The sequence below is a fragment of the Haliotis rufescens genome, unplaced genomic scaffold (genome assembly GCF_023055435.1).
Source record: "Haliotis rufescens isolate VD_foot unplaced genomic scaffold, xgHalRufe1.0.p SCAF_50, whole genome shotgun sequence".
NCBI lineage: Eukaryota > Metazoa > Mollusca > Gastropoda > Lepetellida > Haliotidae > Haliotis > Haliotis rufescens.
Genome location: NW_025964224.1, coordinates 2,161,373 through 2,305,551, shown reverse-complemented (window position 1 = coordinate 2,305,551; position 144,179 = coordinate 2,161,373). Strand labels below are relative to the sequence as shown.

The 144,179-nt window shown below is 41.0% G+C and overlaps 8 protein-coding genes across 13 annotated transcripts; 4 read left to right on the top strand and 4 right to left on the bottom strand.

Moving 5' to 3' along the window:
- Nucleotides 1–2,985: 2,985 nt before the first annotated feature.
- LOC125374057 (mediator of RNA polymerase II transcription subunit 7-like) lies at nt 2,986–9,046 on the bottom strand. 2 transcript variants are annotated; one of them, XM_048384797.1, is made up of 3 exons: nt 8,917–9,046; nt 5,571–5,706; nt 2,986–3,635 (listed from the first exon to the last, which is right to left on the bottom strand). In XM_048384797.1, the coding sequence occupies exons 2-3, from the start codon at nt 5,685–5,687 to the stop codon at nt 3,090–3,092; spliced, it is 663 nt and encodes a 220-aa protein (XP_048240754.1). In that variant the 5' UTR covers nt 5,688–5,706; nt 8,917–9,046; the 3' UTR covers nt 2,986–3,089. The 2 variants fall into 2 exon arrangements, with proteins under 2 accessions (XP_048240754.1, XP_048240755.1); XM_048384798.1 differs by lacking the exon at nt 8,917–9,046 and adding an exon at nt 8,483–8,605.
- A 175-nt stretch (nt 9,047–9,221) lies between these two features.
- LOC125374008 (tyrosine-protein kinase Tec-like) lies at nt 9,222–60,771 on the top strand. 2 transcript variants are annotated; one of them, XM_048384684.1, is made up of 18 exons: nt 9,222–9,267; nt 29,293–29,541; nt 30,086–30,184; nt 31,533–31,626; nt 33,475–33,612; nt 34,760–34,896; nt 36,264–36,328; nt 37,714–37,773; nt 38,397–38,531; nt 40,934–41,055; nt 43,009–43,077; nt 43,784–43,848; nt 47,007–47,110; nt 48,708–48,796; nt 51,692–51,890; nt 52,584–52,702; nt 54,525–54,685; nt 55,009–60,771. In XM_048384684.1, the coding sequence occupies exons 2-18, from the start codon at nt 29,389–29,391 to the stop codon at nt 55,090–55,092; spliced, it is 1,893 nt and encodes a 630-aa protein (XP_048240641.1). In that variant the 5' UTR covers nt 9,222–9,267; nt 29,293–29,388; the 3' UTR covers nt 55,093–60,771. The 2 variants fall into 2 exon arrangements, with proteins under 2 accessions (XP_048240641.1, XP_048240642.1); XM_048384685.1 differs by having other exon boundaries at nt 9,223–9,341.
- A 4,134-nt stretch (nt 60,772–64,905) lies between these two features.
- On the bottom strand, nt 64,906–70,939 carry LOC125374032 (translation initiation factor IF-3-like). Of its 2 annotated transcripts, none has more exons than XM_048384728.1 (3): nt 70,904–70,939; nt 68,506–69,094; nt 64,906–67,383 (listed from the first exon to the last, which is right to left on the bottom strand). In XM_048384728.1, exons 1-3 carry the CDS (start codon nt 70,921–70,923, stop codon nt 67,237–67,239), a joined length of 756 nt encoding a protein of 251 aa, XP_048240685.1. In that variant the 5' UTR covers nt 70,924–70,939; the 3' UTR covers nt 64,906–67,236. The 2 variants fall into 2 exon arrangements, with proteins under 2 accessions (XP_048240685.1, XP_048240686.1); XM_048384729.1 differs by lacking the exon at nt 70,904–70,939 and adding an exon at nt 70,113–70,890.
- Nucleotides 70,940–71,113: 174 nt separating this feature from the next.
- On the top strand, nt 71,114–86,443 carry LOC125374031 (pre-mRNA 3'-end-processing factor FIP1-like). Its single transcript, XM_048384727.1, has 15 exons — nt 71,114–71,210; nt 72,485–72,515; nt 73,061–73,136; nt 73,716–73,819; nt 74,330–74,382; nt 74,557–74,694; nt 76,748–76,869; nt 77,717–77,813; nt 78,798–78,951; nt 80,470–80,579; nt 81,451–81,516; nt 82,328–82,415; nt 84,423–84,494; nt 85,360–85,557; nt 85,922–86,443. Exons 1-15 carry the CDS (start codon nt 71,138–71,140, stop codon nt 86,046–86,048), a joined length of 1,509 nt encoding a protein of 502 aa, XP_048240684.1. The 5' UTR covers nt 71,114–71,137; the 3' UTR covers nt 86,049–86,443.
- A 4,607-nt stretch (nt 86,444–91,050) lies between these two features.
- On the bottom strand, nt 91,051–102,767 carry LOC125374046 (sodium/potassium/calcium exchanger 1-like). 2 transcript variants are annotated; one of them, XM_048384753.1, is made up of 6 exons: nt 102,573–102,767; nt 99,918–100,099; nt 99,101–99,225; nt 97,634–97,709; nt 96,877–97,027; nt 91,051–93,665 (listed from the first exon to the last, which is right to left on the bottom strand). In XM_048384753.1, exons 2-6 carry the CDS (start codon nt 100,077–100,079, stop codon nt 92,464–92,466), a joined length of 1,716 nt encoding a protein of 571 aa, XP_048240710.1. In that variant the 5' UTR covers nt 100,080–100,099; nt 102,573–102,767; the 3' UTR covers nt 91,051–92,463. The 2 variants fall into 2 exon arrangements, with proteins under 2 accessions (XP_048240710.1, XP_048240711.1); XM_048384754.1 differs by lacking the exon at nt 102,573–102,767 and adding an exon at nt 102,073–102,481.
- Nucleotides 102,768–106,341: 3,574 nt separating this feature from the next.
- LOC125374061 lies at nt 106,342–114,786 on the top strand. Its single transcript, XM_048384810.1, has 10 exons — nt 106,342–107,688; nt 108,537–108,652; nt 108,988–109,138; nt 110,417–110,513; nt 111,200–111,382; nt 111,627–111,745; nt 112,338–112,434; nt 112,610–113,366; nt 113,521–113,616; nt 114,143–114,786. Exons 1-10 carry the CDS (start codon nt 107,555–107,557, stop codon nt 114,292–114,294), a joined length of 1,902 nt encoding a protein of 633 aa, XP_048240767.1. The 5' UTR covers nt 106,342–107,554; the 3' UTR covers nt 114,295–114,786.
- A 4,370-nt stretch (nt 114,787–119,156) lies between these two features.
- On the bottom strand, nt 119,157–127,919 carry LOC125374009. Its single transcript, XM_048384686.1, has 4 exons — nt 127,745–127,919; nt 125,072–125,440; nt 123,010–123,273; nt 119,157–121,173 (listed from the first exon to the last, which is right to left on the bottom strand). Exons 1-4 carry the CDS (start codon nt 127,902–127,904, stop codon nt 121,094–121,096), a joined length of 873 nt encoding a protein of 290 aa, XP_048240643.1. The 5' UTR covers nt 127,905–127,919; the 3' UTR covers nt 119,157–121,093.
- A 3,536-nt stretch (nt 127,920–131,455) lies between these two features.
- LOC125374052 lies at nt 131,456–139,460 on the top strand. 2 transcript variants are annotated; one of them, XM_048384772.1, is made up of 5 exons: nt 131,456–131,477; nt 134,819–134,970; nt 136,322–136,456; nt 137,163–137,714; nt 138,310–139,460. In XM_048384772.1, the coding sequence occupies exons 1-5, from the start codon at nt 131,472–131,474 to the stop codon at nt 138,497–138,499; spliced, it is 1,035 nt and encodes a 344-aa protein (XP_048240729.1). In that variant the 5' UTR covers nt 131,456–131,471; the 3' UTR covers nt 138,500–139,460. The 2 variants fall into 2 exon arrangements, with proteins under 2 accessions (XP_048240729.1, XP_048240728.1); XM_048384771.1 differs by having other exon boundaries at nt 138,307–139,460.
- The last annotated feature ends 4,719 nt before the right edge of the window (nt 139,461–144,179 follow it).

Here is a 144,179-nt window from a genome sequence, read left to right as displayed (position 1 = left end):
GTAGGGCAGAAACATACAGGCTAGAAGGCACTGTGAATGTCATATTTATAAACCTCCAGTGGCGTCATGCTATTGTTCTCCAGTCGGGTTAAATCTCATAACCAGGGATATTGTAGGGCAGAAACATACAGGCTAGAAGGCACTGTGAATGTCATATTTATAAACCTCCAGTGGCGTCATGCTATTGTTCTCCAGTCGGGTTAAATCTCATAACCAGGGATATTGTAGGGCAGAAACATACAGGCTAGAAGGCACTGTGAATGTCATATTTATAAACCTCCAGTGATGTCATGCTATTGTTCTCCAGTCGGGTTAAATCTCATAACCAGGGATATTGTAGGGCAGAAACATACAGGCTAGAAGGCACTGTGAATGTCATATTTATAAACCTCCAGTGGCGTCATGCTATTGTTCTCCAGTCGGGTTAAATCTCATAACCAGGGATATTGTAGGGCAGAAACATACAGGCTAGAAGGCACTGTGAATGTCATATTTATAAACCTCCAGTGATGTCATGCTATTGTTCTCCAGTCGGGTTAAATCTCATAAACAGGGATGTTGTAGGGCAGAAACATACAGGCTAGAAGGCACTGTGAATGTCATATTTATAAACCTCCAGTGGCGTCATGCTATTGTTCTCCAGTCGGGTTAAATCTCATAAACAGGGATGTTGTAGGGCAGAAACATACAGGCTAGAAGGCACTGTGAATGTCATATTTATAAACCTCCAGTGATGTCATGCTATTGTTCTCCAGTCGGGTTAAATCTCATAAACAGGGATGTTGTAATATCCCCGGTATAAACAACAAACAAACAAACAAATCTGACCACTCCTCTTTTGGCAACTCATTTGTCCAAATACAATCAAGATTAACTGTCTCAAAATTTGTTCTAAATTTGTATTTTACTTTTTGATTCCCCAGATATGGCTTGTTTGGTGTCTAAATGATTCTTGTATGGAAGTCCTTTTACTTAAAATATTAGCTTTTGTACTTAAAATATGCTATTCTACAAAAGGATATAGTTGGTCTCAACGGGTTCAATGACGTAATCTCGTATCTCTTACCCAGTTGTTAAATAATTTATCTTCTTTCATGTTTCAACTTCTATTCACGATTGGACAATGTTCCGACGTGTTCATTGATATGTTGGCGGCGTCTCTCGTCGAGATCAAGATAGTCCGTCTTACTGACAGTGATAGTGCTACCTTTCTTCTGATACTCATGTGTAGAGGAACTGCATTTACACGTCGTATAATTGCTGACGTGTTGCCACTACCAACATGGATGGTGTTTGGTTGAATAGAATGGGATTGCCCTTAAATTATTGTAGGACATAGATGGTGTTTGGTTGAATGGAATGGGATGGCCCTTAAATTATTGTAGGACAGGGATGGTGTTTGGTTGAATGGAATTGGATGGCCGTATATATTGTAGGACATGGATGGTGTTTGGTTGAATGGAATTGGATGGCCGTATATATTGTAGGACATGGATGGTGTTTGGTTGAATGGAATTGGATGGCCGTATATATTGTAGGACATAGATGGTGTTTAGTTGAATGGAATTGGATGGCCGTATATATTGTAGGACAGGGATGGTGTTTGGTTGAATGGAATTGGATGGCCGTATATATTGTAGCACATGGATGGTGTTTGGTTGAATGGAATTGGATGGCCCTTGAATTATTGTAGGACATTATTAGCAATAATTTCAACTTTCTTGTCCAGATTTGAACTTACATGTGTATTTACAGGCTGCAATGACACACAGGAAACTGGAATATTTCTGACTGTGGCATCAAACTACATTCATTCAGTATTGTGCTTGCTAGATTGTATACTCCCCAGGGAGCTGAGAATGATTGTTGAGTGCACACTGATGGTGCCGTGGGAGAATTGAGAAATCTGCTGCATATTCAATTAAGAGTTTTCAAATTATCTGAAACCTGCAAATTCAAAAACTCATATTAACATGATTAATGAATTAGGGTTCAAGTCAAATTTAAATATCAAAACAGGATCCATATCCCTACTGAATTATATTTTTACACATTAGGCGTGTTCCTCAAATTTACATTGCTTACTTCTTTGTGACTACATGTTCATCTCAGGTTTGGCATCTAGATGACTACTGGGAAGTTAATACAGAACAAGCATGAAATACTCATATCCCCCGCCAATATGACACGTCCAGTTGTGTGCAAATCCTTAGCTCCTGTGAACTATGTTCACTGGGCCTTTTTGTAAATGGCCTAATTGCAGCACTAAAAAAAGTTATTACTGGTGTTGTTTTGCCATCTGCAGTTTATGATAGAATATGTAACTGTATTTGTAATGAGTAAGGATGAGACATATGGACGAACAACTTCTTTATTACAGTTAGAATCGATGGTTTCAGTGTAGGTTCTAACATCGTTATCAAGCAAGTGAAGTACAGAGTGTGGTTGACAAGAATATATACAGGATAGGAGGCAGTGTTTATATAGTTGAGTAGGTTTAAGATCAGTTACACTGTTGTATTTGTAATGAGTTGTGTTTCTGCATGAAGTTAGTCAGTGAATGCAACAACCGTGTCCATGACACTTTTGAAGGAACATACACACAAGCAATGCAGAGCTTACCAACAAGAAAAGGAAATGTATTCAATACTGCGAGATGACATTTTGTGCCAAGTTTGGTGAAGAAATATGGTACGGTTTTCAAGATCTGCTCCGGAAACAAGGACTACCGCCATTTTCAGTCAAAGTCAAAGTCGTTGCCATAGAAACTCGAAATATAAATTTTTTTTAAAATCCCAAACTATCAAAAGGCACCAGTTCACCACTAGACCTATCCATGTGTCAAGTTTGGTGAAGAAATATGGTACGGTTTTCAAGATCTGCACCGGAAACGAAATGTGACGGACAGCCGGCACCCATTCCTATATCCCCCTTCCACTTCGTGGCGGGGGATAATAAAGGCATTTCTATCACAGACACATGTAGTTGTATATGATAATGTGTTTAATACTCTTCCCATGATTACATTGCAACATACATGACATACAAACATCGACAATGACATACAAACATCGACAGTGACATCTCCCTCAGCTCATTCCATCAACAATGTCACACATCATGCTGTCCAGTCTGTCACACTGCTCGCCATCATCAGAAACATCATTGAGCGTGCCTGCATTCTGCAACATCAGCTCACTCTCAACCAGCAACTTGGAGTCGAGGTTGACGTCCTCGGGGAGCTTGGCCAGCGCGTTCTCTATCAGCTCCTTCACCTTGTCCAGGTGCTGCTGGAAGCGGTCAGCGATCTCCAGCCGCTGGTTCTTCTGGACTTCCAGCATGACCCTGAGTGTCTCGCGGGCCTGGTGGGGGCGGAACTCGTTCACCAGGTGGTGCAGGTTGATGAACAGCAGGTTCAGGTCCTCCAGCTTCTCCGTCCGCTTCAGGGACTCCGGGGCACGGATCAAGATTTCTAACATGTCCAAGAAGTTCACAAGAATGGAGTGGTTCAGTTTCTTTAGTTCACGTTTGTGGTCGTAGTTTTGAGGATAGAGCCGCTTGCAGCCGGATGCCTCCAGTGGTCGAATGATGGCATCGTCAGCGGTGAAAGGAGCTCCAAACATGGTGTAGTTATCCTGAGAAAAGATCCACAAAGAACATGGTGAATGAATGAGATTGACGAGACTTGATGCTAATGAACCATTTACATGGTTTTACCCGGGTCAGATTAACCTTGCCATCCCAGGGACTATAGTCTCTACACTTCCACTCACAGACAAAACACAGTCACTGTATGATTTGATGATAATATATTGTCACCTTTTTGAAAATGGTTTCCAAAATTACTTATGATGTGCATATTTAACATGACTGACTTTTAATGTGTCATAATCATTGCATTGTCTAAAAAAAATTAAAAAAATTTTGTTTTCATTTACAGCCTTGAGCAAATGCACTTAATGCATACATGAATAGTTGATTTGTTGAAATTATAGTCTTCTAATAGGGCTGTGACGGGCAACTCGGGTACTCGGTCGGGTGGGTACCGAGTAGGACCCAGGTACCCACAGGACTACCCGGACCCGTGGTTAGTCACGTGATATATTGTTTAATGACAAAAATTATCTAGAACACCATGGTTACACTACATGTCACTTATGTTCCCATTTCTTTCTGACTATGCACCCATTCCTTCTGACTTGTATATGTTTGAATAAAGATAAAACTTCATGCAGTAAACTTCAGTGTAGGCATGACCTGATCATTTTATACGTCCTTCTAAATACATTTTGCGAGGGCAAACTTTTCCCAAGTGGACAGTTTGTACCTATCTCTTGAGACCTACAGCGGGTACCCGGGTAGGGTCGGGTAATAGGGGGTCGGGTACCTGTTTAGTAAACTTGGACTCGTCCCAGCCCTATCTTCTATTATCATAATTAACAGCCCAATCCTTATGATTTATGAAATAATTCAGGAGCACTTTATCAGTCTATCCTTCTACAAAACTTATGTGCTATTAAAGAAACACGCACAGCACATATATTACATGATTACACACATTATTAAACATTTTAAGTCCAAAATATGAAAAGAATTAAGCCAAATATAAAAATAATCGTTAGATATGATGAATAGATGTTAGAAGAGAAGGACAAGTACACCAGTTGGTCACATGTTACTGGTGCACACGCACAGGCCAGGGGTACGTTCTGGTGAGCTGTATTTCTGTTCTCTGGGAACAAGTTCAGGAAGTTTCCACTACCTTTCAGAAATAGAGAGAGATAAGCAACTAGTACAAGTCGAGTGCTATAGGTTCCAATGAACCCCTTCAATGTCATGATCTACAAAGCTTTGGTAGCGTTACAAGCTATCATATCTTTATCATCCAAAACTGGCTCCCACAGGAGATATCGCTTGCAATGAAATGACATCACAATGCTTTGAAGACCATTGTGACGTCACTGGTTACCATGACGTCACAATCAAATGACATCACTAATGGCTCTGCTACTTATACTGTTAGCAGTACTTTTTACACTAAAGACACTGCTTATTTCTGTCTACAAATTGAAAAAGCTGGAAGAATGATGTTGGATGATAAATAAAATCTCACCCTTGTGTCTTTTGATATCAAATATATCAACATTCGTTGATAAAAGTGGCAAAATCCTCTGCAAGCCTCGGAATTTTTCAACTTTTATCAACTCATGTTGATATATCTGATATCAAAATACACTCGGGTGAGATTCTCTATATATAGTTTATCATAGGCTAAGCCTGGCTTATGAAATGTCGTTGTGCTACGTACACTTTGTGGATCTGGCCCAAGGTACCTCTTCGGCATGTACACAGTGTCTTTGACCAAAACACCAACACAATACAGTACAGGGTGCCTTACACTGAATTCAATGTGTGGGAGAAATGTCGGGAGAGTCATGAAAGTTACACTTCACTCACGGATTACTTAGACTTTGAATAAGGGTCTTGTAACATACACAGACAAGGGACAGTACATCACCTCTGCCTGGATCAAATCACACGGGGAAGTTGCTCGTGCCACCCTTAGTTACCTGTATGGGTGGCGGCGGGTGTGGCGTCCTCCCCTTCTTCGTGTTCTCGTCAGTGTAGATCACAGCATACTGCATAGGAGGCAGAGGGAACGCGCTCACACCCTGGTTCTCAGCCATGACAGGTCACTGCTGCAGTCTGGGAGATAACATACATGACAAGGATCATGTACTTCTTTAAAGATTGATACAAAGCAAACATGATGAGCTCTTGTTTCAAGTGGTCAGTTCCCTTAAGCCAGTGTCAGAATTCAATTCGAGCTATTCAGGACCATTTTACTAACAAACTGCACAGCTCATATATTTGGAATGTTGTTTTAAAATGTTTCTTCAATCAAATCTCTATGTTTGGAATACATAAACACAGAAAGATGTTGCTGATAACAATATCCACAGCTGTAGGGAAAAAAGGTAATGGAGACATGCCTTGGCCAGTGGGTGCCAGGGTCAGTGGGTGCCTGGGTCAGTGGGTGCCTGGGTCAGTGGGTGCCAGGGTCAGTGGGTGCCAGGGTCAGTGGGTGCCTGGGTCAGTGGGTGCCTGGGTCAGTGGGTGCCTGGGTCAGTGGGTGCAAGGGTCAGTGGGTGCCTGGGTCAGTGGGTGCCTGGGTCAGTGGGTGTCTGGGTCAGTGGGTGTCTGGGTCAGTGGGTGCCTGGATGAATGGGTGCCTGGGTCAGTGGGTGCCAGGGTTCCTGGGTGCCTGGGTCAGTGGGTTCCTGGGTGCCTGGGTCAGTGGGTGCAACTTGATGTTACTGTAGATGCCCCCGCCCTGTTAATCAGCTGTTACTATTTAGCAAAGTAAATTTAACACTCAGGTGGTGGCATGTTACTGTGATCAGTAGAGGACATATGTGTAAGCGAGACGGGTCCCCGCTACGTGTATGCATGCCTGTCTGTCCACGGTTAACTGATTTATCCATGTAGCACAAAAACGTGTCTACAAGTGTTATTGATAGCTACCCAGGGTATACTATTTATCAAATGACATTAAAGGAAATATAATAAGAAAACATTAAGTGGTCAATTTTATAGAAAAATGTGCAAAATTTGAGCAAAATTAGCTGGTTTTTGAAAGCAAATTTCTCCCATGTGCATATTTTTCAGAAACATAATTTTAGTATTTTCGAAAACTTATTTATCGTAGAAAGAAGACATTTATGTCATTTTTCAGGCACACGAATGACACATTTGCTATTGCGTAGTAACATGTTTACTTTCTTCAAATCTGTGTGTAGCAGACAGGTCAGACAGGAGGTAACTCAGTACCATGGAGCGCACCCGTCTTGCCTACAAGAGACCGTCATACATTTGGTTTTCCATGCACACGAAGGTGATAAGCAGCCACTCTCGCCATTCACTGTTGCTATTAATACCAGTCAACTCTTCCATGAATTATATGAGGTGCTGGGGACCTACCAATTAATTATTAATTATGTGACGTGATGTCATGGAATGATCTCATTCTCAATTATCAGGTCAGGATGCAACACCAGATTTCAAGGCGTCTGCAAATTTCAATGCTACACTCAGATTACTGGGTGTTCAAGGGTTTTTCTGACAATAGAACGGTAACTCTTCCTTATTCATTATCATATTCTTATTTATTGGCACTTTTGCCTTGAAATTTCAGTGACGCCTTCAAAATATTATGTTATTTTCACACTCAAATAACCATACACCTTGTGATCACAAGGCAAGGGGGGTAACCCAAGATGTAATTTCAAAATGGCGACAATATTTCAAACGCTGGAAAACTTTCAGATACATTTGCTCTGTTAACTGCAAAAATGACTTTAAAAGTGAGAAATGGAAAGGGTTCTACATCCATCTCTGATGTTATTTCTTGCATTAAAACTTCTCTAATTTCAAAAGTGCATCGTACATCAAAGTTTGAATACGGCAGCCGGTGACCTGATTCACTTGTGAGGTAAGGATTTGATTGGTTCATCTGGATCCTCTGATTTCATATTGTAAACTAAATTTTCTGAAAACAAAACTTTGTGGTATATTGTTGATCTACAAGGTGTTACATTGTTATTATGTTCCAAGCCTATGGCAAATTGTAATGATACAAGAGGGTAGTAGTCGATATGACAAGCCCCCAGTAATTTAACTGCGGCACTGAAATTCATGTACGCCTTGAAATCTGGTGATGTGTTTGGACCTAATTATAGCAAAGGCATATTCATGAAAGTGAGATATCAAAGTATCATAGCAAATGAAATTATCAGATTCTCTGAATGGTCGCCATTTTTTTAGTCTAATAAATTGTCACTGATAACATTCACTCCATTCAGCATGTCCATGCAAAATGTCTGCTTCAGTTCATTGTCAGCATTTGACTTGTTGACAAACAGTATCCACGGTAACATCTGAAAATATGCAACAATAACAATCCATAGCAATCAATACTCTTTTAAAAGTAGGAGTAGTGCACTTTACCAGGCACACTTTTTCAGATTGCAATTCATGTTGCCAGCTTGAAGCTAAGCTAGGCTAATGATGAATTAATCTAACTAGCCAACACCCTACCACGGGACCATAGGCGCTATCACAGATAATTAGTGCTTGTTTACCAAGTCATCAGCACCCAATTGTTTACCTTTCTGTCCATGCTCAGTAGGTGCCTAGGGATTGTAAAGGGTTGTTTGATCGGGAAGTGGTGCCCAACCCAAAAGGATCGAAAAGATATATTTGATCGAAAAAGGGAACCTAACCCTAATGATCGTAATATGGGGTGCATGCTGGGGAAAAACAATACAAGGGATAAGGATAGAGTTGGGGTAACCTAGTCAAGAGCTGAGAGAGGGCCCTTCAGTCAAGACATGACCCAACATCAAGGGTCGTGTCTTGATTGTAGGACCTCAAAGTGGCTCTTGGGGAACCTACCCTGAACCTTGTCCCTAACACAACTAACCCTCAGGGCCGAAGATGCATGTCCGATCTGGTGAAGCGAGAATCATAGTCGGCAGCCGGAGCCAATTACTGAATTAGCGCTATGATGAGCTGTGCCCGGTAAACTGCATTGTTGCCCAAATCAGAAACCTCAGTTGAGGGGAGGTAATACACAAAAAGAGATTACCTCCCTTCGTTTGACAACCCATGTTCAAGTTAATCTATGCATGATCATTGCACAATATGACTGAAGTTTTGGATGCCGAGTTTTTCCCCAAAATACTATTCGCCTGGTTGCTTTACACCCATTGAATAAATTTCCTTTGGGTCTGAGAGACGAAAGATGCACAGCATATTTATGCAAGACAATGAATGATGCACAGACAATAGTCAACGCAAAGAAACCACGTATTGGTCAACATTTGTCGGATATTCGACCGTCAAACTAATACACACCTTAGCATAAATTAAGACACAAAAGCAGGAATTATGAGATGATGTCCACTAGTTGCTGTGTACACAACAGACCTCAGACAGTGTCGACGTTGTTTCCAAATACCGAATAGTTAAAAGTTGAAACAGGAATGAAACGGTTTTGATATTATCAAACAAATTGTGAAAATAAACATATGATATTTGTATGAGGTAAAGCATAATACTAAAGATCCACCAATATATTGGTAATATTATGTTTTAAGGATTTAAGGGCTAACTGGACTTGGTTCGTGTATTTCGTTTCGGAAGTTACACTTTTGACATTAAATAAAATCAGAAGAACAGTTTGTAAATTATACTTCCGTGTTCCTGGTGAGTGTTGGACAAGTTTTTGATTGTTTTTCTGTTTTGATGACGAAATGTGACACACAGATTAGAAAGAACCGGTAAGTGGGATGAGCTACTTTGGATGTCATATGGTAATAACTTGAAGACGACGGTCACACGTTTCTTTTCACAATGGCCTATGAGTATGTTGTTGTGTGTTCAGGACACTGACAGGTGCATTTGATCAAATTAAAAGATAGCGAGATCAAAACAATCAATACGTCCAAGATAAAGATAAGTTACTCGGATACATCATGCTAATATATGTCACAGGTATAAAATCATTGTGGATTGATATTTGGAGAGATTTTACAGTTTATGGTCGTGTATGAATCTATGACCATGTGAAACTTGGGCCAACAAAAACTTGACAAGTTGTTGAGAGATCAACTTCATGAACATGGACAGTGTGGTTATCGAACTGAATGAGAAAATAAAGTTGTTGCAGACTTATATACATTTATGGAAAAGTTAACGTCACCTTTTTTGGTTAATTAGTCAGGTTTATGCATGCAGCAAAACTCAGTGGGTCAAGCAATAAGTCAGTTAACCAGTAGCGACCAACTCATGTCAATTCTGTTTTTTAATCCAGTGAGAAGGGTGCAAACCGGATTTTTATAGTCATTTAACACCCTTGCCAGGGGAAGATGACATTATTCCACTGATTTTAATCATACATGCATACATTATTCCACTGAAGGGGCGGTCGGGTAGCCTAGTGACCGGTTATAGCTTTCGCTCGTCACGCTGAAGACCAGGGTTGATTCCCGACATGGGTACAATGTGTAAAGCCCATTTCTGGTGTCCCCAGCCGTGATATTACTAAAAGCGGCGTAAAACCAAACTCAATTATTCCACTCATGTTATTCGTACTTGCATCATGTGCATACATTATTCAACTGATGTTATTCATGCATGCATACATTATTCCACTGATGTTATTGTTACATGCATACATTATTCCACTGATGTTATTGGTACATGCATATATTATTCCACTGATGTTATTGGTACATGCATACATTATTCCACTGATGTTATTGGTACATGCATACATTATTCCACTGATGTTATTGGTACATGCATATATTATTCCACTGATGTTATTGGTACATGCATACATTATTCCACTGATGTTATTGGTACATGCATACATTATTCCACTGATGTTATTGGTACATGCATACATTATTCCACTGATGTTATTGGTACATGCATATATTATTCCACTGATGTTATTGGTACATGCATACATTATTCCACTGATGTTATTGGTACATGCATACATTATTCCACTGATGTTATTGGTACATGCATATATTATTCCACTGATGTTATTGGTACATGCATACATTATTCCACTGATGTTATTGGTACATGCATACATTATTCCACTGATGTTATTGGTACATGCATACATTATTCCACTGATGTTATTGGTACATGCATACATTATTCCACTGATGTTATTGGTACATGCATACATTATTCCACTGATGTTATTGGTACATGCATACATTATTCCACTGATGTTATTGGTACATGCATACATTATTCCACTGATGTTATTGGTACATGCATACATTATTCCACTGATGTTATTCATACTTGCATACATTATTCCACTGATGTTATTGGTACATGCATACATTATTCCACTGATGTTATTGGTACATGCATACATTATTCCACTGATGTTATTGGTACATGCATACATTATTCCACTGATGTTATTGGTACATGCATACATTATTCCACTGATGTTATTCATACTTGCATACATTATTCAACTGATGTTATTGGTACATGCATACATTATTCCACTGATGTTATTGGTACATGCATACATTATTCCACTGCTGTTATTCATACATGCATACATTATTCCACTGATGTTATTGGTACATGCATACATTATTCCACTGATGTTATTGGTACATGCATACATTATTCCACTGATGTTATTGGTACATGCATATATTATTCCACTGATGTTATTGGTACATGCATACATTATTCCACTGATGTTATTCATACTTGCATACATTATTCCACTGATGTTATTGGTACATGCATACATTATTCCACTGATGTTATTCATACTTGCATACATTATTCCACTGATGTTATTCATACTTGCATACATTATTCCACTGATGTTATTGGTACATGCATATATTATTCCACTGATGTTATTGGTACATGCATACATTATTCCACTGATGTTATTCATACTTGCATACATTATTCCACTGATGTTATTCATACTTGCATACATTATTCCACTGATGTTATTGGTACATGCATATATTATTCCACTGATGTTATTCATACTTGCATACATTATTCCACTGATGTTATTCATACTTGCATACATTATTCCACTGATGTTATTGGTACATGCATATATTATTCCACTGATGTTATTGGTACATGCATACATTATTCCACTGATGTTATTCATACTTGCATACATTATTGCACTGATGTTATTCGTACATGCATACATTATTCCACTGATGTTATTCATACTTGCATACATTATTGCACTGATGTTATTGGTACATGCATACATTATTCCACTGATGTTATTGGTACATGCATATATTATTCCACTGATGTTATTGGTACATGCATACATTATTCCACTGATGTTATTCATACTTGCATACATTATTGCACTGATGTTATTCATACTTGCATACATTATTCCACTGATGTTATTGGTACATGCATATATTATTCCACTGATGTTATTGGTACATGCATACATTATTCCACTGATGTTATTCATACTTGCATACATTATTCCACTGATGTTATTGGTACATGCATACATTATTCCACTGATGTTATTCGTACATGCATACATTATTCCACTGATGTTATTCATACATGCATACATTATTCCACTGATGTTATTGGTACATGCATACATTATTCCACTGATGTTATTGGTACATGCATACATTATTCCACTGATGTTATTGGTACAAGCATACATTATTCCACTGATGTTATTGGTACATGCATACATTACTCAACTGATGACTATTTCCATGTAGATATATTACAGCAGAGCTATCAACTGGAGATTGTTGATATTTTATGTCCTTTGTTGTGTCAGTGTACATGTATGTACACGCAATTTGAACCAGCTCAGAATATGATCTCTGGTTTAGCATACAACACAGTTATTTGTCTGGATGTGTTTTTTCATAGATAAGAGTTCCAAATGGCTTCAGTAAAGAATTCAGGTCAATATTTTTTTATTTCATACATGGCACATTTTATTGATCACTGTACAAATTTATACAATCAATAAAGTATATGTTTACAGTACAATAAATATATTAATAAAGTACAACAACAATCATACATTCGCAGTATGCAAAATTAATAGTTCCACTAAGTATGACACAATTGGGATCTTATGTCCAGCTAGTTGCTCTCTCTCTCTCTCCTGTTGTCGTTGGTCATCCAGGGTCTTATATGTCTTCGTCTTTGGTGTCTGTCCCCCTCAAAATACTAACTGGCTTAGAAGGATTTCACTGTGACTTTGTTTCTGTTTCAAGGACCACCGCCTTGGTCCAGTTGTAGAGTGTCCCTCCGAGACCGCCTCCATGGTCCAGTGGTAGAGGGTCCACCCGGAGACCGCCTCCGTTGTAGAGTGTCCGCACGGAGACCGCCTCCGTGGTCCAGTGGTAGAATGTCCATCCGGAGACCGCCTCCATGGTCCAGTGGTAGAGGGTCCACCCGGAGACCGCCTCCGTTGAAGAGTGTCCGCACGGAGACCGCCTCCGTGGTCCAGTGGTAGAGAGTCCCCCCTGAGACTGCCTCCGTTGTCCAGTGGTAGAGCGTCTGCCCGGAGACCGCCTCCGTGGTCCAGTGGTAGAGGGTCCACCCGGAGACCGCCTCCGTTGTAGAGTGTCTGCACGGAGACCGCCTCCGTGGTCCAGTGGTAGAGAGTCCCCCCTGAGACTGCCTCCGTTGTCCAGTGGTAGAGCGTCCGCCCGGAGACCGCCTCCGTGGTCCAGTGGTAGAGTGTCTGCCCGGAGACCGCCTCCGTGGTCCAGTGGTAGAGTGTCCGCCCGGAGACCTCCTCTGTGGTCCAGTCATAGAGTGTCTGCCCGGAGACCGCCTCCATGGTCCAGTGGTAGAGCGTCCGCTCGGTGACCGCCTCCGTGGTAGAGTATCCGAACGGGGACCACCTCTGTGGTCCAGTGGTAGAGCATCCGCCTGGAAAACGCCTCCGCGGTCCAGTGGTAGAGTGTCTGCCCGGAGACCACCTTCGTGGTCCAGTGGTAGAGTGTCCGCCTGGAGACCGCCTCCGTGGTCCGGTCGTAGAGTGTCTGCCCGGAGACCGCCTCCGTGGTCAAGTGGTAGAGTGTCTGCCTGGAGACCGCCTCCGTGGTCCATTGGTAGCGCATGCCCTGAGACCGCCTCTGTGGTCCAATGGTAGAGTCTCTGCCCGGAGACCTCCTCTGTGGTCCAGTGGTAGAGCGTCCGCTAGGAGACCGCCTCCGTGTTCCAGTGTGCTTGTTGTTACCTTGCCTGGCGCCTGGCATTATGGGGCTAAAACAAGGACTAGTCGGCTCGGAGTAAGGATACTGTGTCTGAATGGGGTATTCATGTTAAACTGCTGCATGATATCTCAATGGGCTAACAATATACACTCGGCATTAGTCCAGACTTGTACAGGCAGCTACACACATCCATTCACGTTGCTATACAAAGTGCAATAATCTTGAACTCGATATTGATCCCCATTGCACCTCACCATCTCCTGTTTCGAATGTCAAATCAATACAAGAGGCTGGGTGCGAGTGTCCAATTGTGTTCATGTGTCTCTCTGTGAATTCTACTAGTATGGGCATGGTGTTCACTTGATACAAGGTTTGGTAACGTGTTTGTTTGGCACAAACTGAAGGTTCATGTGTGCACTTGCCACTTTGCAATGATATGAATTGGTAAGAAGTGTTTTGCGCGATGCAGATATTGCCTGCAAGGACCCATCTTCCCGAGACAAGGGAGTAAAAGGGGTCCAGTTTCCACCCTTGCGTAACTTGGCTGGAATTTCGCGGCTTGATCGTAGTGCCACCAGTGGCTTTTACAAGTTATGTCCCTTCTGTGTCCCTCCTATTGACCAATCAGATTCCATCTCTCATATCACTTGCATTTGATTCAAACAAAATGGCGGCGCCCAGTCAAGATGATCTGATCGATAATCAAGATCTATATTGTAATAAAACAGGTCTTACACCACGAAATGAATCAAATCATACGAGCACCTTGATTAAAAACGTGAAAAACTTTGCAAAGTATGTCGAGGCCACTCAGATGCCTTGAAATCACAGTAACCTATTCTTGTCACTCATGTGACTTTATGGATCGGGTAGTGTGACATAGTTGACAACAAGTCATCATAACCCAACCACGTGGATTGGTGCTCATAATATCAATCACTGGTTTATCCAGTCCAGACACAATTATTTACAACATGTACCCTCCATGTCATGGTGCTGGTCTAAAGCTGAATGTGGCACTAAACATGTCACACAAACAAACACACTATATCTCACGCCTGGAGGGCAGGGCTAAATTGTCAATAATTGACAATGAAATCCCAACATTTCCTGGCATGGAACCAACACCCTGCCCTAACAACCCAACCTGATTCCATGTGTTGGCTGTTGATGAGTTTCGATAGTGCTCAGTAAGGACCTTTAATCGGTTTCTAATGTTGACTTTGAACAGTGTTGAAACCAGGATATAGCCTGTGTGGCAGGAAACCACGGTGACGATGAACATGTTCAAGGAGAACCGGCTTCATTTTTCTGATGACATCGGTGTTTTAGCATCACTCCAGTGTAGGTGCATATCAGGAAGCAGGGTTAAACTTCACAAGCTGTAAGTGTCAAAATGGAACCGTGGACCATGCTTTTGTCGGTTGGGGATTATTGGTCGGTTGTTGGAGACCAGTTCAAAAGTTCCATGTTGGATAAAAATGTTAATTCCAGATGTTTAGGAGTGCCTGCAAGTTTTCTAGCCAACAATATCAACTTACCTGATATCTCAATGTTTTATTTAGAAACTGATGTAAACTGATCCTATTTTCATTCATATTTTGTTAGAAATAACACTTAGTAAATAAACTTCATTCGATAGACATTTAAAAAAACATGGCAAACACAAGCATGTGTGACCAAAACCCACCAAACTCGGTAATTCCACATTTTCAGAATTAAGGTTTTGAAGGTGTATGTCTCAATACAAGAAAGGTGGGCACGGGTGGCCCAGTCGTCTAAGGCGCTGCGATTGGCTGTGCAGAGTTGCATCCCTTAGGCACGCCAGAAACCTATGATTGTGGGTTTGGATCCCGGTTCGCCTCGATTATGTTTCTAGGTTTGTCAGCACCATACCCGTGCTCATGGGTTTCACCGAAGTGGTAAAGGTCTGAGACCTGCATCACTTCGGGCTTTCCTCCCACATTAGGCTGACACGCCGTGATATGACTGGAATACTGATAAAAGTGACGTTAAACTGAACTCACTAACTCAAAACAAAGAATTAGGTTTTTTTTATCTTACATTGAAGTTTTGAACTGGTCCCAACCTCAGTTGTGGTATTTCTTGTTTTGTGAAAAATCCTGGTCAGTAGATGAATAGATTTATTTTTCTATTCTTCAACATAGCTGAATGAATATGTTGTCATGTGCACCGTGTTAGGTAGGTCTTATCACTCCTGCAGTATAACCTGTTTTCACAGATGTTTTGCTGGTTTGTTCTTGCATTTCATTACATTCTTATCAATTGTCGGGGCGGTCGGGTAGCCTAGTGGTTTAAGTGTTCGCTCGTCATGCCGAAAACCCGGGTTCGATTCCCGACATTGGTACTATGTGTGAAGCCCATTTATGGTGTCCCCCTGTCGTGATATTTATGGAATATTGCTAAAAGCGGCGTAAAACCATACTCACTCACTCTTATCAATTGTCACCACTTTTCCTATCAGAGAATGAGCGATGAGGAGCAGCCTATCTTACAATGTTGCATTCTATGATGAAAAGAGATAAAGTCACATATATTGTCACTCTTAAAAATAATCATGTTTAAGACTTAAATTAATGATTGAGTGAACAGTAATTCATATCGGGGCCCCAGTAATTCATATCGGGGCCCCAGTAATTCATATCAGGGCCCCAGTAATTCATATTGGGGCCCCAGTAATCTGAATTGGGGTCCCAGTGACCACAGTACAAACAGCAAATAAAATATGAAGTAGGTGTCATGACTTATGCTTATTAATATTAGAAGGCGATTTCCTTGTCTGAAAAGCATATTAGTGTTTGTGTGTTGTTTAACACCACTCAGCAATATTCCAGCTGTATGATGGCGGTCTATAAATAATTAAGTCTGGACCAGACAATCCAGTGATCCAGACAATCTACAGAATTAGGATACGATGACATGCATCAACCAAGTCAGTGTGGCTAGAGCTACTTCCTACTGTGTGATGTGTATCCCTCCTCCCTCTGTATGACTGGACCTACTTCCTTCTGTGTGATGTGTATCCCTCCTCCATCTGTATGGCTAGAGCTACTTCCTTCTGTGTGATGTGTATCCCTCCTCCCTCTGTATGGCTAGAGCTACTTCCTTCTGTGTGATGTGTATCCCTCCTCCCTCTGTATGGCTAGAGCTACTTCCTTCTGTGTGATGTGTATCCCTCCTCCATCTGTATGGCTAGAGCTACTTCCTTCTGTGTGATGTGTATCCCTCCTCCCTCTGTATGGCTAGAGCTACTTCCTTCTGTGTGGTGTGTATCCCTCCTCCCTCTGTATGGCTAGAGCTACTTCCTACTGTGTGATGTGTATCCCTCCTCCATCTGTATGGCTAGAGCTACTTCCTTCTGTGTGGTGTGTATCCCTCCTCCCTCTGTATGGCTAGAGCTACTTCCTTCTGTGTGGTGTGTATCCCTCCTCCCTCTGTATGGCTAGAGCTACTTCCTTCTGTGTGATGTGTATCCCTCCTCCCTCTGTATGGCTGGACCTACTTCCTTCTGTGTGATGTGTATCCCTCCTCCCTCTGTATGGCTAGACCTACTTCCTTCTGTGTGATGTGTATCCCTCCTCCCTCTGTATGGCTGGACCTACTTCCTTCTGTGTGATGTGTATCCCTCCTCCATCTGTATGGCTAGAGCTACTTCCTTCTGTGTGATGTGTATCCCTCCTCCCTCTGTATGGCTAGAGCTACTTCCTTCTGTGTGATGTGTATCCCTCCTCCATCTGTATGGCTAGAGCTACTTCCTTCTGTGTGGTGTGTATCCCTCCTCCATCTGTATGGCTAGAGCTACTTCCTTCTGTGTGATGTGTATCCCTCCTCCATCTGTATGGCTAGAGCTACTTCCTTCTGTGTGATGTGTATCCCTCCTCCATCTGTATGGCTAGAGCTACTTCCTTCTGTGTGATGTGTATCCCTCCTCCATCTGTATGGCTAGAGCTACTTCCTTCTGTGTGGTGTGTATCCCTCATCCCTCTGTATGGCTAGAGCTACTTCCTTCTGTGTGATGTGTATCCCTCCTCCCTCTGTATGGCTAGAGCTACTTCCTACTGTGTGATGTGTATCCCTCCTCCCTCTGTATGACTGGACCTACTTCCTTCTGTGTGATGTGTATCCCTCCTCCCTCTGTATGACTGGACCTACTTCCTTCTGTGTGGTGTGTATCCCTCCTCCATCTGTATGGCTAGAGCTACTTCCTTCTGTGTGATGTGTATCCCTCCTCCATCTGTATGGCTGGACCTACTTCCTTCTGTGTGGTGTGTATCCCTCCTCCCTCTGTATGGCTGGACCTACTTCCTTCTGTGTGGTGTGTATCCCTCCTCCCTCTGTATGGCTGTATGGCTGGACCTACTTCCTTCTGTGTGGTGTGTATCCCTCCTCCCTCTGTATGGCTAGAGCTACTTGCTACTGTGTGGTGTGTATCCCTCCTCCCTCTGTATGGCTAGAGCTACTTCCTTCTGTGTGGTGTGTATCCCTCCTCCCTCTGTATGGCTAGAGCTACTTGCTACTGTGTGATGTGTATCCCTCCTCCCTCTGTATGGCTAGAGCTACTTCCTTCTGTGTGGTGTGTATCCCTCCTCCCTCTGTATGGCTAGAGCTACTTGCTACTGTGTGATGTGTATCCCTCCTCCATCTGTATGGCTAGAGCTACTTCCTTCTGTGTGATGTATATCCCTCCTCCATCTGTATGGCTGGACCTACTTCCTTCTGTGTGGTGTGTATCCCTCCTCACTCTATATGGCTAGACCTACTTCCTTCTGTGCGGTGTGTATCCCTCCTCCCTCTGTATGGCTGGACCTACTTCCTTCTGTGTGATGTGTATCCCTCCTCCCTCTGTATGGCTAGAGCTACTTCCTTCTGTGTGATGTGTATCCCTCCTCCATCTGTATGGCTAGAGCTACTTCCTTCTGTGTGATGTGTATCCCTCCTCCCTCTGTATGACTGGACCTACTTCCTTCTGTGTGATGTGTATCCCTCCTCCCTCTGTATGGCTGGACCTACTTCCTTCTGTGTGGTGTGTATCCCTCCTCCCTCTGTATGGCTGGACCTACTTCCTTCTGTGTGGTCAGGCTCGCTTACTTGGCATGTCATCGATCCCAATTGCCTGGATCGATGCACATGATATCAATCACTGGATTGTCTTGTCCAGAATTGATTCTGGATAGCTGGAATATTGCTGAGTGCGGCGTTAAACAACAAACCAACCATCCAACTGTTCACGAGTTTCATAAAATAGGTATTACACGGGAGCTCGTTTAGTAAAACAAAACAAGTCCAACATAGTCATCATTTTCCATAGATTTTAGTAATACCAATCTCAGTTTTCAGACTCATGGCTGAAGTCACAGATTGCAGTGACATATACCCTGGATACTCATTTATCAGGTATACATACCCTGAAACATTATGTTCCTCATAATGAAAAAGTTGACATCAATAAATGCTCCCTCTTATGTGTTTCACTTTTAAATCCCATTCAAAAACTTGATACATGAATACGGATGTTTATCCATTTGTTATCAGCATACATTTCAGTAGACTATAAAATAGATAAGTGGTACAAAGGATGAGCACAGGACAATATATTGTCTTTTTTGTCCAATTTCACATTTATCATTCCATTTACATAATTCACAGTCCAGGTAGGATCGTCAACATTGTCTTGCTTGACAACGGTATAAGGATCTATACCGACACATCGCCTATACAGTATTAAAGAAGTTGTTATCCATACATTGTGTCAACTTTGACATTGTGGTAATCATTCACTGGTTTCTGGTTAGCAATCAGTTGACTCTTCTCCCTCACAACGGCATGGGCTAGGTCTCGCTACTTCTTCTTGGGGGATACCAAACAACCTTATTGAGGTGGATGATTGTGGTCTCAGTATTTCTTGTTCAAGGGTTTTACAAGGACTTTGTCCAAGCCTCTTCAGGTTTGAATGCTGGGTGTAAATAGAGAATCTCACCTGAGCGTCTTTTGATATCAAATATATATAAACACAAGTTGATAAACGTGGAAAAACTTTCAGGCTTATGAACAAGTGTTGATATATTTGAAGTCAAAAGACACGAGGGTGAGATTTTATTTATCATCCAACATCATTCTTCCAACTTTTTTCAGTTTGTAGACAGTAATAAGCAGTGTAGTAAAAGTACTGCTAACAGCTTCAGTAGCAGAGCCATTAGTGATGTCATTTGATTGGGATGTCATGGTAACCAATGGTCTGTAAAGCAATGTGTAGCAATTTCATTGCAGGAATATCTACAATGTAGATATCGCTTGATCTCACTCAAGTGATGTCTCCTGTGGGAGCCAGTTTGGGATGATAAGACCTTATCCCACAAGGACATTTTCCCACACCTTATGTTAAATTGTATGTATACAGTGGTATAAGTTACAAAACAATGATGTTTATTATGTTTTTTATTTACAATATTTGTGGTTTTTTTACAAAGTCATAGTTTTCCACAAGCTTCTTTGCAAGTTAGATCATCTAAGCAATCGCATCAAGGAACTGGAGTTCAGGATGAGGAACTACCTTTTTCCTGCAGATTAATGATAGCAAAACATCATCATTTTCATTTCCGACCTGTTAAGATCCGGTATAGAATAGGTCTTCAGCAACCCTTGCTTGCCATAAAGGGCGACTATGTTTGTCGGAAGAGGCTACTAATGGGATCGGGTGGTCAGGCTCGCTGACTTGGTTGATGCATGCCATCGGATGCTAATTGCATGGAGGGATGCTCATGATGTTAATCACTGGACTGTCTGGTCCTGACTTGATTATTTACTGACTGCCATCATATAGCTGGAATATTGCTGAGTGTGGCGTTAAACAACAAACAAACAAACAAACAAACAAACAAACATTCTTATTCCTGCAAGTGGTTCGCTTTCATTCATCACCAGTGTTAGTCAGTGATCAGTGTGGCCTGATCAAAGTAATATATTCCCTGAGTCAGGAACTATCTATTTCCCTTGTCCCCTATTTGAATTCATATCAAATGTCCTGAATTAATTTTTTGAATTGTAAGAAAAACATCCTTCTTCACTTTCCCTTACATATTAATCCTGCCATTGAAGAATAAACTAAGCACTTACCATATTCGACGTAATAAGCGCCCGGGCACTCTCAAAATTAGAAAAAGGGGGCTCTTATAAGTTAAAAGTTAAAAGATTAATTTTGTGGTTTATGCTGACAGCCTGAAATGTTTATATACGGCAGATATATTTTTCCAGAAGTTAATTGCCCATAATTAAGGGTGCATATAACACACGAGTGCGTATTATACACGAATAAATAAGTCTTGTGTACATTGATCACTCGGAAGGGGTGCTAAGTTGAATTGTTCACTAGCCAATTTATTAGCAAATATCGCCGTGGGCGCTTATTACGTCGAATACAATAATCCCACTCTCCTGACACTAGTTATGTAATGATACAGTGATACAGTATTGTATTGGATATAATGCCCTAGATATAATATATTAATTTGCAAACCCTATACATACGATACTTTACAATACAAGTCATACTGACCCGTGAAGATCTGGGGTAGAATAGGTCTTCAACAACCTATCCTTGCTGTAACAGGTAACTATGCTTGTCGTAAGAGAAGACTATGCCTAAGTAAGAGGCGACTAACGGGATCGGGAGGCCAGGCTCGCTGACATGGTTGATGCATGTCATCATGTCCCAATTGTGTGGATTGATGCTCATGATGTCAATCACTGGATTGTCTGGTCCAGACTCCATTATTTACAGACCGCCGTCATATAGCTGGAATATTGCTGAGTGTGATGTCAAACAACAAACAAACAAAACAAAGTTATTTTGCTTTTAAACACATGTGAATCATCACAGAAATTCTTTAACAAACAGCTTACTGAGATTCTATAGTATTTCCCTGTTTGCTATGTGTTGGATAAAACACGTCCGAGGGTTTTTATGATATTTTAAACCCACATCTGCAGTATAAAACCGAGGGGAATCAGCCCCGAGGTTTTTTCTCAAATATAAGGGTTTTAAATCTTAGAACCCGAGGGGAAGTGTTTTATCTAACTTATAAACCAAAAAAACCACCTTAAAACAACATTTATCAACATTTTTATATTTCAAAGATACTTTCCATGAACCATTACAATGTAAACAGAAGTGGTATTAATAAATATAACAGTATTATTATTATAACAGATTATATAGCAAATATGCCAGGGCTGTTATATAAAATACCAGAGACATCACAACATCCGACTGGAGAACAGCATGACATCACTGTAGGTATATAAAGATAGCATAACATTCACAGTGCCTTCTAGCCTGTATGTTTCTGCCGTACTGTACCATGTGTACATACAATATCTCATCTTCCATCTCTGAAATTTGAAAACAAATGAATCAGGGTTGTGATTCACCTGCAAAAAGAAAGAATAGTAACTTTGTAAAATAAAAGTAATGTATTGGGATACGAATCATATCGCATCTATGGTATCGGGATGCGTATTATCTCACATCCCCACCATATTGTTACATGTCCTGACACAGTACCACCACACTAAAGTGTTAACACAACAATACCTCTGTCATGTTGTTGTTGTTGTTTGTTGTTTAACACCACACTCAGCAATATTCCAGCTATATGATGGCGGTCTGTAAAAAATCAAGTCGTGACCAGATAATCCAGTGATTGATATCATGAGCATCGATCCATGGAATGAGTTTATGTTGTAAAGTAATGGTCCACACACGCATATTCAACCTAACTTACTCAAATAATTTGGTGGGTATGAGTTTGGTAAGCTTCTTGAACATGTTGAAAGAAATTGGTCTGTATCTTAATTTTGTGTGACTAATTATCTGCATGTTTTTCGGTTTGGTGTGATGTTTTTTCAACTGACATTAATGAAGGCTGTCCAGGGCCAAATTGCACAAAGCTATCTTAGCACTAAGATGGTCTTAACTTCCATACTTTAACATTGGCTTACGATAGTCTTGGCACTAAGATTTTTCTGTGCAAGCGGACCTAGGAGTACTGTAAAATGATTGTCCCCCTGTGTCACACGTAATTCCTGTCGTAATACTGTTTCCTTCCTGCTGCCTCTAGTTCCTGTTATAGCCCATTCATACTGAATGATTAATTTCTGCAACCACTCATTGCCATATCTATTTTCAATGTTTTCACTCAGTACAGGGTATGTGAATATATACTCACCGCCAAAAGAAACGCGAATACTTTATGTGTTGGTGAATAAAAGTTTATATGAAGACGCACTCATATTCAAGAGATATTAGATTGGTTCGATGCACAAATGAACATACTGGGATGTTGTTTGAACCGATGCTCATGAACGCATCACATGTGACGTCATAGATCCATGACTCGATATGCACCATTTGTCTCGTGCAGGATTAACCTGTAAAGTTTGTGCATCATATCGTGATAAGAACAAGGACTCTCTGTGGTGACACTTGACTGATTGTTAGTTTGTCACTAAGTGGTACACATTGGAAACATCTCGTCTTAACATACATACTTCTCTATATGTTTCTATGGTTCGCGTTTCTTTTGGTGGTGAGTATAGTTCTCCAATTACCTGTTTCATAGTTAAGGTGAATTTGTACCTATACCCTTCTAACAATGGGTACTGGGCAAGTAGGAAGTCCACACACACACTGCCATAAAGCACCTACCGATGTCGCAGCTATGAATGCCCGTCAGATAAGACTGATCCCATTGTTGAAACTGCGCAGCACTTTATCCCCAGCAAGGGGAATCCCCTGTGGTGGACTTTGTCGTTTGGGGGATGTGATCCCCTATCATTTTCAATCATCTGTTTTACGCTATTTCTATTTTTCAAATCTAATTCTGGTCAAGCATGTGTGATTAATATACCTTAGAAGTATTAAGATCTGCAAAGTTGCTGTGTTGAATTGACTTGCTCCTTCACTAAAGTAATATGAAAGAATGGGGTGGTCCTTAACATTTTTTGAGTAACATATATACAGTCAAACAGCATTTTGTCGCACTTTGATGTGTCCGACTTCCAGTTGTCTTGAAGTAAAAGCATTATCCCTGTGTATTCCTTCTTTATAATCATTTTGGGATACGGTATGTCGAGCCTCGGATAGCTCGAAGTATTCACATAGATTCCTTCAACTTCGATACAATGGTGTTTGACTGTAATATTTTGGGGGACATATTTTGTGTTTTGATCTAGTTACGACCTTGGACCTTTCAATGTTACAGCATTTTCAACATCTCTAACACTTAAACGCCTGGGGAACTGAAACTTTTTGTGAAAGATCCCAGCTTTAGCATCTCTAAAACTACTAACAGTATTCTGATCTGATTTTAATCATGGCTACAGTAGTGGCCATATTTAGAACCCATTAATGGATATTAATCAACCTTTTTTTGAAAATGTATTGAAAGTTGGCATATCAGTATGTGGAGCCAGTCGTGGGGCCAGACATGTATGTTCCATTTGGTGAAATTTTAAGACGTTTGACCTAAGTTCAACCTCTGCAGCATAGAAGCTGGTGTCACCACTGTGTAAATGCTGTCTCAGGCCCCACCCCCCATCGCCTGCTACCATGTTTTATCACCTCTGCTGTAACCATTGGGGAGTTATGGCAAAAAACTAATTTTCCGTGTATGTTTGCACAGAAACCAAACTGGACTTTGTGAAAGATATTGATTGAACAAAATTGGATGAAACTGTCGGTAGGATGGTCCCCGCCAGTTTCAGTTTCACCATCCTGCACCCTCTGATAGGAGAGAAAATAGCAAAACAAGTTCACCCATCTTCTTGTGGCAAGGGAGTTAACTGACTGTAAAAGTCCAGTTTCCTCCCTTGCCAAACTAGTCTGGAATGTCTGGGCTCGATTGTAGCACCACCAGTTGCAAGATAAAATGGTGACGTTTATAAATGTCATTAATGCTATAGTCTGGCATGACCTGACCCCTGGTTGTTGTCATGTGACTGTCTATGTTATTTCGTGCTCTGGGATGTTTCCACTGCCTCCGTGGTCCAGTGGTAGAGCATCTGACTGGACAGAGGAAGGTCCGGGGTTTTGATTCCCAGTCATGCGATACCTAAAGACGTGAAAAGATGGTACCCGGTACCTACCCTGCTGGACGGTTAGCGTGATAGGCTAAAACAAGGACTGGTCAGCTCGGAGTCTGTATACTGTGTCTGAGTAGGGTATTCGAGAGCTCCACATAACTTTTTAAGCAATTGAGTTTTTACTCAAAGGTTTCTATTTTAATTGTGTTATTACATTTTTCATTGGGTAACCAATATTTTTTTCACTCATCTATTCATCACTCTATTGGGTTTTTCCCAAAATGAGTTAACATTTTTGAGATTTCAAGAAAAATAAAATAATGTTTTAGGTATATACCTTATTCGACATAATAAGCGCCCCGTTCTAATAAGCACCCACGGCGATATTTGCTGATATATTGGCTAGTGAACAAGCCCAATTTGCATCCCTTCCGATTGATCAATGTACACAAGATTTATTCGGTATAATACGAACACCTGTGTTATATGCACCCTTATTTATGGGCAATTAAAATCTGGAAAATATATCTGTCGTACATAAACATTTCAGGCTGTCAGCATAAACAACGAAATTTAACTTTCAACTATGTTTTTTTCACCCAAATAATATTCTAATAAGAGCCACCTATTTCTAATTTTGAGAGGGCCCTTGGCGCTTATTACGTCGAATACGGTAATTGTGTTTAGGAAATGACCTCCATTGTACGCATGCTGAAAAAACTTCAGTGGGTATTTAGGCAAGCTGTTTTTATACAATTGAGTGTTTGATTTAATGCATGCATTTCTGAACGCAAGTTAATTGAAAGTAATTGTGTTTTGGCTAAGCTGGAGACTTACTTATGTTCTAGATACCTGTCACTAAAACACAACTAGGACATGCAGAATAATGTCAGAAAAAGTCAGAGAGATTTATTTGTGCTATGATCATGGATTCAGAAAACTTGATTCAATCTCTGCTCTAAAACATCATTGGATTGATGAAGCTGGGCATTGTTTCAAGGTCACAGGTAATGCGAGGGAGCAATGGTAATGTGTCGATGTGATTTCTGTTTCCTGGTTCACATACCATAACATCACACATGACAGTATTGATAACAGCATATAAAAAATGCCTACCACAACAGGAAATACAATTAATAATAGTCTTGAAACTATTACAAAACTTTCGTAAAATTTTGTTGATGTTTGAACTGCTAAACTCATGTTAAACTGCGGCATGGTATCTCAGTGAGCTAGCACTATAAATCGGCATCAGTACGGACTAGTACAAGCAGCCACACACACACACACGTGCATGCACGTCGCTATATAAGTGCAATAATCTTAGACGCGACGTTAAACCCAATGTCACCTCACCTGTAAGAGGTAACTAACAGGATCGGGTGGTCAGATTCACTGACTTGGTTGATGTATGTCATCTATGCCAATTGTGTGGATTGATGCTGATGATGTTAGTCACTGGATTGTCTTGTCCAGACTGGACTGCCGTCATATAGCTGGAATATTGCTGAGTGGGGCGTTAAACAACAAACAAACAAACAATTTTTTAGTAATTAGGCTTTTGAAGATACTGATTTGTTTATGAACATTGTCAGACGCTATAATGACGATGCATCTGTTCCAAGATTACATGTAGGCAGAAAATATACATCTAAAAATCTTGTAACCTGTTACCTTTTTATCCCCCGCCGGGCCAGAATGGCCGAAGGGGGATTATGTCGTGGCGCAGTCCGTCCGTCCCACAGAGGGTACTAAGCTTGGGAAATCAACTCCTACAGTTTCCAGAGAATATCCCTGAAACTCTACACACAAGATGTTGACATGCTGATGATATGCATATCGCAGTCCGGTTTTATTTCGACTAATTTTGACAGAGTTACTGCCCCTGTTTTACGGAGCTTCATTTGCCTAATTGTGAGAGAGGTACTATGCTTGTGAAATCAACTTCCCTCCAGCTTTTAGAGAATATCCCTGACACTCTACACACAAGATTTCGACATGTTGATGATATGCATATCGCAGTCCCGTTTCATTTTGACGAATTTTGACAGAGTTACTGCCCCTGTTTTACGGAGCTTCATGAAATCTACTCCTCCTCGAGTTTCCAGAGAATATCCCTGACACTCTACACACAAGATGTCGACATGTTGATGATACGCATATCTCAGTCCCGTTTCATTGTGACTAATTTTGACAGAGTTACTGCCCCTGTTTTATGGAGCTTCATTTGCCTAATTGTGAGAGAGGGTACTAAGGTTGTGAAATTAACTCCTCCTACAGTTAAAATGTGCACATGTTTAATATATCCATATCACAGTCACGTTTCATTTCTTTTCATGTTGAGAGAGTTACTGCCCTTGGTTTATGAAGCTCGATTTGCACAACTGTGAGAGAGGGTACTGGTTTTGTGATGTCAACTCCTACATTTTTCAGGGAATATCCCTGACGCTATAAACACATGCCGCTCTACATGTGTTATTGATACACATATCGCAGTCGTTATAAATTTGATGTGGCGAAATGAAAATATAAACTCGTTAAAAAAATTCATACGGGGATGTTGTGCTCTCAGAGCACTCTTGTTTCAAATTGAAACCATGCGCTGAAGGGCTCCCACTCTGTAACCTTCTACTGCCTACAAGTCATGACTTAGCATACCAATCTTAAATTTCTTGAAAAATCTCTGAATGTGTAGTGTTGATAAGGATTTTCTTTATGTTTGATTCAATGCATAAGAGTATACAATAACGAGACTGTAAAACAACGTTCACCGTGTTCATTCACTTGATATCTTTGTCATATCTGTGTTATCAGTTTTTGTTTAAGCAGAAAACATTGTTGTTTATTTATGTGTTCTTTAGAATTGTAACTGACTTTACCACGTTTACAAAACTTCCTCATTTATGATAAACAAAGTAGGACACTGTACACCTTGGAGTCCTGATCCATTTCCTCAAACCTGTAACATGTGTAACTCTCCCTTCCAAATTTAAAAACAGTAACATAGTTTGCTTGTCCTCAAACAATCCTACACATTCTCACACTTGAGGTCCATTTTCCAAGAAATCAATAACAGGAAATTCCATATATGGTATAGTCAAATGAGGTAGGTCAGGTCAACTGGCAAAGCTGTAGAGCCTCCACAAGATGTCATGATATTTTGAACATTAGTAAGCATTTATCTATTGATCAAGCATGATCTGTTGACCTGTACTGGACACTTCAATGAATAAATGAGCTATGTTTCGCTTATAAATGTTAAATTATTGGAAAAGGTTGCCAAAAACAAAGACACCATGAGACAGATGGTGACTGACATCGTACGGCTTGATCAACTTGTGTAAACAAACCAAGGCCTCACATTGTTCTAGAGGGTGCTTTGTTATGTCATTGTCTGCTGTATATCAAGACAAAATATGCCACTTTAATAATGCAAGCACGGGTCATATATACATGTAATTAGAGTTGCAGTAATTAGAGTCAGGAACCCTTGCACTGGCTATTATATGCCTTCAGAGAGAGAGATTAGTTGACTGCTTGGTTTGTTGTTTAACGCCGCACTCAGCAATATTCCAGCTATATGACGGGTCTGTAAATAATCGAGTCTGAACAAGACAACCCATTCCAGCTATATTACGGGTCTGTAAATAATCGAGTCTGGACCAGACAGTCCAGTGATGAGAGAGAGAGAGAGAGAGAGAGAGAGAGAGAGAGAGAGAGAGAGAGAGAGAGAGAGAGAGAGAGAGAGAGAGAGAGAGAGAGAGAGAGAGAGAGAGAGAGAGATTAGTTGACTGGTTGGATTGTTGTTTAACGCCGCACTCAGCAATATTCCAGCTATATGAAGGGGGTCTGTAAATGATCGAGTCTGGACCAGACAATGCAGTGATTAGATAGATAGAGAGAGGGAGAGAGAGAGAGTGCAGCATGCAGACAACTGAAGTCCTGCCATGTTAGACTGAACACTCTTCCATCACCTGTCCTATCCCGGTAGTTGAGCAGGTCTTAGAATTCAAATGTAAAACCTCACAGAAGGATACTATGAGATAGCAAGATACCCATGATAATATACGCAAACGTAGCAGCAGGTTTATAAATCTGGATCCCTGTGATGAACCCAGATCTCACCACCCCTTACCAAACATGCTACAAACTGGCTTCGACCTGAGTTCAATCATAGTTTTCTGGCGTGCCTAAGGGACGCATGTCTACACAGCGAATCGCGGCACCTTAGACGACTGGGCCACCTGTGCCCCCCTAGATTTATGGACATAAGTTTGTTTCCCTTAACACTCACAGTTCAATTCATTTGTGTCTGTTCTAAAGTTCTGTGCAGAAAACCCTGGATGCCTTATCACACTAATGGGTGCATTTCTTCTGTTTGCAGCAGTGTGACTCACAAAACGTTGCAGATGTAGTTCTTCATATCAACTCCAGCTTGGTGACATTTCTTTGACATCTGAAGTACAACGATTTCCTCAAAATGGCATCCCGGGAATCATCATGTAACATACTCAAGATTGACTATCTTATGAAGAGGTCCCAGAACAAAAACACATTCACGTCCGAGAACTACAAGGGCAGACATTTTGTTCTTGATGAATATTACCTGCGATACTTCGACGGCAAGCTCGAGGTAAGCAGATATTTTTACAGGGCACTCAGCAGAAACCCAAAATACCAGAAATATCAAAGGTGTTGGTGTAGGAGTGAGTGAGTATGGTTTTACGCCGCTTTTTGTTTTTTCCCCCCAACACAAAGACATTACTGTGAGCACGTAACACCGGTAGCTGTGATAGTGGTGTTGGGGTAGCCTAGTGGTTAAAGCGTTCGCTCGTCATGCCGAAGACCTGGGTTCAATTTTCCGCATGTGTGAAGTCCATTTCACCTTACATATAATCATGTATTTAAGGATTGACTGGATTTTTTCAGTTCACTGAGGTTCGAAAAGCCGACGTGCAAACTGTATGATTCTGTGTAGCCATGTATTTCTGACTGAAATGTTTGCACTGCATACATCATTAAAGGAAGATACCGGTCCATTTATTCAGCATCCATGTTGCTGTACAAGGAAGAGACTGAGCACTATAGGTGCTGCACACAGATTTTGTTTTTGGTTGTTTTTTATATAAATGAATGTTTCCCTGTTAGGTGAGTAAGCACATTCTTCAATATTTCAGAAAAGAGGAAAGGAAAAGGGATGTATTGCTCTTCCCAATGTACGGGCGGTCGAGAACGTGGAGAACCGGATGCTGGACAACAGGGACAATGTCTTCCAGGTGAGGGGGGTGAGAGAGGGGGTTCAGGTGAGAGAGGGGGTTCAGGTGAGAGAGGGGGTCCAGGTGAGAGAGGGGGTTCAGGTGAGAGAGGGGGTTCAGGTGAGAGAGGGTCCAGGTGAGAGAGGGGGTTCAGGTGAGAGAGGGGGTTCAGGTGAGAGAGGGGGTCCAGGTGAGAGATGGGGGTGAGAGAGGGGGTCCAGGTGAGAGAGGGGGTCCAGGTGAGAGAGGGGGTTCAGGTGAGAGAGGGGGTTCAGGTGAGAGAGGGGGTCCAGGTAAGAGAGGGGGGTGAGAGAGGGGGTCCAGGTGAGGGGGGTGAGAGAGGGGGTCCAGGTGAGAGAGGGGGTCCAGGTGAGAGGGGGTCCAGGTGAGAGAGAGGGTCCAGGTGAGAGAGGGGGTGAGAGAGGGGGTTCAGGTGAGAGAGGGGGGTGAGAGAGGGGGTTCAGGTGAGAGACGGGGTCCAGGTGAGAGAGGGGGTCCTGTGAGAGGGAGGGATCAGGTGAGAGAGGGGGTCCAGGTGAGAGAGGGGGTCCAGGTGAGAGAGGGGGTCCAGGTGAGAGAGGGGGTCCAGGTGAGAGAGAGGGTCCAGGTGAGAGAGGGTCCAGGTGAGAGAGGGGGTCCAGGTGAGAGAGGGGGTTCAGGTGAGAGAGGGGGTCCAGGTGAGAGAGGGGGTCCAGGTGAGAGAGGGGGTCCAGGTGAGAGAGGGGGTCCAGGTGAGAGAGGGGGTTCAGGTGAGAGAGGGGGTCCAGGTGAGAGAGGGGGTTCAGGTGAGAGAGGGGGTCCTGTGAGAGAGGGGGTCCTGTGAGAGGGAGGAATCAGGTGCTAGTGAGAGGGAGGGATCAGGTGCTAGTGAGAGGGAGGGATCAGGTGCTAGTGAGAGGGAGGGAGCGAGTGAGAGGGAGGGATCAGGTTTTAGTGAGCGGGAGGGATCAGGTGCGAGTGAGAGGGAGGAATCAGGTGCGAGTGAGAGGGAGGGAGCAGGTGCTAGTGAGAGGGAGGGATCAGGTGCGAGTGAGAGGGAGGGATCAGGTGCAAGTGAGAGGGAGGGATCAGGTGCGAGTGAGAGGGAGGGATCAGGTGCAGTGAGAGGGAGGAATCAGGTGCGAGTGCGAGGGAGGGAGCAGGTGCGAGTGAGGGGTTCAGGAAAGGATAAGACCAGATATGACCATGCATGAGGGAGGGATCAGGTGCAGTGAGGGGTTCAGGAAAGGATAAGACCAGATATGACCATGCATGAGGGAGGGATCAGGTGCAGTGAGGGGTTCAGGAAAGGATAAGACCAGATAAGACCAGATATGACCAGATAAGACCAGATATGACCATGCATGACTGGATGTTGTATTGTCTCCAGGTGATGTATCATGAAAACAGCGACTTCTTCACGCTGTACATTGTTGCTCTGAATACTGACCAGAGGGACACCTGGGTGACAGCCATTAGACAGCGTGAGTCCAACTATTACTTCCTGTTGAATTTGTTGTTAAGCATCAAGTGAAGAAACAGGATGAGACAAGCAAACCAGATTACTACACCCGGGGTATGTCGGGGGTATATACTTACATCAAGGAATTCTATCCGTCCTTACATCACAGGACATTTCTTGTGCGACCTATAACCTTAAAACTACTGAATAGATTCTTCACAAACGTGGTGAACATTTCCTATACCAAAAGGAGAGGTGCAGTCCGATGTTTGATTTCAATATTTGGAATTTTGGAAAATATAAATACAGCTATTTTCAATTTTTGACTTAGAATTTATATACTTCAACATTTGTGCGACCTATTACTTGAAAACTACTACATGGATTCTTTTCAAATTTAGGGAACACTTTCTATACTTATAGGAGAGGTGCAGTGCAAAGTTTGATTTTCATTTCATATGTGGATTTTCTGAGAAGACATGAATTTTTACATGTTTTGAACTTAGAATGTTTTTTTACTCAACATTTGTGCAACCTATAACTTGAGAACCACTACATGGATTCTTTTCAAATTTAGGGAACAGTTTCAATACTTATAGGAGAGGGGTGCAGTGCAAAGTTTGATTGTGATACAGTAAACTACAGATATAACCAACTCAAAGGGACCACTAATTTTAGTTTGTTATAACCGTAGTTCGTTATAAGCATATATGCAGCAAATGGACGGGACCAAAAAGGAGTTCATTATATCCATCAGTTTGTTATAAACATGTTTGTTATAAACGTAGTTTACTATATGTGGTTTTCTGAAAAGAATTTTTTTCATGTTTTGAACTTAGAAATATGTTCATGCCCCCGACTTACGATGATGCCCCTGTACATCTTTGAATAGTGCCATTGCTATTTTATATTATTTTGCTTTTTAAGAGAAACTGGTAGCAATATATCCTAGATGTTAAAATTGTTCTTCATCTAGTGGGGGGGGCACGGGTGGCCCAGTCGTCTAAGGCGCCGTGATTCGCTGCGCAGAGTTGAGTCCCTTGGGCACGCCAGAAACCTATGATTGTGGGTTCGAATCCCGGTTCGCCCCGATTATGTTTCTAGGTGTGTCAGCACCATACCAGTGCTAGTGGGTTTCATCGAAGTGGTAAACGTCTGAGACCTGCATCACTTCGGGCTTTCCTCCCACATTAAGCTGACACGCCGTGATATGACTGGAATACTGTTAAAAGCGGCGTTAAACCAAACTCACTCACTCACTCACTCTTCATCTAGTGATGGAGTCTAGATCGGAGGTGTTAGTAAGGGTGTAATATGATACATATCACAATATTATTTTTTAATGCTCAGTGCTTATGAATTCAATATTTAGCATAAAACAATATGTCGTGATACATATCGTAATACAGCCTTGTGCATTGTAAAATATCGTGATACACTTTAAACCTCCAGTACCCTTCCCTAGGTGTTAGTGAGCCCTCCTCACTTTTTGACTTGTTGACTCCATGTTGAGTTTCTGACATTTAGTGTGATAGCGCAGGACAAAAGAATACAATTACATGCATCAACCAAGTCAGTGAGCCTGACCACCAGATCCCTTTAGTCGCCTCTTACGACAAGCATAGTCGCCTTTTATGGCTACCATGGGTTGCTGAAGACCTATTCCACCCTGGATCTTCACAGGTCATCAGAGCACATATTCATGCCTGTCGGGCTTCGTTGACTTTGTGACAAAACTGTCATTTTATAATGAAAGAATTTCGTACAGGTACATATCTGACACATCACTACACTAAAGTCAGGTGAGGCGCACATGTTTTATGTGTAGCTTGCATTATATTCATTTTCACTGATATTCATATTTTTACAGAAGCTCAGAAACAAGGGGCCAACTTTGTACCTAAATATCACAAGGGAGTGTGGACAAAGACGCTCCGCAAATACAACTGCTGCGATCAGCTATACCGCAATGCACCAGGCTGTGAGGTGGCAACACACGAACAACAAGGTGAGTCAGTGGTCACACGGACAACAAGGTGAGTCAGTTGTCACACGAACAACAAGGTGAGTCAGTGGTCACACGAACAACAAGGTGAGTCAGTGGTCCCACGAAGAACAAGATGAGTCAGTGGTCACATGAACAACAAGGTGAGTCAATGGTCACACGAACAACAAGGTGAGTCAGGTGGCAACACAAACAACAAGGTGAGTCAGTGGTCACACGAACAACAATGTGAGTAAGTGGTCACACAAACAACAAGGTGAGTCAGGTGGCAACACAAACAACAAGGTGAGTCAGGTGGCAACACACAAACAACAGATTTAGCATTCAGTGTAGGTGTGGAGCTCTGAATATTTTGAGTTTTTAGGATAGTGTAGAGTTCAGGATAGTTTGGGCTATATTGTCTAACTGGTCATGAGGGAAAGATGTCAATGTAGTGTCTCCGGGATTGTAACCTGGAGTTGTAAGTCGGGTAGTGTCTAGTTAGCCATTTCCATTCTCTGTGCACACCACACTGTCCTGCATGGAGTGTCACTGAGTCAGGTAGTGTCTAGTTAGCCATTTCCACTCTCTGTGTGCACCCCACTGTCCTGCATGGAGTGTCACTGAGTCGGGTAGTGTTTAGTTAGCCATTTCCATTCTCTGTGCACACCACACTGTCCTGCATGGAGTGTCACTGAGTCGGGTAGTGTCTAGTTAGCCATTTCCATTCTCTGTGCACACCCCACTGTCCTGCATGGAGTGTCACTGAGTCAGGTAGTGTCTAGTTAGCCATTTCCACTCTCTGTGCACACCCCACTGTCCTGCATGTAGTGTCACTGAGTCGGGTAGTGTCTAGTTAGCCATTTCCATTCTCTGTGCACACCACACTGTCCTGCATGGAGTGTCACTGAGTCAGGTAGTGTCTAGTTAGCCATTTCCCCTCTCTGTGTGCACCCCACTGTCCTGCATGGAGTGTCACTGAGTCAGGTAGTGTCTAGTTAGCCATTTCCACTCTCTGTGCACACCCCACTGTCCTGCATGGAGTGTCACTGAGTCAGGTTTGGGGCCACTTTCAGCAATAGTGCAGTCAGACTTTTGAAATGCTCTTGTAATAAACCAGTATCTAGTCGGAAGTCATTTAATGATCTATTTATGCCAACATCTTCTGCAGAAAATGTGATGCCAGTTCAACAACAAAGACCACAACAACAAGTTTCTGTGAATGGTGCCTCGAAGAAAGAAGCCAAGGTTTATGTTGCAATATATGACTACCAGCCTGCAGAGGAGGGAGACTTAGAACTAGCTTGTGTAAGTAGTATTTTGTCCTCCATTGTGTGTAATAAGGTGCTGCAACTGATAATTTGTAAGGTGTTTTACTGCATAAAGCCATGCTGGTCTGAGTGGGATGCATCTCCTCAAGGCAAGAGAACCAGGCTGGAATTGTGGAGTTATGTTTTGGCTGGAGTAACGAGTTAAATCAAAATCATATTATGAAATTGACATCTGGTTCATAATGAACATGGCGACTGATGATCGCCACTCCCGTCCTTTAACATATACTTACAACAACAGGAGTGCCAAGATGATCATCACTCCCATCCTTTAACATATGCTTACAACAGCAGGAGTGCCAAGATGATCGTCGTTCCCATCCTTTAACATATGCTTACAACAGCAGGAGTGCCAAGATGATCTTCACTCCCATCCTTTAACATATGCTTACAACAGCAGGAGTGCTAAGATGATCTTCACTCCCATCCTTTAACATATGCTTACAACAGCAGGAGTTCCAAGATGATCTTCACTCCCATCCTTTAACATATGCTTACAACAGCAGGAGTGCTAAGATGATCGTCGTTCCCATCCTTTAACATATGCTTACAACAGCAGGAGTGCCAAGATGATCTTCACTCCCATCCTTTAACATATGCTTACAACAGCAGGAGTGCCAAGATGATCTTCACTCCCATCCTTTAACATATGATTACAACAGCAGGAGTGCCAAGATGATCTTCACTCCCATCCTTTAACATATGCTTACAACAGCAGGAGTGCCAAGATGATCTTCACTCCCATCCTTTAACATATGCTTACAACAGCAGGAGTGCCAAGATGATCTTCACTCCCATCCTTTAACATATGATTACAACAGCAGGAGTGCCAAGATGATCGTCACTCCCATCCTTTAACATATGCTTACAACAGCAGGAGTGCCAAGATGATCGTCACTCCCATCCTTTAACATATGCTTACAACAGCAGGGACCTGTGAAGATTCCGGGGTAGAATAGGTCTTCAGCAACCCATACTTGCCGTAAAAGGCGACTATGCTTGTCATAAAAGGCGACTAACGGGATCGAGTGATCAGGCTCGCTGACTTGGTTGATACATGTCATCGATCCCAATTTGTGTGGATCGATGCTCATGATGTCAATCACTGGATTGTCTGGTCCAGACTTGATTATTTTACAGACCACCGTCATATAGCTGGAATATTGCTGAGTGCGGTGTTAAACAACAAACAAACACACAAACAACAACAGCAGGAGTGCTGAGACCACATTGTGGGAACACTTTTGAGGTGTGGAACACTTGTAAGATTAAACTATGGTAGCTTTTGTTTTGCAGACAAAAATGAAAAGACTACCAGACTAATTCCCACCTATCTATTTTCAGGGAGAGGAGTATGAAATACTAGATGATAGTCGAGAGCATTGGTGGCAAGCTAAAGACAAGAAGGGGTAAGAAATAACATATAGTTTCCTATAGGAACTTATGTTCATGAATCAAGATTTGATCTTTGAACAGTTAGTCCTTAGGGAGATGTCAGGGTTCAGTTCCATCAGTCCGAGGGCTGAGTCCCTGTAAGTCCTCGTCATTTGATGCTGAGGAACAATGTTCCGGGATGACCACAGTGTTTACTGCCGTAGTATTATTAGGCTTAAAGAAATAAAAGAATTGGTTCTGAGGCAATGGCTTTTGAAAATGTAGTGCGGGCAGGCAGTGGTTTTGTTTGGGGATGTTGTAACTAGTATGTAACCAAATTTTGTTTACAGTAATTTCATCGAAATCATGTTCTTAAGTAGGGGCAGTCGTGTAGCCTAGTGGTTAAAGCGTTGGCTGGTCACGCAGAAGACATGGGTTCAATTCCCGACATGGTGTCCCTCGCGATATTGCTGTATTATTGTTAAAAGCGGAGTAAAACCAAACCCACTCACTCACTCTTTCTTCTGAAGTATTGAATCATTTCACTGTCATGTGTTCGAGACGCGGAATATTTAAAGATTTTTTTACAAAATGATTTTAAATGAAAATAAAAATGAAACGTGCAGCGGACTTAATGATGAGGGCAGAGCCTGAGAACAAAGACTATTATTTTTTTAGCCTTATAGTTAAACACTATTGTGATGAATGTTTGATGGGCATTTCTTAGAAGTTGACAGATGGCAAAGTAGACACAATATATGGATAACAACTCCCTTAAGTTCAATTATGGCGACGTTTTGGTACAGATAGTTCATTACGTCGCTATGATAGTACATTACATGTGTTCTTATGCATACATTGTATCTACTATTGCGATGCTAATTCGGTAATGATTAAACTATACTTGCAGTACTACAGTGATAGTATTTAGATTTCACTGCAGTATTCAACATGATGACACAGCCTACATCTGTCAGCAATGTGTCAGGTTCAGCAGATGCTGTTAGGGGTTAAGGGAGGTACCTCTGAACACAGGAATCTGAAACTGTGGTTAAAATAATGATATTCTTTGCCTGTTTCGCTATCAGACACTCTTCTGTATGTATTAGAATAGGTCTTCAGGAACCCATTCTTGTTGTAAAAGGCGACTATGCTTGTCGGAATAGGCGACTAACAGGATCGGGTGCTCGCTGACTTGGTTGATGCATGTTGTCATATTCCAATTGCGTGGATAGATGATTTGGCCATTGTGTGATCATGTGGTCTAAATGTTAATTTGACTTAGCAAATGTAAAACCAACTTCTGACTTCTTTTCTGTCTTCATTGCGCAATGTTTGTTCGATACTTGCACATTTTCTCTCTTATCCAAGATGTCAAGTCTGCTAGGATCTACTCTGTACCTTTCCATTTTGTTTGCAGGAATCAAGGATACATTCCAGCTAATTATGTCAAAAGGAAGTTTGACTTAGAAATATATGAGTAAGTATTGATTTGCCAATTCCACTTTTGGACTTTCAGGCCGAAAAGAAACTAAGCTTTTCCCCATTAAAATAAAACTTCTGCTTCAAATTTCCTTGTATTTGCCCGTAGTAGGCGGTCTGGCTATGTGGATAAATTTTTTTTGATAAAATGTGGACAAATTCAGTCTCATACAAGACATATGGCTACAGCTTTCCAAAGGAAGATGACCATAGTTACCACAGAGCCCCTTCTATGAGGGGTGACCATCTCAGCTTTCTGTACACACGACCAGACCCACTCCCCACCTTGAGGGAGATAACTCCATCCCCATTAACCCCCACCCCACAACCCCCAGCCAGGGGAGGTTGCATTGCCCTGATGATACTGGTTCTTTTTCAAGGACATTGATGGATTGTCATTAACATTTCCTAAAGATATTTTAAAAATTTGGTAATCAGTAGCTGATGATGTCATATAAATGTCCTAATGCCATTTGTCTCTTGCAAAACCTCTCACAAGTACAAATGTCATGTTTCTATTGACGTCTGTACAACAGCGCTGTATTGTGTTCGAGTCACTGTCGTTAGTCGTGTTACAGCGTTCCTATTCCCTGCTCACTGTTGCTTGGTCCACTGTTGCAGCTGGTACTACAAGGACATCACCCGACAGCGCAGTGAGGCCATCTTGCAGGAGGACAACCGCGAGGGCTGCTTCCTGGTGCGAGACTCCAGCAGCACACCGGGGATGTACACCCTGTCACTATTTACAAATGAAGGGTAAGCACTGTAACTGTTTATGAAGGATAAGCACTAGCACTCTTTACTTATGAAGGGTAAGCACTGTAACTGTTTACTTATGAAGGGTAAGCACTAACACTCTTTACTTATGAAGGGTAAGCACTGTAACTGTTTACTTATGAAGGGTAAGCACTAACACTCTTTACTTATGAAGGGTAAGCACTGTAACTGTTTACTTATGAAGGGTAAGCACTAACACTCTTTACTTATGAAGGGTAACCACTGTAACTGTTTACTTATGAAGGGTAAGCACTGTAACTGTTTATGAAGGATAAGCACTAGCACTCTTTACTTATGAAGGGTAAGCACTGTAACTCTTTACTTATGAAGGGTAAGCACTAACACTCTTTACTTATGAAGGGTAAGCACTAACACTCTTTACTTATGAAGGGTAAGCACTGTAACTGTTTACTTATGAAGGGTAAGCACTATCACTCTTTACTTATGAAGGGTAACCACTGTAACTGTTTACTTATGAAGGGTAAGCACTATCACTCTTTACTTATGAAGGGTAAGCACTGTAACTGTTTACTTATGAAGGGTAAGCACTAACACTCTTTACTTATGAAGGGTAACCACTGTAACTCTTTACTTATGAAGGGTAAGCACTATCACTCTTTACTTATGAAGGGTAAGCACTGTAACTGTTTACTTATGAAGGGTAAGCACTGTAACTGTTTACTTATGAAGGGTAAGCACTATCACTCTTTACTTATGAAGGGTAAGCACTGTAACTGTTTACTTATGAAGGGTAAGCACTAACACTCTTTACTTATGAAGGGTAAGCACTAACACTCTTTACTTATGAAGGGTAACCACTGTAACTCTTTACTTATGAAGGGTAAGCACTGTAACTGTTTACTTATGAAGGGTAAGCACTGTAACTGTTTACTTATGAAGGGTAAGCACTAACACTCTTTACTTATGAAGGGTAACCACTGTAACTCTTTACTTATGAAGGGTAAGCACTATCACTCTTTACTTATGAAGGGTAAGCACTGTAACTGTTTACTTATGAAGGGTAAGCACTAACACTCTTTACTTATGAAGGGTAAGCACTATCACTCTTTATGTATGAAGGGTAAGCACTATCACTCTTTACATATGAAGGGTAAGCACTATCACTCTTTATGTATGAAGGGTAAGCACTATCACTCTTTACTTATGAAGGGTAAGCACTATCACTCTTTATGTATGAAGGGTAAGCACTATCACTCTTTACATATGAAGGGTAAGCACTATCACTCTTTATGTATGAAGGGTAAGCACTATCACTCTTTACTTATGAAGGGTAAGCACTATCACTCTTTATGTATGAAGGGTAAGCACTATCACTCTTTACATATGAAGGGTAAGCACTATCACTCTTTACGTATGAAGGGTAAGCACTATCACTCTTTACTTATGAAGGGTAAGCACTGTAACTGTTTACTTATGAAGGGTAAGCACTATCACTCTTTACTTATGAAGGGTAAGCACTAACACTCTTTATTTATGAAGGGTAAGCACTGTAACTGTTTACTTATGAAGGGTAAGCACTGTAACTGTTTACTTATGAAGGGTAAGCACTAACACTCTTTACTTATGAAGGGTAAGCACTGTAACTGTTTACTTATGAAGGGTAAGCACTATCACTCTTTACTTATGAAGGGTAAGCAATATCGCTCTTTATGTATGAAGGGTAAGCAATATCACTCTTTACATATGAAGGGTAAGCACTATCACTCTTTACGTATGAAGGGTAAGCACTATCATTCTTTATGGATGAAGGGTAAGCACTATCACTCTTTACATATGAAGGGTAAGCACTATCACTCTTTACATATGAAGGGTAAGCACTATCACTCTTTACATATGAAGGGTAAGCACTATCTCTCTTTACGTATGAAGGGTAAGCACTATCTCTCTTTACGTATAAAGGGTAAGCACTATCACTCTTTACATATGAAGGGTAAGCACTATCTCTCTTTACATATGAAGGGTAAGCACTATCACTCTTTACGTATGAAGGGTAAGCACTATCACTCTTTACGTATGAAGGGTAAGCACTATCTCTCTTTACATATGAAGGGTAAGCACTATCACTATTTATGTATGAAGGGTAAGCACTATCACTCTTTACGTATGAAGGGTAAGCACTATCTCTCTTTACGTATGAAGGGTAAGCACTATCTCTCTTTACGTATGAAGGGTAAGCACTATCTACCTTTACTTAAGAAGGGTAAGCACTACCTCTGTGAAGGGTAAGCACTATTCCGCTTTGCTTATGAAGGATAAGCACTACCTCTCTACATATAAAGGGTAAGTACTATTCCGCTTCACTTTTGAAGGGTAGGCGCTGTCTCTCTTCCCCTATTTAAAATGTTCATGTCGTGTTTCAGGAGTGTTCTAGTCAGACATTATCATATACGGAAGGATTCTGAGGGCAAGTTCTACATCTCGGACAAACATGCCTACCCCAGCATACCTGACGTTGTCCACTATCACAAGCACAACTCAGGAGGTAAAGTAGCTGTGTATAGTGGGTATAGCTGTGTATAGTGTGTATTGCTAGGTATAGCTGTGTATGGTGTGTATTGCTAGGTATAGCTGTGTATGGTGTGTATTGCTGGGTATAGCTGTGTATAGTGTGTATTGCTGGGTATAGCTGGGTATAGTGTGTATTGCTGGGTATAGCTGTGTATTGCTAGGTATAGCTGTGTATGGTGTGTATTGCTAGGTATAGCTGTGTATGGTGTGTATTGTTGGGTATAGCTGTGTATGGTGTGTATTGCTAGGTATAGCTGTGTATGGTGTGTATTGCTGGGTATAGCTGTGTATGGTGTGTATAGCTAGGTATAGCTGTGTATGGTGTGTATTGCTGGGTATAGCTGTGTATGGTGTGTATTGCTGGGTATAGCTGTGTATGGTGTGTATTGCTAGGTATAGCTGTGTATGGTGTGTATTGCTGGGTATAGCTGTGTATGGTGTGTATTGCTGGGTATGAGAACAGAGAGACATGTTTCAGAGTCAGGTCACGATCTCAAGTCTCTAGATCCTATGCCATTTGTGGCCATTTGTAACCAGTTAGTGATAGATTGATATACAGTTGACCCCTCTTGTCCCCTCTAGTTCTGGCCGGTATTACCGGTCTATCGGTGTATTGCTATGCAGAACTACAAATCATATGTATTGCGATATGGTTTTCATGTATCGGTATTTTGTGCATATTGTTTTGTTAGTGAAAAAAACATTCAATAGACATCAAATTTATAATACGAACGATCAAGACGATATCACAACATAAAATAGAAAATATAAACAAACATGGGGCCATGCTCTGGAAGTGTTAGGCAGTGATTACTTCCCTTTGCCCAGTCGCTATGGAAACAAAATGGCAGACAAATTTGAAATAGTTGCCAACAAAAGGGGGAAGTGGGATATTTTGGGGGGGTGATAAAGTTGAAGAAAACATTGCAGTTTGTCTCAAATGCAATGCAAGGGTCTGCCACACGGGTGGGACCACAAATCATGTGGCAGCATCATCCATCCATTCTGTTGACTTAGTCATATAAAACTCAAAGCGGGATCATACCAAAAGAGGAAATCTTGGTCGCAGAAACCGAACGAATTTCAATTTCGTCACCCATTCGTCTCAGTGACAAAGTGGCCAGGTTTATCATTGCTGGTCTTCGACCACTCAGTATCGTCGATTCTTATGAATTTAAAGACTTCAAAGCCTAGATTCACTGTACATGTGTCCCTCTCAGAAAACCTTCTCTGACAGGATTATGCCAAAAATGTACAACAAAGCAAATAGCTGGTAAAAGAGGCCTTACAAAATGCTGAACAAGTAAGTTTAGTCAAAAGAAATATATATCTGACTCGTGTCAAATTTCTGCTTTTCCAGATATCACAATACAATAAAATCGCAATACAATTTGAAATATCGCAATATATTGCAATACATTTTTTTTCCAATTCCCAGCCCAACCAGACAATATTTACATGGAACGATTTTTCACACAAGCGTACGTTTTGAGTGAATGTGTCTTGCCTTGAACATCTAGAAGACTGTCATCATGGGGTCATCATGGGGTCACCTGCCTGTTTGCCTATCCTCAATTTTCATATAAATGTACTGTTTGAATAGTTTGGAGTAACAACAATTAGCCATATATTCTTTGCACAATGTGAGTGAGTATGGTTCTACGCCGCTTTTAGCAATATTCCAGCAATATCACGGCAGGGGACACCAGAAATGGGCTTCACACATTGTACCCATGTCAGGAATCGAACCCAGGTCTCCGGTGTGCCATGCCAACGCTTTAACCACTAGGCTACCCGACCGCCCTATTCTTTGCACAAACATCCTGTTGTCATTGTGGTGGTCCAAGAGGAAGGGGTAAACCATGTCACGAGAACACTTGCAGTAGGTTGTCATGGTGACGTGACTTATGTTTATTCTGTGTTGCAGGTTTGGTGTGCAGACTGCGAGAACCTCCCAGACGACACTCAGCACCCTCTACAGCAGGATTTGGTCACGGTCAGTAGATAGGTCATACTCCGCTAACATATAGCTTCACACCATCTGGAGATTACATATTGTGTCTGTCTTATTTTAATGCAGCGTTAGAAATTGGCACTGGTCCTGTAGTCCTGTAGTCCGAGCCAAACTGCCTAATAGTTAAGGTATCATAAGGGCTTGTAGAAATCTGCCTTTTTTAGGGGTTTGCTATATGTTATCATTATAAGGACTAGTGGGCTGAAACTGTTAGTTTCTATCGCCATTAATGTCTAAGGATTATATCAATAACACTCACTTGTATAATCATACAGTGGAAACTGTCTCAACCAGACTCATCTGGGACAGACAGTTTAGTCCAGTGTATGTGGTAGCCGGGACTCGAGTACAATACCCCCTCAGCACCCAAAGAATTTTAAAGAAGATTCTTGTTGTTACCCTGTCTGGCGCTCGGCATTAAGGGACTAAAACAAGGCCTGGTCGGTTCGGAGTCAATGTACTGTGTCTGGGGTATTCATGTTAAACTCTGACATGGTATCTCAATGCCAGCATCCTAGATCGGCAATCTAATTTGCATATTCAGCTAGTTGTCAACCAATGAGACTAATACACATCAAGGTCAGAAAGGACGACAACGGAGCACATTTAATTCATTAATCCTAGTAAAATGTTTTAGGACTTCCAAATATGTGAGTGTACTCACCTGTGAGTGTTGTCCTCCTTGCAGGCAAGTGGGAGATCGACCCCGATGACTTGGAGACGGGGGAGCAGTTGGGTTCAGGATGTTTTGGGGTGAGTACCAAGCTAGTTCTTGATTCTTCCTGACAACATGAAGGTCTTTCTAATCCTAGTTTGTTATTTAACGCCACAATCAGCAATATTCCAGCTATATGACGGCAGTCTGTAAATAATTGAGTCTAACAGAGGTGACTGACGGGATCGGGTGGTCAGACTCGCTGATGGCGTTGATCCATGTAATTGTAGCCCAATTGTGTTGATCGATGTCATTATGTCAGTCACTGGATTGTCTGGTCCAGACTTGATTATTTACAGACCACCGTCATATATATCGAATGTTGCTGAGAGCGGCGTTAAACAACAAACAACCGAATCATAACCTTTAACCATGATATGGCTTGTGCTCATGAATGGAGGCGACAAAACTATCAACAACATGATCTAGCCATCGACCGTTTCCCCTCTCTTTGTTTACTGAGTGAAGAAGTCTTCACTTCTAACTGCTGATCCCTTGTCAACAACTAGCAGGTTTATACTCAATACCCCCTACCTTCCTATATTCACCTTGTCATTGCACAAGGTCGTACACATACAAATGAGATCTCGATAATTGCTACCGCTAAACAAAGATCTGAGGTCATCCCATTACTGGTCACTTCCGACAGACTTTTCGGGAACGTTGACCGACCAATGGAATGACTGACAAGAAGTTGACATTAGCCAATCTGAAGGCAGCTTCCTCATGCTTTACGACACAAGTTTCAAACTGGCGACTACGGTCGATAAAATATTTTGACAAAGTCTTGATTAAAATATCAAAACTGAACAACCGAACATTGTAAAATGGGTATTGGATGGCCGCGATTGTATGGATTTAGTTGTAAAGCCCATATCTGTTGTTCAGAATACCCCCTGTTAAGTTTTTCAAGGTAACATGATTAGGAAATTCCAACTGTCAATTTCCTCGTCTGGTAAGCGATGCTATGATTGGTCGCATGAAAGGTCGTTCTGACATGACCAGTAGGGGGAAGCCCTCAGATCTTTGTTTTGCGGTAATGAGGACTACGATTCGGTTTTCTTGCGATTGGCAACGTCTTGACATCTATGTTAGAGTTTTTCAAGTCTTGGCAGACTGTGTTTTATGTTTGAATTCACTACCCTGTCCAGAACTTGTTACATTTCAGTTACAACGCTGTGTATGTGACCAAGCTGTTGAGATAAGGGCCTTATAGTGGCAACATCACATTTTGACTTCTCATTCTATTTTAGACGCCTCCGTGGTCTTGTGGTAGAGCGTCCGCCCGGAGACCGCCTCCGTGGTCTTGTGGTAGAGCGTCCGCCCGGAGACCGCCTCCGTGGTCTGGTGGTAGAGCGTCCGCCCGGAGACCGCCTCCGTGGTCTGGTGGTAGAGCGTCCGCCCGGAGACCGCCTCCGTGGTCTTGTGGTAGAGCGTCCGCCCGGAGACCGCCTCCGTGGTCTTGTGGTAGAGTGTCCGCCCGGAGACCGCCTCCGTGGTCTGGTGGTAGAGCGTCCGCCCGGAGACCGCCTCCGTGGTCTTGTGGTAGAGCGTCCGCCCGGAGACCGCCTCCATGGTCTTGTGGTAGAGCGTCCGCCCGGAGACCGCCTCCGTGGTCTTGTGGTAGAGCGTCCGCCCGGAGACCGCCTCCGTGGTCTTGTGGTAGAGCGTCCGCCCGGAGACCGCCTCCGTGGTCTTGTGGTAGAGCGTCCGCCCGGAGACCGCCTCCGTGGTCTTGTGGTAGAGCGTCCGCCCGGAGACCGCCTCCGTGGTCTTGTGGTAGAGCGTCCGCCCGGAGACCGCCTCCGTGGTCTAGTGGTAGAGCGTCCGCCCGGAGACCGCCTCCGTGGTCTTGTGGTAGAGCGTCCGCCCGGAGAGCCGAAGGTCCAGGGTTTGATCCCGGGCCGCGTCATACAAAAAGACGTTAAAAGATTGTACTTGTTGTTACCCTGTCTGGCGCTCGGCATTAAGGGGCTAAAACAAGGACTGGTCGGCTCGGAGTCAGTATACTGTGTCTGAGTGGGGTATTCATGTTAAACTGCGGCATGGTATCTCAGTGAGCTAGCACTATAAATCGGCATCAGTCCGGACTAGTACAAGCAGCCACACACACACATACACGTGCATGCACGTCGCTATATAAGTGCAATAATCTTGGACGCGACGTTAAACCCAATTTCACCTCACCTCACCTCACCTCACCTCACCTCACCTCACCTCACCTCACCTCACCTCACCTCATTGTATCTAAGACTACAGGACCCTGGGGACACAAAAATACCATTCACAAGCTTCAATTTCTATTTATGACAGAGACACATGGCATCAAACATTTAGACTCATTTTCTGCCAAGTCCCATTTTCAGACTTATATAGAGGATTCATCATGAGTGTTTTTTTAATATGAGAAATATCAACCGAGTCTTAGTTAATCGGTATTTGCCGAGCCTTTGGCGAGGCAAATACCGATTAACGGGACGAGGTTGATATTTCCCATATTAAAAAACACGAGTGATGAATTCTATTTATCATTTTCACATTTTTGCTTCCAAATTAAGGAATAATTGCATTAAACATTAACATCAGCAACTTGTCGAAATCTTATGTATAGATCGTGCGTAGTGATACATGTTTTCCATAGCCATGTAAACCAAAATAAACAATTCGCTGAGAAAAAAAGTTCCTCGGATTATTTTAAACAAAATACTTGAACAGACTTTTGCAGAATAATTGAAACTTTAATAACGGTAACAACAACGATTCTGTGTAATCTGATTATATCTCTGGTGTAACTTCACTTATAATATATAGTTTCAAATCAAACCGCTCGCTCTTCCGGTTATCTAATTTGCATACTTATGTCATTGGGGTATGACATACATGTTTTTATGTCATAAGCTTATGTCATGGATAAATGCTTAAGTTAAATGATAAAACTGTTTATGTAATGACTATTGTTTTTAGAATTAATGTCTGATTAATTTATGAACTAATGAGAGAAAGATACGATATTTTTGTACAGTCGGGACACATGGTGATTTTTATGGAAGTAAGTTGACATCAAATGTCTTTCTTTATGATGTCACAGCACAGTTGTATCCTAGCAACCATAAGGTGCCTTTGCTCCTGGTGGGTCTATTATGACTTGTATCCCTGACTTGTATCCCTGACTTGTATCCCTGATCCGCTTGTTTAGAGTGTCAACCGTGGCAAGTGGAGGAACACACCCGTGGCAGTCAAGGTCATGAAGTGTGGCACCATGTCGGAAGAATCATTTGTGGAGGAAGCCAAAACAATGACGTACGTGTGATACAGAACTACTTGTACAGGAGGTTGGTTTGTTGTTTAACGCCGCACTCAGCAATATTCCAGCTATATGACGGTGGTCTGTAAATGATTGAGTCTGGACCAGACAATCCAGTGATTGACATCATGACCATCAATCCACGCATTTGAGATCGATGACATGCATCAACCAAATCGAGCCTGCTGACCCGATCCCGTTAGTAGTATAGGTAATGGGGGTTCTGGCTCACTTCCACTGGAGCTTTTACAGAAGGATCCAGTGGGAATTCAAGTCCTAAGACTTGATCAGGGGATTAGGTTGTAAGTTATTACATGGGGGTTGTACATTGATGGATGGCCAGGTACTCCACCGAACAGCTTGACTTGTCTCGTATACTATTTCTGATTATGTAAAGGATGATACACGCCTCCTCAGTTTTGGTTGAAAATGTAAAATCGTGAGCGAGGGAAAAGCTTGTTTTACCCTTTTTTTTAAAACCAAAACCGAGGAGACGTGCTTTATCCAACTTCTGAACCGCCTAAATGCAAAAAATACCAGAAAATATAAGAACACATCGACATACCTTATAGTGAAACAATACAGTGTATTGTACTATAAAAGGAATTCGCTCAAAGCGTGCGGGAGAAAAAACATGTGCAGCATGGACTAGCTGGTGTCATGACATAATAAACTGAACAAATTCTCATCACCTGCCCTTGTAGCTCAGTGGGAAAACAGTGGATTACAAAACATAACACGTTATGGAATTTTCATGTTAAAATAAATTTGACTTTTAACCAATCATCAAACACAATTGTGTACATATCAAGAGGCAATTTTATAGAACATTAATTGTAAAACCTTGGTATTCAATTGAAATGTATTCATCAGGTCCCGGGCATTCCACCAGAACGCCCTGAGCATGGTTCATATTGCCTGCCTTGGAGGTTTACCTTCTGTCACTGTAGTGTGACGTCATCAGAGGTTTATAAGTTATTATTGAAGCCTGCCAAAGGATGACACAGTGCTCCAGCCAGACTGAGGGATAAAAGCTACAAATGAGAAATCATGGGTCAAATATCAGGCAATCAATGGTGAATGGTTTAATGTAAATAAATATGTTTGAAACATATGATGTCCTACCTACTACCAATGTTAAGACAAGTGTAGTCTGCTTCTTTGAGGCATTTAGAAGGTGGAGTATCAATCAAGGATAAGATATATGGATGAACAACTTCTTTATTACAATTAGGAGCAGTGTTTCAGTGTTGACCATTAGAACCTACACCAAACGTCGCGCCTTATTGTAATAAAGAGGGGCGGTCGGGTAGCCTAGTGGTTAAAGCGTTCGCTCGTCATGCCGAAGACCCGGGTTCGATTCCCGACATGGGTACAATGTGTGAAGCCCATTTCTGGTGTCCCCCGCCGTGATATTGCTGGAATATTGCTAAAAGCGGCGTAAAACCATACTCAGTCAGTCAGTCAGTGTAATAAAGAAGTTGTTCATCTATATATCTTATCCTTACTTAAGTGTAGTCTGATTGAGTCTCCTGTTGTTTCTGCCACCTCGGACGCTGCTTGTGCCAGTAAGTACTGTTTGTTGCTCTGCAGCCAGCTGAACCATCCCAACTTGGTGCAGCTGTACGGCGTGGTGACCAAGGCCAAGCCTATTATGATTGTGGTGGAGCTCATGCGATTTGGTAGGTATCTGTGTTCACCTTGACCTTGGTATCTATAGATGAGGCGAAACCGCATTATCAGTGGTTCATATTGGGAAAGGGAGGTCACTCTAATTTCAAACGGGAGCTATCTCCGTTGTTTTCGTATTTGCGAGTAATGGCGTCACCCACGCTGTACGTTGTTGGTCCAGCTATTAAATGCCCAGCTTATCCCTAAGGTAAAACATATTCTTAATTAAATGTTTGAATGCATTATATATTTATATTTTGTAATATTGATGGGAAATATCTTTATAAATCATTTCGTGTGACGTTAATTCCACGAAAGGCACAAAAGTCTTTGAAGTTTGAATAACGTCATCATAGCTGACCACACTAGTTTTACAAAAATAGTTTCAAAGCAAGAAACTTAGATCTACTTCAAATTAAATTTACAGAGGCAATACCACTCATTCGACTTTTTCCAGTATAACACATCAATCTAATCATAAGTGTTGGTGGAGATATAAGCCAGAAAATATGTCTACACTTCATTTGATCTCAGACATTATACAAGCCTTAAATGTTTCCGAGAACTTGTTCCATAAAAGGAATAACTTATGAATATTAATGACCCCACGACCTAGTTTGGCCATGTTCGTAGAAGTGAGTTCTGAGGTATTGCAATCGCATTTGTCTGTTGCCTGTCTGGTCTGTTCCCTGTCTGGTCTGTCCCCTGTCTGTTCCCTGTCTGTTCCCTGTCTGTCCCCTGTCTGTTCCCTGTCTGGTCTGTCCCCTGTCTGTTCCCTGTCTGTTCCCTGTCTGTCCCCTGTCTGTTCCCTGTCTGTCCCCTGTTTGTTCCCTGTCTAGTCTGTTCCCTGCCTGGTCTGTTCCCTGTCTAGTCTGTTCCCTGTCTGGTCTGTTCCCTGTCTGGTCTGTTCCCTGTCTGGTCTGTTCCCTGTCTGTTCCCTGTCTGGTCTGTTCCCTGTCTAGTCTGTTCCCTGTCTAGTCTGTTCCCTGTCTAGTCTGTTCCCTGTCTAGTCTGTCCCCTGTCTGGTCTGTTCCCTGTCTGTTCCCTGTCTAGTCTGTTCCCTGTCTAGTCTGTTCCCTGTCTGTTCCCTGTCTAGTCTGTTCCCTGTCTGGTCTGTTCCCTGTCTAGTCTGTTCCCTGTCTAGTCTGTTCCCTGTCTAGTCTGTTCCCTGTCTGGTCTGTTCCCTGTCTAGTCTGTTCCCTGTCTAGTCTGTCCCCTGTCTGGTCTGTTCCCTGTCTGTTCCCTGTCTAGTCTGTTCCCTGTCTAGTCTGTTCCCTGACTGGTCTGTCCCCTGTCTGTCCCCTGTCTGTTCCCTGTCTAGTCTGTTCCCTGTCTAGTCTGTTCCCTGTCTGGTCTGTTCCCTGTCTGGTCTGTCCCCTGTCTGTTCCCTGTCTGGTCTGTCCCCTGTCTAGTCTGTTCCCTGTCTGTTCCCTTTCTAGTCTGTCCCCTGTCTGTTCCCTGTCTAGTCTGTTCCCTGTCTAGTCTGTCCCCTGTCTGTTCCCTGTCTGGTCTGTTCCCTGTCTGTTCCCTGTCTGGTCTGTTCCCTGTCTGGTCTGTTCCCTGTCTGTTCCCTGTCTGGTCTGTTCCCTGTCTGTCCCCTGTCTGTTCCCTGTCTGGTCTGTTCCCTGTCTGTTCCCTGTCTGGTCTGTTCCCAGTCTGGTCTGTCCCCTGTCTGGTCTGTTCCCTGTCTGGTCTGTTCCCTGTTTGTTCCCTGTCTAGTCTGTTCCCTGTCTGGTCTGCTCTCTGTCTGTTCCCTGCCTGGTCTGTTCCCTGACTGTTCCCTGTCTGGTCTGTTCCCTGTCTGGTCTGTTCCCTGTCTGGTCTGTTCCCTGTCTGTCCCCTGTCTGTTCCCTGTCTAGTCTGTCCCCTGTCTGTCCCCTGTCTGTTCTCTGTCTGGTCTGTTCCCTGTCTGTCCCGTCTGTTCCCTGTCTGGTCTGTTCCCTGTCTGTCCCCTGTCTGTTCCCTGTCTGGTCTGTTCCCTGTCTGGTCTGTTCCCTGTCTGTCCCCTGTCTGTTCCCTGTCTGGTCTGTCCCCTGTCTGTTCCCTGTCTGGTCTGTTCCCTGTCTGTTCCCTGTCTGGTCTGTTCCCTGTCTGGTCTGTTCCCTGTCTGTTCCCTGTCTGGTCTGTTCCCTGTCTGTTCTGTTCTCTGTCTGTTTCCTGTCTGTTCCCTGTCTGTCCCCAGTCTGTTCCCTGTCTGTTCTGTTCCCTGTCTGTTCTGTTCCCTGTCTGTCCCCTGTCTGTTCCCTGTCTGGTCTGTTCCCTGTCTGTCCCGTCTGTTCCCTGTCTGGTCTGTTCCCTGTCTGTTCCCTGTCTGGTCTGTTCCCTGTCTGGTCTGTTCCCTGTCTGGTCTGTTCCCTGTCTGTCCCCTGTCTGTTCCCTGTCTGGTCTGTCCCCTGTCTGTTCCCTGTCTGTTCTGTTCCCTGTCTGTTCCCTGTCTGGTCTGTTCCCTGTCTGGTCTGTTCCCTGTCTGTCCCCTGTCTGGTCTGTTCCCTGTCTGGTCTGTTCCCTGTCTGGTCTGTTCCCTGTCTGTTCCCTGTCTAGTCTGTTCCCTGACTGTTCCCTGTCTGGTCTGTTCCCTATCTGGTCTGTTCCCTGCCTGGTCTGTTCCCTGCCTGGTCTGTTCCCTGTCTGGTCTGTCCCCTGTCTGGTCTGTTCCCTGTCTGGTCTGTTCCCTGACTGTTCCCTGTCTGGTCTGTTCCCTGTCTGGTCTGTTCCCTGACTGTTCCCTGTCTGTTCCCTGTCTGGTCTGTTCCCTGTCTGGTCTGTTCCCTGACTGTTCCCTGTCTGGTCTGCTCTCTGTCTGTTCCCTGTCTGTTCTGTTCCCTGTCTGGTCTGTTCCCTGTCTGGTCTGTTCCCTGTCTGGTCTGTTCGCCAACTGTTGTGTTTATGGAGACTTGTGTCTGCAGGTGCACTGAACAACTACCTGGCCCGCCACAAGAACCGCCTGCTGCAGCAGCCCATGACGCTCCTGGAGTTCTGCATCCAGGTGTGCAAGGGCATGTGCTACCTAGAACAACGCAAGTTCATCCATCGAGATCTGGCCGCCAGGAACTGCCTCGTCGGACAGGACCATGTAGTCAAAGTAGCAGACTTCGGTTTAGCCAGGTGAGCTTTGTCTTAAAGAGGGTGAAGGTCCCTAACTGCTATCAAGGGTAAGCCTCCAACTGTATACAACCAGGGACAGCAATACGTTTACTGGTCAAAGGGCAGCATTTCCTTCTCTTCCAAAGTGATGGGTTCACATGTGGAATTGTCACTATTTAGTCTGTTTATCCAAGGCCGTCGTTAACTTTTTTTGACAGGGTCGGGGGATGGGGGGGCAAATATTTGTACAAGAATCACTTGTCCCCGGCTGGCTACGGCACTGCTATCAAACATCATTCAACATAAATGAACCAGAAACATGAGCCGGCTATATTGAGGATTGGGAGGTCACAATGTCTGACCTAGCTAATTGATATTGTGTCATTGTATCACCAATCAGAAATACATGTTGATGTAATTATACACGACCTCACCTATACTTCTGTGTTGTCAGATATGTAATTGATGATGAGTACACGACCTCATCTATACTTCTGTGTTGTCAGATATGTAATTGATGATGAGTACACGACCTCATCTATACTTCTGTGTTGTCAGATATGTAATTGATGATGAGTACACGACCTCACCTATACTTCTGTGTTGTCAGATATGTAATTGATGATGAGTACAGGACCTCACCTATACCTCTGTGTTGTCAGATATGTAATTGATGATGAGTACACGACCTCACCTATACTTCTGTGTTGGCAGATATGTAATTGATGATGAGTACACCAGCTCGGCAGGGACCAAGTTTCCAGTCAAGTGGGCTCCCCCAGAAGTCCTCAGCTACACCCGTTTCAGCAGCAAGTCTGATGTCTGGGCCTTTGGTATGTAGTGTAGCTCTCTGTTTGTCTTTCATTCTATGCATAGCTCTCTGTGTGACTTTTTACCGTATGTGTAGCAGGTTATCGTTGGTTTGTACACATGCATGATGCTGATAACAAGGCCCCTACTTACTGAGCTGTTTAGGCCACTGGGCCTAGATTTTCAAACGATCTTAGCCCTAAAATTATCGTAAAGTTATCATAAGGAAATTGTAGGCTATTGTAGCCTTTTTTCAAAAATATCGTAGCCCGAAGATATCTTAAGTTTGTCGTAAATCTAAGATAGCCCTATACCTGTCGTAAGTTTAGTGTATGTTCATCCAAGATGGCGGCATACTTTGCTCTGGACATTTTCATGATGAAGATAGCAATGATTTGATGACAAGACCGAGGATATTCCGAGACAGAACTCGTCGCCGCGATACGCTTGACGACTTCGAGCTATTCTCCCGCTACAGATAGGTGTCATAGCTCTGAGCGATCTGCAACAGTTTACAATTGTTTCGAAAATCTATCTTATCTTAGCCTTAAGATATCAAATCTTTGAACGTAAGTAGTAAAGATTTATCTTAGCTAAGATCGTTTCAAAAATCTAGGCCCTGGTTGTGTGCACCCACGTTTGTAAGAAACTCCTGCATCCACATCTGATATGATTTCAGTGCTTACAGAACGTCACAAGGTCTTGGAGTTCAAGTACGCTAGATTTCCCTGTATCGTATATGACCGCGGATAAGCCGACCCCGTAGATTAGCCGAGGTGTTAACTTGACCTGTGAAATACGAAAGAAAATGATATGACCCGCAGATTAGCCGAACCAGGATTTGAAAGTCAAAAAACACTGCGAAGTCGGACTGCAAGACGTGCCGGTACTCGCAGATATTCAAAAATATAAGATGAAAAACGTTGTAATTATATTGAAAAAATCATTATTATTTCTAATACAGATTTAACAAACCAGTCATCTGGTAAGCTGTTTCTCTTGTTTTTTAAAAATCTCATAATGATTGTTATATGTTGCCATCAACAACGAAGCGCCATTTTGCGAATTGAATAACTCGCCGATACAGTTGTTTATTTGCCTCTTTCAATAAAGGTAGGCACTTGTTCACTATCAATTTATGAACTTTGCAAAACGTACGTTATAGCTATTGGCGATTTCATCTGGGGATTATATATTATAGCTGTGAATTACATATATTGTTAGATATCTACATGTAAAGATTGTGAAGTTTATGAAGAACGATAATCTTTGAACATTCAATTGAAAACTTATTATCGGGAGTAGTAACATGCATAACATTTTTTTAATAATGACAACATTGGTGTATAATAATAACTTTATTGATAATTTTATAACAATAATGGCTCTAGTCGTGGCAACTTCCAAACTTTCGGGAAGTTGTAATCTATCGGCCCGTCATTCAGGCGATGTTTCTGACAGATCACGATCTGAAAAATACTATCATGAAAGTGTATCCCATGGATAAGTCGACCCCTTTCTACAGAATCTTTTTTCTGGTCCTCAAAATTTGGCTTATACGCGGTCATATACGGTAGTTAGGAATGTATTAATTCTCCTGATTACAGCTTGAGATCCACAGTGAGTTGTGTGGAATTGGCTGTGGTATCATGAGCCTTGTATGAGTGTAGGAGATATCAAGGACTGGTGCATTGTGGGTAATGTGATGTGGGTGAGGCAGTTCTCTCGTGTACTCTTGAATGTCATATTAATCTCAATCATGTGGTATGTACATGCTAGGCTGTGGTCTAAATCAATATGTGTCATTCCCAGACGTATTTGAATCATCTGCTCATCGTGTTGCAGGTGTGTTGATGTGGGAGGTGTTCAGCGGTGGGGAGATGCCGTACAGCGGCATGAAGAACCTTGACGTGGTGGACTACGTCATCACCTCCAACCGCCGTCTGCAGAAGCCGATGATGTGCCCGGAGCTCATGTTCAAGGTCATGATGCACTGCTGGGAAGCGGTACGTCCGTCATGAACAGTCATGATTATAACGTTTACTTTACATTACTAGTGGGGGGGATGCAGGTGGCCTAGTAGTCTTAGGTGCTGTAATTCACTGGCAGAGTTTTGTCCCTTGGGCATTTAGACATTTATTAAATGAGCTGAATGTCAGACATAGCTATTTCTCAAAGATACATGGATGTTCTGACTTTGTGAAATTGAAAGGGTCATGCTAACCGTTTTTGCATGTGCATATATATATACCACAAAAAATTATCTTTTAGAGTGATGAATCTTTGATTAATGCTGCCATTTTAATATGGATAAACTTCTCATTTGCAGAAACCTGAACGCCGACCAGGTTTTCCTGACTTACATCAGCGCCTGAGCGGCCTTGCAGATGGCGGGGACTACCCCCTGGTATAATTTACCCTACTTAGCACTTGCAACAATAGTGTTACTGCTGACTGCGTGACGAGGCCGTGACATGAAATACACCATGAAGTGTTGAAGGAAGCGATGTCCGAAGACCTAAGGGTTCCACATCTACCTTCCTGGAGACAACGTCCGGAACATGATCGTATAGAAGTTCACATTTCGTATGCATGTACAGTGCCTGTCCACTAGCCAAGCTTACTCAACAAGCAAAACACACCACCCTAGTATTATACAGCTAAGCTGTTGTCTGCTCATTGGTTTGAACCTGTTGTCATAGTTATGGTTACAAGGCAACAGACTTATAAGCTTTTGCCCTGAATGTAGCATTTGTTGTTCAGGGGAGATACTTTGGATAAATATGCACTATTCAATATCGTCATCGAATATATATATATATATACAATATGCAATGGTACTTGGTACTTATTTTCTTATGTCCAATTCCAGTTTTCTGTAAAGAACAATCATTATGCTTTGATTTGGCTCTTTGATCGATATTAACAGATCTGTTGCCACATTGCAGTAAACCATTCTTGAGTGGAAATCATGGATGGATAGCATATACATTTGAACCATGATACGTATATAGTAAGGTTCTCAACCATATATTTTGAGGTAAAGGATTATATTTTTTATAAATTGACCTCATCATTCCAAGTGAGGCAGTGTGCTTGGTGACTTGTGGGAATAGATGTGCATAGCAATACTAGGTCCGAACTAGAACCCTCATTATTGAGGTGTATAGGTTCCTCTTCCCAAATAGCCTTGGGATAAGTGAGTGAGGGTGTTGAGTTTAACACTGCAATAAGTAATATTCCAACCAGATCCAAGCATGGACACCAGGAACAGGCTTCACATATTGTACCCATGTGGGGATCAAACCTGGCATACCGAGCAACACTTTAACCACTGGACTACCCTGTCCAACTAGCCCAGGAATAAACTATAGGATGTCTATAGTAAGCATTGGAACCAATGGGTGTCCTCTTATGAATAATGTAAGGAAGTAAAACAGTTTGCCGGTTATGCCTAACAATCAAAATATGTTTGTTTTCATTTTAGTTTAAATAGTATTGACCAAGATACTTTAGCCCAACAGTAACAACCAAACCTAATTTTATGGATATCGTCAAACGACAAATGGATGCGCAGAGTTACTTCCCTTCTCTAAGTTTCAGAACATGTTCAGTTGTAGATTATATTAAGAGGGGCAGCACTATTTTTGGTTGCCAATGTTGTCATCCCAGGGATAGATGTGATGAGTAGAAGACGAGGCCACTAGGGTTACCATAGTAACAGGGTCGAGATGTTAGAATTGTGTACAATGTTCGAGATGACAAGCTGTCAGTGTTTTAGGAAAATAGCACTGAACCTGCATGGATCATTGAATTTCTCATTGTAAAAGTTCACTTTTCCAAATATTTTATACTTATACTATGTATTATACTTCTAAGCCAGCAGTGTATGTTATCAAAGCTTTAGTGCTATTGCCATTCTTTGATGTGGTAAATTAGATAAAAGAAGTATACTTCGTGGACATGAGTCCAGATTAGGTTGTCCTGTCTACTTTGATGCCCATATTTTATAATTTGAAATGTCTGTGGCAGATCCAGAGGGGGACTTCTGCTAGTGGCCACGCTGCCTGCCCTTTTTGTAAATGTAAAAGAAAGAAAAAAGAAGAAAAAGTCCCCTACCATGTTGATTTGGTTGTTAAGTTAAAATTATTCAAACCCTGGATCCGCCCCTGAATGTTCAGCCTTTATGTTTAAAATCTGATTTTATTTCAATCTAGAAATATGATTTAGGCTTAAAAAAATAATAGTCTTGGTTCTCAGGCACCGCCCGCATCATCATAAAGTTTGCCGTATGATTCGGTTTTTTATTTCCATTTTTAAAAAACAAACAAAAGAATCCTTAATTATTCCATGTCGAACGGTAGTCTAAAAATTGTATTCCAGTATTTTACTCATCAAGGAATACATTTTGTAGGGAGGCCCTTTCCCGGGTTCATTGTACACAACTGTTTATTTGGTTACATACTAATTTGAACAACACCAAAACCAAAAAAAGACTCCGCCCGCCCACACTATATTTTCAAAAACCATTGCCTGAGAACCAATTGTTTTATTTTTTTAAGCCTTACTATTAATTTCATTAATATGCGTCTCAAGAATGTGATTTTGTCTTTATTCATGTTGAATATCGTCAGTTTACATTCAAATGTATAGTGTTTATTTCAGTGTAGCATTTAGAAACCAAGCTACTGGATAGCTGTCAGATAAAATGTCAAGTTCCGTGCTTGTATTGCTTTAGTGCTGTGTCCAATGAGCTGTTTGTTCTGAGGAAGTATTTATTTCATTTGTCTTTGTGTGTTGGTTCACCACAACGAAAACACACTGCATGTGCCCTTCAGTCGTCTCTGTGCTGCTTTAGTCAGTCACTTGGTGAAGTAGGCTCTGTTGTAGAGATGACAGACCCGATGGCCTCTCCCCAACCAGACAAATAGCCTCTTCAAGGAGCCGAGCTCAGAGTTAGAGTGTAATGACTTTTTTTAGCCCTGAGTTGTGTGTCCCTTTTCTGGAGTTTGGTACAAAACAGTGGTGGGTAACTCTGGCCACACCTCAGAACAAGGGTAGGTAACTCTAGCCATACCTCACAACAAGGGCAGGTAAATCTAGTCATTCTTCAGAACAAGGTTGGGTAACTCTAAGCACCTATGTTTATGACAGAGCTACAGATAAGCAGCATATTTGCGTAAAAATACCCCCCAAAAATATTCAAAACCCAATTACTTTCAATTAACTTGCGTACAGAAATGCATGCATTAAGTGAAAACCTCAAATGTATAAAAATAGCTCGCGTAAATACCCACTGAGGATTTTTCAGCATGCGTACAAAGGAGCTAATTTCCAAAACACAATTACGAGCTAATTTACTTTTGGAGTCAAGCCTATATATTTAGAACAGTTATATACATCTAAAACATTATTCTTTTTTTTTTTAATCTTAAAATGTTCACTAATTTGGGGAAAAACCCAAAGAGTGATGAATAGATGAGTGACAAAATACTGTTTACCCAATGAAAATAGAAACCCTAGAGTAAAAACTCAATTTCTCTAAAAGTGATCTGGAGCTCTGTTATGATTCATGTTGTCATGTTTATTGGCCAGGTTTGGCTGGAAGATAAAGACATCTCATTATGACCATGTCAAGTTTGGTGAGGGAGTAACAATATGTGTGTGTGTGTGGAGGGTCACCAGGACTTGTCAAGCCTCGGTATTCCTGAAAACAAAATACATATGCCTTGCATTGTAGGAAATAAGAGTAATGTGCCCTTTTCTGGCAGACAGTGTGTCAAAAGAATCAGTTTGTTATATTTTTAAAAATTTCAATTTCAATTTCAATTTCAATTTCAATTTCAATTAAAACTTCAGCAAATCTGCCAGCCTTGGACCTACAGGCCGGTGTCTATTACCAATGCTGGTTATAATGAAAATCATCCTAAAAACCACAAGTTAACAGTAACTAATGTATTTTCCAGAAATTCATGTCAGAGTACCTTTTTTCACAATGATTTGACTTTGGTCATTTGAAATGAAAATTCAGCACATGAAAGAATTATGTTAGTAAGTATGATGCGTTCATGGCTTTAATGAATAGTTGAAACTCTGAACTCATCATTTGTATCTAGTAACATTTTTTTCACAATCACCCATGGACAGTAATGATTCATTATTTATTATCATCAGATGAAGATTATCTGCATCTTGTTTTCACTCATGTGAGGTTAACCTACTTTTAGTACCCAATGGTTTTCCACCATGTATACCACGGTAGAACCCTGCCAGTGTTATCACATCTGAGGAATACCTCTGTATAGTGCCCATGGTTGTAAAACCTGAGGTATAGCTCTATATAGTTTCCATGGTTATCACACATCTGTGGAATACCTCTATATAGTGCCCATGGTAGTAAAACCTGAGGTTTACCTCTATATAGTGCCCATGGTTGTAAAACCTGAGGTATAGCTCTATATAGTGCCCTTGGTTATCACACTGCTGAGGAATACCTCTATAGTGCCCATGGTTATCACACATCTGAGGTTAACCTCTGTATAGTGCCCATGGTTATAACACTGCTGAGGAATACCTCTATATAGTGCCCATGGTTATCACACATCTGAGGTTAACCTCTGTATAGTGCCCATGGTTATAACACTGCTGAGGAATACCTCTATATAGTGCCCATGGTTATAACACCTGAGATATACCTCTGTATAGTGCAAATGGTTATAACACCTGAGGTATAGGTCTGTATAGTGTCCATGGTTATAACACCTGAGGTATACCTCTATATAGTGCCCATGGTTTTAACACTGCTGAGGAATACCTCTATATAGTGCCCATGGTTATCACCACCTGATGAATACCTCCACATAGTGCTACGTATCACCCATGTGAGGAATACCTCTATGTAGTGCCCACCGTTATCACACATCTGAGGAATACCTCTATATAGTGCCCAGTGCATGTTAGCCACCTGAGGAATACCTCTATATAGTCCCCACCGTTATCACACATCTGAGGAATACCTCTATATAGTGCCCATAGTTATCACACATCCTAGGAATACCTCCACATAGTGCCAAGTTGTACAGCATGTTTATACCGCCTCTGCTATTTAATGTGCAATGATGCTGTAGATCTTGCAGTGCTGCTTGTTCCAAACATATTTGTCTGCTAATAGATTTACTGATGGTCATTTATTAAGCAACAGCTTACTCTGTCATCCAAGAACAGAATATTTTTATCCAGACCTTTTCTCTCCTTATGGAGCAGCATGCTCAATCTATGTGGGTTCAGTAACTTCCCACCATCGGCAAATATTTACATTTGCTTAGTGTTTGATCAGTATTGTGTCTCTGTTGCAGCAGACCTAACGTTTTTGTTTATAAGTTGAGGGGGTAAAAGATTATCTTAAAACTGGTTCTGTGACTTAACAAAAATGGGAGTGAAGGTAGAATGAATGAAAGAGTATGTTTTAGATTTTCTAGGCTATTATAGGCACAAAAACAAACAAAAAATGGCGAAGATTATACATAGCCTCAAATTTTGGGATAAAAAATATTAAGTGCTTGTTGATCTTGCAGTATTACTTTTTAGAAATGGGTCAGTCTTGTCATCCAGGATATATGTTTTCAGCCACACATACGCTTTAGTGTATATACTTTTGTCTGAAGCTGCCTTGAAAATATAATTGTACAGACTGAAAAGAATATGAGATCTGTCTCTTTTTGCCTGCAACACATATCTACGAAAGTATTGTAGTAACGGATAAATCACCAGTGCAAGGTATGGAATGATGAAGCATCCTTTTTTGTATGACTATCTGCTTCTCCAATCAAAATTAAGTAAGGTGTCAGGTGACTGGTCATGTGACTGGTCATGTGACTTGTTTGTTGTAGCATGAAGACTGATTCCAGAATGGGATGTGACCACAGTCATCCCGATCCTCACACCATTCCTCAGTATAACTTCCTGCAAAATCAACCAGACAATGGAGACTATTTTAGCCATAATATTGGTGTATTCATATACGATTTAATACCATTTCCTAATAATAAAGCATGATTTTTTTATTTTGTGAATAAATATTTTCAGTGTTTGAGGTCATCTGTTGTTTCTCTTTTACAAAGACTGGAAGATAGGGCGGGGACAAGTTGGAATATACTACCCGGGTACCCACCCCCCTGTTACCTGACCCTACCCGGGTACCCACGCCCCTGTTACCTGACTCTACCCAGGTACCCAACCCCCTGTTACCTGACCCTACCCGGGTACCCACCCCCCTGTTACCTGACCCTACCCAGGTACCCATTCCCTGTTACCTGACCCTACCCAGGTACCCACCCCCCTGTTACCTGACCCTACCCAGGTACCCCCCCCCCCCCCCCTGTTACCTGACCCTACCTGGGTACCTACCCCCCTGTATCTGACCCTACCCGGGTACCCACCCCCCTGTTACCTGACCCTACCCAGGTACCCATTCCCTGTTACCTGACCCTACCCAGGAACCCACCCCCCTGTTACCTGACCCTACCCAGGTACCCACCCCCCTGTTACCTGACCCTACCCAGGTACCCACCCCCCTGTTACCTGACCCTATCCAGGTACCCACCCCCCTGTTACCTGACCCTACCCAGGTACCCACCCCACTGTTACCTGACCCTACCCAGGTACCCACCCCCCTGTTACCTGAACCTACCCAGGTACCCACCCCCCTGTTACCTGACCCTACCTAGGTACCCACCCCCCTGTTACGTGACCCTACCCAGGTACCCACCCCCCTGTTACCTGACTCTACCCAGGTACCCACCCCCATTACCTGACCCTACCCAGGTACCCACCCCCCTGTTACCTGACCCTACCCAGGTACCCACCCCCCTGTTACCTGAACCTACCCAGGTACCCACCCCCTGTTACCTGACCCTACCCGGGTACCTACCCCCCTGTATCTGACCCTACCCAGGTACCCACCCCCCTGTTACCTGACCCTACCCAGGTACCCACCCCTGTTACCTGACCCTACCCAGGTACCCACCCCCCTGTTATCTGACCCTACTCAGGTACCCACCCCCCTGTTACCTGACCCTACCCAGGTACCCACCCCCCTGTTACCTGACCCTACCCAGGTACCCACCCCCCTGTTACCTGACCCTACCCAGGTACCCACCCCCCTGTTACCTGACCCTACCCGGGTACCTACCCCCCTGTATCTGACCCTACCCAGGTACCCACCCCCCTGTTACCTGACCCTACCCAGGTACCCACCCCTGTTACCTGACCCTACCCAGGTACCCACCCCCCTGTTATCTGACCCTACCCAGGTACCCACCCCCCTGTTACCTGACCCTACCCAGGTACCCACCCCCCTGTTACCTGACCCTACCCAGGTACCCACCCCCCTGTTACCTGACCCTACCCAGGTACCCACCCCCCTGTTACCTGAACCTACCCAGGTACCCACCCCCCTGTTACCTGACCCTACCCAGGTACCCACCCCCCTGTTACCTGAACCTACCCAGGTACCCACCCCCCTGTTACCTGACCCTACCCAGGTACCCACCCCCCTGTTACCTGACCCTACCCAGGTACCCGCCCCCCTGTTAACTGACCCTACCCAGTTACTCAGCGTAGGTCTCAAGAGTTGGTACAAAATGTCCGATTTGGAATTGATACATACAAAGTCCGTGATACATATAAAACAATCTGATCATGCATGCATTGAAGTTGACTGAAGTTTTATCTTTACTCAAAAGTAGGAAGTCAGAAAGAATGCTTGCATTGTCCGAAAGCTAGAAATGCAAACATAAGCAACTTTATTGTTATCGAAATTAAACAATACCGAATTTGACGTAATAAGCGCCCCGCTGTAATAAGCACCCATGGCGATATTTGCTTGTATATTGGCTAGTGAACAATCCAAATTAGCACTCTTTCGATTGATCAGTGTACACAAGATTATTTATTCATGTATAATACGCACTCGTGTGTTACATGCACCCTTGATTACGGGCAGTTAAATTCTGGATAAATGTGTCGTGAATAATACGCACAGACTTTTTTTGGTATCATTTCAGGCTGTTGGCATAAACCACGAAATTTACGATCTTTCAACTCTTTTACCAAAATTATATTCTAATAAGAGCCCCCTATTTCTAATTTTGAGAGCGCCCTTGGCGCTTATTACGTCGAATACGGTATATCATGTGACTAACTTCAGGTTAACTGTGGGTACCTGGGTCCTTCTCAGTACCCAGCCGTCCCAAGTACCTGAGTTACCTGTCCCAGCCCTACTGAAAGATATGAGTGAGTGAATAGTATTTCATACCACAATCAACAATATTACAAATATATCACAGCTGGGTTTTTTTGGTGGTTTTTGTGGTTTTTTGTTTCTCACTGCACTATATGGCAGTGGCCTGTAAGTAATCGAGCCAGGACCTGACAAGCCAGTGGTCGATAATATGGGCAACATCCCACACCAGTCGGGATGACACACAATTAACCAAGTCCCTTTGAGCAATTTTAGCTGTGGATCAGTATAAACCTCGAATCCCCACAGAGTAACAGCTTATTTATGATCAACTCTGGGCGGGACAGTGGAGCTTGGTAATGTGAGCATGGTGAACTCACTCCCTATTCTACCCTGAAATATGTGTGAAGCCCATTTCTGGTTTCCCCCGCCGTGATATTGCTGGAATATTGCTAAAAGCGGCGTTAAACCCAACTCACTCACTCACTCACTACCCTGAAATCCCAAAAGAGTAACAGCTTGTTTATGATCATCTTCCTGAGGCAAGAGAGGTAACTGACTATAAAAGTCCAGTTGCCGAACTAGGCTGGTATTATGGAGTTACATTTTGGCTGGACTAATGAGTCTATGCATACCGGTAGTCCAATCAAAATCTTGCACTGAAATAGAAATCTTGTTCATAAACTGTTGTACAGATTTTTTGTCGCTTGCAGGAATTGCAAAGCATGTGCACCGCCAACAGATATTTTCCAAATATTTTCATGTTTATAATCAAGGTGCTCACATGATTTGATGCACTTGGCGATATAAGACCCGTTTTATCACAATATAGATCTTGATTATCGATCAGATTGTCTTGACAGGGCGTCGCTGTTTTGTTTGAAGTAAATGCGAGTGATACTAGAGGTGGAAGTTGATTGGTCCATAGGAGAGGCATAGAAGGGACATAACTCGTAATAGCCACTGGTGGCGCTACAGTCGAGCCCAGGAATTCCAGCCTTGTTTGGCAAGAGTGGAAACTGGATTTATAAAGTCAGTTAACTCTCTTGCCTCGGGAAGATGATTTATGATCAACTCAGGGCCGGACAGTGGAGCTTGGTAATGTGAGCATGGTGTACTCACTCCCTATTCTACCCTGAAATCCCCACTGAGGTCTGACAGTGTTTGAAGTGCTTTGATTTTTTAATTTTGTTTACTGCTGTACTCTTTAGATAAACATGAGTTGCTGAAGACCAATTCTACGCCAGATCTTCACAGGTAACGCCGCTTTTGAACAGTATTTCAGTTAAATCACACAATGTCAGCTTAATGAGATAAAAAGCCACCCGTTATGCAAGTCCCACACGTTTACCACTAAGGTGAAATCCAAGTGCATGTGTATGGAAGCAACAGTCTAAGATTTAGGATCAGGGCAACTAGTGGAAGTGAACCTCCCATCTTCAGATTGTGACACAAGCTCCTCACAGCAACAGTCTAAGATTTAGGATCAGGGCAACTAGTGGAAGTGAACCACCCATCTTCAGATTGTGACACAAGCTCCTCACAGCAACAGCCCATTCAGGGAACTCTCTATATTGTGTTGCCGGGAGTGGCACGAAGGCATGCTGTGAGAAACTTGATTCTGGGACAGCTAAGGGATGCAACTCTGCACAGCAAATTGTGACAACTGTGACGACTTGGCCGCCAATGCCTCAAGTTATAAATAGTGTTTATTTGTGGTCTATCCCCACTCCGGAATATTCCAGTGATATGATGGCGGTCCGTAAATAATCAATTCTGGACCAGACAATCCAGTGACTGACATCATAAGCACAAATATACGCAATTGGGATACGATGACATGCATTAGTCAGCGAGTCTGACCACCCGATCCTGTTAGTCGCCTCTTACAACAAGCATAGTCACCTCTTACATTCTAACCTGGATCTTCACGGGTCTGTTGAATCGCTAGTTGAATTCAATGATGACAAAAAACATAACAATGTATTTAGTAAAAATATCTTTAATTGAGGAAATACCCCTACATTTCAACACACATGCATCAAATAGCCTTACACCCTAGATAACCTGCACATGAAATATTCCCCATCATCCATGACAGGGATTCACACACCGAATTAACACAAACATAAAGTATTGAGAAAAAGCCACCATACTTTCCGATAACACTTGGTTCCTTATTCAAGCTGTGAAACCACATCGTATTTCTGAACTTGGGTGTTTGCATTTATGATTTTGTGAATACTCCGCCAGCTGCGATGTACAATGGTTTTCGTGTCCTCGTAAAATGTATTCTTGTCACTTCAAATATTCCTAAAGTTTCTAATTGCTCAACATATTCAGTTTTAATGTTTTCTTAAAGGTGCATCCAAATTTGGTTAACATATTAAAACAAGTTTGTTACTAGGAGACATACACACTTACACAGAAGGTGACAATATGAGTTGATTATCTGCTTCTCTCAAGTAACGGCAGGTACTTTATTCCAAACCATGGGATAAACACATTATACAAATAATTACCTTTGACGAGGTCAGTATGTGACAACAAGGACCCGATGACCTGACCCGAGGTGGTCTGACCAGACCGAAACCACAGACCAAGGTCTGATCACACTGCCAAAGGGGTCGGGTCTGAGGGTCCTTGTTTTTGCATGTTGATCTCGTGAAGAGTAATCAAATCGAACTGTCATACCTAAATTCTCGTTAATGGTTATGAACCCTTTAAACTGTCCTCTGTTTGGTTACACCAAAGCCGTATATATCTACATTTGTTTACCGGAATTCGCTGAAGGGGTAGATCTAGATCTACGGTGTAATTTTGTTCTGTGCTTGACATTCGAATTTTGTTTTTTCAAAATACTGAATCCGCTAAGGGTGGGGTGCACATTATACATGGATGCACACTATACTCAAGAAAATACGGTATATATGTCTTTGATTACAGTAACTTAGCTGCGAAACGTGAAATGTTAGTACCAGACGCCATCTTGTTTTCTAGCAGACGAGTCAATATATCATGTGATAGGTCAATACTGATCATGTGACGAGTCAATATTCGAGGTCAGTGTCAATCATGATTTGGGGGGGGGGGGTCTCCACTGAAATGTATTGTTTCATCATGTGGTACCGAATAACCAATGGCATTGCAAGATTCTTAATAGAGGTATAACAAAGGTGACTTGAAATACATGATCACACGTTCAGTAGACATCCTTAAGACAAATACATGTACCCGAAACCTACAAGTTTTAAAACATCATTGCTGTGAGCTAAGTAGTTTCCATTAAAAGCATTTTAAAAGATTGTTGTTAAAAAAGTTACTTCTTTTAGTTTGCAGAGCGAGGGACTTGGGGTGCAATGGGTAGTATGATATATGTTTTTCTTTCTGAACATGTAAACATTTTTCTTTTCTTTTATTTTTGTGGGTGTGGGTGATGTCTAAAAAATGCTTAAAAAGGAACATACTCTCCAAGGAAGCACTTTTAACTATCATTTTCATGACACAGCATGTAACAGAAAACTGGATTTTTTTCAAGAAAGCTGAACAGGATGAATGTTTTTAGATTTTACAAATCTTTACTACGATATAAACAAATGTTATAGAGTAGATCAAACTCTGAATTACTTATGTTTTTTATCTATGGGATAACGTCTGGTAAACTATAATGAAGACAGATCTGTATAAATGATCTGCCATGACCCACACACGTTCACTCCTTGTATACATTAGTATCTGTGGCTGCTGATGTACGTGGCCACTCAATGTGTGACAGTCTGTGACTGGTGAAAGGTTACACGGAAAAGTACAAAACTGTCTTACACAAATGTTCCCAAATGAACTCTGGATAGTTGGATTTAGCTGAAGGTGTTTAGACCCACAAAAGCTTCTCAGAATCGTGTACACTTACAGTCTGTTTTGTTAGTTCAGTTCCACACTTGGCACCCTGGCAGAACCCCTTGATATCAATACGGTAATTATTTGAAATACTGTAGTCCGTTTTATCACCAAAGTAGAAAATATTTTGGCAGTGAGTGAACAAATATGGTTTTACTTCACGCTTGGTATTATTTCATTCACTTTGACAGTGGAGCATGCCAAGAATGGGCTTCATAATGGGTACATATTTGGGGAAAAAGATCTTGCTCTTAGCATGACATACACATGTCTTGACCACTAGTCTACCAAAAATAATGCAACCAGTGGTCAGAGGAATAACGTCAATAAAATTCAGCAACTGTCTTCATCAGAAACATGAATGCATCTTCTCTTCTCAATGTTTTGTTTTATATATAAAGATCGACACAATCCACAGAATCAGACATCTTGATGTGCTTCCTCCTTCGGAACTATTGAAACTTTGCAGAACTTGGCTGTTCTGACGGCGTTCTTGACGATGGCGATCTCCTGCACGCTGTCCGATATCTTCCCCAGGAGCTGACTCTGTAGTCGGTTCACCTCAGCCTGAAGCATCAGATGTAGAGAAATGATGTGAGTGTTCACGTCATACTATGTCTACGACACGAGTGTCTATATTCTGATATTTCCTGATCAAGACAAAGCAAAATACCGGAATTTAGGCATGAGTGTCGTAAACATGGTTGGTTGGTTGGTTGGTTGGTTGGTTTGTTGTTTAACGCCGTACTCAGCAATATTCCAGCTATATGACGGCAGTCTGTAAATAATCGAGTCTGGACCAGACAATCCAGTGATTAATATCATGATCATCGATCCACACAAATGGGATCGATGACATGCATCAACCAAGTCAGCGAGCCTGACCACCCGATCCCCTTAGTCGCCTTTTACGGCAAGCATGGGTTGCTGAAGACCTATTCTACCCCGGAATCTTCACGGGTCCGTAAACATGGTATGACATGAACATGAATATAATGTTCTATTTATTACTGAAGAAGATGTCTATGTACTGAGACAAATTTTAGTGTTAACCTATAAGGACAGCCAGTCACAACAGCAGCAGATCCACAATTTGTCGAATGACGTCAACAATCTTCAGCTATGACGTCGTTTCTAGTGTAACGTCATTCCAGCCTCACGTCACAATAAGTTTTGAATGACGTCAGCAATGCCTCCGGGTGACGGAAACAATACACTGTTGTGATGTGACCCTAGGACACACATAATGAGCCCCAATATGTTTTCCCTCGTAGGTAATAAATAGCATTATATCATGTGTCAGAGGTCCCATTTCATACTTCACCATGACACTTTCAAACCATAAACTATGACAATAATAAACTCAAATACAATGACTTTCATAAAATCATGAAACTCAAACACTGTCATCTGATCATTCTTAAAATCAAACATGTCATTCTTAAAACCAAACATAATGTCATTCTTAAAATCAAACAATGTCATTCTTAAACTCAAACGTAACATCATTCTTAAAATCAAACATGTCATTCCTAAAATCAAACATAATGTCATTTTTAAAATCGAACACAATGTCATCCTTAAAATCAATACTGGAAATGATAATTTTTTACCACACCAATTTTAATTTGATTTTAAAGATGGCCACTACAACAGTCTATTTAATAAATTCTCAAAACTGACAATCACCTCTTCCATCCTCCCTTTCTCTTTCAGTGTGATCTTCACATGTCTGCCTTTCTGCAGCGTCTCCTGCACATGTCTCAGTTTGACGCCTAGGTCGTGATCGGTTATCTTCACTGTTATCACAAACTCCTTTTCACCTGTCCTGCTTGACTTGACAGACTTGGTTTTCTTTGATTCTTTATAGAGCTCCTTCCCTGTCATAAGTTTAAAACATAACACTTTGTCCTGGTTGGGCCCCATGTCTACAAGCTTGAGACTTTCCTTGTGTGCCAGCTCCTCAGCCTGAGATACTGTCATCTTCCCAATCAGCATCCCTGTCATGTCAAACACCAAGACCTCATTGTCTGCTTTGAGGTCAGCTCGAGGTGCCGATACCTTCTTGGCCTGACAGCAACAAGTCCCAGACAGCTGCCGTGTCAGCTTCACCAAGCATGTCAGCTGATAGGATAGTCTCTGTTCTAGGAGGTGTCTAGCACCCTCTGGTCCGGCAGCACGGCAGGACATGCTTCTGGTTATTGGTAGTCTAGGATCAGGTGCCAGTTTGTGATAGGAGAGTCTTCTTTGAACATACCTGCACAATGACACTGCAAGCCTACAAATAATATAAAATAACATCATGTTAATAATGGAATATAAATTTGAATTATAGGCAACAATACTGAAACTCTCAGTCATCCTGCTTGAATTAGCCTGTATATAACCAGATGCTAAAAGTGACAGCGAACCAACAAACTGACAAGAATAGCACTCAAACAAGTCACACAAATGTTTATTATGAAAATGGGTTAATCAGCTTACATTGGAGATAATCTAATAATTTAAGTTGACAATACAAACGCACCTATCAAATTAACATGAAATCAAGGTTCACTTCAGTTTGTAAACATGGTGAAGCTTGTTCAGTGTCTTGATATATATATATCTCAGTGAAGCTTGTTCTCATTAATTTTAGGACTAAACTACACCAGTTACAAATTATTTTTGGACCAACAAAAATAACATGCATCTAGCTAAGCTTCAAAGACTCGTAAAATTTGTCTGTAGAGGTTTGTGTTTGAATATATTCCAAAACTTTTGCTTGGAATCTTTCTGTCCAGTCTAACAAGACTAAAGGCTACATGAAGAGGTTTATCAAGGACAAGTTTGAACCGCAACTTGAAAGTGAATGACTGAATGAACAAGGTTCCTTACGTCAGCACTTTGCAACACTGCACTTCCGGGCAGTTTTATTGTGCTCAACTGATGTTGCTTGCCTCTTTGATCATTGATTCAGCTTTGTCATGTCGAGTAGATAGGTGTTTTCTAACACTATCCTTAGCCCTTGAATCCATGTAAAGGACCAGTACGTCAGCGGTTCTGGGTGCTCTTAAATCATGCAATACGCCTCCCACAGCAAGGACAACGACCCAAGCGTTGCACAGAATAACTGGCTTCAGTTTTTATTAGAGGGAAATTGGAGAGAAACCTTGTGTGCTTTTCTTACTGATGAGTAACAACATACTAATTTGCGAGCTTGACTGGATTAGGAGCCAGTGCTTATCAAAGCCTAGATTACAATATAAATGACTGAGGTCATGTGACACCAATCACGTGGCAGAACACTCTCTTACCCAGATTTCCTACCAGCCAGTCTAGTACCTCTGTCAAGTTTTCATGTTTTTCACCAAAAACACATTTTCACCTTCTATTCACCAAATATTCTGCTTTCGTTTTGACCAGCAGATCACCACTTTGTGGCAACGGGAGTAATGCACTTTACAAGGTGCACTTTTTCGGAGTACAATTACTGCTGATTGGAGGATGGAACTCACTTTGCCAGCACGTCCTGAGTAGGACCTGGGTACCCACAAGGCTACCCTGACCCATGGTTTGTCGCATCATATATTGTTTAATGACCATAACAACAAAACTCCTTGGTCATGTTGGTGACACTACAAGTCGCTAATGTTCGCATTTCTTTCTGACTATGCATGCATTCTTTCTGACTTTTATCTGTGGGTATGTGTAAAGATAAATCTTCAGTCCCACAGCGCTAGGCCTAATTGGATCTGAAAAAGTGCGACCGGTAAAGTGCACTACTCCCCGTCCCAGCCCTAGATCCATGGTTAGATAATTAGCACTGTAGTAAGCTACATTGTTACCGCATGTCACTGTAGTTGTCAGATCCTACGTCACATTAGCTGCTGTGAAATCAGTGCACTGACACGGCCCGAGATTATTATTAATACTTTTTTGGTTTGTTTAATTTATTGCGATGAGTTATAGAGTCGTACAAGTATAAACTAGGACAGAAAAAACATTGCCCAACTCAAATCCGTTGACTGTCGTCAATGACACTACAGCGGCTAGACTAATATGCAAAATATAAATCGTTCAAGGACTTCAGAGACATCACAAGTACCTGTTCATGGACGCGGCCATTTTGACAATGCCAGTATGTCAGAAAATGTTCAATTTAGCTTTCGTAAATCAGTTTATGTCATTTAAGTATCTTCTTTCAAGGGGCTACATCAAAATCACTCATAATATATGTAGATGTAAGCAGATCCTTCGTACAAAATTTCTATAAGTTATAAATTCGAAGAAAGTATTGTTTCAATCAAGATACGAAAGTAAACAATTCCATAATTTCAAAATGGCCGAAGTTGCGGCAGTACCGGCGCCGGGAGCTGCACCGGCAGAAGACGATGAAACATGGCTTTATGGTGGTAAGTTGTCCTAGTTTAACCTGTCTCAAGTTTCTACGACATATAAATTGCATGATGCTCATTCGTTATTTTGTGTCCGATTCCAATTAATTACATGGGCCCATACCCAATATTTTTTAGCGTGCTGGATAACAAGACATGTGACACAACAAACCAACGAGAACGATAAGACAACAGAGAAAACATCCTGAATTTTCCTGTGAGAAATCATTATTGTAGGAACGTCTAACAATTTCTGACGGTTGTTTACGGTCGTATCCCTCGTGTCGATTATTAATGACAGCCATATATGTGATTTCTACTATTGACACATCGTTTTGAGTTTTGGACGAGCATATATCAACTTTCAGCAACATTCTCGTTTACAAGGCGCACCTCATATAGCGCTAATTGTCTCTGTCTGGCATGTCTGGCGCTCTACAAGGTGTAAGGTCATGTCTAGAGTGTAGGACCCCTTTGCGACTCTCGGGAAGGCAACCCCAAACTTTATCCTTAGCCTTTGGGCTCCCTTTACGATCCATAGGGTTTGTTCCCCTTTCCGATGAAACACCTATTTACAGTCCTTAGGGTTGGGCACAACTTGCAGATCAAGCCCCCTTTACGATCCTTAGGGTTAGTTGTCAGGTATGGTGTGGGTTAGCTATCTCTTTTAATGAATTCATCTAGTGTAATTTGAGGAAACAAAACAATTTGTATCAAATTTCACATTTCAAGAAAATATTAGCTACTGGGCATAAAGGTAAACAATCAGGTGATGATGACTTTGTAAATAAGTACTACTTATTTGTGACAGCGTCCATGGTAAGATGTTGGCTAATTAGATGAACTAGTTTGCTTAGCTTCAAACTTGCAACGTGACTCACTAATTGAAATCTGAAAAGGAGCGCCCAGTAAGTGCACTACAGCCAGAATTAATCAGGTACAATAATTTCTCTTTGGAAAACAGAAATGTTGAATCAAATTGAAACTTAAGCATGTTAAGAAATATCGGTGTGAACATCATGTTTTTGGGACAGTTGGTATTCTGCATTTGAGGTCTTTCCATTGAACATGTTGAACAGTCAACTGCAGTGGAGTGTGACACAGTGCACATGACCTATTATTGACTGTGCCGATTATGTGGATCAGCTTGTTCAGTTTTCAGTTTGTTTAACAGTACATAATGTACAGACAACTCAAGCAGTATAACCAGCTGATAATTGAGGTTATGAAGAGTGCATAACGAAAGGAATACATTTACAAATAAGTCTAACTTTCTTCTTGTTTTTTTACAGATGAAAACAAAGAACAGAAAGATCCTGAGAAGTAAGTATGGTTTGGTTTTCAGCGGTAGAAACTAACGGTTTTATTCCGCTAGTCCTTATGATATCATATATCAAACCCCTTAAACATGGCAAATTTCTACTAGTCCTTATGATGCCTTAACTTCTGGGCAGTTTGTCAAGGACTATATAGGACAAGTGCCAATTTCTAACACTGGTTTTGTAGAGTGGTGAGAAGTGCACTTCACGTTTAGGCCCTGAACTGCAGTGCATACCCCAGCTGTACAGATTCTGAGAGATGAATGGACATTGAATAGACTGAAATAGTCACAGAACTGAAATGATCTTTGACATTGTTAACCCTCTGGATGTCCAGTTAATTTTCTGACACTAATTTTTGTAAGATCTGAAAACTGAACGTTTATAGAGAATTGAGAACTCGCTGCATAGAAGTTCTTTCCACCTTAAGCTGACTATGTCATAATATAACTACATGTAATAAACTCTTCAAAGCGGACCAAGCTCACTTAGCTCTCACTCACTGACATTTAAGGTTTGATATATGAAATATCTGTGTGTTTGTTGCAGGGATGGCCAGAAGAAGAAAAAGAAAAGTGATGGAGATGGGTCCGAGAAACCAGAAGACAAGGAAGAAGGGGAGATGGTGAGTTGGGTCACGTGGTGGTTGTGTCCAAAATAAGGGATGTCTTGTGGGGGGGGGTGGAGGAGGGGCCCTTGAGGTTTTTGGCCATAGTACAACTTAAGGCATTTCATATCCGAGGACCCCTAGATTTGTTTACATTTACCTTTATGTCAAGCGGCGTGGACTTTCATCCTGAATTTCAAACAATTTTGGTCAAACAACTGCATTAGTCAGATATTAAAAAAAGTTATATTGATCATCTTGCTGGTTAGTTTTTTCCTTAAAAATCTATAAACACTCAACGAGTGCAGATTACATGTCATGAGAGACAGTTCAAACCTTCAAATTAGAATGTCAGGAGCACCCTTAGTCAAATTGGACAGAAGATTGTGGAACCTATTAAAGCCAGTGGAGTCAAGATACAATTCAGGAAAGTGCTAGAAGTAAGGTATTCTGTTTCTGAATAAGAGAGTAAACACACGTGATGTAAAACTTCTGTACTGTAAGTTAGGCTGAGTGAAATTATGATATACAATTGTGTTTGTCAGTTTATCACAAATTCATCAACATTTTTACTCCTACCCTTATCTGTGACTTCAGAGTGGTGAGGAAGAAGCACAGGCAAAGAATGATGACGACGATTCCGATGATGATGACAATGTCCAAGTCACCATCGGCGACATCAAACAGTGGACCGTCACAGAGTATGTTGTTGTTGATTCATCTGTCTTTATATTGTCCTTGAAGAAATGATAATTGATGGACCACATTTGTAATGTTATGCTGTAATCAAGGTTATTTAATAATAACTGATTAGGTTTAATTTGATTTTATATGGAAATATGACTTTCATGGTCACAGATGAGTGCTAAATGATATGTTTATTATGTAGAGTATTTAGCAATATTTAGTTTTCGCCTATGGAAGAGAAAATGGTTTTATTGATGGTTGCAATGGCAGTGGACTACCAAGACTGTGCTTAAACCTAAGTCTTGATTTAACTTTTTACCAGGTTTTCGTCTGCATTATGTTTTGAATCCTATGTGCCTAATCCATGTAGAAAAGAAGGCAGGATTAAATTTGTCTCATTATATTTTTATTTTGAAAAGATTTTGGGATAAAGAATTGTTTTGAAAGAATGACTTTTCTCTTCAAGTCTTTGAACAAATGTTGTTCAGACGTTGTTGAAGTATGACATGCTTGGTATTTATCAGAACTCCCCGGAACCTGTTTAAGAGTGGCAGCGGCTACCAAAAGCCTGGAGCAGGTGAGTAGCTACTTCCGTCTCTTAAATCCTCTTTCTCCATTATCTTGCTCACTGTTTTGACACAATAATCACTAGTTCAAAATACTGTTCCTATTTAGTTCTTTGAAAACATGTTCAGTTTTTTATCTTTCAAAACCATGATGTCACATGGATCCCCCCTGACTGTGATTGCAGGAGTGGCAGGAGCACAGAAGACGGTGGTGCCGGGGAAAGGGATGGATCTGGAAGCCCAGGGCACAGTCAATGGAGTTCCAACGTTTGAGTTTGATATTGACAGTCTCTCAGCTGAAGACAAACCCTGGAGAAACCCTGGTAAGAGTTCTTGTCCTTGTCTTGGAACTGTGCTGTTGATGTAACATGGAGTTTATCATGTCAGATATATGTGTCTGAAATGGCAGTGGATAAGTGACCTGGGTTTAGTGAAAGCCTGTTTGGTCTAGTATGTTCAGCAGGTCTAGTGAAAGCCTGTTTGGTCTAGTATGTTCAGCAGGTCTAGTGAAAGCCTGTTTGGTCAAGTATGTTCAGCAGGTCTAGTGAAAGCCTGTTTGGTCTAGTATGTTCAGCAGGTCTAGTGAAAGCCTGTTTGGTCTAGTATGTTCAGCAGGTCTAGTGAAAGCCTGTTTGGTCAAGTATGTTCAGCAGGTCTAGTGAAAGCCTGTTTGGTCTAGTATGTTCAGCAGGTCTAGTGAAAGCCTGTTTGGTCTAGTATGTTCAGCAGGTCTAGTGAAAGCCTGTTTGATCTAGTATGTTCAGCAGGTCTAGTGAAAGCCTGTTTGGTCTAGTATGTTCAGCAGGTCTAGTGAAAGCCTGTTTGGTTTAGTATGTTCAGCAGGCCTAGTTAAAGCCCGTTCAGTCTAGTATGTTCAGCAGGTCTAGTTAAAGCCTGTTCGGTCTTGTATGTTCAGCAGGTCTAGTAAAAGCCTGTTTGGTCTAGTATGTTCAGCAGGTCTAGTGAAGACCTGTTTGGTCTAGTATATTCAGCAGGTCTAGTGAAGACCTGTTTGTTCTAATTTTGTTCAGCAGGTCTAGTGAAAGCCTGTTTGGTCAAGTATGTTCAGCAGGTCTAGTGAAAGCCTGTTTGGTCTAGTATGTTCAGCAGGTCTAGTTAAAGCCTCTTCAGTCTAGTATGTTCAGCAGGTCTAGTTAAAGCCTGTTCGGTCTTGTATGTTCAGCAGGTCTAGTAAAAGCCTGTTTGGTCTAGTATGTTCAGCAGGTCTAGTGAAAGCCTGTTCAGTCTTGTATGTTCAGCAGGTCTATTGAAAGCCTGTTTGGTCTAGTATGTTCAGCAGGTCTAGTGAAAGCCTGTTTGGTCTAGTATGTTCAGCAGGTCTAGTGAAAGCCTGTTTGGTCTAGTATGTTCGGCAGGTCTATTTAAAGCCTGTTTGGTCTAGTATGTTCAACAGGTCTAGTGAAAGCCTGTTTGGTCTAGTATGTTCAGCAGGTCTAGTGAAAGCCTGTTTGGTCTAGTATGTTCGGCAGGTCTATTTAAAGCCTGTTTGGTCTAGTATGTTCAGCAGGTCTAGTGAACGCCTGTTTGGTCTAGTATGTTCAGCAGGTCTAGTGAAAGATTGTTTGGTCTAGTATGTTCAGCAGGTCTAGTGAAAGATTGTTTGGTCTAGTATGTTCAGCAGGTCTAGTTAAAGCCTGTTTGGTCTAGTATGTTCAGCAGGTCTAGTTAAAGCCTGTTTGGTCTAGAATGTTCAGCAGGACTAGTATGTTCAGCAGGTCTAGTTAATGCCTGTTTGGTCTAGTATGTTCAGTAGGGCTGCAATGAATACGCTATGAGGCGAATACGATTTGTATTATGAATATAGGGTAACAAATACAAATGTTTATTCACGAATACAGTAACAAGTTAGAAGTTGATGTGTTATTTGTTATATTCAGTGATAAATAACAACATAAATTATTTGACATGGTTGGTTAATTCTTAATATATTATGCATTTACATACTGCACTTATCCAGGTCCTAGCATCTGCTCAAATACGACAATGACCAGTGACCACAATACTATCAAATTAAATATATGAGTGTTGTCTTTAAAGAAATCTATGCATGTAATATGTTCTTATGGATATTTTAGGTATAGGGTATGTAAATGCACATGACTGCATATTTGTAAATATTTGATTCTTGTGACCACGAATAACAAATTCAATATGAATTGATATGGTTCGATTCACCGAATATGCCAGTGAATCGTAACAGCCCTAATGTTAAGATAATAATGTTCAAAATAATAACACTAAAAAAGGATTCAAATGACCCATGTTTGGTTATGAGGCTTTTAGCACAGACTGCAAAAACCACTTATAACATACATGCATCAGCGTACACATTGTCATCTCCCTGACCACGCCCAGGTGCTGACATAACTGACTACTTCAACTACGGCTTCAATGAGGATACCTGGCAGCAGTACTGCGAGAAACAGCGACGACTACGTCTGGAGAACGGCGTGCCCCTCCTCGGCAACAAGTCACAGGTAACATCATCAGGCTTGCTTCAGCCACAGTGATGATTCAGTAATACCTACTGTCAGCATGCCAATGTGGATAATATTATTATGGGATACTGTGCTATTACTGCATCATCTCAGAATGTGTGCCGATCTCTGAAGATCCGGGGTAGAACAGGTCTTCAGTAACCCATGCTTGCCATAAAAGGCGACTATGCTTGTCGTAAGAGGCGACTATTTGGATCAGGTGGTCAGGCTCGCTGACTTGGTTGATGCATGTCATCGTATCCCATTACGTGGATCAATACTCATGATGTCAATCACTGGATTGTCTGGTCCAGACTTGATTATTTACAGACTGTCGTCATGTAGCTGGAATATTGCTGAGTGCAGCGTTAAGCAAACAAACATAATGTGTGCCATACCCAAACCAGTGTTTCTTTTTTTCTACCATCTAAATGATAAACCTGATATGCAATAATTATTTTGAAAAAAACGGTAAACTTTGAGCTTCAGATTGCTTTTGTGGGTAAGGTAACACACTACTGGGGAAAAATAATGGGACAGGTGTTATAAAGATACAGGGCCAGTGGACCCATGTTGCTAAAAGGAGAGTTTTTTGACAGGGTTGATGGCCCCGGGACAATCTGAAACATAACTGATGTATCAAAGACAAAGATGATATCTTGTCTATCATACCTGAATCAACAAGCAGAAATTGGTCTGAATCAACAAGCAGATAATGGCATTCACATCAATAAAATTTAGAATTTTTACATTCATCATGTGAGACTATGAACTAATGCCTGACTGTGTTTGTGTCAGTGCAGTCAGTATATCAGAGGTAGACCTGTAGGTGTGCTGCGTGTTTCAGTCCAGGGACAGCCACTCCCACCACTCTCACCTTGGCTCTGGTCAACCCATCAGTCGCCTCGGGGACAAGGACTCGGGACAGACTGGATCCAGCATACGTAAGCTGCTGTACATGATAGTAATTCCACATACACTGGATCCGTCAAATCTAGACTGAATAATCCAGATCTCTATCTGATTTGCAGTCTCTAATTTACCATATTAACTGATCAAGTAAAATCTACCTAATCCCAATCTCAAGAAAACCAGATCTTAGTTCTTGCTACCGCTAAACAGAGATCTGAGGACATCCCATTAGGGGGCATGTCAGAATGACCTTTCATCCGACCAATCATCCGACCAGTCAGAGCGTCATTTACCAGATCATGAAAGTGACAGTCGGAATGGGATTTCTCATCATGCAACCTCAAAAACTTTAACACGGGGTATTCCGAACGATAGTTAAGAGTTTAACGACTGATTCCATACAATCTAGACCATCTATTAGCCATTCTAGAATGTTCTTTTGTTCAGGTTTCAAATTTTTAATCAAGAATTTGTCAAAATATGTTTCGAAGAATAGTGGCTAATTTGAAATTAGTGCCTTAAAGACAAGAAAACTGCCTTCTGGTTGGCTAATGTCGACTTCTTGTCAGTCATTCCATTGGTCAGTCAAAGTTCACGCAAGGTCGGTCTGACGTGATGCACAATGGGGTGTTCTCAGATCTTTGTTTAGCAGTAGCGAGAACCAAGATCTGATTTGAATGAGATTGACCTAATCCAGATTTCCATCACTTCCGGGCTGAAAGAACCTCGTGTTCTTCTCAACTGCCCTTAAAACTGTATGTCAGACATTGTTGATGGGACCTGGATGCTGCTTCATCTGGCTTGTCTTGTCCAGATTCCATCATATCAAAGCTGTACAAATGTAGCATTAATATTTCTGACTGGCATCAAATAACATTCACTCACTCCTTTTGATTGTGACTAATTCTTATCTGCCAAGCATGTGAGATTCGTAATGGTCTCTGACAATTAATTGAAACATTGTATGTCATGTTTAGAAGTATTCCTGATCAACCTTACCCATTACTTTGGTTTAGCTACAACAAGTTCACTAAGAAAAGCTCAGCCGCCCCCAAACAGAAAAATGGGAGGTACCATTGACGTGATTGGTAGCACAGTCCACGATTCCCGACGCCCAGGTCAAGGACCCACACCCAGCTCCATACCTGTCACAGGGGTCACTCCAGACTAGTAAGTTGCTCTGTTACGTAAACATATGTCTCTCTGCATAGTTCTGTACAGACCCGTGAAGATCCGGGGTAGAATAGGCCTTCAGCAACCCATGCTTGCCATAAAAGCTAAACGTGCTTGTTGTAAGAGGCGACTAACGGGATCGGGTGGTCAGGCTCGCTGACTTGGTTGATGCATGTCAGTTTATCCCAATTGCATGGATTGATACTCATGATGTCAATCACTGGATTGTCTGGTCCAGACACGATTATTTACAGACTGCCATCAAATTGCTGGAATATTGCTGAGTGTGGCGTTAAACAACAAACAAACAAAAGCTCTGTACACTTGTTAAGTGCTTGGACCACAGAACAGACAAGATTAGAACAATCTGTTGGAAAAGAAAATTTACTGATACCAAGATTGCATCCAAATAACATTTATCAGTGAAAGCTGAGTAGAAGTTGATGATTCTAATCTCATGTAACAGCTGAGTGATTTGTTCAATGGGTGCTCACCATTTGTTACAAGTTAATAAACCTTCTGATGACAGTACACCTTAAACAACAGTTTCGAGATCATAAGTACCAAATTTAGCTGAAAAACAAAGAGTCGACACATTAAGTTATATCAATTATTCCATGACGTGTATGGTATAAGAGAGTATATATGTGTGTAAATTGTTACCGTTGATTACTGGTTGCCAATAGAGGATGTCATGGCTCTGGGGGGGTGTTAGGATGAGGATGGGGTCACTCGCAGGAAACAGCCCGCCTCCCAGCTTTTGATCATGATGCATGAATCAGATAAGCCCCAATGGCCCTGAGACACTACAGCAGGGTTCACTCCAGGTATTTTCTGACATGGGCCCTTTATGTGAAAAGTTAATATATTCCAGAGGTACACCCACGCTTGCCCATACAGCACAATGTTAAAATGCCCCATTGTATTTGAAAATGTGGACCTTTTTTCAAATTTAAGGGGCTAAAAGCACAAGAGCCCACCCTAGAGTTATCCCTGCTACGGAATAGTTATAGGAGTATGTGTTGCATGTTGTATGCACATGCCAGATGTTGTTATTTGCCTGTGGCCTAATGAGAACTAGAGATAGATCAGTATAAGCATATGCATCACTAAGCTGGCTTTTTGACTTGGCTGATAGCTTTGTAGTGTGCCCGGATGCTTGGGAATTGTGCTTATGCTCTCAATCAGTGATTTGCCTGGGTGCCGTTGTACAAAGCGATCTTCGCGCTCAGATGATCGTAACTCCCATACCTTAACATAGCCAAGTGGTTAAAGCGTTGGCTCTTCATGCTGAAGACCTGGGTTCTATTCCCAACTTGGGTACTATGTGTGAAGCCCTTTTCTGGTGTCCCTTGCTGTGATATTGATGGAATATTGCTAAGAGGGACTACAACCATATGTACTCACTCACTCACTTACTCTAAGGTTGTTTTGTACAACGGCACCCTGGTCCAGATTAACCTTGACATGAGACAAACTTCACTCACTCACTGAATCTCTTTCATTTCTTTTCAGTCGCAAGTTCCAGCCCCCATCAGTACCTCCACCGGGGATGCCACCAATGATGCCCGACTACTCCATGCCCCCACCCGGGATGCCCCCACCCCTGGGGCTGCCCCCACCAGGTAAGTGAGGGTGACAGCTCTCCCAGCAGGAGCACTGCTTGGATTCTACACATGACATTTGCATGGAAATCCAATTGTGCCAATGCATTTCTGCATGGTATCAATGGTTATATTTTATCTTTGAAGAATATGTGGTAACTTTACTGGGTGTTTCATCCAAACAAGCTGTGGTAATTATAAGAGCAGAAGTAGAATCCACTTTCGTTATATGTCCTCATCCTAATTTTACTTATCAAGACTATAGGAGACTTGTGCCAGTTTCTAATGTTGAGTGGGGCATGAGAGGCCCAGTCGACTGAAGTGCTGAAATTCCCTTGTGCACTCCAGAAACTCATGACTGGGTTCGAAGCCAGGTTCACCCTGGATATGTTATCTAGAGGACTTGTACCACTCTCTGATGTAGAGTAATGAGTCTGTTTAAGATGTGTTAACTGTACATCTTAAACTTTGGTGATAATGTAATCCTCAGCTCCTGAGAGGGCACGGGTGGCCCAGTCGTCTAAGGCGCCGCGATTCGCTGTGCAGAGTTGTGTCCCTTGGGCACGCCAGAAAGCTATGATTGTGCGTTCGAATCCCGGTTCGCCCCGATTATGTTTCTAGGTTTGTCAGCACCATACCCGTGCTCGTGGGTTTCACCGAAGTAGTAAACGTCTTAGACCTGCATCACTTCGGGCTTTCCTCCCACATTAAGCTGACACGCCGTGATATAACTGGAATAATGTATATGTATAACAACTTCAATATTATTAAAGAAGTTGTTATCCATAAAAATTGTGATTCATTTAATCTATTGAAGATATTTCTATGAAATATCAATTGTGCCTTTTTTAATATCTGTGCTGCCTCTGTACCCAAGCTGTCTACATTGCAGGCGTGCCCCCTCCGCCAGGTGTCGCTGTACCTCTCCCGACACCCTATGGGTCCGAGCAGTATGATCGTGAGTTGTCCAGGATATAGATCGATGTAGATATCGGATGTAGATTTATTGATAAATGATAGCAGGAGCTGTATAACTGGTGTATGCAGTCAACTCCTTTCAAACAAAGTTTAACCAACAGGATTTAACGAATAGTTTGGAAATGTTAACTAATTTTTCCTTTCAGTTTTGTTTAAGCAAAACGTACATGTAATAAGACAATTCCTCATCCTCTACTAGTAGTAATTAACTGTCAGTGAAACAAACTGTGATATTACAAAATGATTCTGATAGTGTTTTGAATCATTAAATCAAAAGAGTTGTTTCAAGAATTGGCTACTTCTAGACTTGCAAATGCTATAGCCAGGTTAATTTTGTCATAATATTGAAGCAGTTATTAAAATCTGCATTGGTAAAGTAAACTAGATGTGTGGAGTTGATTGTAAGATGGCGAAAATGTGTTTGTAATCTGTGCATGAATGCTCAGTAGCAATATGACAACATGGTAGATCTGTGAAGATCTGGGGTAGAATAGGTCTTCAGCAACCCATTCTTGCCATAAATGGCGGCAATGCTTGTCGTAAGAGGCATCTAACAGGATCGGGTGGTCAGGCTGACTTGGTTGATGCACGTCATCGTACATGATGTCAATCACTGGATTGTCTGGTCCAGACTAGATGATTTACAGACCGCTGTCATATAGCTGGAATATTGCCGAGCGGTTCCCCTGGAAAGCTATTGCTGCAGTCCTGTTTGGAGTTGTGTCCAAGCTGGAATAATGTTAAAAGCGGCGTTAAACCCAACTTACTCACTCAAGGTATTTCTTCTTCAGCCTTCAGCCACCCCCCTCCGGGCTTCAACTATGAGAGCAACACCTTCACTCCAAGTTACACTGAAGGACATCACCAGAACTTCCAAAGGTAGGACATGTGGAGGGTATCCAAGGCAGAATAAATCCCCTTGTTGTCAGAAGTGTGTAGGAGAATAGGACCGGGAGCGACACTCGGCCATGATATGACTGACTGTGTGTCATTGTACATCCTTTTTTCAGAGTTGACATGTTAATCCTGCAGAGAAGTCCGACTATTATTATCCCCCGCCCCAACGAAGTTGGCGGGGGATATAGAAATGGGATCTGTCTGTGTGTGTGTGCATGTGTGCGTGTGTGCGTCCTGAAATCGTTTCCGGAGCATAACTCAGAAACCGTTAAATATTTCTCTACGAAACTGTGCATGTCTATCAGACTCATGCTGAACTGGTGCCTTTTGCTATTTAGGAATTTTCTAAAAAAAATTTTTTACGTTTCCATGGCAACAAGTTGGACTTAGGTTCTATAAGGGTGCTGTTCGTTTCCGGAGCGTAACTCAAAAACCATTAAATACTTTCTTACAAAACTTTGCATGTCTACTAGGCACATACTAAACTGGTGCCTTTTGCTATTTAGGATTTTTATAAATTTTTATTTTTTACGTTTCATTGGCAACAAGTTGGACTTAGGTTCTATGAGGGTGCTGTTAGTTTCCGGAGCGTAACTCAAAAACCGTTAAATAATTTCTTACAAAACTTTGCATGTTTACCAGACACATACTGAACTGGTGCCTTTTGCTATTTAGGAATTTTATATAAATTTTTATTTTTAATGTTTCCATTGCAACAAGTTGGACTTAGGTTCTATAGGGTAGAGTTGAACTGGTGCCTTTTGCTATTTAGGAATTTTATAAATTTTTATTTTTTACGTTTCCATGGCAACAAGTTGGACTTAGGTTCTATAAGGGTGCTGTTCGTTTCCGGAGCATAACTCAAAACCGATTCAATACTTTCAAGAAAAAACTTTGCATGTTTACCAGACACATACTGGACTGGTGCCTCTTGCTATTTAGGAATTTTAGAAATTTTTATTTTTCACGTTTCCATGGCAATAAGCATGATAAGTTGGACTTAGGTTCTACAGGGGTGGTGTTCGTTTCCAGAGCGTAACTCAAAAACCGTTAAATACTTTCTTACAAAACTCTGCATGTCTACCAGGCACATACTGAACTGGTGCCTTTTGATATATAGCACTTTTAGAATTTTTTATTGTTTATGTTTCCATGACAACAAGTTGGATTTTAGTTTTAATATAGGATTGGTTTACTTAAGGAGTATAACAAATAAACTGTTAAATATTTCCTTGCCAAACATTGCATGTCTATATATAAAGCACATACTGAACTAGTGCCATTTGATATTAAGGAGTTTTAGAAATGTTTATTTTAGAATTTCCATTGCAGCTATTTTGACATGGGCTAAGAAATGTTGGGTCAGTTACCTGGTTTGGGACCATAGTGTGTTAAAATAGGCGGGGGATATAGATGACTTTGTCAACTATACGCTTGTTCAGATGATGTAATGTTGTCAGTTTGTGATCTTGAACAAAGGATGTATGTTGACCTATCATACTGCTACCCATGAAGATCCAGGGTAGAACAAGTCAGCCCATGCTTGTCGTAAAAGGCGACTATGCTTATTTTGAAAGGCGACTATGCTTGTCATAAAAGGCGACTAACTGGATCAGGTGGTCAGGCTCGCTGACTTGGTCAATGCATGTCATCATATCCTAATTGCATGGATCGATGCTCATGACATCAATTACTAGATTGTCTGGTCCAGAATTGATTATTTACAGACCGCCGTCATATAGCTGGAATATTCTGGAGTGGGGATAAACAACAAACAAACAAACAAACCTATCATATTGCTCTGCACAATACAATGTTGTAGTCTTGTTTGTACCGGGTGGGGTAAACTAACACGAGTGGGAGGTGTCCTGCCAGGGGCCAGCTGCTGATGCTTTGCCAGTATGTTATTATCCACAAGTGGTGATGTGCAGTGCCACATGTCTGTCCTTCTCTGTGTCCTGGTTACATGGTTATGTATCTCACCTGCAGCTATGATGACCGATGGAAGTACAATTCTGACCGACATGCACGAGACCGGAGCCCAGAACCAGAGTTCGGAAGGTAAGAAAATTAGGAAAACTGACTTATCCTTCACATTTGCATGTCTTAATATAAAATGAATTGTTTGATAGGCATTACTTAGAAGTTGACAGATGACAAGGTAGACACAATTTTGTCTTTTTAACACGATAGGGAAAAAGAGCATGTTTGAACATGTTGAAATACATAGGTTATGAAAATGTTAATAACTTCCCTCAGACTAACACCACAAGTATTTTTGACTACCAGTATTCGAAATATTGACTAAAGAGTGCATCCGATATGTAAACCATTATTTATTTTACTTTAACAACAAAATCACCATGTTATCATGGCAGGCCATGCACATACAAAATGGGGGCGGTCGGGTAGCCTAGTGGTTAAAGCGTTCTCTCGTCACGCCGAAGACCCGGGTTCGATTCCCGACATGGGTACAATGTGTGAAGCCCATTTCTGGTGTCCCCCGCCGTGATATTGCTGGAATATTGCTAAAAGCGGCGTAAAAACATACTCACTCACTCACTCACATACAAAATGTCATCATCATCAGTTGTGGAGAAGGGGGGGATCCCTATGGATTTGGTTGCCACACCCAATGATTCAGTTGATTGCATGTGGTCGTACCCCAAAAAGGTGTTGTCTATCAATCACATGTTTCTGTGGTAAAGACTTGATTATTTCCAGGCAGCCATCAAATATCTGGAATATTGTTGAGTGCTGCATTAAGAACAAACAGTTACAAGAAAATCAGTTGATATAATATGATCTTGAATATTTTTCATGCTTCTAGATTGTTTAAAAGGAATACCGGACAGTCTCTGACAACGAAGTACCATCTTAGAGGTAGGCAGGCTTCCCACTATATAATATGTTCTCTTCTTAACAGGGAAAATTATTGGCGAGACCGTGAGCGAGACCGAGACCGAGAGAGAGACCGTGGCGACAGAGAACGGGAACGAGAGTCTTATCGTGAAAGAGATAGGGGTAGGGAGCGGGAGCGGGACCGAGATAGAGACAAGAGGAGGTCAAGGTCAACTGATAGAGATGATTCTCGTCATAGAGACGATAAGCACAGAACACGAAGGTGAGAGCCAGACAATAGCATGGATACCTACACCGTTATAACTCAACCCAACTCTCTCTTCAGATGGGATAAGCATTGTAAGCATTGTAAGTAGTCAGTAGCCCATACTTGCAGTAAAATGCGACTTTGCTTGTCGTAAGAGGCGACTAACAGGATCGGGTGGTCAGGCTCACTGACTTGGTTCATGCATGTCATCATATCCCAATTGCGTTGATCGATGCTCATGATGTCAATCACTGAATTGTCTGATCCAGACTTGATTATTTAAAGACCGCCGTCATATAGCTGGAATATTGGTGAGTGCGGCATTTAACAACATCAAACAACAAACAAACAAACTACATGTTTCCTCCTCTGCTTACAGGAAGCACCGAGATGACGAGGATGACCACCATCGATCCAAACACAGGAAGAGCAAGAAGCGAAGAGACAAAGATGAGGAAGGCGGAGACTCCGTGACTACAGCCGATGAAGGGGATAAAGGGGAATGAACTCCTGTCACATCAACATGAGGGGAGGGAAAGGGGGAGATTGTCACAACAGCCAATGAGGGAGATTAAGGGGAGCAAACTCACATGGGAAGGGAAGGGAAGGGAAGGGAGTTAACTCTTGTTAGGGAAGAAGTGGATCATGTACATTTAATGTGTAACTGCCGTGATATGGCCTTGGTCAGTGGACATTCACTGTCTAACTTGAGCAAGAGCATATAATTTTCTCATTTCAACAACTGCTAACAATTTGTATTAAACTTGTACTAATGCCATCAGAACGTTGTGCAGTTTGTAACATCATCAGATATCACTACTGGTTATTACATTACCAATAAAACAGTACCAGTTATCATCATCATGTCAAAAGGAAATTACAATAAACAATGAAAACTTGATGACTTTGTGCATTTCTGCTCATCACTTAAAGAGGTGTGGACCGCCTCTGTGGTCTGGTGGTAGAGTGTCCGCCAGGAGAGTGGAAGGTCCAGGGTTCGATCCCCGGCTGCATCATACCAGAAGACGATAAAGATGGTACTTGTTGTTACCCTGCCTGGCGCTCAGCATTTAGGAGCTAAAACAAGGACTGGTCGGCTCGGAGTCTGTATACTGTGTCTGAGTGGGGTATTCATGTTAAACTGTGGCATGGTATCTCAGTGAGCTAGCACTATAAATCGGCATCAGTCCGGACTAGTACAAGCAGCCACATACACACACATGCATGCACATCGCTATATGTAAGTGCAATAATCTTGGACGTGACGTTAAACCCTATTTCACCTCACCTCCACTCATGGGAGGTGTGAAGCTGATTCATGGAGCCTACTCCATCAGGGTGTGGCAATATTGTCATAATCAGTAGTTCTTGGAATTTAACATTTTAAGATCTGTTAGACTAAAAAACAGTATGTTTCCCAGGCATCAGTGCATCACTTTCAGTCCTGCACATCAGTCGTTTTTATTGCCAATAAAATAAATAATATTTTAAAAGTTCCCACATGTGAGTGAGTTGGGTACAATGCCCCTTTCAACAGTATTCCAGTTATACATGTATATAACATGTCAGCTTCTTGTGGGAGGAAAGCCTGAAATGATGCAGGCCATAACACGTTTCCCACTTCGGTAAATCCACGAGCAAGGGTGTGGTACAGGGAAACCAAAAAACAGAATTGTGGCGAACCAGGATTCGAACCCACCTTCATGTTTCTAATTTCTCAGTTATATCACAACATGACAGTGTGGAAACTCAAGTAGAATGTAACTTTCAGCAAGTCCAGTCTTGTGACTGCAATGGACACCAAATATGGGCTTTGTGCAATGTGCCTGTCCATAGAACCATGGCCAGGTCTTTAGCACTCTTCTTTCAACCACTAGGCTGTCCCATATATACTCACTGCCAAAAGAAACGCCGACCGTAGAAACATGCATATGTCAAAGCTCCAGATAACTTTTTGAGTAATTGAGATTTTACTCAAAGGTTTCTATTTTAATTGTTATTACATTTTTCAGTGGGTAACCAATATTTTTCCACTCATCTATTCATCACCCTATCGGGCATTTCCCAAAATGTGTTAGCATTTTGAGAAATAAAAAAAAATGAAATAATGTTTTACATGTATATAACGGTTCTAAATATAGGCTTAACTCGGAAAGTAAACTAGCTTGTAATTGTGTTTCGGAAATTGGCTCCGTTGTACACATGCTGAAATAGCTTCATTGGGTACTTTTGTGAGCTGTTTTTAAACAATTGAGTTCATTTAATGCATGCGTTTCTGTACGCAAGTTAATTGAAAGTAATTGGGTTTTGAATAGTTTTGGGGGGTATTTTACGCAAATAAGCAGCTTATCTGTAGTTCTGTGTATGTTAAGAGATGTTTCGAATGTGCACCACTTAATGACAAAACTAACAATCAATCATGATGATTCTTATCATGATATGCTGCACGTGATTTCCAATCATCTAATCCTGCTCGTGAAGATTGGTGCTTTCATTCATGGATCTATGACGTCATATGTGATGTGGTCATGAGCATCGATTCACATAACATTGTTTGTTTGTGCATCGAACCAATGTAATATCTCTTGAACATGATTAATTCTTCATATATTAACCAACGTGCATAATATTCACGTTTCTTTTGTCGGTGAGTTTATATGTGAACGTGACTAGCCACCAGGACTCCACTGTTGGTATGATGCCACTTGAGCAAGGAAAATCATAGAAATTTGCAAATCGAATGAGTATTTAACCTGTCATGGACATCTGTAAATAATTAATTTGGTGGTGAGGTGAAATGGGGTTTAACATCGTGTCCAAGAATGTTGCACTTCAGCAACCCATGCTTGCCATAAAAAGCGACTATGCTTGTTGTAGGAGGCGACTAGGGGGATCGGGTGGTCAGGCTTGCTGACTTGGTTGATGCATGTCATCGTCCCAATTGCGTGCCACCTGTGCCCTCTCGAATCCTTGGAAGTTTAAAAAATAAAAACATACACAGTTGAAACCATTGCTAGATTTATTCTGTATACAGTTCAGAATGTTGTGCTTGAGAAAGTATGTGACAACATAGTCTTGAGCTGATACACTGTTGTATTTAATAATTACTTCAAAACATCTCAACTGTGGATATCCTAATTATCTTTCTGGAAAATATAACATACTTATTTCCTGGCTTTCCAGACAACAAATATATGAACCCTTCCTCTCAAAACACAGACAACCAGCATGACATCCAAATTTTAGATCAATTATTTGATTATGTCCCACAATGAATTGATATCTTTGTATGAATGTTTCATCAATATGATCAGAAAATAAGCAGTTGAAAAAACAATCAAATATATTATGTTTTTCATTTCTATGGGATGACCATAGATTTCTCAGGAAAGGGCACATACCTGGTAATTTCAAATTTTATCTAGGTAGTTTCGTTTAAACGTAATAATATATGTTCATCTGTCATAATACATTAACCATTTATTTTTATAAAAGGCTGGATCTTGTACTATGAAAATATGACTGCTATGTCAAGATATTTCTTGTCTTTTTGTTTAATGCCCATCTTGACAGTATTACACCCATTTGACGGGGGACTGTAAATTATATCGACATATGAGCTATGCCCCATGCTGTCTTGGTATGATGACCCACTATCAACGAAATCCCCGAAACTGACCACCAGCCCCATTCAGTCAACTCACACAACAATCACAGGTTGTTGGCATCTATTCTAGAGGCTGGGCAACAGCAGAAATGTAATGGGCCCCAGTCTCTTGCTAAGGATATGTGGTATTTTGACATGCTCAAAGGAAAACTCTTTCTTTTCATAAATGATGCTCGTCTCCTGCTATCTTGATCAGTCATTGGGAAATGTTTGATGGCAAAAGTAGAAATTAAACCTGATATAGTTCAAATACATATTTGTTACAACTTCATTCAGTATAACAAGTCTAGCTGTCAGACAAAATCTATGCTTTTACACTCAATAATGAACATATTTCCTAGTCCTTACCCTCATACTAAAAACAAACCATCTAAAACCCACTGTCATCTGTTTGATTCAACAAAGGAGTCTTGTGAAACCTTTAATATAATTTACACTTTCACATAAATGTACCTCCATTTATGCAGAATAAAATACAGTAACAATTGGTTCAAAGGCAAACACTATTGAAAAAATTGAAAACTGCATGCAATCAGCTTTTTTCCATATGGGTTAAAATTGTGAATCTTCTCAATGTAATGTAATGGTCAGGAATGTTGTAACGATTGGACAGAGCCTGAATATCTCTTAATGACTACAGTCTGAAATCAGCCACACTCTTGTCCCATTAAAAGGAAATATGAAAAATGAATATCAAAACACACAATTCTAAGGAAATATGTAGCTGTACTCTATGATACACAATGGTATAGCATCATGATGTCACTATGGCAACAGCTCATTTTGTAAACTGTCGCATCCTCACATTACCGAGTTGACCTCTGCAATGCAAGAACTAAGAAATGTGGGAGCTAAGAAATTAAGACACAAACTAGATGGTGAAAATAAAATCACATATTGAATTTTAGGAACAGTTACATACAAGACATGATACTAGAGAGGAATCGAAACACACAGCTTCAATACAGATCCCAACACAACTTGAACGTACCAGGCATAGGTCTTACATCACGGTGAGGAGCACACACTTGGTATTGGCAGTACAATCAGTATGTTCTCATTTGGTTAAGATTAAGATCACCCTTTTCCATATCAGCCCCATGTACACCATGGTGTATCACAATACAATACTGTGTGACCACTTGCCTGTATGTCTGAAGGGCCCAAACCTCAACCCACTGAATGCAATTCAATACCACTTAGAGAATAGTTTCAATAATTATTGTCAGATTTACTAGATTCTTGACAAGCTGTTTGCAGTAACATTTTATTCCTAGGCAAAATCTATGTAACTGAATAAGGTTTTTGTTTGAAAATTCTTTGAGATGTGAAAGTAGATTTGCTAGAGATTTTAGGATACCCAACTTTGACACTACCTCAATGTTATGATACTGGAAGAGAAACAGAACGCAGAGTGTCTATTGTAACATGATGCAACTTGAGACATGTGACGCTGCACCAGAGCTCCAGATAAGCTGCGTATCTGCGTAAAATACGCATCAGAAATGCAGATATCCGCAGTAAATAAAATCCAAGCGTATCAAATACGCAACGAATATTACAGGAAGGCTACAAAAATAAAACTTGTGCGTATCATCAAAATATTGTGAAATAACCCTGCGTATTCGATTAGCGAATTAGCAACTTATTATGAAATCATAAACGGGCATTCCGTCAACCTTGCCAAACTCCACGATGACAGTTACATCATAATCATTTGCCATCACACTTTCTTGTGGAAGTATCGTGGTATTTGTGAGTCCTATAAAGCTCTCTAACCCACATGACACCAGTTTGCAGGGACTAGATGAATAGAGTTGTTGAATATTTTACTTAAATACCCACATGTGTAACAACCAGTGGGTAACAGAAATTTGAATACCCAGATAGAATTACTGATACCCAATGATTTTAAAATGCATGGGTAAAATACCCACAACACCAAATCTTATCTGGAGCTCTGTGCACTATGAAACAAGGGGAAGGGCTCAGTCACCAACTTGTACAACTTTACACCAGTCTTGGACAGAGTAGGGATGAGTTGAACACCAGAACCTGAGTTACCTCCCTTGCCACTACACTTCGACCACACTTGACATCTCTCATGCTACTCGTTCCCATGACAACATGTACAAGATGGGACTAACAGTAATTGTACCCTGAGTTCATGACTTGGATTGAGCTAGTCTAGGATGAGGAAGGTCAAGCTTATTGTTTTAGGAAACGCATTCACCCACAGCATAATGCTCAACACTCTTATGATAAAAGATGTGGTTTTGAACACTATACGAACAACCCTTGAATATGACCACAATGTCGGACTGGAGGAATGAGCTGAACTGAGGCACTGAACCACAAACATATCTTCCCATTCAAACACATATGTTGACAAACAATGAACACACAGATTAATTACAGGTTGAAAACAGTTCAGAGGAACACAACATTTCACTTCAAATGGTAGTGTGACATCAAACAATGTCAGACCTGCACTTGACCAGCACCAGATTAGTACAAGACCTCGCCAGACAACAGAAGATCTGTATTCAATCAGAGCCAGATTAGTACAAGACCTCGCCAGACAACAGAAGATCTGTATTCAATCAGAGCCAGGTTAGTACAAGACCTCGCTAGACAACAGAAGATCTGTATTCAATCAGAGCCAGATTAGCACTAGATCTGCACCATATTAGTGCTAGGTCTGCACAAGATGAACACTAACATTTCCAGCTTTCCTTTGGCTGTGACTGTAATGCTTATCGCTACAGGATCATGAAGTCTCTACATATGCATGAGCTGCCATTAGATACGAACTCCAAGCGGATCCAACAAAACACCGCTCAACCACTCAGATCTGTCAGCCTCTACCAGTGTGCGAGGCAATGGTTGCTCTCAGATCCGTCAGCTTCTACCAGCGTGCGAGGCAATGTTTGCTCTCAGATCTGCCAAGAATCATCACCCCAAACAATGCAGGCAGAGACATGCTCTGATTAAGTCTAATCACAGCCTCACCTGGTCCGAGGCAAGGTACACTCTCATATCAACTCCATCCGGTATGAGGAAAGATATGTTGTTGTAACAGTCTTGAGGCATAGCCTCACCTGGTCCAAGGCAAGGTACACTCTCATATCAACTCCATCCGGTATGAGGAGAGATATGCTGCTGTAACAGTCTTGAAGCATAGCCTCATCTGGTATTTAATTAGGGGAGACATGTTCTCGTATCAGTCCCATCCGGTAAGGACAAATGTGATTTCAATCTAATAGAGCAGCATCATTGTCACAATCATCAATATCATTCAGAGCACAAAACAAGTCAATGTCCAGCATATTGTCATCGGAACATTTCATGTCTGTATTTTCACTGGTATTGTCCTTGTTTTCAGTGCTGTCATTTTGTCCATCTGAATCACCCCCATTTTCCTGTCCCTCCTTGCCGTTGTCTCTATCTTCATCTGCCTGCTTCTCCTCACTAGCCTCCCCTTCATCCTCCTTCCTGCTCTCTTCATCGCCCTTCAGCTCTGGGGCATCAGGAGCGTCTCCACTCTTCCCCGGCTCACTGTCACCTTCCTTACTCCCCTCTCCACTGTCGGCTGGTTTGTCCTCATCTCCATCTTCTCCCTTATCCCTTTCAGCATCCCCTTTGCCCCCATTATCTTCACTTTCCCCCTTCTCGTCACCATCTCCACTCTCCACCTCATTGGCTTCACCTGACTTGGCTGGTTCCTCCTCCTTGCCACTTTCCTTTCCATCACCTCCTGCCTCAGTTTCCTCATCTTCCTTATCCTTATCCTCAGCGTCATCCTTACTGCCTTCAGTCTCCATGTTCTCCTCATTATTGTCACTTTTAGAATCATCATCCTTAGATTCAGCTTCCTTTGAACCATCCTCTTTGTCACCGTCCTTTTTGTCACCGTCCTCTTTGTCACCATCCTCTTTGTCACCGTCCTCTTTGTCACCGTCCTCTTTGTCCCCATCCTCTATGGCTTCCGTCTTGATATCCATGTCACCGCTCGTTCCCTCACTCGGTTCGTCATTGTCAGCTTCAGAAGCCATCGATTCGTCCACATTAATAGTATCCCCCAGCTTCTGTTTCTTTGAACTGAGCACATCCCCGACAATGACCTCCTCATCACTTTCATCACTGTCTATCTCAATCACCTCAGAATCTGCAGACCCTTGGATACTTGGACTAGGGACTGGGAATTTTTTGGATAAAGGACCTGGTTTTTTCCGCTTGGCAACTGAGGTAGTTTGATGGACAACACTAGCTGGTATCCGGTGAATGGGTATCCTGATTGGTTTGAGCTTGAAGCCCATGTCTACAAGAGAGTGTCCCATTACATACTTCACTGAGAGTTTGCTTCGCACATTGAACAATGTCCAGTCTTCTACTAAAGACTTCTGTGTGGTCCTCAAAGATCTCCCCATTTTGGTTGTGGCCATCATGTATTTACCTGAAAACAAAACAATGTGCTAGGTTAATACTGTAATTTTATATTTTCTAGTGGTCTGCACTTTGTATGATTAGTGAGTTATCTCCCTTTAACAATGCCAAAGTTTTACACTCCACTTGCAAGTACTTCTGCTTTCAATTGAGTTTTAGGTTAAATAGTATCCTTACATTCTTAACTGTGTATGAATGTTTTGGGGACAGGTTCAAGAGAGATTTTCTTCAGCTTGGGAGGGCTCAGCACACTTTGTGTGTTGTTTAATGACATCACACTCAGCAAGCTCAACAATATTCCAGCTACAGTAAACTATGTTTAAAACGGACAAGCTTATAACGAACTGAACAATATAATGAACATATTTTTAAGTCCCTGCCATTTGTTGTATATATGCTGTATATATGCTTATAACAAACTGCGGTTATTATGAACTAAAATTAGTGACCAGTGATTGATATTATGAGCAATGATCTACACCTGATCCACTTAGTCGCCTCTTGCAACAAGTACAGATTGCTGGCACCTGTTTTAACCCAGAATCCCCACAAGACTTGCAGTTTGACTTTGATGTATCAGGATACTAGAGCTGAGTATCGCCTGGTGTCTTGCGATACAGTTCTTAACACAATACGGACTGATGATACTACTGGTGTCATGATACACCATATCAAATAGTAGGAAATGATGACATCACTGAAATACAGCTCTAAAACTCTTTCTTCATGCATTTATTTATTGTTAATTTTAAAAAACTTTAACAAAGAAAACCACAAGAACAAAACAGTTTTACATGAGGGGATGGTTATTAAATGTAAGAGTCAGCGCCTCTTCAGCCACCATGTTCTTGTGTTCTGCTCTGGTTGCAGGTGGCCCTAGGCTACTTCTGCCGTTGTTAGTTTCTGTTTTATCTATCGCAATCTCACAAACTGATGATTCAAGTATCGTGTGAACCTAAGTATCGATAACATCATAGGTATCGGAGAATCCCTGCGGGATTAGTGGTGTAACGATACATCGAACTATCGATTGATTGCGATTGCTTGTCTCACGATAGTACACTATCGATTGCAACTTGAAACAATCGATACTATTGGCGATAGTTTGTCTACCCATCGATAGTTTTGATAGTTAATGTGTTTGGTACATTTAGTCTCTTAAAAAACATAGAAACAACTGCTATGATCATCTAACCTCTGTTGTGCTTTCGTTTGGATTGCACTACTTTGTCTGCTTGATTTAGAGTTACGTCCCTTAGCTACTCGTCGCTAGGCAACATTGACAAGATGGCGGACGCCACATGTCAGTTTGAAACTGTTGACAATAAGGCAGGCAAATCGTGGGTATGGGACCATTTTGGCTTTGTCAAAACGCAAAACGATACAGACAAGCAAAAAGTAAGTTGTAGAATCTGTCGGATAATTCTAAAGTATTCAGGAAATACTACTAATCTGACCGACCGCTTGACAAGACGGCACCCAGATATTTGTATTAAAATGTTTCTGAGAGGTCAATTTGAACTTGTTTTCTTTTCATTTCTTGTTTTCTTTACAAATAGTATCAAAAAGTTATAATTATTTTGATGGTGTCAGTCAAAATGCTGAAATATATGCTTCTTGAGCCTGCTATACTTGCAAGTGAAAACTATCGCAATAGTATCGCAATAGTAGGGCCACTATCGCAATAGTATCGCAATAGTTGTTTTAACTATCGCAATAGTCAAAAATGCCTCAATGGTCACCCCTATGCGGGATCATATACAGAATTGGGCAGTACGAATGTGGAATACAAGTACTATATCTATATATCCTTCGTTGAATTAAGCAAGCAAAATGATGCATCTACAGAAGTCTGTGACCTTAGCCACCAGCCCGAAGAGACAGTCTAGCCAAATTCTGGTTGTCTGAGTGAGACCAGCTACCAAGAGTCCATACGACAACACTAAAATGTACAAAGAAAGATGGTAAGATCTATGTATGGGCTAATGGACATAAAAGCTTTTGGCACAGACCTTAGCAGACCTGTCATACCATGTATCCAACAAGTTATACACTACTCACCATAGTTATGTCATGACTGATTAACTAAATCATGAAGAAAGAATTGGGGGGTCCTTAACTTCTAAAATCTTTTTTATTCATCATGTATCTATGGCCAGTTCTTCAAAGAATATTTATACCAAGACAATATATTGTATCGCACCATTTAGCAAGATGTCCTATAGTACACAAACCTCATGCAGAGAAATGTACAAAATAGACCCTTAATTTCTAGAAAGTCAAATAAGTAAGTACTTTGACTTGTACATTTTGCGACTTTAGTCACTAGTCCCAAACTCAAGTCTAGTACAAGTCTGTTCGGTTTCGTAAACTCAGCAATAATAGGCCACATAATAACAGAAGACTCTACAGAAAATGATGCCAAGAGCCATGTTCAGGCTAGTTGTCTCTAGTTGTCTCTAGTTGTTTCGGTCACAGGCTGCTTGAATATTTGTATCAATGTTGCAAAGAAAGAAGGCATCTTATCATAGCTATACTCGTTGTTTGGGGCCACAGTCAACAACATTCTGGCAATTATCATCAGCCTGCAAATAATCTAATCTGGAGAGGACATACCAGTGACAGAAAGAATTGCAACATACCGAACTGTCGTGGCATGAAGACAAGAAATCAGCCAAGTCACCAAGCCGGACCATCTGATACAACTTGTCGTCATTTACATAAAACAACAGAGTTCAGGGAATCTGTCCTATCCTGCTAATCCATACAGTGGAACACTAATGCATAAGCCAGAGACAAAACTATCCCTAAAGGTCAAGGATGTGCAGATGAAATTCCTTTAAATGAATCAGGGTAGCCACCTATTCACACAAAAAACTAAACAATCCTCTGAATATTGGAGATATCCTGTTGGCCTCCCTGAAAACTGCCATTAATTACTGAGTGAGTGGGTGAGTGAGTGAGTGAGTGAGTGAGTGAGTGGGTGGGTGGGTGGGTGGGTGGGTGAGTGAGTGGGTGAGTGAGTGAGTGAGTGAGTGTGTGAGTGAGTGAGTGAGTGAGTGAGTGAGTGAGTGAGTTGCCGCTTTCAGCAATATTCAAGCAATATCATGGCGGGGGACGACAGAAATGGGCTTCACACATTGTACCCATGTCGGGAATCGAACCCATGATATGACGAGCGACCGATTTAACCACTCGGCGCCCCGACCGCCCCTAATTACCTTGAGTGACGTTACTGCTGTCCTTCTTGTTGGCCTGACTGTACTCCACGTCGTGGGTGATTGGCTTCTTGTACCCAGTCACCTTGCTGTTCCAGCACTCCACCTCCAACACACCTATTCTGGACGCCTTCCCCTTCTCTATTCGATCTTTCTGAAGTGCAAATAATCAAAACAAGTATTAATACTAATGGCCAAAGAAATACACTTATAAGGTGGAGGAAGTATTAAATCATATAACCACTGCATGCAAAATACTTACAAACATTTTTGATTAGTCAGGAAGACCTTACAACCAATTATACACACATGGCAGTTCAGTGTGTTGATATTTGTAACAACTAGATGTTTGTTGTTTAACGCCACACTCAACAATATTCCAGCTATATGACGGCGGACTGTATCGATTCTGGACCAGACAATCCACTCATTGACATCACGAGCATCGATCTACAGAGGGATACGATGACATGTATCAACCAAGTCAGCGAAACTGACCACCCGATCCTATTGGTCGCCTCTTACTACAAGCACTTGTTGCTGAAGACAAATTCTCACCTGGATCTTCAAGAGACACTATGTATGTATAAATGGGAAAATCTAGAATAAACACACTATGTATTTGTTCTAAGTTAAAGTCCCTGTAATTCCCTGAATAATAATAACTTATAAAACAGCATACCAGTGACATGATTTCAGACTATCATACTAGCCCTTTGTCATCCCTCGAATGTACAACTACAAGGAACACACTACTTACCTCATTCTTGGGGAAGCGAGGCAGTGAAAATAGGAACTCTGTTATCTGTGACCCGTCATAGAAGCCCTCTGATATACTAGAAAGGTAACACAGACACATTATTCAATAAACAATTCAACATTTGGTCATGTCCCATGTTTCAGAGAGACAACCAGTGGCTATTCCTATACACGCCATTTGCCTTAGTATGATAAAATAAGCCGCATCAAAGCTTGCAAACAACTGACCCAATGTCAGTCTGCTGGTCACAGTGGAGAACGACACAGGAGTCACCCAATGTGAGCCTCAGGAAAAAAAGATAGATAAATAAGGTGGTCGTGTTTATGCAATATATAAGTGAAAAAACAAAAACCTTAAACATGCATCCAGATCTAGAGGAAATAACCTACCAATGGTTCCACAGATCATATTGATATCTAGTGGTGGAACGGTATAGTGCATCGGTGAATCGCAATTTCTTACTTTCTAAAAGAAGTAGCGATCACAGTCACACACTAAGTAAAAAACATAAATTCCTACCTTAAATGATCACTTTAAAAACTGTCACACCAAACAAACACTTAGAAGTAAAAACACAAAAAAAAATCATTCATTGTGGCACACACTCGACTGCATATCAAATCTTATCTACACAGTTGGAATAGAGTTACCTCCCTTCCAGTGCTTCAGCTAAGCTGAACAATTTGATTGGCTAAGTGGCCAGACAGTATCCAATCACAACACGATTTAGTTTGTCAGCTTTGCATATGGGGGACATTGATAAGATGGTTGGGCTAAAAACCCTGCCAACTGTAAATCGTCAGTGCAACAGGTATTTGGCAATCCCATCCATAGTCGGATCCAGAGGGGAGGAGGTCCAGAGGGGAGGTCCAAAGGGGTGGACCAGAAGGGCGGTCCAGAGGGGTGGTTTAGAGGGTCATTTTGTCATATACTCTCAGCAGGTGAAGATAAAAAATCCCAAATATCAATCTATATAGCTGACAAATTATACTCCAGTTTTGTAAATTGATTCCGAAACACTCATGTTTCCCAGTGTACCAGCCATGGGCCCTATCATAGTGAGAAAATGTCCACATAAAACCCTGCATGATAACAGTGAGTGAGTAAGTTGGGTTTAACGCCGCTTTTTAACAGTTTTCCAGTTATATCACGGCGTGTCAGCTTGATGTGGGAGGAAAGCCCAAAGTGATGCAGGTCTCAGACGTTTACCACTTCGGTAAACCCACGAGAACAGGTATGGTGCTGACAAACCTAGAAACTTAATTGGGGCGAACCAGGATTCGAACCCACAATCAAAGGTTTCTGGCGTGTCCAAGGGACGCAACTCTGCACATTGAATCGCGGCGCCTTAGAAGACTGGATCACCCATGCCCCCCTGCATGATAACAACAATTGTGATTTTCCTGTATCAGCATGCGGCATGGAAACATCAAACTTCTGCTATGGTTCAACTTCTCCAACACTTACCAGTGTTTTCCCGGATGAACAGCAACTTGTGAGGCCTTTTGTCCATCTACATAGATCTTATAGTAACTGTATGGAGTGTTAGATTTGGCAGCTACACGGATCTGATAGGGGGTCACTGGCCAGCTCTGTAACAGAACAACATACACTGACATTACTAAATACTAAAGTCAATACATGTGAAGCAAATCAGCATCTTGTAACTTTATGTTTCAAGATATCTGTGTCACTTGGAGGTGACCTTTTCTTGTCTTTTTGTAAGATTGATCATATAATTAAAATTGCGAACATGGGCACTCTTTCAAAATTTTATGAGCATCCAATCAAGAAGAAAAGTGTTAACTTCAAAACTCTTCTCTGTGCCTTCCTTAACCTTCATTCTCCCTTTCTCTACTCCCCCAAATAACCCCATGCTTCTGTCAGATCTGTCCCCTATTCAGCGGTAGAAACTAACAGTTTTAGTCCACTGGTCCTTATAATGATAGCATATCGCAAAACCCTTAAAATGGCAAATTGATTGATGCATGTCATTGTACCCCAATTGCGTAGTTCGATGCTCATAATGTCAATTACTTGATTGTCTGGTCCAGACTAGATTATGTACTACCGCCATATACCGTATTCAACGTAATAAGCTCCCAGGGCGCTCTCAAAATTAGAAATAGTGGACTCTTATTAGAATATAATTTGGGTGAGAAAAAAAAAAAAAAAGTTGAAAGATCGTAAATTTCGTGGTTCATGCTGACAGCCTTAAATGGTACAAAAGAAAAGTGTGTGTTATACACGACAGATATATATTTCCCCGACCCCTGATTCTCACCTGAGCCTCAGTCTCCCCTTGAACCTCCTCCTCCAAATGGACGTTATAGCTGACAGGCGTAAAGAGATTGCTTTCCACAAAGCATGTCCCATCTTTTGTATATTCAGGCAGTTCTACGCCTCCCACCAGAATGGACATGGTAAAATCTTTATTGGACGGCATCCTGGCTGTGTACTCTACACCTGTACAGAAAAGATGAAAGGTTAAACATGGGAACCACTAGATCACAGGGATAGACACCACTAGTCTCTTAATCCAAGACGACTGAAAATCCAGTGGGATTATACTGGAACTGCTTGTTCTCTTCCCAAAATCTTCTGTTATTCTACAGAACCCTTTTAGGCAACCCTTTTTTAAAATCTCATAATTAACAGATTTATTCCAGCTTTACCACACAAGGTCGGTCGAAATAAAAATAACAACATAAATATAAAAATAAATAGCTGTGTCAATTATTTATTTATATGAAAGTCATTTTGCCATGGAATTAAACTGCAGCTGGCTTCTTGAATCACTGATGGTGATGAAGACATTGAATTGATGAACAACAATTTTTTTTGTATAACAGGGTCTACATTACTAGCAGGAGATATGAATATAAATACTTTTATGTTTAATTTATTTTTTTGGACCGACTGCTTTTCAGTAGGGGCAGCGGGCCCGTGAAATGAAAAATAAAAAATATATGACCTAATGAGCTGGGGCATAGCTGGACATAACCAGTGGTGTTTTCCTCAGGACTCCTCCAAACAATACATGTCTAAACTAGTGATACAGTTAAGTAAAGCACAAGAAGGCTGAAAACACTTCTAACTATATTTCAGACATTACACAAGCATCATGTCAGGTATAGCCCTTCAGAACTGTAAAGGCCCCCAACACATGTCATAATTTTACAACTCTGGAATAAAACAATCATCATGAGTATGAGAGTCTCTGTCATCAGCCTTGAGTTCAAACACCTGAAACAATGTATTTTACTGTAGTAAGCTTAAATGATAATTAGGGCTGGGACGATACACCAACTGTGAGATCCGATATGTATCACAATACCTTACTCACGATCCAATATGTATCACGATACCTGCATGTAGCTCTTATCTTTTTCATAGACAGGATGGCCAAATACCTGGCGATTTACAGTTGGCAGTGTCAAGTGGGTACCAACAAATAAAAATATTTATGAATTTACTATTAACTTGCACTACTGATTAGTGTTTAGTGGAAGTTATTAAAGCAAACATTTAAGGTCAGAATCGATATGATTTACTTAGTGTGTGACTGTGATAGATACTTGTATCGAGAAGAGAAACGTCGCGATCCACTGATGCATTGGTGTATCATCCCACCACTACTGATAATAACCAGTGAGTTTGCCACAGAAAAATATCAAAAACATGAAAAGAACATTTCATGATTTTAGCAAATGTTGACAGGACATTCTTCAATGCCATCATCAAAACTGAAAAATATCTTTAGGAAATTTTGGATAACAATCAGTCAATGTCTTAAACAAATAAACTGATCTGAAACCCTGCTGATTATCATCATGATCATAACGTACATGTCTTAATATTCTGAAAATGATGCAACAGGACAAATTCTTCCAAGACTCAAATATTTATGCATGGATTTATCTTGGATTCCAAACAAAGTGTCGTCAGGCAAACTGGGAAAAACTGATACTCTTTATTTGTCTTAGTAGTGAAATCAAGTCAGCTCTACACAGCCATAACATCTGTTATCATTGCTCATAACTAAAGCATGAACTGGGAAATTTGTTATTCCAATTTGGGAATTTGTACCGACATTGACTGCAACCTGGGGACGAGTATAAGGGAACATTAATGTTGTATTTCAGTTGTTTGTGCAGGGGAACCCTTCCAAAACAAGTTTGAGGCTAGCATATCAAAGTGTATCTACACTTGAGTGTAGCTGTGAAATAGGTATATTCTGCATTGCTAACACCTCACACAGCAGTAAAACTGGCCTAACATTGATATGAAACCCAGTGCTGATTTTGCATCAGCTATCACAAACAAGTACATACTTATATTGAGTTTGGCCCATTTTAGATTTATCACTGATAATGAAAAGGACCTTTTGCCCGGTTAAGCTAAGATAATAACAAAAAGGAAAATGTATACACGTTTACCTTTGTTGATGTTCTGCTAAACGTACAGCAATAACATGGTACAAGCTAAAGATCTCGATAACATTGAGTGTAATATTGAAGACGTTGACTATGTGTATAAAAGTCTATTGATATATCCTAATATTGCTAGATACCATACAATAATACAGACGTAATACCACGAAATTGCCTCAAAGTCGTCAAAAATTGGAGAAAGCGCCAAAGTGCCAGGTTTTGCAAAAACGGACTTAGAAGCCACATATTGGATTCGTCTGATAACCTAGTCCTTACTACCCTCTGCTTTAGTCGAAAACATACTGCTCCCTTAACAACAAACGTGGCCTCGACAATGAAAAATACCAGGTTTCGGGCTATTCTTGAATTTCTTATCTAGATTTAGTCGTACACAATAACTGTGCACAAACCGGAAGTGAGCATAATTTTCCTATAAAAGACAGCCCTCAAATAACCATGGGGATTTATGAGATTCAATTAATGTGTATAGACTAACTATAACTTACTTTAAGTTGCAAGGTTTACCACATTAAGGATAAAACAACTTTACGCGTGAAATATCCTTTCTTTTTGTAGCACATCGTTCAGAAGTCGTTCACAGAAACAATGAGAGTTACTTCCCTTGTTCTTGCGTCTTCCCGCCATGTCCCACCAATCTGCACCTAGAGCTAGAAGCACCAGACGTAACATATACATTTAATAGACTCCCTGGCAGTAGTGAAGCTTTTTCATGTCACCTTGTTCTTTGTAATAATGTTTTCAACATTAATCTATTTTTATTACTAATTAATAAACTAAAGGTTTATTAGATCTGATAGTACGTTATAGTCCAGTTTAATTTAGATCTAGTTCATGTTGCTTTTTATATCGACCATACAGTCAAATTACTGGTGCAATAATAATACTTTTACTACTACTACTACTACTACTACTACTACTACTACTATCAGCAACCACAGTAATATCACCAAACTGTATGAAAAATAACACTCATTGCAACCTGCATATTAGTATATCTCTTAGTCCCTGAACCATATTATTTTCCCTTCCGCCCAGGATTACTATAATGTAGTCCTGCACATTGACTGTGAAATATATTTATTTTATGAAAAAACAACAATCTAGAAACGTATACAAAAGCAAGTCTAGCCAGCTCTAGCTAGCTCTATTCCACATATGAAATCAGCATAGGGATAATTACTTTTTTTATTTTTAGAGTCAAGAAGGGTATTGTGTAATATAAGATTTCATAGACTAAATGTTAGTCTAACTGTAATGCTATTGCTCTAGATAAAGCAAGTCAAGATTTTCAACACGCCCATCTCACTCGGGCTCCTTTTCAATATAAATGAAGGTTGTTCCTATCAAATTGATCCATTTTCGGAGACTAAGCGAAGTCTACTTGCATATAGCCATTGTTCATTCTTTCTTTACACGATTTAGTTGTTGTTGTTATTGTTTTTGGTTTTTTTGGGGGGTGGGGGTTAAATCCTGAATTTAAACTAGTTTACCCATGTAAATTATACCCATGTTGGAATCGAACCCAGTTAGGCGGTGTGATGAGCAAATGCTTTTATCACGAGGTAATCCAAGAGCCCCATATTATACTAGACACCTACTACTAGATGTATTTGTTCAGTGTAAAAATGTCCGTATATACAAATATTAAACTGAAATATTCTAACATATTTAATACATAAATGTGTTAACTTCTTTCGTGTTCAAACGTAACGTTAAAATGCCATCGCTCGATTTTGCTTATGATGCTTGAATGCAGTCAGGTATGTTGACATACTTGAACTCTTTATCAAGAATCTGAAATATTCCACTACCATATTTCTTCAATAGGACACCAGGCCTCTAATACACTGTGTCAAAAAAAATAGATGCAGGGTCTTTTTTTATATTATTTAATATGTTGGTGATTAATAATGACAGTTTCCTGCAAATGTACCTTTAATACTGTTGAAGTTGGGATTGAATAAGGTAGCGAGTTGCCACTGTGCTAGCATTGATCAAAATAGATGCTGGGCGAACAGCTTGTGTGAAATTAAGAGACACCCAGGCCTCTAATGGAGGAAATACAATACTTCTACTTGACCTGAAATTTCTTCTCGATCATTTGGATTTCCCAAAATGTGTGTATGATATCTAGCCAACACTCAATCACAAAGTCAGTGCAGTAGGATGCTGTGGCATATGTTTCAAGTTAATATTTGCATTTTGATATAATGCTTTGCTAATAACTGAATTGAAATTTCAGGCCAATGATAGACTACAACTCTTTCTTAAAAACAAATATTGTCACTATTGTCCAAATAATACAGAAGTAGCCTTGCAGTTTTCTTAATTTCTGGAGACATGGTAGAGCTGACCTAATCTAGACTTGCTGGGCTCCATTTATTCGCTCTAGGGTTTGTAAGACAGATCATGTTGATTATTCTCCTCCAAGGTAATACAGATAGCATGGTTTGATTTTTACTAAGTTACTGGTACAATGATTAATGTATTATGTATTGACTATATTTCATTATGTATTACATTTTCAAGCAATACAGAATATTTTGACAAATATATGTCTTATTGTATTTATTCACACCTTGACTTGTTGACAGTGTTTGTTATAAGTGGATTCCAACCTAGTGGATGATGGTGATTAACATGCTGCTGTGTGCATTGCCTTATATGGCATGAACATTGACCTTAGTAATTAACTTATTGCGGTCTCAAGTATGAAGGAGAAAGTTCTCTAGACAATCACTGCTCAAAATGCTCCAGACACAACCATGCATGGTGGAAATTTACATGTTACTTCTTTAAGCTCCCCCCCAAAAATCACATTTCTGTTAATTCTCTATGAAAAAGCCTTTCAGAGACCACACATCAAAATCACACCATATCAACTCCATGACTCCAAGTTGCATTTGAATCTGAAAATAATATTTATGATTTCTTTATAAAGAACATTTTGAACATTTTTTTGAACATTTTGAAAGACAGAATCTGTACAGTTGCTATTTGCATAATATATCATGATCTCTCATGACATGGACATTTCATTTCCAGCAGTCCATTGCAATCTGAACCCATGCCTGGGTCAGTTTCACCATCAGTACTACATAACTCTGGGAAGCTTGGATTAACCCACATGCCAGTCTTTGTTGCAATGGAATCTGAGCACCTGTCTTTGTTGTGCTGGACATAATCAGTAAAAGCACTATCCTCCACGTCTCCACGACTCAGTAGAGGGCTGTATTGTGTACCTTTGCTATGCCACATGCTGTTATTTAATACTGTGACCCGTGAAGATCCGGGATAGAACAGGTCTTCAGCAACCCATGCTTCTGTAAAAGGTGACTGCTTGTCGTAAGAGGTGTCTAAACGGGATCGGGTGGTCAGGCTCGCTGACTTGGTTGATGCATGTCATCGCATCCTGATTGCGTGGATTGATGGCCATGATGTCAATCACTGGATTGTCTGGCCCAGACTCGATTATTTACAGGCCGTGTCATATAGCTGGAATATTGCAGAGTGTGGCGTTAAAACAACAGACAAACAAACAAACAAACAAAATTTAATACTGTGGCAGTGGAATTATCTTTGGCAGTACTTACAGATTTACTAACTGAAACAGTAACTCTTGACACACCTCTTGCTAAACCACTTATTGCTATCTCGGTCACACACAATCTCATGGACATGATGATGGGACTCATAAATTATGTAAGAGTTTAGATCTTTGTTTTCTCAATACACACAAGTGATTATCATCAGACTGATAGTCCTCATACTTATATTTAAGTAGTGGCTCCCACATGCTGGTACTGCCAGGGATTTGTTGCAGCTGAAGGAGGAGATTGGATGGGTTCTCAATGAATATTTGGTCTGACTTCAAAGATGGTTGGGGGCGGTCGGGTAGCCTAGTGGTTAAAGCGTTCACTTGTCACACCGAAGACCCGGGTTCGATTCCCGACATGGGTACAATGTGTGAAGCCCATTTCTGGTGTCCTCCGCCGTGATATTGCTGGAATATTGCTAAAAGTGGCGTAAAACCATACTCACTCACTCACTCACTCACTCATGTAATATGTGCAACTGGTGCTTGAGGAGTGGCGGCTGCTGGGGTCATTTTCATGGACTGTATTTTCATCTGGTACCATTTCCCCTGGCCAACGGCAATGGAGATGTCCTGTTCCCACAATCCAGGCACCTTGACTGTCGGAAATAAAAAAACTATAATAATCATCTCATTTCTCGTAATTTTTTCTAAAAAGGTAAAAATAAGATTAACAATTAGGTTTCATTTTTTGTATATAATACACATACACAAAACCATGAAACATAAATCAGCAATATTAATTTTCACATTGTTTCATTGATGGCTGAAGCCAACAAACTATTTATAATAATTTTTCAAATATACACAAAAATACACTGAAAAAGTGCATACACATACAATATACACTCAAACATATTGGTACATAAATCATGAATAACTAACCGATTATTAATTGAAGGAAAAAATAAATTTGGCATCTACTTCCGGGTTTAAAATGTCGTACGTCACTCACCTCTCGATGAACTTTGCTCGGTTCCCACCAACAATCACGACATCGCTTCAGCTGAACGTTGGAATGGTTGGCTATTTCAGTATAAGCGAATCCCGCCCAGGGACATCGTCTGCAGTGAACGTAAGGCGAACGAAAGGATTTGTCGACGCCATTTGAAGTCAAAATTCTGGCGGACTGTTTGTCCGAGTCTCTTGACCGTTGCTAAAAAGAGAGCGGTGATGACGTAACGCGTCAGCCTTTTCGTACAGTACAGTACTTTCATGCAGTTTCAGCTTAAAAGTGCTAATTTATGTAATTATAAGCAAAAGACTGCAACAACTACTGCTTCGCTAGCTGGCAGCAACCTTGAGCTTCAAAGTGGACAAATTTTGACAATTAGAGTTATCCCCCTTTGGTCAGAATCATCCAAGCTCCTCACAGCGATAGCCCGTTCGCGGAGCTATATATTATGTTACCGAGAGTGTAACGAAGGTGTCACGCGCTGGGAAGGAGCTTGAGAATCATCAGGTTACATGTTGATGTGACGATATGACTTGGGGACAAGGGCGTCGAGAGTTTTAATTGTCAAAATCACACCATATATGTTTCATAAGAAATAAGACGAACATATTTGTAGTTCCATGGAGTTGTTTACACCAGAGCGTCTAATTTACAAAGATGATTTACATCCGAGATTACAACAGAGATGCTAAAATATTAGATCTAGATCTACTAGAAAATAAACAAGGTCAACCATGCCGTATATATTTCAGTGCGGATGCCAATGATGAAGTTAATGGTATGAGCTGGGTCACGTTGACGGGCTTTGCAGCTTACAATGCAAGTTACATAAAAGATGGTGTCCCATTATCACACCGTATTTGGAAAATATTGACCTTGAACATCACGCTTACAACCGGAAGTAACACTATCGCGTGATGTTGTCATTGACAACGGCATCATTGTTAGCGCCATTAGCCAACACAGAGGAAGTTTTCAAGCGCCAATATTTCAAAATGGAATCACCTCGCAGGAGAAAGCTGCTACTCTATGATGAGGAAATCGACATAACGTGAGTCTTAACCACTTTATCGCATTATAGTCTGTTCATCTATTGTTAATATATATTTTGCCCGTCTGGAGAAGGAAGGTAGACCCATGTCTACCAGCCCCGCGTCTTGCACGCCAGAGCAAAACTATAGGAAGAATGCTATTTGCCAGTAACTATATTTATGTATTGCAGGGTTATATATTGTTTGGTCTTTTACAGTTGATAAATTATATATATAATGCAGGAATGTATAAGAGTTGTGTAGGGGGTAAGTCAGCGTTCGAAATTGACATTCATTCTCTTGTCCGAGAAAAGTTAAATTCAAGGATGACCAGTGATAGTTCCCAGTAGACTACCACCTTTACCATTAGGCAGATGGAAATTCGGGTTAGTTTTTCCAACTAGTGATTTAAAAAGAGTCTAACCTGTACGGAGTTTTCTTACAGGACTATTTTTCATTCACAAAAAAGTATCCTCGTGTTATGATTTTTCGGACGATTAAGAAATATTCGTAGTTTTCTCGCTAAGAAAAACTGTTAATCATCTCACTCACTTATAAAAGACGACTTAATCTTAAAAGCAGGTCATCATCTGAGTATTTACACTGTCCGTGTGACGCCACACCCCTTGTTGTAGGCGAGTAATCGCGATAAACATTGCCGTCAGAAAACGTATGATGTCCTAAAACCTATGATCCGACGATACCAAAAATATTATGTGCGCATGATCCAAAGGTTAAATACTATTAAAAAACGAAACTAATGTACTTTGCCGTCAAAAACATCCTCTCAGTGAGAATGGGGGGAAGAAAGCATCAAAGCGCCAATGTCTAACCCCAGTTAAATCCTATCTTCCCTGCCGTGTTTCAGTTACTTTGAGATGAAAGCATGGAAGGCAGTGGTCCACACAGTCGTGGCAGCAAGTCAGTTGTATGCTGACAAAATCGACCAGGGAAGAGAAATACTCAATTTTTTCTGTAAACTGGGTAAGTTATACCATTAATCTAAAGCTAAATACATCTGTGACATGTGACATTAACCATACAGTTTGACAGCACTGATTCAGTGCCTTAATCTACATACATTTGTTGATGAACACATGACTATGATAACTTCAACTATGGTGAATTAGCAGATTGTACAAATGCAATTAGGCCACTGCTATCAAAGGATGTTCCATACCTATGAGATGACCGATATATGTGCTTTAAAAACTCATTCAGATACTTTACCCATTGTGAAGAAGTGTTGTGGTGGAATAGTCCCTGTGACCACTACAGGAGGTGATGAAGACCACACTCAGATTTTTGTTTTTTTCCAGGCATTCAACACGGGAAAAAGAGATATTACTCTCAGCCAAGAGCAGAGAGATTTAACCAATGCCTGACAAAGATCAGTGACTTCCACAAAGCAGTCCTAGGGGATATGGTTAAACACACAGGCCCAGATGGACCATTTGGAGACCTGCTAATGTAAGTATGTCTTGACCATGTGACAAGTACAAGTCAAGTACAACTAGTTACTACCATAATATATTTTAACTGCATGTGAGTTAGATATATCATTCTGAACCAAATTTAAGAATCAAATGCAATTTATCGTAATTACCGTTACGTGTCAGACCTCATGTCAGGTGGTGTGTGACACTGTGATCAAGCAGTGTGGATACCCTTTCGAATGATCAGCCTGTCATTTGTCTGTTTCCTGCCAAACTGAAATGTTACTTATGAATTAAAGGGCAAGTTCACACGGAAATGAACCTATTTTTCTTGTACTTTTTCCACATTAAAAGTGTTAACCTAGAAGTGTCATAGACAAAAATATAAAAATATCACAATTAATTAACATATTTTTCGCATTAAAACGATATATATTTTTCACATTTACCAAGTGTTCTATTTCCACAACAAAAACACCATGGCTTATGCCCCTTGCAATATGACGTCATTGGTGCCAATTGATAAACATTATGACGTCATCATGCTTTGTTAGAGCCGCTTCACGTGGTGTAGGTACAGGTGTGTGATTCTAGCGTCTCAGATGCCAGCCAGCATAGTGTTATGCTGAGTCACCACTGCGCCGGAATGTGTCGTAGGCCATGTTGTTTTACCGCAAACTGGTACTTGATATCTTTTGCGTTGAGAATAGACAGGGACCCAGTTGAATTGGCACCAATTACGTCATAATCTAAGGGGGATAACTCAGGCCTGTTTAGCTCGAAAAACGAAGGCCTCATAACGGCATATCATTTTCACACTATTGTGAGTTTCCTACTTTCACTGTGAAAAAAATGAGTGTATATTTTCAAACACAGATACTAATTAATTCTAAAATTGCGTTTTGTTTAGAAAAAGATAGAAAGTGATTTTTGCGTGTACACTTCCCCTTTAAGTCATGTCATTAGTGCCCACTGCATGCATTCTCCATGAGTGAGTGAGTGAGTTGGGTTTGACGCTGCTTTTAACAGTATTATAGTTATATCGCAGCGTGTCAACTTAATGTGGGAGGAAAGCCCCAAGTGATGCAGGTCTCAGACGTTTACATCTTTGGTGAAACCCACCAGCATGGGTATGGTGCTGACAAACCTAGAAACATAATCGGGGCGAAACAGGATTCGAACTCACAATCATAGGTTTCTGGTGTGCCAAAGGGACGCAATCCTGCACATCAACACCTTAGACGAATTGGCCACCCGTGTCCCGTTATCTCTATGAAGACATACACATAAGTGACTGCCTTAAATTACACAGGTCAGACAATCATGTGTTTGAGCAACTCCTGAGAAGAGCCGCTGCCATGAAGAAAACTCATCTGAAGCTGGAGAAGAAGGCAGCCAAAGCATGGAAGGTTTGTAGAATAGATGTTTTAGTCAATCAGCACATACTAAACTGACACTGTACTCAACTGATATTTTAGTTCTAATAAAAGGAATATTGAGAATTTAATATTTATAAAATAAAATGTATGCACATACTTGCACACAAAGTGGTTTTGATTTGTTTCAATGAATCCAGAAGCCACCCCTGATGTGTCTGATGGTACGTATATTTTATTGAAGTTAACAATTTCAATAGCAATGAACCCAGTAGCCTCCTGAAGTTAGGTTGATTGTATTGTAGTTTCGTTTTTTTAGTGAAGTTAGGGACTTTTACACAAAATGGACAGTTTTCCTGTCAAATTTGGCCAAAACTTCAGTACAAGATACTAAAATGGAAGTCAGTAACGATAATATATATGGATGAACAACTTCTTTATTACAATTAGGAGCAACATTTCGGTGTAGGTACTAACACCATCATCAAGCATATGATGTACACAAAGGGTAAACATCCTAACCGGTGAAGACGGTAGTTTAAACAAAAGGATTATGACTGATTGGGGTTCATTCATAAATCTTATCCTTACTTAGTACTCCAACTTCTAAATGCCTCTCAAAGAAGTTACTATTATAGAATTGGTCTGCCCCTCATTCTGCTGCATGAATTTGCTGTCAGTGGCCACACTATACAGTAGTATTTCCCTCATTCCACCAGTACTATGGACGCAGGGTAAGGAAGAAAGAGGACCTGTATACAAAACTGTCTGGCACCATGACTGATGAGGATATAGAGCTGGACAGAAAATACACCAGCTTCAAATCCAAAACTGATGCTGCCTTGACAAGATATAACATCTTCTTCGCAGATGAAGTCAACGAACGCGAAGGCCTGGCTCAAGTGAGTTTCTCCTGATACATAGACATCTTGAAACAAGCTTCAGAGGACGACTGATATTTACAGAGTTCCCTTAGGATAATCAGATGCAATGAAACTTAACATAATATTATTTTGTAGACTTATATATAGTCTTATGATATTTCAAATTCACTTATTTGGGGAGGATAATGTAGACCATCAAGATAGTAGCAGGTAATCACATATACCTCAAAAGTCGTATAATTATGGGTCTTCTTGTCCCTAGAAAACCGAGAGTCTCAAAGAAGACTTTCTGGAACAAGAAAAAGAGAAGCTTGACGCAATGTTTTCCTCCATCTGTAACCTTGTAGAGAGGATGGAGAAACTAGCCCCTGCATCACTGGGGTAAGTGGTTCAGGATTTTCGGGTTACATTGTGTATTGTCATGTTCAGCTCGATTTCTCATAATCATTACTATCTTCCTTTGACTGACAGACGACCGCCTCCGTGGTCTAGTGGTAGAGCGTCCGCCCGGAGAGCGGAAGGTCCAGGGTTGGATCTCCGACCGCGTCATACCAAAAGACGTTAAAAGATGGTACTTGTTGTTATTCTGTCTGGCGCTCGGCATTAAGGGGCTAAAAACAAGGACTGGTTGGCTCGGAGTCAGTATACTGTGTCTGAGTGGGGTATTCATGTTAAACCGCGGCATGGTATCTCAGTGAGCTAGCACTATAAATCGGCATCAGTCCGGACTAGTACAAGCAGCCACACACACATACATACACGTGCATGCACGTCGCTATATAAGTGCAATAATTTTGGACGCGACGTTAAACCCCATTTCACCTGACCTCACCTTGACTGACAGACCAAAGGTCCAGTATGTTCCACATCTTAAATAGCTGCTCAAACTAATGTTTGAACCGTTATTCTATGGCTGTAATGTACTTTGTGGAGAAGTTATAACTTTCACCTCACCGACTGCAATTTGTTACAGCTGTCTGGATTATGAACCAGAAGATGCCGACACAACAGCAATGGCTAGAGAAATGTGGGAATCCTCCCTGAAAAAACACACATTCCCAAAACATCAGGTTAGTGATTAGTTAGTTATACGTTATAATTGGACATTAATGTGACAAAACTACTAACAAGTTACAGACTATATATGTGACATAAGTGTTATGTTTGGAGTAATTATGACTGCAGCAAGAGTTAGCTGACCTTACAAAACCTATTCTTCATCCGTTGTCTCCATCACCCAAACAGGCTTCAGATTACCCAACTACAGAGGATGTGGATGAAGCCACTGAAGATGCTGATTCAGATGATGAGGACAAGGAATCAGTTGATGATGAAGACTCGGATGAAGAATCAGACAACACATCTCTCCAGAGTAGGAAGAAGGAAATCACTGTGGGAAGCCTTGCTGCTCCAAAGAATGACCCTCATCTTGCTGAAGTCCTGGAAGAAATCCTGATGTCTGACAATGATGAACCTGCCCAAGAGAAATCACACACTCCAGATAGAGCGTCCACACCTACAACAGGTGCTGATGTCATTCTGCCCGAATCTCCTCGATGGAATAGAGGAGTCGACAACCTCATCAGACAGAGATCCACTAATACCTTCCAAAGTGCAAGACATGGACATAAATCGGCTCCAATCAGGAAGGACACGAAGGTACAAGATCTCAAGGTGGGATCAGATTACCAACCCCCATCACCTATTGAGCAAGAGTGCTTACAGAAATCTTCTCTACAGAAAGAATTGTCGGCAGAACATGTACAACCTCAGCATACTGTACACACCAAAGCTCAGCCTGGTCAACCTAACCTTGCATCTGGTGCCCGTAGACGTCGCAGGGCAGCCAAGGTGGTTCAGAGTCACTCCCCAGGATGTGACAGCTCATCCTCTACAGCACTAGGACATAGCAATAAACAGAAGTCACCCATAGTAAAGGAATCATCAGCAAACAGATTGGACAGACCAAAGGAGGGGTGCACATCTAACTCTTCTGGCACAGGTAGGACTCAAGGAATTGGAACATTTGTACATAGTAAACAAACGTCTGGAATTATATTTGATCTCGGTTGACATTACTTCAATGGAAACAGAGGCATTCATTCAATGGTCTGCTCCTTCCAAATATTTTGATTTGGTTTTGTGACTCTCCACAGGACCCCAGCCCAGTGTGTCAACGATGAGCAGAGTGTCAGTCTTTGCTGTCCAGAACTGGAAGAAGACAAGCCCCAACCAGATCAGCCTTCGTGTGGGTGAGTTTGACAACTTTAAGCTTCCTTCGTGTTATTCTCCTTTCAGAATTCTAGAATAAAATTGAGTAGCCACGATTCAGGTTGACTGAATGACTGCCAAGCATGGATAATACTCAGACATCTCTCACTGTGACCTGTTATCAATATCTGACGACTTTTAATCACCATCTGACCCCTGAAGATCGGGGTAGAATAGGTCTTCAGCAACCCATGCTTACTGTAAAAGGTGACTATGCTTGTTGTATGGATTGGGTGGTCAGGCTCGCTGACTTGGTTGATGCATGTCAAAGAGCTGTAATATTGCTGAGTGCGGCGTTTAACAACAAAGAAACAAACAATCACCATCTTGTCTGATACAGCTCCTGCTTCCATTATGGTGATGCAGCTGTGTGTATGCTCTGCCTCCCCCCCACCACCCACCCACTCACCCACTCGCTCACCCACCCACCCACTCACCCACTCGCTCACCCACCCACTCACTCAACTCTCACCCTCAATCCTTACCATCGTCTCCATCACTTTCCAGGCATGAAGATCAAGCAGACTAGAGCGGCTGGTGCTGATGGCATGGCCTATGGCTACAAGAAGAACAAGCTCGGGGTGAGGATACACGGCTCTTACCCTGCTGGGCTGGTCTCCCTGTGTGTGCCAGCCACTGCATCTCACCCTAACCAGTAAACCACGCCCTCATTATGAGCCTGGAACATGGACCTGTGTTGATAGTATGATACTATAATATGTTGGGTTCAAAAAGTATAGAGGAATAAATGCACTGTAATAATGGTTTATTTATTCTTGATAATATATTTTCTATCTTTGTTTTAAACACATATTTCAGTTTTTTGTTTTGAATGGAATGGAATTATGATTAGTGAGTGTGTTACTTACATACCATATGTATTTTGTATATGTGCTTTTCTTATTTAAGAGTATCATTAAGTCTTTTGATGCTAAAAAAATGTTTTTGTCGAAGGGAGGCTAGATATATTTCTTTTGAAAACTAGTGGATATGCGAATAAGATCAAATACAAAACAAATATATGGTATACCCATTGAGTAATGATTTCTTTGTGTACATAAATATCAACTGTTTATCAATATGCATCTATGAAATTAAGGCATCTGATACAGTAGCTATATTAAAACAATTATATATATATATATATATATATATATATACATGTATATACAATATTTGTGATTTATTATGCATGATTAATGCAATTAATTTTTAAATATGTTTATGTCTATGTATTCATATATGCATATGTGATATATTCAAAAAAGAGTTACGCGTTTAGTATATTCATATTTATATCAAAATTTATAATATTTTGAACACCAGTACATTACTATTTCATAAGTGTGCAATAAAAACATGTTTACGTTTATACCAATATATAACGGAATGTATAAATACTTTTACAAATAATTCTCATTGTTCAAATGGTGACAAGTCATGCTACTTATGCATGTACATTACCTTACAGTGCTTGTATTGTTAAGACAAACTCTGAACACACAGTAGTGATGTTTGGGGCTCTTCTATGCCCTACTATTTCATGTGTGTTCAGGGCGTATTGTCGCCAATTTTACTCTATAAACACTGTAAACAAGTTTTACTATTTATCTGGAATAAAGTTTTGAATGGACTGTATTTGTTTGTTTGTACATCCACGCTTTGTTTTTGTCACCAAGGGGCATTATACTGCTTCAAACAGTGAAACAATTATTTATTGTTTTGCTTTAAATTAAGTTAAACCCTCATCAATATGTTTTGGTTGCATGTTTGGTTGGTTGTTTAACGCCGCACTCAGCAATATTCCAGCTATATGATGGCAGTTTGTAGATAATCGAGTCGGGACCAGACAATGGAGTGATTGACATCATGAGCATCGATCCACGCAATTGGGATTCGATGACATGCATCAAGCACGTCAGCGAGCCAGACCACCCGATCCCGTTAGTCGCCTCTTACGACAAGCATAGTCACCTTTTACGGCAAGCATGAAGACCTTTCCTACCCCGGATCTTCATCAGTAACATTGATTCCCGATAGTGCGACATAGACAATGATTATTTTATGTACGACAGCTATATGTTGTCCGATGTTATTGCAACAAGAGGACAAAGTCAACGGTATCCCCTATGATGGCAAATATTTGTGGATAATTATATGAAACTTGTTGCCATGGAAACTCAAATTAATTTAAAAAATCCCAAAGTATCAAAAGGCACCAGTTCACCACTAGATCAACCCATCTGCAAAGTTCGGTGAAGTTATATTGTACGGATTTCAAGATCTGCTTTGGAAACAAGTACTGCCGCCATTTTCAGTCAATGGCAAAGTTGTTACCATGGAAACTCCAACACTTAATTTTCCAAAAATCCCTTAATGTCATTGGCACCAGTTCACCACTAGACCAATCTTTGTGCCAAGTTTGCTGAAGAAATATTGTCCAGCCTTCAAGATCTGCTTCGTAAAGGAGCACTACCCCCATTTTCGGTCTAAGGCAAAGTTGTTGCCATGGAAACTCGAAATATTAAAGCTAAGTCCCTAACATACAATGCGGGGGATTCGAAAAGTTTTATTTTTAAAAACAATCCCAATCTATTATTGCAACCGGTTCACCACGTTTTAAATTGTTTTATTCAAGGTACATGCCAAATGATAAGGATTGGAAATAGCGAAAAAACAAATTAACAGACCACGTTCCAGCATCTTCAACCTGCCAAGAGTCAAATCGACAACGCACACCTGACGTCATGCGGAACAGCATCTCTCTGCTGGTCAGATAGATTTAGGCAAACAAAACTAAGACGTTAATCAATTTACCTATATCTACAGTTGTTTATCACTCACCCTTATCAAATCACATGTACCACGTATACATTCGTGGCATACTAGCAACTAAGTTGTTATTCTTGCTAAATTTCACTCATAAACACCTTTATCATCAATACTTCGGTTAAACTAAATTATATAATTCTGCCCAGATAAAGTTGGCACTAACAACTTCATCGCCAGGTTAAGCAGTAAATAAAATTATGCGTAGTAGCTAGAATAGGTATAAATACTTGCGACAGGCAGAGGTTCGAAACGTTGCTAACTTGTACTATGTTAAATCCTAACTATGTTATTACCCCTGGCAATACCTGCAAGTTTATTTGATAGTTGAAAAAATCCCACGTGTGTATATCTTAGTTATACCCATTGTAGTGCTGCTGTTAATAGATTATGCCAATTCCGATAACCTTATTCGGTTGTCCTTCTGGAATATGAATTGTGGCTGAACTAGACTGTAATAGTTAGACTCTGTCGGGTATGCTATATTCAGTCATATGTAAACTGTTGCATTACGTTGTGTATACCTATGTACGGTGACTGATCCTTCTCTATCACGTTCATCTGACGTCCTTCGCATATATGCACTTCTATTACTGATAGTAAACATTCTCTAATAATTGATTTTAAACTTTCTATTGTTTACTGATTATCATCTTCCCGAGGCAAGGGTGTTAACTGACTACAAAAGTCCAGTTTCCACCCTTGCCGAACTAGACTGGAATTTCTAGGCTCGATCGTAGCGCCACATGTGGCTGTTACGAGTTATGCCCCTTCTGTGTCCCTCCTATTGACCAATCAGATTCCATCGCTCCTGTCACTTGCATTTGCTTCAAACCAAATGGCGGTGCCCAGTCAAGACGATCTGCTCGATAATTAAGATCTGTATTGTAATAAAAGCACCTTGATTAAAAGCATGAAACAATTTGCAAAATATCTGTCGACGCCCAGTTGGCTGAACACATGCTTTGCAAATCCTGCAGTCGACCGAAATCTGCACTTGAAATCCATTTTGTTTAGGAACTCGATGTCTTGTTCGTAACGCGATTTTTGATTGGTCTATGCGCAGACTTGTTAGTCCAGCCAAAATGTAACTCCATTGACTTTTATGGCCGGTTAACTCCCTTTCATCGGGAAGATGACTGATTATATATGAATTCTGTGTCTGTCTGATAAACTGATTGTTTATTCACTGAGGTCTTGTGTTGTTGTGGGAGTTGGTTGTGTAAAGTACCTCTGCAAAACGAGCGGATTCCCCAAGTTTGAAAGTTTTCATGCTTATCTAAGAGATACTTGTCAAGAGTTCGAAAATTTGTCCCGTAAATTATTTCTTTACAGAGTTACGGCCCTTGATCCATGTTATTTCACTTGATGCATAGCGTCTGCAATGGGGACACGTCTTCTCTGAAACTACTGAAGTTAGCCTTAGAGTAACTTATCAAGACTGAGGTAATTTTCCAGAGAAGGGGCATTTTAAGTGTATACATTTCACATTTAATCATTTTTTCTGATGACATAAAGTCACCCAAGTGCCGATTTCTTTTTGTATCTTTATAGGTCTCTTTTTATAGTCTTTATTCACTACTATCTGAACAAACACAATTCTAATGTGCCCCATGGCGGGGGCTAGTGTATGACCTGCCTTTCCTAAAAACAATCATATTTGTTGTATCAATATTTACATTTAATCCCCATGTTATACAAAACTGTTGCAACACATCGAGCTGGTGGTGTAGGCCAAAAAACTGACTAGAGAAACATATTTACATCCTCCAGATTAAAGGAATCACCAGTGCACATATTGGAGCGGAAGGTCGGTGTTCGATCCTCGGATGCGTCGTACCAAAATATGTTATCAGATGGTACTTGTTGTTACCCTGCCTGGCGCTCGGCATAAAGGGGCTAAAACAAGGACTCGTCGCCTCGGAGTCAGTATACTGTGTCTGAGTGGGGTATTCATCTTAAACTGCGGCATGGTATCTCAGTGTGCTAGCACTAAGAAATCGGTATTAGTCCGGACTAGTACAATCAGACACACACACACACACACACACACACACATCCATGCACGTGCAAGGAGTGCAATAATCTTGCAATTCTCTTTGAATACATGCCCCAGACAAGAACAATGTCCGTATCATTCAATGTTATACATCATCAAGCGTTTTGGAAGGGAGATGTTAGAACATCGTTGATCACGTCGTCAACCGCTTGCTTGCCTGGCTTCGAGTCCATTACCTCCAGGCCATGTGATACGGCTGGGAATATGGCGGACTTACGTAAACCGTATTTGCGCACTCACCTCAAAGAGACCGGACGCAATCCGGTACAGTTGATTACGAAGAGAAATACATTCTTAAAACAATCATTTATTCATATAAAGCAAATATTAACAGAAGAGATAATATAACAGAATAACTGTCAAAATCAATACTCTGGTATAGTCATGTTTTTTCGATCGTTGTAGATTATTAATGTAACAGTGGTGATGTTACTGATAATGATGGCTTTCTTCAGCAGCACACATCGTCATCGTAACATCACCACATCTTACCATCAGGGTGATCAGGTCACCCAAGTTCAAATAACTACGGAAGGAAGAAAATGGAAATATCTTTAAGTGTTCTCAAAACTAAAAGCTATTTTGCAACGTCATGCTGTGGAGAAAATGGCGATGAAAATTACGTTACGCTTTCACTTCTACACACAGTCATGGTCACCCAGAGGATGTCTCATGGACTACATATGGCCATACCATGAAGCAAAGAAACTTAGTTTAGTTAATGCAAACACTGCCTATCTGAAGACAGGCGTTGCATTTTGTTTCTAACCGAAAGATAAGTATAAGCATCTGATTCAAAGGTAACATGACGAAACGAATAATCACTGAAATGAATATGGAAATATCTCATATCACAAACCTTCAATGGGAACAATAGTTGAATCACATATAGCTGTATAATTCAGGAATGTCAAATATCACAAACTATCAATTATGGTAACATATGGCAAGCAATACGATCCACGAATGATTAAAACATCAACAAGGAAAACATACAATATGATATTATGTTATTAATTTATGTTTAAAAACCCCATTTATTTCATGATTGAAATATGAAAAAAGGTTCATTCAAAAGGAACGGATTCTTATAAGTGGTTAAAAGAAGAAACAACAATTAAGCGTTTAAAAAACAAACTTAATCATTACATACAACATATGAAATAATCAATTAAATTGGAGTCTGTAAATTAGCATAAAGGTGATGTAGTCGTCCCCAACGATGCAATAGGCCCCGGAGAAACTAGCGCCGACTTGACCGGCTTCATAGAAATATCACTCCGCGATATCATGCATGGACCGGACTGTACCTTGTTGAGAGGATGTTGATAGTCTCGGATGCCGGGCACGATCCGGAGTACCATCTGGATGCTCACCTTGTATGTGTACATCACATTACTACGATACTGAGTACACTGTACAGTTACCTTATGGCTACCTATAAGCAAAGGGGCGGCCGGGTAGCCTAGTGGTTAAAGCGTCCGCTCGTCACGCCGAAGACCCGGGTTCGATTCCCCACATGGGTACAATGTATGAAGCCCATTTCTGGTGTCCCCCGCCGTGATATGTCTGGGATATTGCTAAAGGCGGTGTAAAACAAAACTCACTCACTCCTATAAGCACAAAAATAACCGTCTCCCCATCTCACAATTACTTGATAATCCCATTTGTATTACCCATTTGTCATAAAATCATTAAAAAAACAGTTATTAGAACGATCGCAAAACGGACGACTTCAAACGTAACTTATTTTTACAGTTATGAAATACAAATGAGATTCGTCCTTCTGTTGTAAAGAGGATGAAGGTGACGATACACAGATAGATGCTACCGATGTGTTGCATTAACGCGACCGTTGTATGTCTCGCAGATAACGGGCCCAGATAGAGATGACACATTAGTTATCCGCAGCTAGAACAACAGATAGATGACTTTCAAGCCAGACAACTAACCAACTTATAAGCCAGATATCTATCCGACACATAAGCCAGATATCTATCCGACACATAGCCGGATATCTATCCGACACATAGCCAGATATCTAGCCGACACATAAGCCAGATATCTAGCCGACACATAGCCAGATATCTAGCCGACACATAAGCCAGATATCTAGCTGACATAAAGCCAGATATCTAACCGTTCCTTGTAATCTATACAGACCCTGGCGTGACGCCGCAAATCTCTTAATCTGGCGCTAAGACAAACTTGAATCTGATATTATTAAACAACCTTACAAACAAACACAAGAAGTGTGTTTATCGAAAACATATTATATCATATAAAAAATCATATAAAGAGTAACGTGAAAACAAGCAAAGTTACAATAACGCTCGATGGTTTTGACCAGAATCTTTAACGAATAGTTTTATAACATGGTAACAGTTAAGACAATTACGACATATGAACACATTGGTTCCTAACCAAGGTAGTTCTGGCATGACTTCAAGTGATCATGGTGTCTTGAGCATGTAGACAAGTCGAAATGTGACGCACCCAGGACATTATAGTGGGATGCTACACAAAAAAATACTTAATTGCTAAGAAAACATCTTCAGAATCTTCAGACTCTACCCATCATGCCTAGTGTAGATTTCCCGGACCCGACGACGACGTCGAGCAACACGCAGCATGTCGTCACCGTAGCCACCTATTAAACAAAAAAACAAAAAAATTATTTGTTACCTATTAGCCAACATTTCTCCACCCCCCCCCCCCCCCCCCCCCACCCCCCAAACGACGCTGTTACCCCAAACTAACAACACTGCAGATATTAAATAAATCAAGTGTAGCACATAGCTCATAGTAGTTTACTACTGGCGTAAGCTTGTTAAAAAAAGAGGGAATACTTTTCAGTTTTACTAAAACCAAACTTCATTTTTACGTCGCACTTTCTTTCATCCTTCTGTTTAAGCATCGTAAATATTGAATTGAGAATAAACATGTAACAAAGGCAACTTTTTATAATGAGTAAAACACGCTGCTATTTCTGTGTTATCTTTTTAAACAGATATATTCATGTTACACATTTAATTGTTGTTTAAAGCTGATAAGCTTATATTTAAAGTCCAGACATTTATTGAACAACGTAATACACCTCGACTCGACGTAGCGTTTCTACTGCATCTCTTCACGATAGATTATGTTTTAAAGTAACCACGTGTAGTTGTATCATTGTAGTGATTAGAATGTTCAGTTTAACAGTGAATGAGAGAGTTTTGCTTTCACACCACTATCATGGCGTGTCAGTTTTTAACATGGGAAGAAAGCCCGAAATCATGCAGGTCTCACACGTTTACCAGTTCGGTGAAACCCACGAGCACGGGTATTGTGCTGACAAACCTAGAAACATAATCGGGGCGTATCGGTACTCGAACCCACAATCATAGGTTTCTGGCATGCACTCGGCGCTTTAGACGACTGGGCCACCCGTGCCACGTAATTAACCGTGAATATGCAGATCAAATTATTGTCAGACGGCATCCCCGACGAGCCATTCACGCGATGTTCCTATCAGTGATATTGTCGTTGGGTAATGGTGGTGTTTTAGTTTTAACAGCGATGCCGGCCAACAGAAGGCATATTTGCGCCCAACTCATTAACTTAATAAGGATAAAAAAGTATTATAGCGCAAAAGAACAAAACCAAAATCGTTTGAATAACATAAAGAAGATGGCAGCACAATTATAGTTAGTTTGGATACACGCATACATTACACCTCCTTCCCGAGGCAAGAGGGTTCACTGACTATAAAAGTCCAGTTTCCACCCTTGCCGAACTAGACTGGAATTCCCAGGCTCGATCGTAGCGCCACCAGTGGCTGTTACGAGTTAAGAAAGTGTTATCCCAAATATAACATTTGTTACATATGTAGTTGTTATTGTAGGGTTATCCTTGTAAAATTTAACCTTGTTAAACTAAACCCCGAACCAGTGTCGCGGGCTTACACACAGATGGAACCTACGTTTTAAAGCACACGTTTTAAAACGATACCCGAGTTTAATCTCGTTCAGGTAACCAAGAAACACCATTTAAACCCGAAACTTAGTTCAATAGTTTCCCACATTAGGCTTTACAAGAATATGGTTTATGTATTTTTTCCCAATATAATATTCTAGCAACATGGAGAATTTGGAGCTTCAACACCAAAAATAAACCCAAACAAGTTATCGGAAAAAGCGAATAACAAATAAATAATTTGTTACTAATAACATCCTGTTGGCATAAAAAATGACTTGTCATGTCACTGAAACGAACTGTGCCCTCGGCGCATATGTGTCGTGAAATGATGCTAATTTGTCCGATAACTGTTACTGGATCTGCGGTTTGTTTTCAGACAAGTAAACAAATATGTCGCAAGACCATTACCCCGTTCATAAAAAACCCTGAGAAACACGTCTATTCAAACACGATACCTCGGGTTAGGTGATTCCATTACATACAATTCAGGGGAGACAACTCTGTCAAGTCAATTATGAATACTCACGCTCTCGGTCGCCGATGAATGACACTCGCACCACCTGGAGATTCAAATAATCGCGCCAGTTGACCTTTAAACTTTTTGGGATGCTTTGTATATGGCCCAGCACAGAGTCGTACAGAATATTAAATTTGGACAGCTTGAAGGCGATTGGCCAGCGAATATCTTGCCGAAAGTCGATGACGACACCGTTGTAGATCAACCTGAAGAAGATGTCCTGGCTGTAGATGACCTCAGTAACTAGATACAGGTCCTCCACGTTGAACCCAACTGAAAAAAAGGTAGAGCGTGTTCATAACTAGCCTCATTTCTTGTCAAAAGGGCCATGGGAGGCCGACCGCCTCCGTGGTCTAGTGGTAGAGCGTCCGCCCGGAGAGCGGAAGGTCCGGAGTTCGATCCCCGGCCGCGTCAGACCAACAGACGTTAAAAGATGGTATTTGTTGTTACCCTGTCTGGCGCTCGTCATTAAGGGGCTAAAACAAGGACTGGTCGGCTCGGAGTCAGTATACTGTGTCTGAGTGGGGTGTTCATGTTAAACTGCGGCATGGTATCTCAGTGAGCTACCACTATACATCGGCATCAGTCCGGACTAGTACAAGCAGCCACACAAACACACACACGTACATGCACGTCGCTATATAAGTGCAATAATCTTGGACGCGACGTTAAACCTCATTTCACCTCACATCACCATGGGAGGCCAGTGCTCTAATGCGTTGTAATTTGTTGTACACGTGTGTTCCCCTCAGCAGTGCCAGGATGCGCTACTCCTGGGTTCGAAACCAACGATTCGACTTGGTAATAATCCTTGGTTTCTCAGCACCTTAACCGAACAAGGTTTGGAAAGTGGAAAGCAACTTAGACCTTCGTCATTCCGAATTATCCTCACTATACAACCACGCGTGCTATTACTGATGTATACTGTTAAAAGCAGCGTTATTCTCAACTCGCTCACTCAAACGGTTGGGGAGCGCCTCCGTGGTCTAATGATAGAGCGTCTGTCGGAGAGCGAAAGGTCCGGGGTTCGATCCCGGCCGCGTCATACCAAAAGACGTTTAAAGATGGTAGTTGTTGTTTCCCTGCCTGGCGCTCGGCATTAAGGGGCTTAAACAAGGACTTCGGCTCGGAGTCAGTATATTGGGTCTGAGTGGGGTATTCATGTTAAACTGCGGCATGGTAAATCGGCATCAGTCTAGTTCAGGCACAAACAGTGCTATCATCTTAGTCATGTTGTTTAACTCCATTTCACCTCACCCCACCTTTGGGATCAGGGTAGGATAGTTATGTAAATAAGAACATGGAAACTATTGTGGCAGTTATTTTGTCAAAAGGAGGAAAAGATTACTTGTATGACTAATTTGCGTGAAAACAGTGAAAATCAGATGTTTTTTAATTGTTTTTTTAATTATTTTTAAAGGACTATTTGACACGAAATATGCCTTCTTGCTTCATTAGCTTTGTCCAGAAATTTTAAAATAGTTATGATTAGAAAGATGTTTCTTGAATAACATTTTAGAAATCAAATTTTTCAATTGTTCCATAGATCTGTGTGGTTATTGCTCTTTATATAGTCGGACACGAATGCCACGGTCTTCTGAGGTGCTACAATTCACTAAGCAGAGTTGCGTCCCTTTAATGTGTCAGAGCCTATGCACGCAGGCCCGATTCCAAGATTCGTCCTGCCTTTGTCATTATTAGGTTTGTCAGCACAGAGACCATATACCGATCGGTATAGTGTCTCCGGTCAGCACCACACACCCACTCGTGTTTTCCCAAAGTGGTAGACGTCTGAGACAGGATCGCTTACCTGAAGCTGACACGGCGTGATATAACTGATACCCATATCCCCCACCAGCATGACTCGTCTTGTTGTGTGCAAGGCATTAGCCCTCCGGAAATGAGCGCTACCGCCATTTATCAGTCAAAATCGTTGCAATAGAAACTCAAAAAAATGTTTTTTTAAACCCCAAACTATCAAAAGGCACCAGTTTACCACTCGACCTATCTATGTGCCAAGTTTGGTGAAGATCAATGTGACATTTAACACAGCCATGTGTACAGAACTTACATGCATCACACGCAAAGAGATCTATGATGGTGCCTTTCACCATCTCGATACGGTCCAGCACCTGTCTCTTGCAGTTTTCAAAAGTAAGGAACACCCGCTTGCTGGCCTGCAGAGATGTGTCCTTGCCGGTGTAGGTCCCGTGACTCACACTCAAGGACACATTAGTGGCTCTCTTCATTGCAGACGACACTTCGGAGGAAATATCCTCTGGGCAAACCAGGATGTCCTCAAGCATACACACTGGTCGAGCCTTGGGGGGCCGCAACAGGAGTCTTTCCTTCAGCGATCTGTCCTTCAGGAGAATAACAGCCCCGAGGTCGTATCGAGGACCATCTTCGATATTCTTGACAGCCGTGAAATCACACTTCGCTAAAATACAGACAAGCAGGGTTAAAACAGGGCTTAGCTTCAAAGGTGATGTCATGAATGAGTTTGGGAACACACAGTTGAAATCCTTTACCTGGAAGGGCGAGAAGGGCCCGCCCGTTTCACAACCCAATCGTAGCACTTCTGTCGTACCTCATACTGTGACCTAGTTGCCCTGTCATATCTTGGTGAAATGGGCCCTGATCGTGGAGCCTCGATGAGACGGTATTATTTTTCAAGATATCTTCTCAATCGTTGGAATGAAGTATATTACATTTATAAACAAACCATTGAACAAATGCCCTAAATTATTAATGCTAAAGGTGCATCACATATTTTGAAATACATATGAATGTAAATCAACTGTGTCAAATACAACGGTTTTATACAGGCAATACTCCCAACAAGGAGGAAACTAACATCCCCAATATTGCATCACTAAATTACCTCACAGAATCACAGAAAAAGAAGAATGGAAACTTTTAACATTAACAGTCTCGGTGCACAGCCTTGATATGGTTCCAGTATATAAAACAATTAAGTAAACTTATCCATGGAAGAAGCTATTCATGCTTTTAAAGAACGTTTCATTTCCACTAAATATTTACGATTTCACAGAAAAATAAGCTATCTATAGGAAAGAGCAAAGAAAAAGGTTTCAGTTGTAAATTTTCTAAAGAAACAGTTCACATTTTATTATCATGCAACGAAACATACGCAACCAACTCAAATATTCATAACTTAAAATAACAGAATGCTATCAAGAAATATAATTAGTGAAAACACAGGTTCATTGACACAAGATAATATTGTATATACATCTATATCTGACAAGTAAACAGATTGTTTATTGTTACTGTAAGGGGCATGCCAAAACAATTTTGTAAAACATCTACATATATTTTGATCTCATAATCATGAATGTTGTCAGCCTTGAAATTGTTATTTGATTTGACCCCCACCCCCACCAAAATAAATAAATACAAACATAAGAACAATCTAAAACGCTTCCGTATCTCAAATTAAAAATAACTTTTAAAACAGATCTGAGAAAAATATCCAATACTACAAACCATAAAACAGATCTGAGAAAAATATCCAATGCTACAAACCATAAAACAGATCTGATAAAAAATATCCAATGCTACAAACAATAAAACAGATCTGAGAAAAAAATCCAATGCTACAAACCATAAAACAGATCTGACAAAAATATCCAATGCTACAAACCATAAAACAGATCTAACAAAAATATCCAATGCTACAAACAATAAAACAGATCTGACAAAAATATCCAATGCTACAAACCATAAAACAGATCTGACAAAATATCCAATGCTACAAACCATAAAACAGATCTGACAAAAATATCCAATGCAACAAACAATAAAACAGATCTGACAAAATATCCAATGCTACAAACCATAAAACAGATCTGACAAAAATATCCAATGCTACAACCATAAAACAGATATGACAAAAATATCCAATGCTACAAACCATAAAACAGATCTGACAAAAATATCCAATGCTACAAACAATAAAACAGATCTGACAAAATATCCAATGCTACAAACCATAAAACAGATCTGACAAAAATATCCAATGCTACAACCATAACACAGATCTAACAAAAATATCCAATGCTACAAACCATAAAACAGATCTGACAAAATATCCAATGCTACAAACCATAAAACAGATCTGACAAAATATCCAATGCTACATACCATAAAACAGATCTGACAAAAATATCCAATGCAACAACCATAAAACAGATCTGACAAAAATATCCAAGGCTACAAACCATAAAACAGATCTGAGAAAAATATCCAATGCTACAAACCATAACACAGATCTAACAAAAATATCCAATGCTACAAACAATAAAACAGATCTGAGAAAAATATCCAATGCTACAAACCATAAAACAGATCTGACAAAAATATCCAATGCTACAAACAATAAAACAGATCTGACAAAAATATCCAATGCTACAAACCATAACACAGATCTAACAAAAATATCCAATGCTACAAACCATAAAACAGATCTGACAAAAATATCCAATGCTACAAACCAGAATAATATTTTTTTCTCTCATCTCAGAATTGTTATCTTTATCTAAATGAAAACATTAATAATGGTATATTTACTTTGAACATCTACGCCAAACGTCAAACTACCATGAAATCGTACTACTCTCAAACATTCAAAAACATTATTATAAGGGTGTATAAAAAACGACAAAGGATAACTCCCATTGTTTCTGTTTTACCAATCACCCCTGACAAACATAGGACGTACCTCCACCATAGAGAATGATGTCGTTGACGATGTATTGTGCTATATGGGACCAGGCATGTTTTACAGAATGTGAATTGATCTGTCTCACAAATTTTGAAGGAATCTGCTTCACAATTTGTTGAGGCATTGTAACATCCACTGATCCGCAACAATATGTCATCGAGCGACACAGACAATATGCATGACGTCATAGAAGGTAGCTGTGACGTCATCGACAAGACACTTCCAGATTCAGGCCTGACACTTTGTAACTCTGTTCCCGTATAAATATACTACACATTACTAACATGTGAATGTGATAGTGATTGTATTTACTTATACACACATAGGAACTTAATTTTATTCTAGCTAGGAAAAGCATTCATAAATGTTAAATTATATTAAGAAATAACTTATTTTCCGAAATATGAACATTATGATAAAGATGGTGATTTTAAACATAGTACTTGTTTGGTTGGTGGTTAACGCCGCAACTAGCAATATTCCAGCTCCATGGCGGCCATAGATACAATATACATGTATATATAAAATTTGGTGGTTTATTTTCATGGGCCACGTTCCGTTAGTTTTGTTTACTTAACTGTAACAAGCTTTGAAATCACATATATTTTTTTCAAAAGAAAAAAACACTTATTGTTTTCCAGCGACGCCCCTTTTGATGTTTGTGTAATAGTTGGACTGGGTGTTCACAACAAAGGATTATTGTGTCTTCGTATACACTATGTATACATCGACGTGTGAACGTTACTTGTGCTACCAGCCACGGGTATTCTCGTCCTAAAAGCTAAAAATATACTTTCTGGTTTTAAAGGTGAGGTGGTGAGGTGAGATGGGGTTTAATATCGCGTCCTAGATTATTTCACTTATATAGCGCTTGCACGTGTGTGCGTGTGTGCGTGTGTTGCTGATTCTACTAATCCGGACTAATGCCAATTTATAGTGCCAGTTCACTGAGATACCATGATCTCAGTGAACATGAATTCCCCACTCATATCCTGACTCCGAGCCGACCAGTCCTTGTTTAAGCCCCTTATGCCGAGCGTCAGACAGGGTAACAAGAAGTACCATCTTTTAACGTCTTTGGGTATGTTGTGGGCGGACACTCAACACTAACTGGTTTTAAAGACGAGCCTGCCATTGATTTTAAAATGTTGTAAACAATCAGTGTATGATTATGTTTTTAACATGTAAATTTTGATAGGCAAAAGAAACCTTTCGCATCCTGCAATTTGTGCAGATTGCTCATGAAAATTCGTACATCAATAAATATAATTGATCTGAGTTAAACGTAAAACAAACGTATACAAAAAAAGAAAAAACCTTAAGAATTATATACAAACACATAGTTCACAGCACCGTTCCCTATACATGTATGTCCTCGTTTCTTGTTAAATATCCATGAACATTTATTATACGCCCCCTCGAGAATATCAGGAGCAGGTAACTCAGGATATGGAATGCGGCCTGGGAGGCACTCCATGTCCTAACTTCCAGCAATAGAAACATTTAACGTCAACACCCAATGAAACGGTGGTCATTGCCGAGTTTATTGTTTAATCATATATAACGGCAATGTAAGAGGAAATACAATACCCACCAAACAGGACGTGGGTTAGTGTCCAGCATAGAACATGCAAGTTGTAGGTCAACACCCATGCGTGTTCCGCTATAAGATATAAACATGACAGTATGATACATCTTCAAAATGACGTTTCTGTGTAATCAGACAATATGAATACAATGTCATCTTACCCGAGTTATTCAGTTTGGTAACATTTTATTTATGAATACGGACCAAGTTTGGTAACATTTTAAGAGTATTATTCAAAGTTTTATGGTGTGCTTTTCGTAATATTGTGTAACGATGTTTGTTTGTTTGTTGTTCTACGCCGCCCTCAGCAATATTCCAGCTATATGACGGCGGTCTGTAAATAATCGAGTCTGGACCAGACAATCCAGTGATTGACATCATGAGCATCGATCCACGCAATTGGGATACGATGACATGCATCAAGCCTTATGACCGGATCCCGTTAGTCGCCTCTTACAACAAGCATAGTCGCCTTTTACGGCAAGCACGGGTTGCTGAAGACCTATTCTACCCCGGATCTTCACGGGTCTTGTAGAAGGAAGAGCAATTTCATTGGCTTTCGTGCTAATAACAAAATGACCCTGTCATTGTATATTGTTTATTTTGAAACAATTTAAACGTTATTTCTGTGGAATGAATTTCATACCCAAAATTCCTGTGAATACATTACACCTATACGCGAAATGATGACGTACACAAAGGTTACCATTGTCTAGAAATTTGGGCAAAAAGGATGGTTTCCCCGTTACATTACAGGGAAGCATTGGGCTTTAGACACATTGAGATCGGTGTCACAATTCAAGCTAAATAAACTCTATAACTTAAAAAAACAAAAACAAAAAACAAACAAAACAACAACAAAAAACACTGGAAGGGGATATAAAAAGGGAGCTTGGTAAAATACGCATTGATATATTCAACGTGCCTTTTCTCTTTCCCGACTATGTGCCGTGTAATAAACTTGTAGTGGTTTTTGTGTGGTGTAGAACCTGTTTGGTTTTTTTATGCCGCCTACAGCAATATTCCAGCACTATGACGGCCATAGGATAAAATACATGTATAGAATTAGTACCAGGCAAAATAACGCCTGGTTTTTTCTCTTTGATTTTGTGGGCCACGTGTATGCCAGTTTTGTATGATTTACTGTCACAAGTAGTTAAATCACACATTCTTTTTCAAAAGAAAACATATTATTTTCTCGGGACGCCCCTTTGCTGTTTGTATAAAAAGGGGATTGGTGGTCACGGACCTTTTATTTGGATAAAGTGACACCTCGTTAATCCGGGTTTCATTGTGTATTCAAAAGTACTGGTACTCAGTTGGGACTTGTTTTCATAATAAATATAAAGTAGTTTAATAATATTAACATTACAGTCTTTGGACGCTGCGACGCCACTCAATTGTTGTTTCAGTGGATATTCAGTGAATATATCCATGGACCCGTGACGATCCGGTTAGGATTGATTTTCAGCAACCCATGCTTGTCGGATGGGCTCAGTCACACATTCAGGATTTTACTGCCGTCCTTCGTGTCGTAGCCCCGTCTGATCGGAAACGGGAGCCATGATCGGCACTGTGTGAACCGGACTTTAGCGGCGACTAACGGGATCGTGTGGTCAGGTTCGCTGTCTTGGTTGATGTATGTCATCGTATCCTAATTGCGTAGATCGATACCCGTGATGTCCAGACTCGATTATTTAAAGACCGCCATCATATAGCTGGTATAATGATGGTCGTTAAACATCAAACAAACAAACGAATGTATCTATCATGCTTTAGGTGAAAGGCTGTTTCATTTTTGTGGTTATATGTCAACATTAATCATTCTGAAATAAACTGTATTTGACATAAAGAACACCGGATAGGGGCATGGCAATAAACGGCCCTCCAATATTTGAAGAAATATGATAAATTATAATATGCATGAATACAAGGTTTTAAGAAACCTAATTATAACGTCTTTTCCCTTTTCAGTAGGTGTGTTTCTTCCGACCTGCGCCCGCCAGAGTAGATATATCCATGACCATGGCCAATAAAACAGAAGTCTGGTTTACGAGATTGTCAGAGGGATATAAAAGCAGAGCGAGTGCTGTAGAAATCATATTTCGGGATTCCTCGTGGACCAGACACAGAATCATGCTGGTGAGTCGTAGGTTGCATCCGGGCAGCTTCCCGAGACAAGGGAGTTAACTGTAAAAGTTCCGTGGACTTTTAGAGTCAGTTAACTCCCTTGCCTCGGGTTATCCGGGTACCCAGGCCCATCTATTTGATTAGATTAGTCTGTATTCTCTCTTGACACGTGTTAATATCTTATAAACTGATGGTATACCAAAGATATTGATTTGTGAAATATTTAGGGTGTAGGTTTTCCCCTGTTCTGCTGGTGAGGAGAAAGCCTATCTTTAACAACGGTCAGTTTTAGCAAGGCAAATACAAAAGATACAGATATAATAAATATGCATTTATTATTTCATTGTTTGCTTTACAATAAAACCACCACCTATTTCAAATATGGACCTTATGCTATATATGTAATGTTAAGTTTAAATTTGATTTTTTTGAAAATAAATAGTATTCTGTTGTATGATCACTTTTTAAATATGAATGCACGTTGCAGTAGTGTGCGTGACGCCCCTTTGTCTTGAACGTGATTAGTCGTGGTTCTATAAATATATCGTATATTCACGAAATTACATTTTTAATTATATTTCCACCCTCGATACTTTGGTCCGTTCCCTGGAAAACATTCATTTCATCCATAGGTATGTCCAGATTCGTGTGCTGAGAGAGGTATCTTTCCGAAATAGTGCATCTCCGAAAGAAACGGTTACAAGTTTGCGCACAAAATGAATGCTGATTTAATCAAGCATGAAGTTAATGTCCCTGAACCACGAGGATGGACTCTGTAGCATGAATGAAACTACGTGCATTTGTTTTAAAAACCTTACTTTTCTCACACGAAAACAAATCATGAAAAAAATAACTTTTGAATTCAGCTCAATATCAAAAGAGCGTCAGTTAGGGATGATGCCTAAATATACACGAAGGAGATAGGATACGTGTTTCGTACAGCAACGACCATGAGATGGATGCACCGCTTGGCAACTGTCATTCTCTGTTAGCCTTGTATACATTCCGCCAGTTAACTCCCACGGGACTAAGGGTTACATTTAATGCCTCTGAAGTTGTATAGTTGCTATCGTAGAAATATGTCATTCAGATCACTCAGTCCTATTGGCTGTATGTAGGTAGTCGGAACAGTAGAGAAGAAAGAGTGGGAAGTGTGTGAGTGGTGTTTTACGACGCTTTGTACAATATTTCAATTATATCACAACTTAGGATGGAGGAAGAATATATGGAAAAGGGCGGGGTTATGCCTAGGATTTTATGAAAAAATATAAAATGTCCCCGAAATATCTTAAAAAAATAATAATGCCCAAACTGTTCTACCTGCCACATCAAATACATTTTTGCAAGTTGGTTTTCTTAAAACAGATTCAGGCTCATTGTTTGAAAAAATAAACATCTGGTTTTGTAGCTGGAGCAGAAGACATATCTAATCTCGATACAAAATCCAAATCTGGTTGTCGCTGGTAGAGACGCTTTGGATGTGTAATAAAATACAATATAACCCAGGCGGTTCTCGTGATATGTCACGGCGGGACATAACATAGGTGTTGTAGAAAGACTCTTGTACCCTGTGCTTTGTTTATGAACAGAACAGATTATTAAACACTCTTATTACAGTCGAGGGTAGATAACTCTAATCATATTCTATAGCCTGGTTTCTTCATGTATTTTTTTAATATAGGCTCGCATTTGATAACATGTGGGCCTAATTTCAATTTTTTGCATCTATATAAACAAATTACAATATGACTCATTGTGACAATGAAAACCAACACGGCTAAAATATACTTCTTTCACAAATATTGGACAGACAGACATATTGTTTACTCGAGTCTCACATCATCAAAATATTTTCATAGAAACATATAACAGTACATACAAGTGAGCCACCCGTTAAGGGTTACGAGAGACTTAAAATATATCACAGTATATACAGCATAACTATATATTAGTGTTTAAGGGGTATATATAATATACTACTGGTCACTAGCCATTTAACATATTTTTTCTTCGTTAGAGAATTAAAAAGCAGGTTTGGGCTGTAAAATATACATAATATTTAAAAAGTAAGATAAGTTTATTAGTATTACATACATCTAGGAAGTTGGGATAAACTTTCACGCAAATCATCGATCGCACACAGGGCAATCCAGCAATACATGACGTTCACCCTCAGTACTTTCATTACGCTGAAATGACAGGCAAATTAAAACGCAAAATGTTGTTGAATCGTTGAAATGTTTAAAAGTAAAATATAGGGACCCCCGTCGAAGTTTAGCTTTGTTCAGATGCGGATCTTTACCTCTTGCCATAGAGACTGGCCGTTATAACAAACCACCAACCCCTCTTCTAGATAGAATTTGCCCACAATGTTTTAAACAGTTTAATAAGAGAATTATTGGAGATGAATGAATTTTATGAAGATTTAAGACATTCACTTTTTAAATATTGCATGTTTTTAAATCCTACCTTTACAAATCTGACTGATTTAAAACAAATTTATGTTTATTTTTAAGTCAGAAAATGTACAAGTCCTATTAGCAAACACGGCACATTTTATAAAATGTATAAACGTAAACAATTATTTCATTCATGAACATGTTAACTATGAATATGACCATTTATAATAATATAATAATGTTTTGTACAGGATACGAACGGTATCCTTCTTATGTTTTAAACACACATGTATTTATTGTTTTAGTCTGTTTCATAAGCCTTATGGCAGGGCGGTTTTTAAAAATTGTATGTCCATTGCTTGTATATACACAGCCTATGTAACGCGTGACACATAAATAAACTATTTCTCTCGTAATTTATTACCACCCGTTCCTCTGCCAGGCTTGCATAACAGTTCATTCCAATCAGATACACATTTCCCATATATCCTGCACACGTACACCTACACATTTCACGCTATATTGGAATGTATTGCTGCAGGTGTGTGTCCTGGCGCTGGCGTTGGTAGGTTCACTCTATATTGGAATGTATTGCTGCAGGTGTGTGTCCTGGCGCTGGCGTTGGTAGGTTCACTCTATATTGGAATGTATTGCTGCAGGTGTGTGTCCTGGCGCTGGCGTTGGTAGGTTCACGCTATATTGGAATGTATTGCTGCAGGTGTGTGTTCTGGCGCTGGCGTTGGTAGGTTCACGCTATATTGGAATGTATTGCCGCAGGTGTGTGTTCTGGCGCTGGCGTTGGTAGGTTCACGCTATATTGGAATGTATTGCTGCAGGTGTGTGTTCTGGCGCTGGCGTTGGTAGGTTCACGCTATATTGGAATGTATTGCCGCAGGTGTGTGTTCTGGCGCTGGCGTTGGTAGGTTCACGCTATATTGGAATGTATTGCTGCAGGTGTGTGTTCTGGCGCTGGCGTTGGTAGGTGGACGACCAGGATTCTCCAATGGGGATCAACTCGGAGACGTGATCCCCAAGAAAGATTGTTTTGTCTACCACGACAGATCAGCTCAAATCAAACTCTCAGACTCCAGACATGGCTATCCTGGGTAGGTATCGCTTCAAGAAGCTGTACTAGAACGCCGGAATTTGTAGCTGTGAAGAAATATTAATGTATGACATAGGCGGGGATTTTATTTTTATATTTATTAGCTATTAAACAAACCAAGGTATAGTCAGGGATGAGTAACTTTTCTAGTTAGACAAATAGGCATGTGGATCAATCCATTTTACAGTTAACAGAGGTGCACAGTATTAAGACAAAAAGGCATTTATATTTTATTGCATCATTTATAAATCTATCTTAGCACTAATGCGTCTGTAAAAAAAATTCAATAAATATTATGCGGCACGGATGGGGTGTGTGTGTGTGTGTGTGTGTGTGTGTGTGTGTGTGTGTGTGTGTCTGTGTGTGTGTGCGTGCGTGGTCTCTTAGCGGGCTTGAAGAAGCAGCTGTATGATACACATCTGCCACTATGGAGGCCAGGGAGGAAAGATAACTGTACTGTTGCATTCGCCATAACTGATCATAGTATTCGCGGACTTGTTTGTTGCTTAAAGTGTTCAAGAACTCGCCTTCTGTCCCAGCAAATACGACTGACCTGTCTCTCTTTGGGACTCATGTGTGTGAGGGTACTGATATATATTGTAAGTTTTAGTTTTGATAAAATGTCTGTTTTTGTATTGATGAGATTGGGTGACTGAAGAGACTTAGTTTTTATGCTGAAATTGGTGTTTTAGGAATTGTATAAACTTCTCATTTGTTCAAACAAATGCTCTACTTGCAAAACTCCACACACCCCTCCAAGTCTTACTTCCATTCATCCGTTCTCTAGGTTATACTTCTCCTTGCATTTGGTTACTTTAATTCCTCTTACATTATTTAATTGAAAAAGAACCTCTAATTAAACTTATCACATTACTAAGTGCTTGAATCTATTATCTTCTACTAATCTCTATATAGTCAAACTATCTTAGTTCACTAACATTTCTTAATTGAAAAAAAACCCATAATTTTTTTTCATCCCGCCACTAAGTGTTGGAATAAATGCACTGCTATTAATCTTTATAGTGTAGCACTATCTTAAGTTGTCTCAACCCAGACACCCCTATGCCAATAAATGGTCTCTCCCAAACAGATTATACGGTATGTGACAACACGAATTACATGGAGAAACCACACAGGCATAGGGGAGTTCTAAAAAATAGACGACCAGGGTTGTAATCGTATGACCCGTGCGATGCCTTGAGTTTGTTGTAAGTTATACACATTCCCGGGATTAGAACTGGCGTGTCTGATTACAATGGTCTAGATCGTCATCACATAATTAATAAAACTTAAGGTGGGATGAGGCCATACCCCCATCGTCTATACTTCTCACGCTGTGATATAACTTGTAGGTCAGACATTGCAGAAGAGCTTGTGAAGCGCCCCTACATGCGCCCTGTGCTGTTTGGCCCTGACCCAGAACACAGGACTCCTTACAGCGGAAGCAGGGTTCGCATCGTCGAGATTGGAAAACGGCTACACAAGAGGTAAACTGATACCAATAATCTATTCTTGCATCTTGCAGTAATTATTTTTCATTTTATTGGATATACATGAATACATGACACTTTTTATGGACAGCAACTTCTTTTATTATTAAGAATAAAATAAGTTGCGATCCATAAAAATGTGTCATGTATTCATGTTCTCCCAACTTCTAAATGCCTGTCAAAGACTTCACTGGGATCCCGGGGTAGAGTAGGTCTTCAGCAGCCCATGCTTGCCGTAAAAGGTGACTATGCTTGTCGTAAAAGTCGACTAACGGGATCGGGTGGTCTGGCTCGCTGACTTGGTTGATGCACGTCATCGATCCCAATTGCGTGGATCGATGCTCATGATATCAATCACTGGATTGTCTGGTCCAGACTCGATTATTTACAGACCGCCGTCATATAGCTGGGATATTGCTGAGTGCGGCGTTGAACAACAAACCAACCAACCTACCAACTTCACTGGGTATACCTCTTTTTATGTTCTTTGCACATTTTCTGACAGATTGCCCGATCTAACTGTTTAACTTGATGTCATCTTACACAACACTGTAGAAATATTTATGTTTTCACGTCACTTGAAAACAACGTTTTGCATAACGTAGAGTGTTAATAGGACTGTTTATTGTCATTTTAAGCATATATGATTTTATGTATGATAATCTGTTTCACTTTCTTATATATTTTGCGTAAACGGTTTCAGGTCGTATGGTTTCTACCCAACATACAGACGGGTGTATCCTTACTACAGAGCAGGCGAGTTCAACCCTGCACTGGTGCATCACGTCCAACGGAAGCCAGTCCATGTCGTTGACCCTAAACCCGTGCATCCTATCCACCCTGCACCCGTGCATCACGCCCAACACAAATCAGCGCTTGTCGTTGACCCTAAACCCGTGCATCCCATCCACCCTGCACCAGTGCATCACGCCCAACACAAATCAGCGCTTGTCGTTGACCCTAAACCCGTGCATCCCATCCACCCTGCACCAGTGCATCACGCCAAACCAGTGCTGACCGTTCAACCTAAACCAGCGCATCTCGTCCACCCTGCACCAGTGCATCACGCCAAACGCAAACCAGTGCATGCCGTTCAACCTAACACAGCGAACGCCGTTCATCTCACCAAGCCAGTGCACACCTCTAAACCAATATGTCAGTCCCGGAAGTATGCATTGCGCAGGTTCTGGCTGCATGGTGGTAACTGTTACGTCATCAACCCCGACTACCAGAAGGTGACCTATGCCAGATGCAGGTAACAATCTAGAATTGATGTTCATTGATGAGATATGCAAAATATTCTACATTAAATACTTCTTCGAGCGATGTTGAAACTATGTTAGCAATGTCATAACGAAATGTTGGTACAATATACTTTGACATATGTATATATTTTGTTAATACATTTGAGTTGGGATAGGTTGGTTAGTTATACTTAAATATAGTTATATTTATATGGCGCTGTACTCCATGCATAACATGCTCTAAGCGCTTAAACATTTATTACCCCGGGCAACGGATAAGTGTGCACTCAACATTCTCAGCTCCCTGGGGAGTATACAACCCAAGCTGCCTGTTAGGCGCTAGAAGGTTAGCAACCACATTGCCATCACATCCTACCGGGTACCCATTCACTGCTGGATGAACAGAGGCACAATTCGAACAAAGTCACTTGGCCAACGAGACACGATATGTGCTTCAGTGTGGGGAAGGACCCGTTTGACAAGACATACAAGGCAAAGCTATTCAGTGACTCGTATGTTAGCGAACTCGTTGTCATTACAAGCTACAACACATCAATAAACCTGGATATGCTGTGCTCAATTCATTAATATGTTCTTTATCAGCAGGCATCACGACTGCTCCAACTGCACCCGGCCCGCATACAACGTCAACCACAACACCGTCAACAAGTGTGTGGAAACCTTTGAGACGCTCGATGTCTGGGCCTTCTGTGACAACCTCAGCAAGTATGACAGAATCCAGAGAGTCGGTATTAGTCTCCCCAAATACTGCAGCTGCCAAACTTTCACGTGTTAAAGGCGATCTACGCTCGGAAAATTGGCAGCCCCAGCAAGTTTAATTCAAGTTCCGGCAACCCCAGTGTTCTAGCTCATATTGTAAGATCTATATCAATATGTAGTATTTAATGAGTGTCCATTCAATACACATTACACATTCACTGTGGCAAGCGTTGTCTAGAACCATAGATTGCAATGGGGCACTGGACTTTCCACTGTGAGGGCAAAAGAAAGTATACCGAGTTTGTTTTGTTATGTAATTAAAAAATGAAAAAAGCTGTGACAATGTCTATATAACCATCACTCATTCTTGCAACAGTTTATAAAAAGTAAGCAGTGGCTGGGTAATTTTTTGTAAAAGCAAATCGGTTCAATGAAGACTGGGGTAAAAAATGAACCTGCCACGATTTGATCCCCACCGTGTTAAAAATGTTGTAAATTTGTGCCGAAATCGCAAATTAATTCTTTTTCAAAGATAAGATGTGTAGGATACCCCTCAGCAGTTGTGTATTATGCGAATTGTTTTTATATTTATAAAAAGTTTAAATCAATTTTTTTTAAATTAAACAATGCAGAAGTTTTCTTTGAGTGCTGACTAAGCGCCAGTAAACTCCTTTTGTTGGATATAATATCGACAACTAAATATATTTTCAACTGAAAATCAGACATATCAAACAATCAACCACGCGGTATAGTTTCTTTTGTCCCTCAGTATATCTTGATGTCAAATCCGAAACCCAAAGTAATGATCTACCGTTCTGTTGATGTTGTTAACGTTAATGTCTCTGTGCTATATACTTGTATATATATATATTAAATATAATATCAATATAGCCAAAATAATCTATATCACAATCATTACGTCTTCGGACAAATGATACAGTATGATATAAATGTTACAAAACGTTTACATTCCTATTTAACACTTACCATGTTCTCATTAAGTTCTTTGCCACTGTTGGATATAAAATATTTGCATATTTTCACCTAATCCTTTGTCTATTGATTTTAAAGTCTTTCATAAGATAGGTGAGTGAGTATGGTTTACACCGCTTTTAGCAATATTCTAGCGATAGCTGAGGACAACAGAAATTGTATGAGATGAAGACGTTGATGCAAACACAAACAATGGTATGGGGATACCATCCTCGATTATCTAGTGTACTATACATCCAGGGCCCCGTTCCACAAAGCGATCTTAGTGCTAAGTTGGTCGTAACTCCCATACTTTATCATAGGCTTACGACCAACGTAGCACTAAGATCGCTTTGTGAAACGGGGCCCTGGGTGGGTAAGAGATGGGCGATATCACATGCATCATATCAAAGCATGAGTATCTCACAACAAGACGCGATAATTTTCTCCCATATCCTTCTTTCCAGTTTAAAACATAATCAGACAATACTCGCACATATGTATGCGCATATGTCGTCTGAACGCCAGGGATTTAAACATCTGGAATAATCAAACAGCAACTTTCCGAGGCAAGGGAGTGAACTGACTGTAAAAGTCCAGTTTTATTGACAGTTAACTCCCTTTCCTCGAAAAGCTTCCCTGAGCGCGGAAGGCCGGCGGTTCGATCCCCGGCCGCATCATACCAACAGACGTTAAAAGATGGTACTTGTTGCTACCCTGCCTGCGCTTGGCATTAAGGGGCTAAAACAAGGACTGGTCGGCTCGGACTCAGTAAACTGTGTCTGAGTGGGGTATTCATGTTAAACTGCGGGATGGTATCGGCGTTAGTCTGGCCTAGTACAAGCAGTCACACACACACACACACACGCACGCACGCATACACACACACACACTCACACTCGTGCATGCACATCGCTTCTTAAGTACAATAATCCTGAACGCGACGTTAAACCCAATTTCACCTCACCTTTTCCCGAACTTTAACTGTGTTGGATATGTACTTTTGGCAGAGTTGGAACTTCCATTAGATACACTGGTGCCAAAAGATGTGTTTGTCTGTTTGTCTGTCTGTCTGTCTGTCTGTTTAATCGCCGCACTCAGCAATATTCCAGCCAAATGACGGCGGTCTGTAAATAATGGAGTCTGGACCAGACAATCCAGTAATTGACATCATGAGCATCGATCCACGCAACTGGGATACGATGACATGCATCAACCAAATCAGCGAGTCTGACCATCCGATCCCGTTAGTCGCCCCTTACTGCAAACACGGGTTGCTGAAGACCTAGTCTCCACCCGGATCTTCTCGGGTAAAGTGTCAAAATAAGTTCCAAGTACTCAATACTTGTCATAAGATACAATTATACCTAGCATGTTGCAAAATAAATATAAAATGTTTCATGAAATCATGAAGCCTTTCCTTCATGTCTAACAACAGACCTATGCTTTACCACATGTTCAGGTAATTGAGACTTCTTGGAGAGTTCTAAACATATTAATGGACAAGACTCAGTTTATTCCTATGAGTTCCATCATCATGTGTCAACACTGTATAGACAGTTGATGACATGGTCGATTTAGTCCTTATGCATGCCCTGCACATGTGTTTAAACCCAGATAGAGTTGATGCTCGGCAACCTATGCTTGTTGTGAGAGGCGACCTATAATCTGGTACAGTGTCTTGGTTGTGTCATCACATTCTGGGTTGTTGTTCATTATATCAACCAATGGTTTGTCTGATCCAGTGTCAATTATTTACAGACTGTTAAGGAATATAGCTTTAGCTTTTGACAATAGTGCCAAGTATGGTGAAACATGCGGTAAAGCAGTGGAATATTTGTGGTATCTAAAAGCATGAGCAACGATCAACAACATCCGGGTACCAAGAAACGCAGTCAGACCGATCATAGAGCCCGACAACCATGTTAGTCGCCTCTTACAACAAGCATCAGGTACTGGGGCCTTTTGTCACAGGGCTTAAATCATTGTGGTATTATCAGGAATATCAGGATTTAGAAATAATCTAGAAAAAGAAACGCCTGAAATATATGAAGTGTTTCAGCCGTGATTCTGGATTCAGGTTTCATCTCAATACATTTCTTAACAAAGTAGGGGCGGTCGGGTAGCCCAGTGGTTTAAGCGTTCGCTAGTCAAGCCGAAGACCCGGGTTCGATTCCCGACATGGGTACAATGTGTGAAGCCCATTTCTGGTGTCCCCCGCCGTGATATTGCTGGAATATTGCTAAAAGCGGCGTAAAACCACATTCACTCACTCTTAACAAAGTAACCCTCTGTCACGACTTTCAAAAACACTGAAATCAGATTCAGTAATGAACGTACCTGTCCCGACTATGGAGTTGTCGAAATGTGACCCCTTTCCTGTCACGCTTTTATATTTGGTCACCCCAAGGTTCCGTGTATCAAATGCTTTCATGCAGACGTCGCTTGCTGTACGCCGTGCCCTTGGGTGTACCTCTGGTCGGGTGTACTGCGGAGTGATTATGGTCGGCTTCCGGTCCAGCAATGTATCTTCCGGTCTCAGCGTCATCGCGCTCACAAAGTCGATTATTTCAAATCTTTTCCGATCAGTATATTGGCTGGTTTGAGATCTCGATGAGCAATGCCTTTGTTATGAATATATTTGATGGCTTCTTCAAAGCTCGTTGTCTCGGGTACGTGTTGTTCATGGTGGGAAAACAGGTCATAGGGTCTGATTATATTTTTGTGTTTTAGCTGTCATAATGCTAAATGCTATGACCCATGCCTTGGATATTGTATCCGGGTGGAGTTGATTAGGGAGCGAGACTTTCGCTGCGTATGTCCGGCCATTTTTGACCACCTTATATACGACCATCTCCTGGCTTTCTCCCATTCTCGAACCTGTACCCACGGATGATGAGCCTAAGGAATATATCTTCGAATTGTTGTGGCTTCCAACATGCCCACGATGGTGGAGTCAAGACGCCCACGCGGGTGATAGATGACAGAGATAGTAGTCCGTCGAGACTCCGGGTGGACGAACATCGATGTCTTCGCCATAACTCCGCAGCAGCGTTATGCTGGTCTTCAATGCAAGGAGTTAAAAGCCTTAAAAGAAATAAACAACGATGTAAATGTTACAGTCTGTCGACACATTTATCAATTCTGTTACTTGTTGCATGTGTGGACTCCACATTTTTTGCAACTGTTACTTCGTGAAACCTTTTCCGATGAAGATCAACAACCAACATACTTTGAAGAAAAAGGCGGTTTTCTAAATAGATGTTCGAAAGGGGGCACGGGTGGCCCAGTCGTCTAAGGCGGCGCGATTCGCCAGAAACCTATGATTGAAGAAGAGAAGTATCTCACTTGAGAAACACGGATTCTTAAAGCTCAACATCCAGTACCTTTATTTTAGTTTGTAACACCCTTGGCTTCTGTGGAGGCACGGGTGGCCCAGTCGCCTAAGGCGCCGCGATTGGCTGTGCAGAGTTGCCTCCCTTGGGCACGCCAGAAACCTATGATTGTGGGTTCGAATCCCGGTTCGCCCCGATTATGTTTCTAGGTTTGTCAGCACCATACCCGTGCTCGTGGGTTTCACCGAAGTGGTAAACGTCTGAGACCTGCATCACTTCGGCCTTTCCTCCCACATTAAGCTGAAACGCCTTGATATAACTGGAATAATGTTAAAAGCGGTGTTAAACCAAACTCAAGAGAAAGAGAGAAAGATGTTCGAAAAATGATAAAATTGACTTGATGTATTTACTTTTACAGTTATTATTAAATCTTATGGAGGTTTAACGGCTTTGAAAAATATACTGGAAACGACACTTATGTCATTGTACAATTTAACGAAGAGAGAACCAGATTCACATTGTCCAAGAATTCACTTAAAACCGTTTCTCGTGATTCTTTGGGATCAGGGAAACTGTTCATCATTAGGAATTGTCAAAGCAATTCAAACAATGTTTTTTGAAGAATAAAACATCATTCCTAATGCGTTCACTGGTTGAAAGAGTTTTATCAACCACAGCTCGCAGCACATATTCTGGTGTTTTAACAAAGAAAAAAGAATGTCCTATCAAGTACAATAAAAAGGGTAATGGATACTTTCCAAGATGCCTTTAAAATATTTGACATTGTAGTCGTTCCGATCTTGTGGTACGGAGCTTAAGTTTGGGGGAAACTTACAACAAATTAATTGAAAATGTCCAAATATCCTTCTGTAAACGGTATCTTCGTCTCTTTAAGAATACTCCTAATAATAAAGTACTTTGAGGAAGTTCCAACCTCCCTCTGCAGTCTGTCTATATGACAAAGACACGTGACGGAAACAACCCACGTCCGGCCGACAGGGGTAACCATGGTAACGTGGTCAAGATGGCGGCAACAGGCCGCACAGTGCACAGACACTACTTTTCATAACAAATCTGACCTGTAAGTCACCCCTGTCACTGAAGAGGGTGGTATTTCATGAAAACGAATGTCTGGGATTCCTAGCCGGGAAAATAAGTGCAAACGTTCAAGCAGCACGAAGTCCTCGTCCAGTGAGTCTGACACGAACCTTGGTGACACCCTGACCACTGCTGACAAGATGGACACCGGCACGTGCAAGCTGGTGCGACAATCGCTAGATCCGATTTACTCAGCTAATGAAGCTAGTGTTACATGTGTAGAGGAGAGTAGGAAATTTGTGAAGGTTCCTATGACTGGAAAACCCCCGAAAAAACAGAAATTCAAAATGAACTGAAGGCGCGTATAGATCACGTTTTGGAAAGTGCTTCTACTATTTACCAGCTGAAATC

Excerpts from the sequence above, each read along its gene's own strand:
- LOC125374057 (XM_048384797.1), bottom strand. The coding sequence starts at position 5,687 with ATGGCTGAGAACCAGGGTGTGAGCGCGTTCCCTCTGCCTCCTATGCAG. Across the intron at positions 3,636-5,570 it reads ACCCGCCGCCACCCATACAG|GATAACTACACCATGTTTGG; the intron begins GTAACTAAGGGT and ends ATCTTTTCTCAG.
- LOC125374032 (XM_048384728.1), bottom strand. The coding sequence starts at position 70,923 with ATGGCCGCGTCCATGAACAG. Across the intron at positions 69,095-70,903 it reads ATGGCCGCGTCCATGAACAG|GCTTGCAGTGTCATTGTGCA; the intron begins GTACTTGTGATG and ends TATTATTTGTAG. Across the intron at positions 67,384-68,505 it reads AGAAAGGGAGGATGGAAGAG|GCTGAGGTGAACCGACTACA; the intron begins GTGATTGTCAGT and ends CTGATGCTTCAG.
- LOC125374046 (XM_048384753.1), bottom strand. The coding sequence starts at position 100,079 with ATGCCGTCCAATAAAGATTTTACCATGTCCATTCTGGTGGGAGGCGTA. Across the intron at positions 99,226-99,917 it reads AAGGGGAGACTGAGGCTCAG|AGCTGGCCAGTGACCCCCTA; the intron begins GTGAGAATCAGG and ends GTTCTGTTACAG. Across the intron at positions 97,710-99,100 it reads GTTCATCCGGGAAAACACTG|TATATCAGAGGGCTTCTATG; the intron begins GTAAGTGTTGGA and ends TTACCTTTCTAG.
- LOC125374009 (XM_048384686.1), bottom strand. The coding sequence starts at position 127,904 with ATGACATATTGTTGCGGATCAGTGGATGTTACAATGCCTCAACAAATT. Across the intron at positions 123,274-125,071 it reads TCTCTTTGCGTGTGATGCAT|TTGGGTTCAACGTGGAGGAC; the intron begins GTAAGTTCTGTA and ends CCTTTTTTTCAG. Across the intron at positions 121,174-123,009 it reads ATTCATCGGCGACCGAGAGC|GTGGCTACGGTGACGACATG; the intron begins GTGAGTATTCAT and ends TTTGTTTAATAG.
- LOC125374052 (XM_048384771.1), top strand. Across the intron at positions 134,971-136,321 it reads TCCAGACATGGCTATCCTGG|GTCAGACATTGCAGAAGAGC; the intron begins GTAGGTATCGCT and ends TATAACTTGTAG. Across the intron at positions 136,457-137,162 it reads GGAAAACGGCTACACAAGAG|GTCGTATGGTTTCTACCCAA; the intron begins GTAAACTGATAC and ends AAACGGTTTCAG.
- LOC125374061 (XM_048384810.1), top strand. The coding sequence starts at position 107,555 with ATGTTGTCATTGACAACGGCATCATTGTTAGCGCCATTAGCCAACACA. Across the intron at positions 107,689-108,536 it reads GATGAGGAAATCGACATAAC|TTACTTTGAGATGAAAGCAT; the intron begins GTGAGTCTTAAC and ends GCCGTGTTTCAG. Across the intron at positions 112,435-112,609 it reads ACACATTCCCAAAACATCAG|GCTTCAGATTACCCAACTAC; the intron begins GTTAGTGATTAG and ends TCACCCAAACAG.
- LOC125374031 (XM_048384727.1), top strand. The coding sequence starts at position 71,138 with ATGGCCGAAGTTGCGGCAGTACCGGCGCCGGGAGCTGCACCGGCAGAA. Across the intron at positions 71,211-72,484 it reads TGAAACATGGCTTTATGGTG|ATGAAAACAAAGAACAGAAA; the intron begins GTAAGTTGTCCT and ends GTTTTTTTACAG. Across the intron at positions 73,137-73,715 it reads ACAAGGAAGAAGGGGAGATG|AGTGGTGAGGAAGAAGCACA; the intron begins GTGAGTTGGGTC and ends CTGTGACTTCAG.
- LOC125374008 (XM_048384684.1), top strand. The coding sequence starts at position 29,389 with ATGGCATCCCGGGAATCATCATGTAACATACTCAAGATTGACTATCTT. Across the intron at positions 41,056-43,008 it reads TCACAAGCACAACTCAGGAG|GTTTGGTGTGCAGACTGCGA; the intron begins GTAAAGTAGCTG and ends TCTGTGTTGCAG. Across the intron at positions 47,111-48,707 it reads GAGGAAGCCAAAACAATGAC|CCAGCTGAACCATCCCAACT; the intron begins GTACGTGTGATA and ends GTTGCTCTGCAG.